Genomic DNA, 108,004 nt, shown 5'->3' with positions numbered 1-108,004 from the left:
CTTGTGACTCCCATCAAATCACACACTTGAACAGTAGCTGTAGATCTGGCATGAACTGTGGAGGATGCCTCAAGCACAGTTCAACAACTGAAAGGGCTTTTCGCAGGGAAAACGTTGCTTGACTGTGTCGTGTGAGTTTAACTTGCTCAAGCCAGATATCAGCATTAATCCTGTCTCTAATTTGAAGAAACTTATTTAGATACATTTCATATTTCTGTTTACTAGATTCTGTGTGTCTATAATGAAGCCTGTAAAGTAGCTATCTATCACTGAGATTATTGGGTTGATGTGAGAGATTAAGGCGATGTAATCAATAGGGCTGTCCGATGAAACAATCTTGATGTTTATCTGAAAAAAATTAGATCTATATCAATGATACATTTTGAGTAGTTTTCTATATTTAGCCTATGTTCTACATCTAGAACAGGGGTGTTCATTACATCAATCTCAATTGCAAGACAACCACTGGTTGGTTGTTCTCGATAAAATATAAAAGATTTACTTTTTATTTCCTGACGTCTTTAACTGCATGCTGTTTGACTGACAGGTGGCTAATGTTTGAGTGCTAATGCGGGTTTGTGGCTAAATGATAAAAAACACTTTATAATTCCGCCAATGCCCGTCTTTATGAGGATTTAATGTAAACGCAGTCTGTTTGGTCTAAAGTGAGTATAAACAGTGGGACAAAAAGCGTATTTGAATCAAAATATTGGACTTGAAGTGTACATGTAACTGAATAGAGCACTGTCTAGTAGGCTATGTCATATAAAGGCTATTAATCAAACAACAATAACAAGGAAACGAGAAAACCACTCACTACTTTTGGCTGAATAACTTTAAAGTAGCTTTAAAAGAATTAATGTAATAGAATAAAACATTTTACATTTACGCATTTGGCAGATGCTTTTATCCAAAGTGACTTACAGTGCACTTATTACAGGGACAATCCCCCCAGCAACCTGGAGATAAGTGCCTTGCTCAAGGACACAATGGTGGTGGCCGTGGGGATCGAACCAGTGACCTTCTGATTAAGAGTTATGCGCTTTAGCCCACTACACCACCACCACTCGCAATATACAGAATATTTAAGTACATTTTTGCTAGAAATTCTTCACCCTGCCCAGTAGAATGTGATATGCATGAAGAATATGAATCACCAAAAACAAAAGTAGAAGAATGTGAAAGTTCAAGTGGAGATTGACTGAGCAGGGAGGAGAAATAAAAATATTGATCTGTTTCTCACCCAACCTATCATATCTCTTCTAAAGTCATGGATTTAACCACTGGAGGCACATGGATTAGACTACTTTTATGCTGATTTATGTGATTTTTGGAGCTTCAAAATGTTGGCATCAGTAACTTGATAAGTGCTGCAATATAAAGTTTCAATTGTATTAGGAAAGTACAAGCCAATACTAAGATTAGAGCACAAAAAAGAAAAGTTGTCTTTAGATGTTTTTTGAAGACTGGGTGTGTCTGCTTCAGAGATGGAGTTGGTACGATCGTTCCATCATAAAGGTACAGTGAATCCGAAAGTCCAGGAAAGTGATTTGGTGCCTCTGTGTTGGTGCCACAAGGTGCCGTTCATTTGCAGACCACAGCCTTATGGTGGGAACATAGCTTTTGCAGGAATGATTGTAGGTAAGCAGGCGCAGACCCAGTAACTGTTCTGTATGCCAGCATCAGAACCTTGAACTAGATATGTGCAGCAACTGGCAGCCAGTGTATAGAGACAAGGTGGGGTGTAACATGCACTCTCTTGGGTGTGTTGAAGGCCAGCCAAGCTGATGCATTCTGGATCAAAGGTCAAGAAATAATAATACATGATTGGGCATTGACAAATTGCATTTTTTAAGAATTTTCTCCTTTAAATAGACTTCTTTTTTTTTTACTTTGTTACAATCTCAGGATGGTAAATTAATTTTATGAATTATTAATTTCAGAAATTGAAAACATCCATAATAAAGAGGTGTACCATTCCACTGTCTGTTTGAATTGAATTTTTTAATGTATTTTTAAATAAATTATTATATCTGGACACCACCCACAGACCTCTCCAGTAAGTTAGCAGATTTCATATGGACCTACTTCCTGGACTCCAAAATTTTGAGGTACTCCATTATAAATACTCAGATTACTCCAAACATGAATCATTTTGCACCTGGGTCGAACACATCTATGCCCTGCTGTTATTCTTACTATAAATCAACAATATATCTCGGAAACACAGTGGAGAACATCTGAACATCATTATTTTATGTTGTTTGTGTACAAAGCTTAAATTGTTTTGGGTTCCATGGGGAGGGAGAGAGAGAGAGATGAGCAAGCCAAAGAGTTTAAGCAGGTCTTAGAGCCACAAACAGCTCTGCTTTACAGCACAGAATATAAACTTTATTCTCTGAGGATAAGAAAACAGTTCTGCACTCTGAAATATGATGCTTTGAAATGACTGATATCAACTGCAATGGATGTCATTGGTCAAATGTCATTGGTCAGGAAACTACACTAATCAGGTGAAGTGACTGGATGGAGATGTTTTGATGAGATTCACAATTTTCAAGAGCATAAAAAGGGAAGAACTGTTGTCAATTATGACAGTGCTCTACTCCCAGTAACATAGCCATGTGCTTGCAATTTCATGATCCATCTCTCTGGCTGTCTGTCTATCATGCTATTCTCCAATGTCATTATCCCACAAACCAAATGGCTAATTGTTATTTCATATTTTGCTTATGTAAGATTTCTGAGATCAGTAGCACCTCATCCATTGTTGCTAGTTTTCTTCTACTGAATCTCAGTTATTTTAGTGGTTCAGATATGACTGAGCAGAGTTTATCTCCTAGTTTGCATGTGACATTAAAGAATGGGTGGGTGGGTATTCATAATAAGTCAGTGATAAACGGTCTTTTTCCTCCAGAATATTCACATTAAGAAAGCTGGAGCAAGCTAAATTACCTCACTAAGCCAATACCCTTTGGAATAAATGGAGCCTCACTTATTTATATGCGCTGCTCATAGAAAATTAATAAGATTCAAATCTGACATGCAATTCACAACACAAAAATAGAATATTACAATACTGCAATATTGTCTGTAATTGAAAAAAAGTGAACTGATTGAACAATAATTTAACAATTGCTATTCAGTTGCAGGTGGTATTAGGCTCAAGAATGGTCTAAAGAGCATTTGACTGGACAAAAATCTAGTGTAGTGCAAGACGAGTCATCAATATTTTTGGTCCATTTTCTTGGCAAAGAAAGACTGTACATTTTAAATGCGTATGTACCTTAAAGTGAATTTTGCAATGTTTAGGTGTACACTAGCATGCACGTCCTGATTTTGCAAGTGGTTGGAGCAGGGCTCTGGGTGATGAAATAACAATCTTTGATTGGCTGAGGCAGTTGTTGTCCCAGGGCCATCATACAAAATGTTGGTCTCAGGACAACAACCACTTGGCAAAATCAGGACATGCACACTAGCATATAGATGCCTTCAAAACAAACACATGGACTAAAAGCTTCAAAACTTTAAACTGGATTTAATTGGGGCTTTAATGCAAGTTGTCATTTCTAAAGTTAAATGGGCAATGTATATGTTTTATATTGTTTGTGGAATTTATTTCTGTACAAACCATTTTTACAGTACTAAAGAGAAACAAAACGCAGAGCTGAATCTTTTAGAACACTACAGTTTTCAACAGGAAATATACTGCAAGCTTTTCTTTTCACCCTTGAGAAACATAAAGTGCTCTGAACTTTGTGTCAGAACAATAAAAAAAGCTTCCATTGTCATTTTTATAAATCCTTTAAAAATCTCCTGTTGTTGCTGAAGTAGTTCCTTGAACATATCCTTTTGTTGATCCATTAGCCCAATGACTCGACTTAGGCTAACGTACTCCTCCTCCGATGCCAAATCTACATACAATACCAATGAATACTGTTGTTTCTTGAGACATCAAGACTAGACAATTGTGATTGCTACAATAAGGACCCTGGATCATGTCTTATGAAAATATCAAACACGACTCACACAGATGAGCATGGTGCTCTCACATTCAAGTCCTCAGTAAGAGTAGAGACAAGCTGATAGGGAGGAGTAATGTATTGGCACTGCACAGAAGCGTTGGTCTTTAACTTTATTAGATGTGATTTCTGGAAGAGCAGGGTTCTGTGGAAAGAGCCCGAATGTATAGGGTGGCTGTAAATTTACCTTGATCAAGAATAGTGTAGAACACTGCCTGATGTCCCAACCAAAAATGATACCACTACCTGCAAGGTCAAGCGGCTTGTCAACTCACACTGACCTCTACCGTTCCAACAACTTCAGTCTCTTTGGCCAGTTCACTGGTGAGAGATGCTGGAAAAGCATTTATTTCACAGAGCATTCATGAGCTAAAGTACTAATTATTAATGAGTAGCTCTTTGCACTGGCTCCGTCTCTTAGGTATGACCAACTTGGCAGTCAAACTCCCGCAGCAGCTGTTGGGGCAGTACCGTTTTACAATTCGGCCCCTACTCAGTGCAAGGGCAGGTTAATGGAGCTGCTGGCCTCTGACAACTGTCCCTGATATTTCTGGCCCTTTCCATTCAGCACTTTTGTGATTGAAAAATTCAAAGTCATAACTACTGACCTGTCAGCCTCAGAAGTGCTCATGGAACAGTACAGCTCCCCTTTCTGGTTGAATAAAAACAACAAAAATCAAGATATCTATTAACCTCCTTGTACAGATGCAGACATTAATACAAAAGACTAAGCAGAACTAAGTCCTAGAAAAATTTCGGCCTGATCGCATGAAATTAACGTGAACATGACAACATTTTTGTAATTAAAAATGTACGTTCTGTGTAACATGTTTTGCTGCAGGTTTCCATTGAAATGTCCTGCTGGGGGTGCCAAAAGCGAGTAAAATGTTGTCATTTTCCAACAAGGTTTTCAAGGTGAATTTTAGATATATGTTTATAAAACATAACTCCCTAATGTGAAACTTTTGCCTGAACCTCACCAATAGCATTTTAAAATATAAATGATATGTTTAAAAAAACAATCTTACCAAATCAATGCCAAAGCCTAACCATTAGTGTTTTAAAATGCAGAAACAATCACATCATCTTCTATGACTCTGTAATGTTACGTGTCAGCTTGAGTATATGGCCGGACTTGTACAGCGGTACTCAGACTCTGTGTCCAACTCCATAACAGGTGAGCTACCGCACAAGCACATCATATTGGAATAAGTGTTTATATATGTAGGTTAGTCTGCAATACAAGAATTCAAATTGATAACTTTTCAAAAGATACGTTAGAGTAAAAGTGTGTTGATATCATTAAATAGCAGGGTCTGAGTAATCGAGAAAAATACGTACTTATAAAGACATTATCTGCCATTAAAGTCATGATTTGAGTGAAAGTGAATAAAACAGTTGTTGTAGCACCTCTAGTATTCATTTCACCTGGAAACTGCAGGGAATTGTACCTGGAGACAAGAAGTTTTGCAAAAATGTTGATACAGTCACGTACATTTTCATTATGAGACTAGGTTGAACATTTAGTGAAGGATTTACAAATAAGTGAAAGAAAGCGAGAGGAATAAAGATAAAATATTTTTTTTGTCCTTAGATCATGACTTGTATTTTACTGACTTACACTGACGTATATTTTATTAATAATAATAATTTTAAAAAACTCTTTAGACTCATGTTTACAATTCAACCTTTTAGTAAAAATTAGAAATTGGAAACACCCCCGAAAATCAAAACTCCCCAGATCTGTACATACATAGTTTAGATTTAAAATGGTAAATTTGCCAACATTAATGTGATTTGCATCGCTAGATAAAGAATTTGTCTCTTATCAGAAAAACACATACATGGATACCATGAAGAGTCGGGTTTTGCTTCTACAGAGAAGGACATTCACATTTATTCATTTCAATGAAACAACTCATATCCAAGGTATACATTTTATCAGTGTGTGTGATCCCTGGGATTCAAACCCATGACCTTGGTATTGCTAGGATCATGGGTAGCCAGTTGAGCTACAGCAATGAAAGATTGTCAACATAATTACACTACCGGTCAAAAGTTTTGAAGAACACTTGACTGAAATGTTTCTCATGATCTTAAAAATCTTTTGATCTGAAGGAGTATGCTTAAATGTTTGAAATTAGTTTTGTAGACACAAATATAATTGTGCCAACATATTCATTTATTTCATTATAAAACTAAAATAAAGTTTTTGAAATTGATGACTTGGACCAAATAATAAAGAAATGCAGCCAATAAGTGCCCAACATAGATGGGAACTCCTTCTTCAATACCGTTTAAAATGCATCCTAGGGTGATACCTCAAGAAGTTGGTTGAGAAAATAACAAGAGTACATGTCTGCAAATTCTAGGCAAAGGGTGACTAATTTGAAGGTGCTAAAATATAACACCGTTTCGATTTATTTTGGATTTTGTTTAGTTATATTTTCCCATAGTTCTATTTATGTTATTCCATAGTTTTGATGACTTTACTATTATTCTAAAATGTGAAAAAAAGTATAATAAAACTTTTGACCGATAGTGTATATTAGTGTTAAAGCTTGGTTTATGCCATGGTCATTAAATAGAGTTCATGCTACCAAGTTCCCTTCATAAGTAGAACATATCTGTTGGAGCAAAGGTGTTCTGGGATTAGAAACGAGATGACTGCATGATCAAAGACTCTGTCACTCTCCTGACCATCGCATTTCCGCTTGCCTGGATCTCTTAATTGCCTGAAGTCTCGAGACATGCTGCTTTGGTTTAGCCACGTCTCCGCGCATTAGAGCCGCACAACTGAATCCAAACATGCCGTCTGCTTGTTCCACCGCCCGTCTGTTCTTGGAAAGAAAGCAACTCACCTTGATGAGATTCAGCCAAGGAGAGTCCCCATCCAAACACACTCACTGACTCTCATCAAGCTCCATTATGTTTAGTTGGACATCATACAGGCTTTTCCATGTGATTTGCTTAAAGCATAGGCTTCATGCCTACCTTTTTAATCAGCGGGTAATCACAGTCAGGGCTGGAGCAAGATGGCTGGTAATGCCTCTGTAACCATGTCGTGCATATCCCTGCCAGCCATCTGGTGCTTACAGCAATCATGTGTCCCTTAGTTTTAAAGTAACTGCAATAAACTGATATATTTGTACTGCTCATCAAATTCAAGTTCACTTGTAAAATTGCATGACAATATTTAATTGAGGTTAAGGGTACTACGATTATACAGTGTTGGTATCAGATGCTAATACCAAGGTTCTTTGATAAAAAGTGGGCCCCAAAAAATATTTTGGACACTTTTGGAAACTTACAATAAGTAACAAATTGCATTGCATTATAAATGAAATATCAAATCAAGTGGCATCTGCCAACAAATGATGCTAGACCTTCTCTTATTTCACATTAATCATTTGGAGATGTAAGGGAGGGTAAATGATGACAGAATTTAAATTTTTGGGTGTGTTATCCCTTTAAGTTTCCAAATACTTACCATTAATAACCAGCAAATGTGCAACCATCTTATATTTTTTACTTTTGTTCCCTGCCTTATATATTTCAAACGATAAGTGGTACCATTTATTTGTGGCAGTGTGCTGGGAAACATCCAGCCAGAAACATGAAAGGGCATAACAGAGCATGTGACGACTGAAAGCAGCAACAGAGAACAAATCAATGGCTATAAAAGTGTCATCCAGATTGACAGTGAGCTCTATTTACAACATTCACGTGTCATGTGCTCAAGATACGGAACTGTGTTGGAACGGAGCGCATGAACGAGGAACAAAGCCAAAATGGATTTCATAAAATTGCTTGTCACTGAATGAAAACACCTGTTTAGGACAGTCGTCTCCCAGGATGCCTTTAGCTGCTGTTGTCAACATTTAAAAGTAACACTAGAAATTTGAGGCTTTTTGTGTGCTGAGAACTTGGCACAACAAGCTTAAACGCTCCTTTTTGGTATTCAGCTATGGTGGTATGAGGAAAGGAATCAATGTCCTTTCAATGCTCTGACAGCAAGGCTCTGAAACAAAAAAAAGAACAGCATGGAAAAATGTCACTACTAGTCATTCCTTAAAAGGGGGAAAAAGTGAAAAAGTCAGACTTTTAATAAGTTAGGGGAAACATTATTTGAAGTGCATGTCGGTAATCCCAAGGAGGTCTATCATATCTTGTGAAAGCTGTCCGTTATGATTCCCATTCATCTCAATGGCAGTTTTGCTCAGGGGCACTCAGTTCTGGTACACTTTTTTTGAGCAAATCACCGCTGAAACGCCATTTGAATAATCACTCTGGAGCAGATGACATCATGACAATGCTAATTGTCATTTTGTCGTAAATGTGCACTGTCCCAAGCCTTTCACCAATAACTATCATAAGGTGGCAAATATTGAAAAATATCGTTTTGTAGGTCCATTTCACACTTTTAAGAGCCCTCTGAAAAAATGAAATAAAATGGGTCATGGACAAAAATTCCACTGTAATACAATGAAATATTGTTAAGTTGCTTGAATTACTGCTCAAATGGAGACAAATGGGTTTTACCTGCAGAATAGTGCAGTTTCGGCATTTACCGGCAGCGGCTGACTGAACCATGCAAGCCAGCAAAAACCTTGACCCCTTGGTTAAGACACCTCCAAGCTTGGACAATTTACACAGTTGGATGAAGTGAGGAATTTCTGCACTACAGGCAGATTTGCAAGAAATAATATTTCCAAACAGGTTTCCCAAACACTCTTACTGCCCCTTGTACCCCACCCCCTCGATCTGCTTTTGTCCAAACAAAACCTAATCCTGCCTCAAACTCAGGCCAGTGGTTGAGGTAGAAGCTGATTTGTAGGCGAGATCAAACAGAGCAATGCTTTAAGCACTAGAGTTCAAGCTGCTTAAAGTCAACCGACAATTGCTTATTTATAGTTGTCTCTGCACATTAAACTGGGATAGAAGCAACTAAAAATTGAAACTGTTAAATACTTCACCTTTAAACGCTTCCTCTTTTGATAAAGTATGATGCAGTAACCCCAAATTAGACTACGATTGGTCCATGTCCCCATTTTGAATTTTTTTTATAATGCTTTGGCTCTCAAGGGCTTGCAGGCACATTGAGAAAAGCTATTGGGTGAGATAAACTATACATGTTAATCAGATGTATTCTGGCTGGTGTATCAGACAATATGTTAAGAACTCCTCATGCTGGCTCTGGGCGCCTATACTCAAACCTGATGTCATCTATGATCTCATGCTTTGGAGGGTGTGGGACATCATGGTGTGCATGTGCAAACTCCAAAAACATGAGTTCATACATACAGTATGGACACCCAGAAGAAAGAGACAGATAGATGTATTTACATGCACAATCTGATGTCAATTACTGCTTAATAGCCCAACAATGTGTTAAATCAATGCAAAATGTCCCAGGTTCAATACAAGTTAAGCTCAATTGACAGCATGTGTGGCATAATATTGATAACCACAAAAAAAGAGACTCATCCCTTGTTTATAAAAACAACACAAATCGTGGTTACAGTATGGCACTTACAATGGATTTAAAGGGGCCAGTCCAAAATTTTTTATGGAATATTCCGGGTTTAGTACAAGTTGAGCTCAATTGACAGCATTTGTGGCATAATGTTGATTACCACAAAACATAATTTTGACTCGTCCCTTGTTTTTTTTTGTTTTCAAATAAAAAGCAAAGGAAAAATTGAAGGTACAGTGAGGTACTTACAAGTAAATGTGGCCAAGTATTGGAGGGTTTAAAGACAGAAATGTGAAGCTTATAATTTCATGATTCCTTTGTTAAAACTCATACTTTAAAGTTAAATGTTTAAATCATAATTTTTATGGTCATTTATGGGTTCACGGCATTATGTCACAATGGTAACAAAGTTGTAAAATTGCATTGAACTTTTCACAGAAAAGGTTAGTTAGCTATTTTATGACACTAAACTCATGTTAACCTGCATATTGTTTACGTCTTGTGGCTAAACGTCTGATACAGCTTGTAAAAAATGTCCAAGTGTTTGCCCCATTCACTTCCATTGTGTGCCTCACCGTAATCCAGATTTTTGCATTTTTCTTTTTTTAAGAAAAGGAGGGATGAGTCAAAATTCATTTTTGTGGTAATCAACATTATGCCACAAATGTTATTGACCAAGCAGAACTTTTTTGAACCCGGAATAATCCTTTAAATTATGCAAAAGTATAGCCACAAGCTGTAAATATTATGTGTTCACATAACTCTAGTTTGACAAAAATTGCTCACTAACATTATCTGTGTAAAGTTACTGTATATCCAATATTATAACTTTATTGACATGACGCTGTATCACACTTAAATCATTACAGTATATACGGTTTAAGCAAAACTGGTCGGCAGCCATATTTGCACTCTCTGTAAACACCTTTACAAGAGTTCTGATGGCCTTTTCAATTAGTTTTTTTCTTGTATGCATTTATTATTATTTTTGTTTTGTTTTGACAGAACCAGGAGTAAATCAGTTGATTTCAAAATATTATACAAATGTGATTTTCTTGTGTTGTCTGGTTATTATAATTAGCAGATTTATAATTAGCGTGTTATCAGTGTCATGTAAACATATTCAGTGTGTCCTTGGAAGTTGGGCAAACATTCTCCATGTGTGTGCAGCATAATAAACTTCCTTTCTCATGGCAGTTTTCTCATCAACCGGAGTGACACTCCAAGCCAAGATATTGATGAAAGACCCTTCAATAAAGACACAATTCATTCTTAAAAAAACTTTAATAAGGTGCTAAAAATCTTTTACACAAATTTGCACATGAACGGGGCCACGTATACCCAGAACCAATTACGATTAACAATCTAATGACAGAACAGAGCACAAGCACTGACTGCCACACTGTACACACATCACAGTAGAGAGAAGGACAGAACAAAGGTCACAGTTAATTAAGGCAACATCAACGACAGATAAAAGAGAGAAGACTTCTGTACAGGGACAGAAGTGATTCACATGCAGGCTTTTCCCCAGATCAGAACAGAACTTGGTTTCCAAAGTTCTATGATGCAAAGCTGTGGAAATACAGGGTTGAAATGAATCCGAGTGTCCATCAAATGTATTTTCTTTCTATCATGGATAACAATGAATAACTTTTGGCCTGATCCTAGCTGATAATCCACACTAAATCCAACATCAGATATCCATTTGTTGCAAGACACAAATTAAACATTTAATCTTCCCCGGCTGAGTTGCATGCAGAAAATATGGTGAAATAGACCAGATTCAGATGGGACATGGAAATTATTTCTGGTGAATAGTGTTTAACTGTTCCAGCAGCCCATAATGCCATGTTTAAAACGCTCTTCTGTAATAGTATTCACACATAAAATACAGTCCCTTATTATCATTATTAGTGTATCAATCCCTAAAATGTGCTAATGTAAGATATATGTCAATAAATTACATTTATATCCCCTTAAAACATGTTTGATTGCATAAAATAACTTTTTCCTTGCTAGAAAACAAAAACAAACAGCTTAAACCAGCCTAAGATGATTTGCTGGTCTTTGGCCAACCAGCTAAATCAGCATAGGACCAGCAGCGAGACCAGCTAAGACCAACAAACCATCTTAGGCTGGTTTAAGGTGTTCAAGCCTCAGCTCGCTTGCTGGTCTTAGATGATCTCACAACTGGTGCTCAGCTGGTTAAACTGGTTGGCCAGCTGTTCTTCCAGCTTGACCTGCTGAAAAGCATCCAAAATCCCTCTAAAACCAGCTAAGACCAGGAAACAATTTTGGGACAGTTTAAGAAGCTTTTCTTTTGCATGGTAAAAGCACAGAAACGCTTGTGCAACAGACACCCAATTTGTGCATGCTACAGCTACAGTATAAGCAGAACCGTACAAAACACAAACCACTACCTTAACATTTGTGAATATGACAGATCTCTCATCAGCTAACCTATGATCTCAAAGAAGCCTTGAGGTAATGTGCCATGCAATCAGACCAAGCATAAAAGTCTAAGGGCTGGTCCAACCACAGCAATCTATGCTATTTTATACTCACTAGTCTATTAGCTAAATCCCACAGGATGAAAAATTGTTAATGAACCTTTGCATAATATGGGTTAATAAGGAAAACAAGAAGATTGAAGGACCTCAGCGTATGCCACTTTTTGAAACACTCATCACAGTTCAATTAAAGCTCACATCCAACAGGCTATTCACAAGCGACACCACAGCACTAAAAGTATCCGTTGTGGCAAGGCCGAAGTTGCCTGTGGCAGGTGACTAATTCAGCTTGTCTATAATTATCCATTATACTCATATTAGATGTTGTGAGAGCAATTGAGTCATCACCACAGGGCACAACCAAATCCATGAGTATATCAACATTTGCCAGTATATGTGAGAAATTAAGTGTCCCTCACAATTTGACAGCATGTAAACACATAATTATCTCTGATTATTTAAAAAAATTAAAAAACTTAGACATAAAATACAATAAAAATGCATGAATTATATGCATGAATACATATGAATTAAATATATATAAAAGGGATCCATCCAGAAGGCAAAATGTCAAGTACAAAGGTAAATATCTACATGTCTATACTATTTAGTCAGGTCTCAGTTCCCACTGTTAGTTATGAAGTTAACACAATTGCACAATGTCACCACTGCTGGTCTCAAAAAAAATAAATTATTATAATAATTCTACATTATATACAGTACTGTGCAAAAGTTTTAGGCACTTGTGAACAATTTTCAAAGTGAGGATTTCTTAAAGAATTATGAAAATGAGTTTTTATTAATCAATTAGTGTTACACAAAGTCGAGTAAACAGATAAAAGCTAAATCAATATTTGGTGTGACCACTTTTGACTTCAAAACAGCACCGATTCTCCTACTTACAGCTGGACACAGTTTTCTTGCTTGTTGACAAACTTCTTGGAGAAATCACCACAGTTCTTTTATTTTGGCTGTCTAAATTGCTTCTGTCTCTTTGTGTAGTCTCTGACTGACACGATGTTTAGTGAGGGTCTCTATGAGGGCCATGCCATCTGTTGCAGGGCTCCCTGTTCTTATATTCTATTCTATTTGCAAAAGGAATGTTTGTGAGTATAAAATGTATATTTCTAATTGACACACTAAAATAGCAGATATAAATAACCATCTTAAGACAAATGCTTTTGTGAAACATCTTTTGCACAGTAATATGTATATATTAGAACACACGTACACAAAAATGAGCAACATTTTGAAGGACCTCTCTGTACTCTTTTTGCAATAGTGTTAGTAAAAAGATTTCAGTCTTTTTTCTGTTTAAAAAGTTCACTGTGTGCTCAGACAGACACAAAGACATCCAAATAGAGTCGGTCATATGATTCCCTGAAGAAGAGGAGGAGGAGGAGACTGAAGACGCAGGAACCTGTCAGACACCAGTTCAACCAGGACAAATCTGAAAAACAACAAATAGCAGGGTTGACTGAGGTTAATGATGCATTTTGCATTTTTTTTTATTAATTGTTTTGGTTACATTACAGATTGCGCTAGAAGCCTGAACGCCTGACTTTATTAAATGCATTTGTTCTTTGAACATGTTCTAGAGGGATCAAAGATGGCAACATCCAAAACATTGGCAAGTCTTATCACAATTGGCACAACACTATTTAAAAGGTACACTACGGAACTTTAGGCTCTCCATCATCATCTGAGCAAATAAGTAGCATATCTGTCACCGGACCCAATTTTCTTTGTTTATGGACATGACGTAAACACAGAAGGACGAATGACGGAAGCCTTAAATTTAAAATTGAACCCGATGGCTGTAAATGTTAAATCATTATTGAAAACTGTGAACAAGTGAATCTGTATAAAGCAGGAATGCTGGGAAGAGTCAAAATAATTTTATGTGGTAATCAACATTACAACAAAAATGCTGTCGATTGAGCTTAACTAGTAGTTACTCCAAAATCTTTGTTGTGTGTACGTGTCCATCATGTTTTTACAAGTATCACAGAAAGGACAGTCCCATTTCCATCTGACTGAACCATAAATAGGTTCATAAGTCATAAAAACAGTAACAAATGGTCCTTAAAACATTGCAAGTGTGCACCAAAAAATTAAAAATAAAATAAAAAAAAAAACAGTCATTGTTACCTTCACGCCACCTATTTCTTTTATTGGGCATTAATACTTTAAGTTCTGAGGGATTTTATACAAAGGTTGAAGGTAAGATTATCAGTATAATATTTTAACATGCACTGCTTGTGAAAATGTAGATTTCTTTTAAAAGAGGACAATGAAAACAGCATGCAGCATGTGCAAACTCATTTAAAGCTTGTCATAGACAGCAGGAATTCAATGCATAAAAGCTTCATACCAGCAGCTGCCGTGGCCCTGATAGAGCACTAGGTTGAATATAACATAAACCAGGTCAAACAACACAGACCTTTGGGGACATGGGAAAGTGTGCAACTTAATTTAATAGAGAAGTGGATTTTCGAGGCGTCCCATATCCAGATAACAGGTTGATCAATTGCCCTTTAAGTTAGAGCAACAATCAATGGCAGAAGGTGAAATGCATGCTGGGTCAGCTGCTGTGCCCATTTGTGTTAAATTATATGATTTAGCCATGCAGCACAGTCAACACAAGCAGGTATTCCAGAGGACGGGATGCTGGTCGAATGAGGATAGGGGAAGCAGAGATCTCCAAAAGCCCCTTCATTTATCAGGTTTACTAGCCCCTTCAACAGTGCTGTTGTATAGCTGCAGGTTAATGGAGTTGTGTTTATCTGGCCATTATGTCTGCACCACATGCCTGGCCCAGCCTCATCAATTTAAAATGGAGAGGGGTAACGTCAGCAGACAGGACGTCTGCAGAAAATGTTAATGAAGGAAGAAGTTTGGCACTGCTTATGCTCCGGTAATCCAATCAGACATTCCCAAAATCCTAGGCTATGTTTTCACAACCACTACGTTTACATGTGCAGTTACAATCGAGCTACAGTAGGTTTTGTCTGTCTGTCCAAGTATCCATTTTCCTTGACTAACTACTGGGCTTTGCCATGATGATTCTAATTTCATCTGGACTGTTTTCTGGTTCCGGTCTCCATGAGTAGCAATGTAAAAACTACCAATACAAGTGTTTCAGAAGGAGAACAACAGCTATTTTAAGTGTTAGTTGGAATAAAATAATGATAAAAATAAAAAGAGTTCAAGCTCAATTTGTGCAGTTGTTGTCTGTCATAGCTTTAATTTTATGACAAAATTAAATGGCACAATAATACTGAATTATTTAATAAGGTTAGCATTCAGACAGTTTGGATGTCGGTTGCTAAAAAAAATGTAAGCGAAAAAACATCGCAAAAACAATATGTGAATAAAGCACATTTGTACATCCAAGGGTGTTCAAAAGAAATCGTCACTTCTGGATAAATTGTAATTACTGTGAGTGTTTTATTAATAAAATAGTGCCGGTTAAAGCACGCAGACAAAACATTTTAAAGAACTTTGTCTCACGTCTGGGAACGACTGCGTGTCAAAAAGTTCTGGAAGCACAATGTGTGCGAGTTCATCCATCCTTATGACTTTTCCATGCGGATCTACATAAGATATATGTATAAGATGTATAAGATATATTTCAAAAGTGTCAGTAAACCTTCTCTTCCGTACAGTTCAAGTTTGTTTTTGACTTATTTGCTCTGCAAACACATTGTAGGCTTTGGATTTTCTAGACACCATTATTTCATGATGGCCATCGCAACATTTCAGGTGAGGTGATTGGTCTGCTGGTTTAGAATGAATTATTCAGTCACATGACCTTATTGTTGTTCATCTTTTATTCCTAATAATTTCAATAGGAGTTTATTCGGTAAATGTGTTTCCATCACAGTTTATGCAAATGTTTTCTTATCAAATAAAAAATGTATCCAACTCAAGTGAGCGTATACATTTTGAATGCACATTTTGGAGATTTTATTTGCATTTTGGTGTTTCCATCCAGCAGTTTGTATGTGATATATATTTTATGTGATGGAAACATAGCTATTGTTTCACACTGTATATCTTTGGCACTGCAATTCGTGGGTTAATGCTTCAAACCCTGCTCTGGAATAGGGCTTCATAACCCAGGGTTAAAAATGATGCTAACCCACTTCCAAAATGATAAGTGAGAAACGTTGCTTAACCCAGGGTTTAAATTAGACTTAAGCCAAGGCGATAACCAAGGGTTAAGCCCAGAGTGAAAACTAAAGCCCAACAAAAACAATTCTACAGGAGGTTTACCTTCACAGGCAACTGAACATTTGCAAAACCAAATGCTGCAAAAGTGTTAAACCTTCAGTTGGCACACCCCTCTATCAAGAATTACATACTCTGTATCTCTACAAAGGTTACAAGACCCTTCATTTGTTTTTGACATAAAGAGCCAATGTCAGACAGCAGCGGACATTGGTTTTACACAAAATCAAAAAACCTGAATGTTCAAACCTATCTTTACAGACAATTCACACCTTTGAGAGTGAGGATGAATGAACCAACCATGCCAATTTAAATACCCATTTGGGAAGGACACTCCAACTCAAATGAAGTGCATCCCTTTCACTTCATTTGAAATTGAATACAAAGAAAGTACAAGACTTTTGTGGATGTATCATTGGTAGGGGGCAGGTGTGATGCTCTAAAGCACATCATTTACAGACATGAAAAAATTAACACCTAGAATAAAAAGAACATGTTTTTAGAAGGCTCCATGTAAAAGGAAAATTTAATTTTCAATGCATTCTGCTCTACACTGTAAATCTGATCTACACTCACCAAAAGGATTATTAGGAACACCTGTTCAATTTCTCATTAATGCAATTATCTAATCAACCAATCACATGGCAGTTGCGTCAATGCATTTAGGGGTGTGGTCCTGGTCAAGACAATCTCCTGAACTCCAAACTGAATGTCAGAATGGGAAAGAAAGGTGATTTAAGCCATTTTGAGCGTGGCATGGTTGTTGGTGCCAGACGGGCCGGTCTGAGTATTTCACAATCTGCTCAGTTACTGGGATTTTCACGCACAACCATTTCTAGGGTTTACAAAGAATGGTGTGAAAAGGGAAAAACATCCAGTATGTGGCAGTCCTGTGGGCAAAAATGCCTTGTTGATGCTAGAGGTCAGAGGAGACTGGGCCGACTGATTCAAGCTGATAGAAGAGCAACTTTGCCTGAAATAACCACTCGTTACAACCGAGGTATGCAGCAAAGCATTTGTGAAGCCACAACACGCACAACCTTGAGGCGGATGGGCTACAACAGCAGAAGACCCCACTGGGTACCACTCATCTCCACTACAAATAGGAAAAAGAGGCTACAATTTGCAAGAGCTCACCAAAATTGGACAGTTGAAGACTGGAAAAATGTTGCCTGGTCTGATGAGTCTCGATTTCTGTTGAGACATTCAGATGGTAGAGTCAGAATTTGGCGTAAACAGAATGAGAACATGGATCCATCATGCCTTGTTACCACTGTGCAGGCTGGTGGTGGTGGTGTAATGGTGTGGGGGATGTTTTCTTGGCACACTTTAGGCCGCTTAGTGCCAATTGGGCATCGTTTAAATGCCACAGCCTACCTGAGCATTGTTTCTGACCATGTCCATCCCTTTATGGCCACCATGTACCCATCCTCTGATGGCTACTTCCAGCAGGATAATGCACCATGTCACAAAGCTCGAATCATTTCAAATTGGTTTCTTGAACATGACAATGAGTTCACTGTACTAAAATGGCCCCCACAGTCACCAGATCTCAACCCAATAGAGCATATTTGGGATGTGGTGGAACGGGAGCTTCGTGCCCTGGATGTGCATTCCACAAATCTCCATCAACTGCAAGATGCTATCCTATCAATATGGGCCAACATTTCTAAAGAATGCTTTCAGCACCTTGTTGAATCAATGCCACGTAGAATTAAGGCAGTTCTGAAGGCGAAAGGGGGTCAAACACAGTATTAGTATGGTGTTCCTAATAATCCTTTAGGTGAGTGTATATTAATAACAAGATGGAAAGGAACAGGGTTATATCAACTGAGTAAACGCCAGAACTCAAAAGCACGGACAAGGGGGGAAGGATGCGAGGAGGGATGTAAGAGAGAATTTTAACTTGTGAGACTTCTAATAGAGACAGCAGAGCATATGATAAAATATGCTGTTTGTGTTTTTCATGACTAGCAGGATGAGCAGTTTGATACCACAGATCAAATACTTAAAGGTGCACTTTGTAATTTTTTGTTAGTTACGCTGGCTCTTAGACTTTGGTTTAACCGGCAGCAAAAATCAGATTTGGGTGTATTCAGCTAAAATCCATTTAGATGTTTGTAGTCTGAGTAGCAAAAATCACAAATCTGATAAAAAAAAAAAAAAAAAAACAAGATCAAAACCACTTCCATATGTGGTTTGAAATATGATTACAATGATATTTTTGTTAAAACATTTCAGTGAGAATTGTCGGATTAAATAATTTTATTTGGTCATTAATGCCACAACGTGATATAATCACTTGCAAAATGACAGTGGGAACAGTCAGTCCTAAATATGTGATTTAAAAGACAAACCACAGTGTGAACAAAACCTTTCTGTTTTCCCAAACAGCTGATATGACAGTGGTCTTTAAACTAACACTTATTGATGTGGAGGCATTATCATCCAAAAGCAATTTTTTTTTTCTGTTACAAATCCCACACATGTAATTGACGCCTATGATTAATTTATTCCATGACCACAAGAGTCTGATTATAGGTGGCTTACTGAAATAAGATAATTATAGCTGGCCATTTAAAATGATGACTTTAAGACCAAGCAGAAGGCTTTAGCAACTAGTTGCATTGGCAGAGGACAGATCAAGCGAGCAAACATTAATTATAATGAGGGGCCATTTGCACAGGATATGATCAGTCTATACTGCTTTAATAGTTGTTTATGACTTCATGTGTATATTAATCTGTGTTATTTTATTTTGTAAATCTGCATTAGACATATGTATTTGGCAATTGCGACACAGCTTGCTCTTTTCTGGCATAACCTAATTAGTATTTGCAAGCCAGGCTAATAAGGTTTATTATGTGCCCCATCCAATTTTCAGATCATTCCTACACCCCTGCATCTGAGTACATCTTTTGAAACATATTTGTCAAAAGTACAATTTATTTCTTTAGCCGAAAAACTTTAAATGGAAAAAACAATTCTCCCATTTTTTTTTCTTCCATTTTGACCAGTTTGGCTAGCAGAGAGCTTATTATGTCAGAAAAAGCTTTTTGCCAAAAGAGACAGTGAGATGTTGCAGGATGCTTCTGATGAAACAAAAAGAAATCCATCATGTCCTCAGTGCCTACACACTAGTTGCCCCAAGCAGAAACAAAAGTGTTCCAAACTCAATAGCAAAGCCAACACAATCACCATCTATATATAGAGACCTATTTATTTATTTTTTTGTTATTTTCAGCAATGGCATGGTGTCGGCGGGCCAGTGGCGCTCTGACAGCCACACAAAAGCAGAACGAATCTCACGGCTTCATTTGGGACCAATAACCCTATCAGATTTGAAAGGATGAGCCCAGCTAAGCTCACTCATCTCAGTTTAATCTTCTCCAGGGAATCAGCAGGAAGATGGAGTTTTCACAGCCTTTATTGACAGCTGGATGGCATCCAGAAACTAACTTGCTCATAAAAACAGCGATCTGTCAGCTGGCCGGTAAGGCCAGTAACAGAATTTGGAGATGACTATCACATTTGGCATCTTGATTTGACAGTGGTAAGTTTGGACAGTATCAGGTTGACAGCTGTATCATTCATAATGTATGGCATAAATGCAATATTATTATATACTTGTGAAAATGTGATTGGTGCTTAGATGTGCCAAACTTCCCACCACTATGCTAGGGTGTAATGGGCGAGAAGATGAAATTGAGTTGTTTCGAATCACTAGTGGGAGGCTTCCATTGTGTAGGCAAGGCATGCGACATGCTGCTTCATGACAGGTTGCTTTATTACAGGACAAAACATCTAAAGCCCTGGTGTTTACCTGACAAACAGGTGTCCACCATCCAAGCTAGAATAAAGCTATCATGGACTACCTGTCAATCCACCAACCAAGCTCAAGGAACCGATCAGAAAGCGACTTATGAATATTCAGCTAGAAGCTTCTATTTACAAAAGACGAGACAGGAGGACAGCAAATCTCCTGTACATACTGTTTCATTATTCTTTGTGTGAATGGCCTTACAATAAAGGTTAATGACCATTCAAGAAAACAAAAATAATGATAACAAAGTGTGCTGTGCCTGATTGAGTGTCAGAGTCTCTATCTCTGTGATGTGTTCAATCTCTTCCAGTTTATTTGGAAAAATGACTGGAACACATATGCTTAAAATTACACAGAGTGATGAGAGAAGTCACTAGGCAGTCTGGGACAGCAAAATGCAATATTTCTTCCCATGAGCTTAAGTTTCCCGCCTCCTGCGTTCAGACTCAGAGGCATTTGAATGGGAGTGAATGAAGCACAACATGGGCATAACAATGATTTGGCCAAATTCTAAGGCAGCATCACACCCTTTATTTGCAAGTTTATTAACACCAGAATAAAATACAAGATGCTGGACAGGGGAGAGAAATTTTATATTTACTAAATTGTAATTCTAAATTGTATTTCATTCAAAACTGAAAAGACCACTGCACTGCAACTTTCTGTTTTTCAGCATCTTTTTTGCAGGAGGGCCACATTTTTAAGACACTGTGCCAGGTGCAAAATTTCAACTTTTAAAAGCGCATCTCAAAACATCTGTGTTCTGTTATTTGCATTGCGCTGTGTCCAACCATATTTAGCGCAAGAATTCGGTCTGAATGGCTCCTTAGAACGTAGCATCTTATGTAGGCAATAAGCAGAAAGGCAACTTGCAAGTTTTTGGGAAAGAGCTATTGTTTTTTTTTTATGTGCTAATTTTTGCAGTAAATCTTTCCTTTAAAGAAGTAAAATATTAAGGTACCAGTGGAGTACATGGTGAGGCAAAACAGTAAAATTCCACTGAAGAGGTTGCTGAGGAAGGTGACCACTCCACAGGTGATGCCCTCGGGCACAGGGTAAACCGTCTCAATACACAGTTCCAAGAAGATGGGCACGCTACTGTTGATGAAGATACCCAGCAGGATACAGGAGGTGAAGAGAGTGGCTAAAGGAGCGGAAAGAAACAGAGAGTATCTCAAATACATTTCTAGAATACTACATTCTTCACTCAAGGAGTGTATTCTGTATTCTTGATTCTGATTGGTTGGCACTTGTTCCAAATGTGTTAATTTCTTTATTGATGGCATTACAGTTGCTAATTAATAAATGTTTTCAAAGTGGTTTCCATCTTCCACTGTTTGAATAAACTGCTAGACCCACCCCTAAACTGCAGGTAATCCATGAGACTCCAGTTGTGTAATCCATGTTTTCTGAAGTGATCCAATCAGTTTTGTGTGAGGACAGACCAAAATATTACTTTTTCACTATAAATATTTACATCATTAAAGTCTCCTTGGCATTTGTAATGATTTTCAAAACTTACTAGTGCCATCTAGCACACTGTGTATGGGTCAAGCACTAAGTGTAATCGAGCTTGAAATCATGCTCATGCCTAAAGACTGCAATGGCAAGATGTACGCAGTTATATTTTGTCTGTTCTCACCCAAAAATCGATTGGATCGCTTCAGAAGACATTGATTAAATCACTGGTGTCTTGTGGATTACTTTTATGCTACCTTTATGTGCTTCCTGTAGCTTCAAAGTTTTGGTAACCATTCAGTGGCATTGTATGGACCTGCAAAGCAAAGATATTCTTCAGAAATGCTTTGTGTTCTGCAGAAGAAAGACAGTCATAGACTTTCTTTCTTCTGAGAGAATTTACATATTTGGGTGAACTATGCAATTCTTTAAAGTTGTCAATCCAAATTAAGCTAGGATAGGAGTGATAGGATAGGAGGATCTGTGATGAAAAAAGTAGTTAAAAACAAGACACACAATGCCTTGAGATAAATACAGAAGCATGTGGTAGCCATGGTATAGGTTTAGTGGAATAACTGACAACGGCACCAAACTGTTGAAAATGCAATGCACACACAAGTTGGTAACCCGGCCACAACAGGAGGTGAAGGTTCTTTGTCAATTATTCTGTGCATAACAATTCTAGTGAGACTCACACCCAGCAAGAACAAGTTCTGATGAATGGATGTTGCCACAACACAGCCTCGTGTTCATTAGGAAGCGATATGAACAAGATGGCAAAGAGGCATGTGTGTAGTATAAAAATCACGGCAGATGGAGAGCCAGCCCCTGAGTCTGTGAGTTCTGTCTGCCAGGATTTCTGGACGGCAGCAGATACAAAAAAGTCAGGTGCCAACCATAAAATGATAATTGATGGAAATATTTGAGCTGGCTGATCTATGGGGCATGTTTGTTTCAGGCCGGCATCTCTAGAGCTACACTCCCTTTTTTCCTTCACTGATCTGGACTTAATGAGTTCCTTTGGCTCCCTCTCACTGATACAATTGCATTTTGCCTATGATGCTGTTCATGGTTACCAGACTCCCTGCAGGGAGACAGTTTTGTGGACGTGCACAGGGCAGAACATACTGGGTCTTATTCACTAACTGTGCACACTCACAAATTTGTGCATAAAACCAGTGTATGAACATTTTCACATAGAGAACTTGATTCAGTAATATGTTTGCTCATAAATTATTTTAAATGTAGAATAACATTTTGAATAAAACTAAAACAACACACAGATTAAAGATTCAACTTTTGTGAAGGCGGTGTAAATTTGCATGAGAGTCAACAAGAGTCAAAAATAAATAAAATCTCAGATGCAGTTTCTTGTTCAAACAAAATCCCCAAAAACCAAAAATAAATAAGATTTGGTGCATAACACAGAACTTTACTATAAACAAGCCCGGAATACCAGGGACTCTTATTTTGAAATGACAGAGTCTAGGCACGTTACAATACTCCATATCAAGTATTAATCAAATTAAGCTTTTTATAGCACATATATTTACCAGATTAAGTTTTTTTGTATATACTGTATATTTATATATAGGTTTATTATTATTCAGAAGATGTGAAGTTAGATACAGAAAGTATATTCTGATAAGGCACATGTCCATACAGTCACATTTTACCTCGCATGTCCTCGCTTTAATTTAGAGCTCTTAATTATCAAATCAAAATAGCATTATTTGAACCAATATTTTGTCTACATCTAGCAGAGTTCCATCATTAGGAATAACCCAGATTCATCAACATCAGAATGAAGGGAAGAACAAATCTTCTGAGCAGAAATTAAACATTATAATCTTTTCTGTTTACATAATTATGGACCTGGTACACAATTATTAGTGAATGAGACCCAGTGTCCTTTTTTCCAAAGTGTACCTTTAGTGGAGGGCAGGTGAGTGAGCCTGGTCAGGCAGGTGAGAGTGAACCAGGTGGCTGCCAGGGATGCTCCGGCAAACATTAGCACTAAAATCAGCTTCAGCATCCCTCGAATAGAGTCAGCAAACCTGAGGGCAAAAATAAATGAATGAATAAATAAATAAATAAAGAGAAGACAAAGAGAGATTCTTAATCTCAAGCCATAGCACAAAGGTGACAACAGAAGACAAAAAAACAGGAAGTAAACTACACACAGGCACAAGTAAAATTTCAGAGAGGTTTTATTTTTTTTCGGCAAGCACGTCAGAATCCAGACACACACAGAATATCTCTCAATCCCTACTGGAGCGAACTCAAAACAAATCTTAACACAGTCTGGTATATTTGATCTGCAGCTAACTTCATCAATGCTGACAAAGTTCTTCACATTGTTTCCTCTCATCATACATATCAAGACCTTTATCATGATTGAGGCACAGGAGTTTCTCCAAGGCATGTTCTTCATCACCTTTCATAATAAAACTGTCATAGAAACAACAAATAATAGTTAGTTGATCCACAAAGTGTCTGACTAAGACAATGAGGTTGCAAAAGTCTTTTAAATGTTTTATTTATGGGCTTTTAATGCCTTTAAGGACAAGTTGAGAGGAAAAGGATACATGATGAAGACTGGATTCAAACCTGTGAACCAACAGCTTTCATGTGTCGTCAGCTCTGACAAGGTAGTCTTTTGAGGTTGAAAAAATGACTGGATAAATTGTACGGAAAACAGCAGCTTGGACATTTTGCTTTTGTGTTCCACAAAAGAAAGAAATCAGATGGTTTTGGAATGACATGAGGGTCCGTAAATGACCGAATTTGTATATTTGGTGGAACTATACCTTGTGGAGGATCAACCCTCCCCTCCCTCTCGTAATTGTCGCCACGCCTCTGAGGGCAGAGGAGAGGCTGATGTATATATGGCCTCATCAGTGCTGTCATAAAAACATTGAGTGCTCCTCTCCTTGGGAAGCTGGCTTCTATCTCTTTGTGAGCATCACACTGGCATTGGCGCGAGTCCAGGAACAGAGCAGGGAAGGTACGATGATAATAAGATAGGATGGCGGGGATTGAAGCATGGGCCGCATTGCCCCCCGCATGCCGCAGCCCCAGGGAAGCCCAGCCGCTCTGAGGATGCCGCCAACCCTTGGGACCAGATCAAGGAGGAGAACATGTTGCGGCCACCGGAACCCACTCATTATACTTGGACCTTTCTTTTTCATCACCACCTAACATTCACATAGCCCTATTCACAAAGAACACTATTTCTCCATGGACAATTTATTCCCCTTTTTGTTTACTATGATTTCGAAAAAATGCCTCTCTAAGACCTGATGCAGCACCCACTGTGTCCATCTCTTGCTCACCCTGCCACATCCTTTATCGACCAAAGTTGTTGGCTTTTGATCAAATGAAGCTTCTTATTGTTGACACGGATGAGCCAAAACATAACCACTCACAGATGAAGTGAATAACGTTGATCATCTCCTAACAAAGCCACATGTCTCTGGGCAATGTTCTAGTGGGAAACACTGGTTCCGGCCATTCATGTGGACTTCAATTTGACACATGCAACCTACCTAAACATCGCTGCAGACATTGCCCTTCGAGGCAATGGTATTTCCTGATGGCTGTGGGCTTTTCAGAAAGATAATGTACCCTGCCACACTGCACACATTGGGAATGGTTTGAGGAACATGATGAATAGTTCCATGGTGTTGCCCTGGCCTCCAAATTCCCCAGATCTCAATCCGATTGAGCATCTGTGTGATGTACTGGACCAACAAGTCCAATCGATGGCAGCTCCACCTCGCATCAGCCAGCATTTCAAGGATCTGCTGCTAATGTCTCGGTGCCAGATATCACAGGACTCTCTCAGGGGTCTTGTAGGGTCCATGCCTTGGTGGGTCAGTGCTGTTTTGGTGGCACGCGGAGGATCGACAGCACATTAGGCAGGTGTTCTTTAATGTTAGGATATTTTTATAAGGCTATAAAAAAATATCTGCATTTATGGACAAAATTTGCCTTGATGCTGAATTTATCAGAAAAACTAACATTAAAAACCAATAAGTCCCAGCTTCACTGAAGACAACAGTTCTCTAATCTCTTTTAAGCCTTAACTTTCACTTGTTGTTAATCTCACATTCATGTGGTATGTGATGGACAACTGTGTTGCAGGATAACAGAACACTTTCAACACTTTCTTTTTAATATCAAAACAAAGTCACCCCTACCTCCCAATCTGACAATTAAAATCTGCACAATGCTTTGTCAGGCATCCCAGCATCGGTCCAACTGCTCAGCATACCTCACCGTGCAAACCATTAGGCTAATTGAGCTGTGGAGACAGCCTTGCATGATTCATCCGTCTGGGCTAACTCCACCATAATGGTGAACGAGTCTTTGACGAGGGTGCCGGCTATCATATCCGCCTCTGGAATCGCATCAATTAGACTGTGTGGCCATTGCCCCTCCAGCTTAATTTTAATGCTTCAATATTTCTAAAGCATGGACTTGACCCAATGGGCCATGCTATGCGGCAGCAAAAGATGGCATATAATAACTCATGCTAACACATTTGCCTTATGATTCGAGGCACAGGGAGGGCGCTGGAGCCCACGTAAATCACAGTGGCCCGTTAACGAGAGATCGCTCACCAAACGACCACTAATTGTGTCGCAAAGGAGCAGGCGGCCGTGGAGACAGGTGGGGCATCTGTTGAATCTTTCTGTAGTTTCTCCCAAACTAACAGTCAAAATGACAAAAGCAAATTCGTAAAAGAGCACAGCCAATCGGCAGGGTGTTCACTTTCTTTAATCGGCATTATCAATCCCCATTCGGCTTGTGGCTCACTTTGAATAACCCACAACTAGAGCAGTTTGCAGATTTTTGTTAGATCTTCTTGTGGTGGCGAGCAGTTCTTGGATGGCTCGTCAATGTATTAGATTTCTTGTAATACATAATGAAATGTTAGCTGGTCCAAAGTTGGGAGAAGAATGTATTGCAGGTGGTAGTGTTGCATCAAATCCATTGTATCTGCACAGCTTGGAGCAATGCAATAGATTTGTAACAGAGGCACAGTTACAATGTTAAACCATCTAACTTACAATTAAGTATACACATAATCCTTCACCTACCTACACTGATGTTTTAACCCACTTTGTCACAGCTCTAACATTGCTACTTGTCCCAACCCCAAAAGAAATGCAGCAACTGATTAAATGCAGAGTCTGTCTAATTAAAATGTTTTCAAAATGCAAAACCTGGCAGGGTTTGCTGATTGGGCCCTCCTACAAACATTTAGTCATCAGAGACAGACAAATATCTTTCCTTTTACAAGACAACAGTTTGCTCTCTCTGTCTCTATGCCAATATCTAAATCCATCTGCAAAATGACCATTTCATTAGAATTGTCTCCCAATGTTAATCACTAAGTCTTAATACATTTTAATAAATTAGCAGGAAGAGAATAAATTAGCTTGGAGGTCTCAGAGGATCCAAACAGCCATGAATAAATGTGGCCTTTGCCAAACAATAACACAGGCAAAATAATGTCTTCCAAGCAGAGTTGTAGGAATGATCCGAAAAGTGTGTGTGGTGGAGGACATTATAAATCACGTTAGCCTTTCTGTAAACTTGTGACACTTTATTTTAAATTCCTATTTGCCACTGATATACTCAAAAGAGATAGAATGTCAACACTCTAGCATTTTAGCCATAACATTTTAATAATTAGGCCTAAAACATTGTTGCGACAACTATGAATATAAAAATGCATGTTGTACATGTCTCCTTTCTTCAGGAAGTTTACTTTCTGTCAGCATCTCAGTGCACAAACTGTGCCAGGCAAGGCTTGTGTCATGAATATGAATTATCTTATGTGACGTTTGCCTTAATTCATTTGCTAAGTGATTGTTGGTAGATGAGAACAAGCCACTGTAGGACTATTGCTTAAATTTTCATTCAGTCTACTGCTAAAGTGACCGGGTCTTAAAATAGTAATTTTACATAAATGCCTACAATATTTTTCCTTCACACTGTGGACATGCAAAAGTGTGGGGTCAAAATCAACCAATCGGTGGGTGGTCTGAATGACTAGTTAGTTTTAATGAAGCCCTGTATAATTATGGTGGTTTAGAATCATGTGTCCACCAATCATGTCCAATCATGTGTGTTTCTTCAGGGGCATTCACAACAAAAACAGCTGGATGCAGCACAACAGAATGAAACATAAATAAAGACATGCATTTTTAAAAGCTGTCCTATTTTTAATATGACATGCTGTCTTAAAATCACAATGCATTACTTTATGGTAAGGACATTACCTTGCCATAGCCACACCAAACACACAGCCTCCTACAATGGACCAGAACCCAATCCAGCCAGCGTCCAACTGTGAAAGGGCAGAGAAAGGTGCTATTAGTAGGGATTATTAACTGTTTGTGATGCTAGACACTTATGGGTCAGGCAGTTGATAAGTGAGACACAGGTGTCTGCAGTCTGAGCAACTGTGTCAATCAGAAAGAAAAATAAACTGCAGACATTATGCTGTTCACAAGCATGTCAATGAAGAGGGTCAGGGCACAATGGCAGACATCATACAGATGGTCCTGTATCAGGCATGGTGGAGGTAAAACATGGGACTGGTGAGAACATCTGACTTACAGGACGATCAAAAAGCAAGCTCCTCTGGGAGGACTAATTTAGACTTAAAAAAGATTTAAAGGCTGATTTATGCTCCTGCATCAAACCTACGGCATAGACTCAGTGTAGTGGCCATCACGTTGGCTCACATTTATAGTTCTGCCTGTGGTGTTCTGAGTACACAGGCAAAATGCCAACTATATGTTCCATAATAAAACAAAAGCAATGCAAGCAATGTAATTTCAAAAGTATTTATTCAATTATTGTAGCACCAACAAAAGTTCAAGGTGTGTGAACATGTTGAAATATTATTTATTACACATAAAAAAAAAATAATAATAATTAAAATAAAATAAACTGATATGGAAGGTTCCTGAGAAATGCAAGCTTGTAGTACCACCTCTACTCCAGAGGGCAGTAAAAGAAACTTCAGCTGTGTTAAAATGCGCAGTTTATACAGTGAAGAAAAACGCCCTTGAGCAGCAGAACAAAACAAACATGCGTTACGTTCTTGCGTTCAAAACACTTGATGGAGCGCAAATCCGAACTAAGAAATCTCAAGATGTGTTCTAAGTATTAAACTATATTTAACTTGACACAGTGACCTAAAAATTTTATGTTTATGATGCAACGCACCCGAGACGCTACACAAGCATGTCTGATGCAGGTGTAAATTGACGGTCCTTAAACAAGCTCTCATAATAAATCTCCAACTGATTGACAAATTCACTTGTGAAATGGATTGCTGTGAACTGTATGCCAATGATTGTCTTATGATCAATAATATGGTAGTAAACAATACATTGTATTCTAAAGCCACTTTTTGTATTGTCTTATTAATGATGAACTCTTCTGCCACAAGAATGTAATGCATTTTAATTATCTGAATATATTTGTATTTACAGTCAGGTCCATAAATATTGGGACATCGACACAATTGTAATCTTTTTGGCTCTATACACCACCACAATGGATTTGAAATGAAACGAACAAGATGTGCTTTAACTGCAGACTTTCAGCTTTAATTTGAGGGTATTTACATGAACGGTGTAGGAATTACAACAGTTTGTATATGTGCCTCCCACTTTTTACCAAAAGTAATGGGACAGATTAACAATCATAAATCAAACTTTCACTTTTTAATACTTGGTTGCAAATCCTTTGCAGTCAATTACAGCCTGAAGTCTGGAACGCATAGACATCACCAGACGCTGGGTTTCATCCCTGGTGATGCTCTGCCAGGCCTCTACTGCAACTGTCTTCAGTTCCTGCTTGTTCTTGGGGCATTTTCCCTTCAGTTTTGTCTTCAGCAAGTGAAATGCATGCTCAATCGGATTCAGGTCAGGTGATTGACTTGGCCATTGAATAACATTCCACTTCTTTCCCTTAAAAAACTATTTGGTTGCTTTCACAGTATGCTTTGGGTCATTGTCCATCTGTACTGTGAAGCGCCGTCCAATGAGTTCTGAAACATTTGGCTGAATATGAGCAGATAATATTGCCCGAAACCCTTCAGAATTCACCCTGCTGCTTTTGTCAGCAGTCACATCATCAATAAATACAAGAGAACCAGTTCCATTAGCAGCCATACATGCCCACGCCATGACACTACCACCACCATGCTTCACTGATGAGGTGGTATGCTTTGGATCATGAGCAGTTCCTTTCCTTCTCCATACTCTTCTCTTCCCATCACTCTGTTACAAGTTGATCTTTGTCTCATCTGTCCATAGGATGTTGTTCCAGAACTGTGAAGGCTTTTTTAGATGTTGTTTGGCAAACTCTAATCTGGCCTTCCTGTTTTTGAGGCTCACCAATGGTTTACATCTTGTGGTGAACCATCTGTATTCACTCTGGTGAAGTCTTCTCTTGATTGTTGACTTTGACACACATACACCTACCTCCTGGAGAGTGTTCTTGATCTGGCCAACTGTTGTGAAGGGTGTTTTCTTCACCAGGGAAAGAATTCTTCGGTCATCCACCACAGTTGTTTTCCGTGGTCTTCCGGGTCTTTTGGTGTTGCTGAGCTCACCAGTGCGTTCTTTCGTTTTAAGAATGTTCCAAACAGTTGATTTGGCCACACCTAATGTTTTTGCTATCTCTCTGATGGGTTTGTTTTGATTTCAGCCTAATGATGGCTTGCTTCACTGATAGTGACAGCTCTTTGGATCTCATATTGAGAGTTGACAGCAACAGATTCCAAATGCAAATAGCACACTTGAAATGAACTCTGGACCTTTTATCTGCTCCTTGTAAATGGGATAATAAGGGAATAACACACACCTGGCCATGGAACAGCTGAGCAGCCAATTGTCCCATTACTTTTGGTCCCTTAAAAAGTGGGAGGCACATATACAAACTGTTGTAATTCCTACACCATTCACCTGATTTGAATGTAAATACCCTCAAATAAAAGCTGAAAGTCTGCAGTTAAAGCACATCTTGTTTGTTTCATTTCAGATCCATTGTGGTGGTGTATAGAGCCAAAAAGATTAGAATTGTGTCGATGTCCCAATATTTATGGACCTGACTGTATATATATATATATATATATATATATATATATATATATATATATATATATATATATATATATATATTATTATTTTTTTTATATATATTTAAAGATAACTATGTATCATTATTTCATCATTATATATTGAATTATTGTTATATGAGGGGCTTTCTCAGCAAATATTTGTATATGCAATTAATCGCGATTAATTATTCGGGACACCATGTAATTAATTCGATTAAAAATGTTAATCGATTGGAAGCCCAATAATAATACATCATTATTTTGGCATGCTTTTGACGTTCCATGCTGAAAAATAAACCGTCAAATTAATTAATAAGTACTCTTCTGAATAACACTAAATGAGTATTGTTTTTAAGACTTTAAAATGCATATATGCAATATAACCAACTTTTACAAGGTGATTTTTAATTTCCATAACTTATGCGAGATTATTATTTATTGTACACACACGGTAAAATCATTGTTCTGATCAGAAAGTTCGTGAGTAGAATAAAAAACATTATTTCACTAACATATCAAATTAATATCAAGGAAAGGCCCAGAGAAAAAAGCTTCTTGAGTTTAAGCTGCAAACAGATAACTGTTGCTCCGTTTCGCTTCTAAATTCACAAACAGAAAAAAAAAAAAAAAAACAGCAGATGGTCCTGAGTGAGACAACTGCTTTTATGGTGCCGAGTCCAAATACAATGTAGTATAATGTATAGACATTCAAATAAACTTGGACTAAATGCGATGCTATCTCAGATATCCTTGTTATCATCCTGGGGGGCGGTCTCTGGTTAAAGTGAACCAATCACAGCTGTTGTGGTCTGAAACTACACTACATTATATTCTCATAAACAAACTGAAAAAAATAAATTTTAAATATTAATTCATTTTTGCTTTTGATGCACAATATATTATACAATTTTAAACCTTTCAAACTTGCATTCAGTAAACATGATCAAATGATCAGCTATGTCTTAAAATTTGACTGATTTAATAAACACAATGTAGCACACTATTCTTTAAAAAAAATTATCGTTGCATCGAGAACTGTTTCACAAACTATTTTTTTAAACAGTAGGCAGTATACATTAGCCTATGCTGTGCATTATGCAGTAGGCTAGAATTCATTCCAAAAACAGCCTTTGAGCACTATTTAGATCCATATGCTGCAGACTGCTTGTTAAACTGATTTTAACAACGTAACAGCTTATGAAGGGCTGTTATTAATGTCATCTGAAAATGAAGCTCATTGGATGATTAATCCTTACATAACTAAATGGTTGCTGGTATGTTTCTAAGACATCTAACTACAATGAAAAGAAAAATGCTGCAAACTACCATAGCTTGCAAGAACAATCAATATTTATTGCAATGTTTAGGTCATGCAAGCCTTCATAAGACATTGTCTCATGGCCAAAATGTTGCAGTAACATTGCAATAAATATTGATTGCTCTTTCAAGCTTTGGTAGAGTGAGGGTTTTATAAAACAAGTTATTTGCAAATGATGATGTGGGCACTCATGGTACCACATGCATTCTTTACTAAAGTAACACATTATATATTATCCAGTTACCTCAAAGACAGAGGTCTCAAAGGCAGATAATCTTCTTAGGTTTCTTTCTTTTATCTCTAAACACACACAAAAGTAGATCATTCCTGGCTAATTAGGGCTTCTCACTAATTAGTCGAGCTATTACAAATGTTACAAGGTTCATTTTGATGCCAGGAAGCAAATCCAAACACTTAATATGAGGGGAATCATTCACTTATGACAACTGGAAAAGGCTAAATTTGCAGCACATGTATTTTGATAATGTATCTATAAACAGAAAATAAGTCAATATAAAAAGGGAAGGTTTGACACACTTACACATTTATTTCTTTAAATACTCTCTCGTTGGAAGTCCCAGGGGCAAAAACCATGGCATCCCTTATTGAAATGAGTTCTAAATACAGTATAATTAGGGCAAATTAGTTCTACAGTATATACCTCTATTCTCATAGAAGTAGAGATGCAACTAATGACTAATTTAATAATTGATTCATCTACAATTTCTTCCAAAGGAAAGATTTTATTTCTAGTATTTCATTGACAAAACATGCTTTTCTTATCTACGCTTCTAATGTTCTCCTCCAAGCAATGTGCAAATTGAAGTCTATAAAAACAAATGTATGAATGAATGCTATGCATTGTGCTCAAACATTTTAAATTATTATTTAAAATATAAATGTTACAACATAAATTGCAGTTAGTTTTATCAATGTGCCAACCTGTAGACAGGTTGCCATTAGACTATATGACATCAACTTTCTTTCATACAATTAATACAAATGCTTTGGACAGCTTAGTTCATACACTGTTTCTGCTGCAGTTCACTTTGTGGCCTCCAGCCTGTTTTAAATGCCTTTGTTTCCCCCAATGCGCTTCTCACTACAATAAAGTGACGCTGGATAAGGGCTCTCTCCACTTACTGTATATATCTAACTAACCTCTTGTGAAATTCGTGATCGACCATTTTCATTATCAATTTTTATAAATTCTACACAAAAAAGCATGCCATTGTTCAGAATAGTTTGTGGAAGCACTGATAAAACGGTCTCATATTTCTGAAACCCAGTTCAGCATCTTCAGTTTGGAGATGACTATCCAAGGGCAAAAAGTGTCTTCCTAATCAGTGCACGGCCACTGTGTGCAGGCTTAATGGCCAGTCTCCATTAACAAAGCAATTAGATGAGACTGATTAAAGTAGCCGGGGACTTGTGTTTTAATGATGCTAATTATTGTTGTATAGTTCTACGTGTTTACTACCTCAGGGTTCTACAGTGCAAGCATGAAAATTACTGTGTGTAAACTTGGAAACTTATTTAGCTTCACCAGTGCCAGTGACATCTGACATGAACTTATCAACTAATAAAATAGCATTAAAATAACAACTCCCTAATGCATTGCAGCTGTTTACCATCCAAGTGAATAGAGAATATACAGCATTACCACAGGCTGTGTTCTGTGCTTTTTTTAACTGTTGGTCTATGTACTGTACACACACAAGAACATGTTGGTCCATCCCTTTGTGTTTAGCTGTTTTTTTAGTATCTCACACATTTACAAATAGTTAAACTTTTAAAAACAGGTCTTGAGAGCCATGTGTTCTGTTCCATTAAGTTCAATCTAGGTTTTTCCACACAATCCTGTGTGCATGACAAACCTAAACTATGGTATCGTGTTTGAAACTATGAATATTAACTGGGTAGTGCAGATGTAGCTTGTAAACTTCCAAAGGAATCTAGCCAAGTAATTGCAGTCATATTCTAAATTAAAATTAAAACCATTTCAGTTAGTTTGTCTTTGACTTCAGCCTATTTAAATCAATGGACAAAAGACCCTTTCGACAACAGTAAAATACATAAATGCTTTTGGCCATCAATTTAAATTGCTGAAGAACTGAGATTTGAATGAGAAGATGGAGAATTTATATTAATCTGACAATGGATATGACAGTAGCACAACATTGCAAAAAAAGGAAAAAGACATTTGCTCTTCAGTATGGTTTTCTTTGTAATACTAGTCAGAAGATTACCTTGTTTATCTTGAGGAAAAAAACGAAAAAACTACAAGCCATGAAAACTTCATCTTTGTCTCTGGATGCCCATAATTCAGTTGGGTCTAGAATGCTGCATGATTGCTTTGGCCCATAACTCTCACATTTCACATGCAAATGTGAGGAGGCTGGGGAGAATCAGAGTCTGAAGCAGAGAGCTCATCTCATTACACTGTGGTTGGCCTATCAAACATGGAGTACTTTTGTGAGTATGCAAATAGTGGCGTCTTAAGCATGTATGTTTGATTAGATTCTGATGAGCTCTGTTTGAAGAGTGGATGGATGAGAGGGCTACCTTCGCGTCGAAAGCTTTGCATTTTCAACGCCATAATTAGATGTTTTTACCAACCTATTTTAAAGTTCAAAGGGGGGGTTTAATAATGGCCAACATCACTTTCTTCCAGGCAAATTACATTGCATCTTGATCATAATTAAACTGACAGAAAGTGTGAGATAAATGCAGACACAACATTTTTGGACACATGGGAACTTGGTTTCCCATTGATTCTCATATTTAATGTGACCAATCATGATACAGTAAGTTTCAACATGCAGAAGCCCAAATGAAATATTAGAACTGTGGAAGGGGGAAAGAGTATTGGTGAACAGCAACTTAAAATATCTGCCTGTTCCATACACACAGCTACTGTATGGCTTCAGAAGACCTGACATTCCTAACAAACAAGGTGTATACATACGCATTTTTTTGGAGCTTGACAGCCCCAGGTCACTATAAGATTTTATTGTACAGAACATTCTGCAAAATTTCTCCTATTGTATTCCACGGAAGAAAAACAATTGTGTTATTTAAATTTTTTCAATGTGTTAATCTTAATTTTGTGAACTATTCTTTAAAGGCATAATCTCTAAACAAGCTTAGCACATGAAGAGTGGAAAGGGTCTTACCTGGCTGACTTTGGCAGGTGTTAGAATCATGTCCAGCACACCGGCCCAGCCGGCAGCAACCCCAGTGGGCACAGAGTAGGCAAGTGCTATCATCAGGAAACGCATGTTGCTGAAAAAGCAAAAGCAAAGATGAATGTAAGTGAGAGAGCCCTCTCAGACAAGTGACCATGAGAAAAAGAAAATCTTTTAATGCAAGAATAATGCAAAAGTAACTAACACAATACAACACAGTTCATCAGAGTAACGTATAATTATTATTTGTAGTGCAACCTCCGATTTCTAATTGGCAGCATTTATGACTTACTGTTGATTACCACAAATAATAATGTCGACTTGTTCCTCGGTTGTTCCCCTGTTGTATCCTAATGATAACAGCCCTTTCTTGCATCAACACAAGGATCATGTGAAGATTATGACACTGAAGTTGAAAGACTAAATACAATTTTACCCTGACAACGTAGGCAATTCTATCACACTAATTTAACGTTAACACATAATGTTTAAGTCTTGTGGCCAAACTTTTTGCAAACTGTGTGTACTTGCTTCTATTGTAATTGTCTTGCTGTAACCACAAGGGGCGAGTTGAAATTTTCTGTGGTATTCGGCTTTATGCCACATATGTTGTTGATAGAGCTTAACTTTCTATTGAACCTGAAACATTTCTACAGTACTAGGCTGCATCTGTTGACTGTGAATGCCGCCTATCTTTGAAGGTGCAACAGATTTGCAGAGCTGTCACAAGGCTTAACATCAAAGCCTGTGTATCTCACATACAGTCAAGGATTTCAGTTTCCTTCCTATACCATCCAGCCTATCGGCAGATATTTATCCTACTTTGCAGCCCAGTGATAGAAAGATAAAAGTCTTCTGAGAGAGAAAATACACAGTAATGATAGCAAATGCAGATATCAGGCAAGTATAATGCTGGAATAAAGACATGCCTGATAGCAAAGCTTTGTCTTACATGGCTTAAGCTTGCTCAACTATATAAGCTCCTCAATAGCTTGAGTGACCTCAAGACTTAGGAAATAGAAATTATGGGAAACTTACTTGTGCCCCTTTATAGTTTTAGCATTCGAATTATCTTCAGTACATGAATCTTGACCTAAATCAATAAGAAACTTACTGAATCGAGATAGATCATCCATCCATCCATCCATTAGGGATGCTCCAATCGATCGGCTGATATTCACGTCCTATGACTCGATTGGTGATCGGTAATTTGGTCGATCACATAAACCAATCGCTCATGCCGTAAAACAGGTGCGGCTCCATTAAGACATACAGTACTGTGCAAAAGTTTTAGGCACATAAGATGTTTAATAAAAACTTTTATCTTAAGATGGTTATTTATATATTTAGCTTTAGTGTCAATAAGTAATATACATTTTAGACTCCCAAGCATTCCTTCTGCAAATAGAATACAACAGAATAACAGGGAGCCCTGCAACAGATGGCATGGCCCCACAGAGACCCCCACTGGACATCAGGTCAGTCTGGGATTACATGAAGAGACAGAAGCAATTGAGACAGCCTAAATATATACAAGAACTGTGGCAAATTATCCAAGAAGCTTGGAACATTCTATCTGACAACAACCAAGAAAAACTGTGTTCAGGTGTCCCTAGGAGCATTGGTGCTGTTTTGAAGGCAAAGTTGGTCACACCAAATATTGATTTAGGTTTTCTAATGTTTACTAGACTTTGGATGATGTTAATTGAAAAATGAAAACTAATTATGGTACTATTTTTAAAGAAATCCTCACTATGCAACATTTTTCGCAAGTGCCCTAAACTTTTACACAGTACTGTATATATATATATATATATATATATATATATATATATATATATATATATATATATATATACATACAGTATCTCACAAAAGTGAGTACACCCCTCACATTTTTGTAAATATTGTATCTTTTCATGTGACAACACTGAAGAAATGACACTTTGCTACAATGTAAAGTAGTGAGTGTACAGCTTGTATAACAGTGTAAATTTGCTGTCCCCTCAAAATAACTCCACACACAGCCATTAATGTCTAAACCGCTGGCAACAAAAGTGAGTACACCCCTAAGTGAAAATGTCCAAATTGGGTCACATGAAAAGATATAATCAAATATTTACAAAAATGTGAGGGGTGTACTCAATTTTGTGAGATACTGTATATATATATATATATATATATATATATATATATATATATATATATGTTATTAAAAAATTATTACATGCATAACATAAAATATTAAATATAAGATATGAAACATAAAATGTAACTGACCTTTTGAGAAAAGCTATGCATAAAATAAGCATCAAGCCTGCAAGGTCTTTGAAAATTGTAAGCCTGTAAGTATTTTCACTGTGCCTTTCTAAAAACATTATCTATGAAATTGAATTAGTATTTTTTGCCAACAAATCCTTTCTTGAAGTTATTAGCCAAGCAACAACAAACTTGCTGTAAAGATACAACTGTTAATACAAGCATGCCGCATGGTTTAGTTCACTGTTAATTTAAAAGCAATCCTGCCTTGATACAAAAATCCGTTGCTATGTCTGATAATTTCAGTTCATATATTAGCATTTTATGAGCATCCATCTAGTTGCAGAATTGCTGTAGTTTGGGCCTGAAATAGGGTGAGAATTCCTTTGCAGAATCTGTCTTTCTGTGAGCTTTTGGCAGGTCACCAATCACTCCCAATCCAATTACAATCATCCGTCCTGCCTACTCACTTCATTCCCCATTTTCCTCAAGTGTCCCAAACAGTGTCTCCCTGATTCACCCTAGACTCTAGGGCCTAGAGGGAACATTTCCGATAAAACGATCTCTACGATAATCTTTTGAGTAATTTTCTATCATTTTGAGTGTTCTACATCTAGACGTTCAGGTGCGTGTCACTAAAAATGCAAGCAGTTCGGCTTTCTCAAACTGCATGAAGTTGCTAACGTTAGCTGCCTTGCTAATGATTAGGCTACACACCGGTCACTGTGGTCGATTGACTCCAGCCGGACTGCAAGACATCATGATGACAGTTGCGCCCTCTCATCGTCTCTAGTGAGTAGCGCTACAAAACAACAGTGCTGTGTACACCAGCTGGGATCTTACTGCAATGTATTCTTGAATATTTTTCTCTAGCACTGAACACACTTAATGTATGACCTGTCCCGCTCCGCACGTTACCTCTTTTCCCCTCATGTGAGTAGACATGAGGTGCCGCATAAGTTAATGTGGTACCAAATCGCCTTTAGACCATAATGTTTTATCCTTCTAAATTTAGCTTTATTAATCAGCATGTTACGAGCCTTTAATAATATACAAATAGATCTCAGTTCTAATTTTGTGAAAATTTATCAGGTGTCATCATCTCTGGCATTGATGACAGGGAAAGACAATAAAATTACTAGTTGGTAGTTTTTCTCACTTTAATGAAAATATAAAAATGGTCCATTCAGACTTAATTTAAAAACAAAAAGCCTACAGTGTCATTCCTCAGTCACAAGGACTTCTATGCCCCCATACTTGGGTATTTGAATGTAAAGAAATATAAAAAAATATATCATTTGAATGTAAAAATATTCAAAGATATACTAGACTGTTGTCATTATGCTTCAAAATGAACAGATTAACTTTTAACATTCTTATCCAACTGCACTTGATTTATAAACTATAAAATATTGTCATATTTTGGTAAAAGATCCCTCAGACCCCACTGCTTTGGCTGTCTCTGTGCTCACAATACAGTTTAGTAGAAACTATTTTGATTGCTTAGGATTGAATTTGTTTTTCTTCTGCCAACTTGGATATTCAAAAAAATGTGTGATGTCATGATAGTATCGTGATAATATTTTTGGCCATATCGCCCAGCCCTCTGTTTCCCTCACTAAACAAAAAAGTGCCTGAAACCCCATCACAAGGGCTCTCAACAGATGCTTTATCTTTATCTTTAGAAATGGTGTGCTTTGGCAATTGTGTCTTTTAGGCCATTATAATACCTACTTTTGAGATCAGTCTTGGGTGAACTAAACAAAAGGAGTCAGGTGAGACCAATGGTTGTTTACACCTTTTAGTAACAAGCATCTTAAATGTGTCTTGTTACCACTTGGATTTCAAAGGAGAGTCTCTGATTTCATTACCACATTTATCACTCACAACATCAATGCTGTCACTTACAGGCAAAGAGAAGTTCTGTGTAGTCTTATGCACGCATATGTGCTTATCCAAAATTTTCAACTGGACATTTATTTACTTTTAAATTCATACATATCCGACAAAGATTAAAAAACTTGTTTTAAAACAATGGATGATTGACAAGTGAGTCCGCAGTCATTTGATTTACTCCAGGACTGAACAGAACACAAGGTTTAGACTACAAATGCGATGTGGTAATCTACGGTAGTTTTCTACTATATCTGAATGTGGTTTGAGTGATCAGATCAGAAACCATTTTATACCTCATTAGACCTGTGTTTAGCACTGTCCATTTGTGACTGAATTGATCAATGTGTATGGTACAGATGCCTGTAGAACAAACATTTAGTTATCTGTAGAAAATTAAGCTTCCAATTTGCAATAATCTCTTCTCCATGTATTTAGCCCTGGGAATGCAGTCGACAAAAAGGCAGCAGGGAGAAGAAAGTCAAGCATGCTTTATATGTGCATTATAGTGGCCTTGAAAAGGGCAATCGTAAAAAACAGTGTTAATGAAGAACCCTTTCAACAGACTGCACCGGTTTCATTAACCTCCCAGCAGGGAAAAATCAATATGAATGCACCGTTTTCCAACCAAAAACTTTTTTAGTTTCCTTAAAATATTTGGGAGGAGCTAGAAGGATCATCAGCTAAGTGCCAACTTATTTGTCCTTGGCAGGCGCTGTTGGGATCTAATGAGGATTTTGCAAGACAAAGCCATCAATACTAATACTTTTCCATTATCACTGTTACTACAGTAGTCAAGCACTGAATTATGGTTCCAATAAAACTGTGGGAGACACAAGCACAAACAAATCATGGACAAATCAAGCTGTAGGTCGGTACACATAAGACTCCCTAAGCTTGGAAGTCTCAATAAGTCGGGTGAGCACAGGAAACTTGGATCAACAAAGGTTCTGAAACACAAAGTTCAGAGGCGAGACACTATCATGATTGTACAAGCCCAGCCTGTACCCAGTGACTTTCCCAGTAGACTAGCTACTTTACAAAGGTCTACCATTCGGGTACAAATGTGAGATGGCTACTGGAACTCTGCCTATCTGTGGGATACCAGACAGCATTACAGTCTCTTTGGAGATAACCTTGTCTAACTGGTGCAAGTGTACATACATTTTTGTTCTTCTCTTTGCCTTCAAGTTCTCGAGTAAACTGCTGCGAGTTTACTATAGTGATGCTGCTAGTTGAACTTATTAGAATTATTAGGGATGCACCGATTCGATACCTGGATCGGTATTGGCTGTGATACTGATGTTTTTAAACGGATCGGTCCGATGAGCCCGATCCAAATCCGATACTGTGTGTTAGTCATGTTCTTTACTGTCAAGCTCAAAAAATTACAAAAGTACCATTAAAGTTCACATAGTAGTTCACATGACTCGTGCACTTTATTTAAAGCCACTTGAAGACGTGCAATAGCTCTGTGAATCAAAAGTAAATATATAAAATGCACGCGCAGCTCTGGCGTGTAAGTGAATGGCGCTGCTCTGTCTACACACATTTGCGGCTATTTTTAGCCTTCACAGCGGTGTGCAATATTTGAGCACTACTCATGAACAACATGTCAGATGAAGATGCTCAACAGTTCGGATCACTTACAATATTTATAATTTTTTTATATATTTATTTATTCAAATAAAAAAACACTTTTTGAATATTCGTATGCTTTGCTGGACATTTTTGTTGGAGGCTAAAAAAGGTGTCGTTTAAAAGTGCTATGAGACGCAGGCGAGGGAGACGAGCCAGTGTGCTGGTCAAACTCCATCGCTGTGGTTTTCGAACAGCGCTGCAGAGCATTCATCTAGCGAATCTCCGCCCTCTTCCTAACAAAATGGACAACTAAATCTCTTCCCCCATACAAACAAGGACTTTTTAAACTCTGGTGCCTTGTGCTTCTCAGAAATCTAGATGAGTGAAGCCATTCCGGACAGCACGTTACATCTGCTGGTCTTTAAGCTGTTCCGAGCGGATCGCATTGTGGAATTAAAGGGGAAAACGAGAGGCGGTGGAACATGCTTTTTCATCAATGAAAGTTTGTGTACAGATGTAACAACGTTAAAGAGGATGTGCTGTCCAAATTTGGAAGTGCTCTTTATTAACTGTAAGCCGTTCCTCTCGCCGTAGTAGTTTTCCTTGTTTATTCTGGTGAGTGTGTATATTGAGCCAAACGCGTGTGTGAACACAGCTGACTGATCAAATCACAGACACAGAACAACAATACCCAGACTCAGTCATTATTATTCTTGGGGATTTTAACAAAGCAAATCTCACACGTGAACTGCTCAAATACAAACAGCACATTACATGCCCCACCAGACAGGAGCATACTGGATCATTGCTACACAACAATAAAGGATGCATATCACTCTGTCCCTAGAGCAGCTTTGGGGCTCTCTGATCACTGTCTGGTTCATCTTCTTTCAACCTACAGGCAGAAATTAAAATCAACCAAACCAGTAGTAAGGACTATAAAGAGGGGACAAATGAAGTAGAGCGGGAACTACAAGCCTGCTTTGATTGCATGGATTGGAGTGTTTTTGAGGACCTGGAGACCTTACATCATCAGTTTCTGTGAGGATATGTGCATTCCTACTAGGACTTAAAAGTTCAACAATGACAAACCGTGGTTTACAGCAGAGCTCAGGCAGCTTTGTCAGGCCAAAAAGTATGCTTACATGGGTGAGGATAAAGTCTTGTACAATAAGGCCAGGAACAAACTGAATAAGGAAATCAGAGTGGCTAAAAGAAGATCCTCTAAGAAGCTGGTAAACTAGTTCAGCTAACAACCCTACATCAGTGTGCAGTGGCATGAAACAACTCACAAATTACAGGACTCCTACCCCCAACCCTGTGGTGGACCAACAACTGGCTGACGACCTGAATGTGTTCTACTGCAGATTTGAAAGGCCCAATCTAACACACCACAACCACTCTGACCTTCACTTCACACAAACACCAACACCTCCTGTATCCCCCTTCCTCCACACTCCTGTTACTAAACCTGCACTTAAGATCTGTGAAGATGATGTGAGCCAGGGCTTTCGGAAACAAAAGACGAGGAAAGCTTCAGGTCCAGATGGCGTCTCACCAGCGTATCTTTGATCCTGTGCTAAACAGCTGGCCCCCATCTTCAAAAAGATATTCAATAGATCACTGGAGTGAAGTTCCATGCTGCTTCAAATGCTCAATCAATATTCCTGTCCTAAAGAAACCAAAAATCACAGGACTTAATGACTACAGACCTCAGACTGGTGTTGGCCCACCTGAAGAACATCACTGGACCCTTTCTAGATCCCCTTCAATTTGCTTATCGAGCAAACAGGTCTGTGGATGATGCAATAAACATGGGATTGCGTCATATCCTGCAACATCTGCACAGACCAGGGACATAGGCAAGGATCATATTTGTGGACTTCAGTTCGGCTTTCAACACCATCATCCCAGCTATACTCCAGAATAAATTACACCAACTCACTGTTCCCATGTCTGTGAGTGTTGGCATAGAGTGGTGGTGGCATAGTGGGCTAAAGCACTTAACTGTTAATCAGAAGGTCGCTGGTTCGATCCCCACAGCCACCACCATTGTGTCCTTGAGCAAGGCACTTAACTCCAGGCTGCTCCGGGGGGATTGTCCCTGTAATAAGTGCAATGTAAGTCGCTTTGGATAAAAGAGTCTGCCAAATGCATGAATGAATGTGAATGAATGTCTATCTGTCAGTGGATTACCAGCTTTCTGATGGACAGGCAGCAACTTGTGAGACAGGGGAAACTCACTTCCAGCACCTTTACAATCAGCACTGGTGCCCCCCAGGGATGTGTGCTCTTTGGACTTTAGGAGGAACACCCCAACACTGACCCCCTCACCATTTTAAACAGCACTGTGGCAGCAGTGGAGTCATTCAGGTTTCTGGGCACTACCATCTCAGAGGACCTGAAATGGGTGACACCAGTTGAGGAAGTTCAACCTGCTGCTGATTCAGTTCTACTCAGCATTCATTGAGTCTGTCCTCTGCACTTCAATAACTGTCTAGTTTGGTTCAGCTATGAAATCAGACATCAGAAGACTACAAAAGGACAGGGGGGATCGAACCAGCGACCTTCTGATTACTAGTCATGTGCTTTAGCCCACTACACCACCACCACTCCAACACGCCATGCCACCACCACATATGTGTATGTGTGTATGTATTTATGTGTGTTTATGTACGTATGTGTATAATAATTTTTCATTTTTATTATTATTATTATTATCTATGTCTTGCTGCTGTATTTGTATTGTTTTTGTATTGTTGTGCACTGGAAGCTCCTGTCACCAAGACAAATCCCTTGTATGTGTAACCATACTTGGCAATAAAGCTGATTCTGACTATTTGTTGAATCCCTACAGCTATGATTGATAGCAAACTTACACAAACATATTTTTGTAAAATAAAATTACGTTTACCGCCAGCTTTCCTTGGGCGTAAATTGTATGATGTTTATTGTGCTATTTACATAGAAAGAAGGTGTGTTTTTGTGGAAAGGAATGGCAATGAATTCCTTTAAATACTCAAGACGCAGCACTGATTGCATCTGTCCTGATTGTGCCTGCTTAAACTAGATTGCTGGTGGTAAGGTGAATAAGAAGCAGATTTTTGGCTGAACTATCATGCTATTACCAAATTGACAGTGTTTACCATTTGAGGAAAACAACCTACGAATGGCTAACTTATTGATTTCTCTGCAAATTAAGCTGGGATAGCAGAAAGCATTTTAACTAGGGATGTGCGAGACTAAACGGTTCTGACGCTGCTAGTCGACACTGGAAATAATAGTCTTCAATATTTTACAATATTACAAAGGCTGTGCTTAAATTAATATCATGTTAATGTTACACATTTTAAATATAATTATTACTACACATAGTATTAAAAAAAGAGGATATCTGGAGTAAATGGAAACAAAGCTTCAGTTCACCTCAGGCTGCGCATGCTTCTTCCCGCTCTCAATCGCGGCGTGCACAGAAAAATGTCCTCTTGCAAGAGGAGCAAGTAGCGATGGAAATCAATTCGGTGGTGGTGCGGGAAGTGGATTTCTGAAAAGTTGGCTAGCAAGTCGCTATGGATGTTTTCACATTGGAGTCTTCTTTAAATTTGTGTGCGCTTTCAAGTTATTTTCCTGCCGAGCTGGCTTTTTCAAGCACAGGATCTCAATCGCCTCAGGTTAGCCAGGTCCAGTCTTTTACTGGACCTTGTTGACATGTTCATTTTGTCCATCAAAATATTTGTGTTTCGGATTAAATAGCCTCGAAAATAACTATTTTAGGCTAGGAATAATATTTTTTTTTTACCCTGATCAAGAAGGCCATTTGTAACAATGTGCTGACTGCTTAACAGGATAAACCATCTTTTATTCTGTGTGCATGGCATGTTTAAGACAATCCATTTGGTTTATTGTACATTTTTCAAAGGCATATTTTTTTATTTTACATCATAACTGTTATTGGTTAACGTTTTTAACAGCTGCAACTTTACGTGCAACTTTTCAGCACATTTTTTATGTCGTAGATTTGGCTTACCTGTTATTTATTTTCTACAATGTCCTAATTGTTTTAATGTTAAGTAACTTCTACTTGGTAAATTCCATAGAACAGGCTATTAAGGTTGCTCTATTGGTGCTGCACTGTTCATTCAATTGTTTTCAATAAATATGCCTGTATGCTAACGTTGATTCAGTGAATGCGTGTCATGTTCTATATTTAATGTACAATGATCATAATGCAAGGCATGCACGTCACAGATAAATGCCCCTAAATGGAATGTAGTGTCGGACTTGTCTGTTGGAATAGATTAAGTATTTTAAATGGGTCATATAAGCACACAATGTTTTTTTTACTGTTTTATGAAGGTTTCTTACATTTTAGACTAGTCAAATCCAAATTTTTTGTTTAAACATCAATGAAATTACACCCACAATGAAAAAGTTGCACACTTCAGCTTTAAGTAGTGGGATAGTATTGGAAAACGGTAATGTTATATTTTCCCTGAAAATATTTCAGCAATCAAGATCATGTCTGACATCTTTTTACATTTACCGTAATTTCCGGACTATAAGCCGCAACTTTTTCCCCACGCTTTGAACCTCGCGGCTTATACAATGACGCGGCTAATATATGGATTTTTCCCGCTTTCAAATTTTATAAAAAAAAAAAAAATCATTCGGTGACGTGCTCAGTTTTTTGGCAGCGTGAAGCTTTCATTAGACCAATGAAATTGCCGAACGGGTTAAGGTCAAAACAACTTTTTTTGTTTACTGTTTAGATCGAGCGCGCTCAAACTTCCCATCATTCTGATTGCGGTAGTCATTTTGTCACCCTCAAGACACGGAGAAATGCATATGATGCTGCTTTCAAGTTGAAGGCGATTGATCTGGCTATTGGAAAAGCAAATAGAGCTGCTGCACGGGAGCTTGGTCTTAATGAGTCGATGATAGGGCTAAGACGTTGGAAACAGCAGCGTGAGGAATTGACTCAGTGCAAAAAGACAACTAATCTGAGGCTATTCAACTCCGACACCGAAGGAGATGACTTCAGTGGTTTCAGTGCACAGGACGAGGAAGATAGTGACCAATGACTTTCTTGGTAGGCTACTGTTTACTGCAAATGTTTTATTACAAGCCGTGTGTGGCAGCGGGGGCGTGGTCAAGCGCCCGTCCGGGAGAGAAAAGCTGTAAGGGCGCTTACACCTGCGCTAAATTATGTCTAACACCGCTTTTCTCTCCGGACGGGCGCTTGACCACGCCCGCTGCCACATCGTTTCGTTAAAGCCTATTTATTTTTGTTACAAGCCGTGTTTCGTTAAAGCCTGAGTAAAGTTTCAATGTACCGGTAGGCACCTGCGGCTTATAGACAGGTGCGGCTTATTTATGTTTAAAATAATATTTTATTTAAAAATCAGTGGGTGCGGCTTATATTCAGGTGCGCTCAATAGTCCGGAAATTACGGTATGTTGAATCAGAACTAGCATTGCCTGATTAAACTTTTGATCTGAAAAATGTAAACAGTGAATGGATATGCAAGCACGAGAACTTCATGTAACTTCTTCAGTGAGTTTGATATCAATATGCAGAGACACAGAAAACCAGCACATACATCTGAAGCTCAGGGTAGAACAAAAATAATGGAGAATTCTACTTGAAATGTTGCGCTTGTGCTTAGATCAAATTTCAGCTGCATCTCGGAGAAACAGTCAAACAAACAAACAAACAAAAGACTGTTGTTAAATGTGTTCAGGGTGCCGACTGCAAGTTGTGTAGTGTGCACTTGGCCTTACAATGTAACTAGTTACTTTCTCTAACCAATAGCTTTTAGCATAGAATAGCTACTTTTTTGTAGAGTAGTTGGTAGCTTAAATAGCTAAATGTTTAAGTAGTTTGTCTAACTCTGGAGTTAGTGAAACTGCAAGAGATACTTGAAAGTTCTGGTGTGCCTCGGAGGGGCTGAACTGCTGGCAATTTCAGTCTCTCTACAACAGTCGATGCTCAAAACTCCACAGTCCAACAGTCCACAGATTTCAGCCAATTCCTTTGGAGTTGCTGTGAGAATGCATTCAAAGCAGGGATGGCTTCCTCTGATCTGTGAATATTGCAAATGCCCCAAGCTTTGTGGTGAGCCTACATCAAGAGGGCTCTAACTCACTGTAAAACTGTGCCACTGTGGTCAGACTGGCCTTGATAGACTTCAGTGGGATACAAAATTTACATATGAAAATGTTTTATTTATTGAGGATGGACCTCTTGTGCCATCATAAGCCTTGGTAATAAATCTGCAGGGCAGGGAGAGAATTTCATCTTTGATGTGCATTAAATGCCAACCACAACATACTGCAATCAAAATGACCCTGTTCATTAAGATTCCCTTTGGTAAAATCAATAGTCAAACTACAGATAGCGTGCTGAGATCAGGGAGAGATGGTGTGTAATTATACAAAAAGGCCAAAAATAACAGATGCCCATTGTTGTGTGCACATCTAGATGTTCTCAAAACAAATTATCTGGAAAATGCCAGTTAGGAACAATGAGAATCAAGTTCAAAATCTGTTATTTCATCTGCAATTAGTACTTTGTTTAGGCATTTTCGAGATTGGATTCCTTGTTCTTAGAGTTTAAAGGTAAAGATCAGTCATTATTATCTATTAATTCTTATGCCATTCAAAAAATTAGTAATTGATGATTTGCCTTCTGCGGAACACAAAGGAGATCTTGGCAGAATGTCAAAGCTGCTTTTTCCAACAACAGTGGAGGGTGATTCAGACTGTCAAGCTCCAAAAAAAAAACACAAATGTACAATAAAAGTATTCTATTAAATGTGTAAGCCATATTCAAAGTCTTCTACAGCCATAAAATAACTTGTGAGGTCAAGGCCAAAGACAAGTGAAAATCTTGCCTTCCTCTGTACCTTTCAAATCTCACTGCTTTTTGCACATTCAAGCATGGCACAAAAACCACGTTTATGCATATCACAAAGCAAGATTTTCTGTGCATTTCCACCTAAATTATGGTTTACATCAAAAAGAAATAATGTGGCTTAAGAAGGCTTTATATGTATAGCATGAGAAAATTCTATGGTACTTTAGCCCTTTTTGGGGGGTTGACAGTTGATATCACCATCTACTTTCAAACTATGGAATAAGACCAGCTTGCACATTCTGCCAAATATCTCTGTGTTCCAAAGAAGAGAAAAAATAAATGTTGAACTATTCATTTTACTCATATACTTTTAAAATAGATGCTGGTAGGGTATGACAGTTAATGTACCTGAACAGTCTGCAGATGCTGCTCCTGTAGCTAAGACGCTGGCTGGCCGCTGCTACGCTGGGAGGAATGGGCGGCCGTGAGGGGAAGTAGAACAGCACAGCCACGAAAAGTGCTGCAATCATCCCGAACTCTGCATTTCACAAACACACAAGATTTATCATTCACAGTAGCAATGATAAATCTCACAAAGATTCTACGGACTTGTTCAAATTGTGTTATTTAAAAAAATAAAAAAAGAGCTTAAAAGTAAATGTAAAATGTACTGTAAATGCTTAGCGTATCGGGCATTTCAGTGCAATAGTCCAACACTAAATTCAAATTAGAGCGAGCGAGCAAGCGAGCGAGAGAGAGAGAGATAAGAGAGTATCCAAACCAGCATTATTAATGGTCATTAGATGGCTCACATTAATCTAGAGTTAACTATGAGTCTAGCAGATTTATTACAAGCCTGTAGAGGGAGGAAATTCACAATAAGACAGCTAATCAGCTCATTAACCCTAGTCCACGCAAATAGAAACAGCCATATCCACAGCTTTCCAACAAGCTCATCTAGTGCTGGAATTCATAATGGTGTGACCAAGTTCATTAGATAGTGGTGCTGTAGCCAAGGACAAATAAAATCCAAAAACTTGTTGGCACAGTTTCTCAAATCCTGATGCACTCACACTGCCAGCAGCACAGTATTCAGGTTTAGTTCCTAAATCTCTTTTTGTCCTCTTCTGGGCCCTGTCCACATCATATAATGTGTGTAATTTTCTTGGACAGAGTCCACATTTTTTTTTTTAGCAAGTTCATTTCTAAACAATATCCTTACTATAAATATGCTATTTTCTATCTTCAAGAACAGGTTTACCTGGCTAGTGGTGGGCGGTATGACCAAAGCCTTATATAATGATTACGATACACTGTATATCAAAATAGCTATTTTTGGTGCTTCATATAATGCTTCATATAATCAAGTAATAATTTTTTGAATAATCAAGTGAATTAAACATTTTACAATGAAAGATGATTCATCTAAATTGATTGCTTTCTCTTTATATTTCAAAATTGATGGATGCCAACCAAACAATAATTATTCTGGCATCAGAACCAATTTAGTCTGACATCAGTGCAATGTAGTTTTGATTCATTTCATGACTTATTCTAAAATATGGAAACTGGTAAAACTAAACAATGAGCTGGTGTGTCTAAACATTTGATTTCTTTGAATGCTTTTATTGGTTTGAAAAGATTATTGTCTCTCTTAAAATGTTACTTCTTCACGGAGCTTGTCAAAATCTGGTGCATGTGGCTGCATCTTGATGCACAATTTTGAAATTAATTTCTCATAGCCACCAGCCATTCCATATCTTTTCCACCCAGAAAAGTAACAGCAACATCTTTTAACTTAATCAGAGTCAGTGTATCAATCTATTATTGGGTGAGATTTCTCTCTCTTTCTAAATGTTTTAATATTCTGAATCGGTTAAGCAGAAAAATGTCAATTTTTATAAAGATGTGAATGCAAAAGACGTCAAGACATTTGATTGTGGTATTTGGAGAGGCACTATGGATTGATTTCTTATGATTGCTTTTCTGTTTGGCAAAAGTTTAAAATGGTTCAGTATTGACTGAGCATGAATAATGTTTGTGGATTTCTCAGCAGGCAATAGCGTACCTGCATAAAGGACAAACTGTATCTTATCTCCGATGTGGTTTTGGTCCCAGTGGATGGTGAAGCCCACTATCTGGGTATCATTGGGCGCAGGGACGGCCAATGGACCAACCAGAAAGGCGCATGCTGATCCAAGGTAGCTGACCAGTGAAGCAACAGCAGTGGCCGTGGCCCTTTGATCAGGAGCAAACCAAGTAGTAGAGAGCAGAGGACCAGCACTCATTATGGTAGGACCAGCTAAACCATTTAGAAGTTGCCCTCCATGAATTAACCTGTAAAAAAGAAAGAGGCACTGAAATATACCAATAGCAACATGAATGCTGCCTGCCCATACGATAGTCACCACTTCAATACTAGGGTGATCGTGGATGATTGCCAGGGCCACAATCATTTAGCAGATTGTGTGATAAAAAAAAAAAGTTTTTTTTTAAATGTACAAATATGGAATACAACAAAAGTAGATTTTAAGACTGATAGTTCTGACTCGAAATTATAATTAGATGACCAACATTCAAAAATGGTTTAAAAAACAAACAACGTATTCACACCATATATTGTGGTGAATGCATAAATGCTAGATATTAGTTTGGGAGACAAATACAAACTTGATTCAGTTAAGTTCCCTCTACTTGAAATTTTATCCAAAACTACTTACAACACTACAACAAAAGTGATTCATCCCAGGGACACTCAAAAAATAACCTTTCACTATTTTCAGTTTTACTCAATCCTCCAATGTTCATTTTACTAAAAAAAATCATGTAATCAAGGGAACTTTAATGAATTAAGTTGATTCAACTATTAAAAAAAAGTGTCTTTAGTTTTACTTAATCCATTTGTATTAGGACAACATGAATATTTTTGTTTGAAAAACTGAAACTGGCAGAGGATTTCTTGTTCCAGCATGCTTTGCATGGGACTCCACAGGGAAAGTAAATGTCAAAATTAAGATTTCAGTGTCTTTTTGCCGGATTAATTTAAAGGTGGATACTTTTTAAATATTAAACATTTTGTTATGTTGAGGTTTATAAAAGATTCTGTTGTTGCAGTTTTGGAGGTCACCGTCATGGTAATAGTTGAGATTTAGCCTAGATGGAGGACCAATTCATTTTGAGTATTCAACTTATTGCTTTATCTATTGAACAAATGCTGTGCTAACAATTGCAAAGTGACCAAGTGGCACTCAGTATTGCTTCCCACCAGCATGTACTTAGCATGCTAATATTTCCTGTCACTAGCTAGGATATCACTTTTCATTTTCATTTGAGTTGGTTTGACATGTTACATTTTGTTGAGTTTACTTGATTCAGTTAAGTTCCCTCTACTTGAAGTAATTAAGATGAAATTACATGGTAATTTTAATTTAAGAAAACTCATTTCATACATGTGGAACCACTGTTCATGGTTAAATCAAGTGAAAATAAGCTAACTTCAACAAATTTTGCATTTATTTAGTAAACAATATGCAATATACATTAATTCAGTTCACATTACACTTCGTTATAATTCTCTTGTAACTGCGAGATTTGTTGAGAGATTTAGGGGGAAGTACAGAATAATTCAGTGTTGTCTACAGCAGGCAAATGTGCAAAAGAAAATAATTTGCGATATTCAAATAGTGTTTTAAATAGTCAATTAGATGGTGCTGAACAAGTACTTGATTAGTCAATTCCTTGTAGACATCCCTATGTTTAAATGTTTAAAACAGTTGAAAATCTGAAGTTTGATCACTTCGGAAAAAAATATATAAAAAAAATAGCACAACTCTTTTTAATAAACTGAATGAGGTATCATTCATGTCCGTAGCACAAAAAAAGACAAATTACTCAGGTCTAACACTCAGTGTAAGGGGTTTGTTCACACAAAGGAACAATTAACTATTTACATAAAACAAAAAACCAAAAACAAATATTCAGTGTGTGATTACCAGACTTTATTCGCTTTCCAAGCATGAGAAGGTGGTGAGGTGTGCATTGCAGAGGAAACAAAAGAGAGAAAGACTGGGTCCCAGCGGGAAACTTGTGATAGCCTAACTGTCTGAGTAAACGCTGCAGCACTTTCCCCCCAGAATAGATTCTCTGCATTGGCGGAGATAGAGAATGACTGAAACACTTTGCTGTTCTCTACAGCCCAAACACAGACAAACCTAAACTAAAATGATCTTTTTGCATCACGACTCGCTCTCAAAAAGTTCAAGATGCTTTTTGTGTGTGTGCGATACAAAGCTTTTTGTGTGAGCGATACAAAGCTTTTTTCTAGTTTGCGACTGTCAAGAATTGAACACATTTTGTGTGTGTGTGTGTGTGTGTGTGCTGGCAAAAAAAGGCATTCTTGACTTTGGCTTGTCAAAGAGCATTTTAGGGGCAGTAAAAACAGAGCTGTTAAGTAGTACTCAGTAGTGGATAAAAAAAAAAATGTATGGCATGCCTGCCCTAGATTTAAAAACAGCTCACAAGTGCATTTGGGTAAGCATCAGTACGCAATGTTTATAAATCAACATATACCCAGTCCATTTAAAACTCTTTTAAAGCCATGTGTAAATTGGCACTTTTTGTCTGTCCTTAAAGTGTTAGTTCACCCAAAAATGAAAATTCTCTCATTATTAACTTACACTCATGATATCCCAGGTGTGTATGACTTTATTTCTACACAAGAACACTTCGCTCATTAGGTCCTCAAAATGCAAATTAATGGCGATTTCTCTTTTGAAGCTCCAAAAATCACAGACAGTCAGCATAAACATAATCGATACGACTCAATTGGATAAATTAATGTCTTCTAAAGCAATACAATCATTTTTGGTGTAAAAAAAATATAATAATGTAAGTACTTACAGACAAAAAGACAAAAAGCACCTTGGAGAAACTCAACAGCAGTGCAAAATATGAAAAGACAATGCAGAAAAGCATGTGGCGGAAGACAAAACTTGTAGTCCACTATAACATCTACAAAGACAGCATCCATGCTTTTAATATGGAACTAGGCAAAGCTAGACAGACTTTCTTCTTGAATATTATAAACAGCAACTTAAACAACACACGCACTCTTTTTGTGACTGTAGAGAGACTGACAAACCCCCCAAGCCAGATTCCCAGTGAAATGCTCTCAGACAGCAAGCGAGTTTGCTTCTTTCTTCTCTGAAAAAATCAATAATATCAGAAAGATGATTAGCACATCCTTGAGTTGTGCTGGGGTCAGACAAATCAAACCACAACCTGAGAAAGTTTTCAAAGAAATTGATTGCAAAATTTTGGAAGAAACCGTACAGCACCTTAAAACATCAACCTGCGCCCTTGATGCACTTCCCACATCTTTTTTCAAAAGTGTGTTCAACTGTTTAGAAGCAGATCTCCTAGAAGTGATAAACTCCTCACTTCTCTCTGGGAGTTTTCCAAACTCCCTGAAAACTGCAGTTGTCAAGCCCCTCTTGAAAAAGAGCAATCTGGATAAGACCATATTAAGCAACTATAGACCGATCTCAAATCTTCCTTTCATAGGCAAGATCATTGAAAAAGTTGTCTTCAATCAGCTGAAGAAATTCTTGAACTCAAATGGATACTTTGACAATTTTCAATCTGGTTTCCGATCGCATCACAGCACAGAGACAGCACTCATAAAGATAATAAACGATATTCGCTTAAATACTGATACAGGCAAATTATCAGTACTGGTACTACTCGACCTCAGTGCTGCATTTGACACTGTCGATCACAACATACTTCTTGACAGGCTGGAAAACTAGGTGGGGCTTTCTGTGATGGTCCTAAAATGGTTCAGGTCATTAGAAGGGAGAGGTTATTATGCGAGTATAGGAGACCATAAGTCTGAGTGGACGTCCATGACATGCGGAGTCCCTCAAGGCTCAATTCTTGCGCCACTCCTGTTCAACCTGTATATGCTCCCAATGAGCCAAATAATGAGAAAGAACCAAAATGCTTACCACAGTTATGCAGACGACACACAGATCTACTTAGCCCTATCACCTAACGATTACAGCCCCATTGACTCCCTGTGCCAATGCATTGATGAAGTAAACAGTTGGATGTGCCAAAACTTTCTTCAGTTAAACAAAGACAAAACTGAAGTCATTGCATTTGGAAACAAAGATGAAGTTCTCAAGGTGAATGCATACCTTGACGCTAGGGGTCAAACAACTAAAAATCAAGTCAGGAATCTTGGTGTGTCTCTACAGTCAGACCTTAGTTTCAGTAGTCATGTCAAAGCAATAACTAAATCAGCATACTATCATCTGAAAAATATTGCAAGAATTAGATGCTTTGTTTCCAGTCAAGACCTAGAGAACTTGTGCATGCTTTCATCACCAGCAGGGTGGATTATTAATGGACTCCTCACTGGCCTTCCCAAAAAGACCATAAGACAGTTGCAGCTCATACAGAACGCTGCTGCCAGGATTCTGAGCAGAACCAGAAAATATGAACATATCACACCAGTCCTCAGGTCTTTACACTGGCTCCCAGTTACATTTAGGATTGATTTTAAAGTATTATTACTGGTATATATATCACTTAATGGGCTAGGACCTCAATATATTGCATATACTGTATGCTCACTGAATATAAACCCAACAGATCACTCAGATCATTAGGATCACATCAGCTAGAAATACCAAGGGTTCACTCTAAGCAAGGAGAGTCTGCTTTTAGCTATTATGCCAGCCGCAGCTGGAACCAGCTTCCAGAAGAGATCTGATGTGCTCCTACAGTAGTCACATTTAAATCCAGACTCAAAACACATCTGTTTAGCTGTGCATTTACTGAATGAGCACTGTGCCACTGTGTGTCCGACTGTTTGAACTGTATTTTATTTTATATTCTAAACTGTTTCAATTATTCTTATTTTTTTTTTTATTCTTATTTTAATCTCTCCTATGTAAAGCACTTTGAATTACCATTGTGTATGAAATGTGCTATATAAATAAACTTGCCTTGCCTTGCCTTAATTTACTTTTTAACTATAAACCAATGCTTTGGGTAAGCGGTCTCTCGTGTGACATATTCGCGTTGCCATGATACAGATGTAATCTCACTTTCGCCTCTCGGTTGAGACATCCAGGATAAGCAAACAAACAGACCATTGTAAGTAAAAAAAAAAACAGATAAATACAGATCTAAACCAAAACCAACCAAGCGCTACAGTACAGTGTTCCTCCTTCTCAGTTGTAAACAGCACTGCACTTGACTCAGTTCTCACGTGTTTCAAATGCCAAAGCGATTACGTGACAACCATACCGCTGCTGACTGGAAACGATGATATTATGTAAAAAACAAATTATTAAATATTTTGCTATTTCCCACCAAAAGTGATTATGTTGTTTTAGAAGACATTGATTTAACAGCTGGTGTTATATGGATGATGTTTATGCTAACTGTTTGTGATTTTTGGAACTTCAGAAAAGAAATCTCCATTTACTTGCATTTTAAGAATCTACTGAGTGAAGATATTTATCTTTTTTTCTTGAAATGCTTTCTGGTGAAAAAAGTCATACACACCTGGGATATCATGAGGGTGAGTAAATAATGAGAGAATTTGAATTTTTGGGTGAACTATTCCTTTAAGAGAGTTTTGACATCTATGTGGACGATCTTGCACTCTGGTGTTCAGAAGAGCATATCACAACAGCAAACTACAGGATGCAAGAGGCACTGAAGGTTCTTGAGGACTGGACCAAGAAGTGGCTCGTCACCGTCAATTCCAGAAAGACCACCTACACAATCTTTAGTCTATCCCTGAAAGAACTGAAGGCTAACCTCAAGCTCTGCAGACAGATGCTGCAGGCTGACAATACCCCCACATACCTTGGTGTGACCTTCGAAAGGCGACTCACCTGGAAACAGCAGACAGAGAAAGTCGAAAACAGAGCTAAGCTGCGGTTAGCACTCACGAAAAAGCAACCGGCACAACGTGGGGAGCAGATACAGCGGTCCTCAAGAAGATGTAAATGACTGCGTTAGACCAGTACTTGAGTATGGAGCGACAGCATGGGGCACAGCAGCCAAGTCAAACTTTGACAGAGTCAGTAAGGTGCAGAACCAGGCGGCAAGAATAATCACTGGTGCTATGCGGTCAACCCCATCCAAGAACTGGAAACCATCACCAGCCTTGAGCCCATGGAAGACAGAGGGGACACCAAACTCCTCACTCAGGAAGCCAAATTCAAAAGACTACCAAATCACCCCATGAAAGACCAACTGTCCCAAACCAACAAAAGGAAGACTGAAGAGAGGAAGTTTCATCCACCAGACAAGAGACTTGGAAAGGAGACACCAAGGTATCCAGTACATGAACCTAAAGATATCCCCCAGTATCTTGAGAACCCAGGCTGGAGTGATGATGGAAGACCCCAGATACACTGCAGTGTTCCTGGTATTGGCAAGAAATACTCTCTGAGCGATGCTGAAAAGAAGTCCCTTAGCATGGAACATATCCACAACTCCTACCCCCAACACAACTGGACTCATGTTTTCACTGATGGGTCTGTTGATCAGGCTGTCAGAAGTGGTGGTGCCGGAATCTACATCAGGTACCCAGGAGGTAGAGAAGAGCCCATCTCCCTCGCCGCTGGCCTCTACTCCACCAACTTCAAGGCTGAAGCAGTAGCACTCAAGACAGGTGCAGCCCACATCGAGCAGTCCATTCTCCTTTAACAATGTTGTGTTCTTCAGCGACGCAAAGTCAGTCCTACAGACCTTTATATACTGCCAGAGACAAAGAACTGAACGACCTGTCGTCTGCCTTGACCACCCTGTGCAGAGCCCATACAGTCGTGCTGCAATGGGTTCCCTCTCACTGAAACATACTAGGCAATGAAGCCGCAGACACTCTGGCAAAGGAAGGCACTACAAAGGAACAGAGTGACAGGTCAACCACCTACAAAGGAGCCAAGACCATCATCAAGGCAAAGCAGCACCCACTATATAACCGAAATGACCCCTGCTACCTGCTCTCAAGGGCAGAGCAAGTTCTCATATTCAGGCTGAGGACAGGCCACAACCGAATTAACCACCACCTATTCACCAAGATCAGAATTGGCTAGTCAGACCAGTGTCCCTGTCAGACAGGCAGCATGACAACAGAACATCTACTGCAGTCCTGCCCACTACATGATGGCCTCAGACGCCAGATCTGGGCAGAGGACACCTTTGCGCAGAGAACCGGAGTGTCCATCTGAGTGATCGACAAGAAAAAAGAAATTCTATGACATGAACCAAGTGAGATCTTGGGCAAAAGATAGGGATGTACCGATATCACTCATTCCGATCCGATATCTGAAATTTCAGTATTGGCCGATACCGATCCGATACCAGTGTGGGGTTTTTTTTTCATAATCAGTTTAGAATATCTATACCTCACTGAGTTATGCTAATTATAAGTAAAGAAACAAACCTTTACCTACACATTATTTCAGTATACAGTGAGGAAAATAAGTATTTGAACACCCTGCTATTTTGCAAGTTCTCCCACTTAGAAATCATGGAGGGGTCTGAAATTGTCATCAGTAGGTGCATGTCCACTGTGAGAGACATAATCTAAAAAAAATCCAGAAATCACAATGTATGATTTTTTAACTATTTATTTGTATGATACAGCTGCAAATAAGTATTTGAACACCTAGAGAAAATCAATGTTAATATTTGGTACAGTAGCCTTTGTTTGCAATTACAGAGGTCAAAGCGTTTCCTGTAGTTTTTCACCAGGTTTGCACACACTGCAGGAGGGATTTTGGCCCACTCCTCCACACAGATCTTCTCTAGATCAGTCAGGTTTCTGGGCTGTCGCTGAGAAACACGGAGTTTGAGCTCCCTCCAAAGATTCTCTATTGGGTTTAGGTCTGGAGACTGGCTAGGCCACGCCAGAACCTTGATATGCTTCTTACAGAGCCACTCCTTGGTTATCCTGGCTGTGTGCTTTGGGTCATTGTCATGTTGGAAGACCCAGCCTCGACCCATCTTCAATGCTCTAACTGAGGGAAGGAGGTTGTTCCCCAAAATCTCGTAATACATGGCCCGGTCATCCTCTCCTTAATACAGTGCAGTCAGCCCTGTCCCATGTGCAGAAAAACACCCCCAAAGCATGATGCTACCACCCCCATGCTTCACAGTAGGGATGGTGTTCTTGGGATGGTACTCATCATTCTTCTTCCTCCAAACACGGTTAGTGGAATTATGACCAAAAAGTTCTATTTTGGTCTCATCTGATCCACATGACTTTCTCCCATGACTCCTCTGGATCATCCAAATGGTCATTGGCAAACTTAAGACGGGCCTTGACATGTGCTGGTTTAAGCAGGGGAACCTTCCGTGCCATGCATGATTTCAAACCATGGCGTCTTAGTGTATTACCAACAGTAACCTTGGAAGCGGTGGTCCCAGCTCTTTTCAGGTCATTGACCAGCCCCTCCCGTGTAGTTCTGGGCTGATTTCTCACCTTTCTTAGGATCATTGAGACCCCACGAGGTGAGATCTTGCATGGAGCCCCAGTCCGAGGGAGATTGACATGTCATGTTTAGCTTCTTCCATTTTCTAATGATTGCTCCAACAGTGGACCTTTTTTCACCAAGCTGCTTGGCAATTTCCCCGTAGCCCTTTCCAGCCTTGTGGAGGTGTACAATTTTGTCTCTAGTGTCTTTGGACAGCTCTTTGGTCTTAGCCATGTTAGTAGTTGGATTCTTACTGATTGTATGGGGTGGACAGGTGTCTTTATGCACCTAACGACCTCAAATAGGTGCATCTAATTTAGGATAATAAATGGAGTGGAGGTGGACATTTTAAAGGCAGACTAACAGGTCTTTGAGGGTCAGAATTCTAGCTGATAGACAGGTGTTCAAATACTTATTTGCAGCTGTATCATACAAATAAATAGTTAAAAAATCATACATTGTGAATTCTGGATTTTTTTTTTTACATTATGTCTCTCACAGTGGACATGCATCTACGATGACAATTTCAGACCCCTCCATGATTTCTAAGTGGGAGAACTTGCAAAATAGCAGGGTGTTCAAATACTTATTTTCCTCACTGTAAATGTACAAACTATTAAGAAAACTTTATTGTTAACTACTGGATAATGCTGCAGCAAAATTAACAGTAATTCCAGTATAAGTGTTCAGTAGAAAATAAGACTTAACTTTTTTTTGGCAAAAAAACATACAATTTGTATCTGGACTTTAAAGGATTCCGATCTCTTTTTTGTTCAATTTAGTTGTAAGATATCAGTTCACTTTTCATTCGCAGTTATTTTTTGGAACCAATTAACATAAATATTGTTGTAATTTGTAAACTATGTATTTTTTTGTTTTACAATTTTAATTTATTATTATTATTGACTTTTAGAATTTTAAATACAATAGTAATATATTTAAATTATGCACCTTTAACTTTAAAAACTTCCACCTTTTATTTTGGCATTCTGAACTCTCCAGGAAGTCCTGTAAGTGTCTGTTTGTAAGCAAGTTCACAGTAGTTTAGTTCACTTCCTCTGTTGCCGTTCTATATGCATACTATAAGTGAACCGAACTATTGAGCATCTACATCTGAGATGATCGTGAGTAGTGCTCAAATGTTGCGCAACACGTTAAGTCTAAAATAGCCATGAGTGTGTGTGCAAACAGAGCAGCGCCATTCAAAAATGTGCTGGCGCTGCACAGGCATATTACATATTATCTTATTAAACACAGCCTTTTGTGATTCACAGAGCCATCACACATCTTCAAGTGGCTTTGAATAAAATGCACGAGTCATATGAACTACTTCAATGGTGTTTTTATGGTTCTTTTATGTCATTTTTTAAGCTTGGCAGGAACGAACATGACTAACACACAGTATCGGATTCGGTTGGTCTCGTCAGATCCGATACCGATCCAGGTATCAGATTGGTGCATCCCTAGTAAAAGACAAGGCAAACTGTGCTGCTTTTATGTCCACTATAGACAGGGTTGGGAGGGTTACTTTTGAAATGTATTCCACTACAGATTACAGAATACATGCTGTAAACTGTCATTTGTAATGTATTCTGTTAGATTACTCAAGGTCAGTAACATATTATAAATACTTTGGATTACTTCTTCAGCACTGGTAGATTTTTTCACTTATTTTGACTATAAAAACCCTGCCAGTACATTAAGACAAAATACACATGTTAAAAATACATTCTCTGAAAAACCTGAATATCTTATGCAGTGTTTTTTCTAAAACAAGATTAATCAAATTGATCTTGTTTTAAAGATTTTTTTATATTTTTACAGGAAAACAATACAAAAACTGATTATCAAGAATAAGATATTTGCCCTAATATCAAAGGTATTACTAGAAAAATTTTATTATGATCCAACGTGAATTTTCTTGATAAAAAAATATGATTGTGCCTGGTAACATTTGCATGCAAAATGGCTAGAAATAGCATTTTACCTTAGTGTAAAGCTGAAAATTTACACAATTTATTTTCATGTCTTCTTCTCCAAATTTACTTCAAACTTACTTCTCTGTCTCCTCGTATAAGAAAGTGTTTCACCGCTGTTCAAATGCACTTTGGATCGCATCATTTATATGAATAAATGTTTTCCATTTGAAAGGACTAAATTAAATTAAACAAAAGGACAAAGTAATCTCTAAAGTAATCAAAATATTTTTGAATGTAACTATTATAATTACCAATTATTTAAATTGTAACTGTAGTGGAATACAGTTACTAATATTTTGTATTTTAATCCCGTTACATGTATTCCATTACTCCCAAACACTGGCTATGGATGATATAGACTTTGGTCACAATGACATTGTTAGCTAGTTGTTTAACATAATTAATCATGTAATGTTCTGACATCCTTTTTGACACACAATTGGAGTGGAACTGCACAACATTCCAAAGCAAGATCTTGCACTAATATTCAAAAGCAATATTTTGCCTGGGGGAAAAAAAGAAGAGTGACTAGAGTCTGTTTGAAAGAGGGCATTTGTATACCACTCAGTCTTTAGTTTAAACTCAAGGCAATTTTGAAATCTTATTTAACAAGATTTTTATACTGCATCTCTATAATAACATCTTAATTAACAAGACCTTTATTTCATACAGTCAAGCTACTTTCAACATTTTTACGTCTCAGCCTCTCGGTCATATTAGACAACAAGGACTGTAACCCACATTTTCTGATAATGTCAAAAGTTCTTTGTAGGCCAAAATTAATTGCATAAGCAATTAATCGATCACTGAGGACAAACACATCACCCTAAGAGATCCAAGATTGCAGTTTTCACCCTATGACAAAATAATATTTTCCAATGCTCTCTTCAGCCAAATCTTGTAAGTAAATCTCTCTCCACTAATTCTTTCCCTTTTGTTCTAGTACTGCAAGTCAACATGTTTCTGCAGAAAGCTGTTCATGCATTCGAATAGCACATTACTTGATTGGCCTCTGTGACACTGTTTTCATGCTAAAGCCTGTGCGATTATTCCTGTTTGAAACATGCTAGAATACACTCTAGGATTTTTTTCCTAAATAAGTAGAAGCGGTTTACATTTGAATTGATTGCAACATCATTGTGATACACCTCACATCGCTCATAATTGGATCACAGATGATTCTAAATCCTAAACCTAAAGCCGAGCATTATAACTTTAAGGTCATTGTCAATTACTGTTGGAAACAATGCAAAACTGACACTAAATGTGGTGAAAAGCAAATGACTACAGAGATTGCCCATTAGATGAATTCCATTCTGAATTGATTCTGGTGGCTTATTTTAATTAAGCAATAAGGTACAAGAGGGCCAAAATATAGTCAGCTAAATTGTGTTGTTAGGCACAATGCTGAAATGCCTGCAACCTAGCAATGATAATATAGGTTTCTACACAATACATATTTATGGTTACAATATTAACAATGGAAGTTTACTTAAAGCATCCGATTGTTTCTTCTTCTTGTCTTCAGAAGACTTTGAATATGACGCACAAGCCACATTGAAAATCTTTATGATACTTTTAGGTATTTTTAAGCTAAGTGAGGTGCTATCCACTGACATTGGATAGAAAAGACAGCCTAAGATATTCATTTAAACATCTTTGCTTTTTGTTTTGCATTAAACATATTCATTCTTTCATTTTTGGGTGAACTATCCTTTTAAGTATAAAAACTTGCAAAAGTGTCCCGTGTGACCCTCCATGCAATCTTTCCTCGGATGATGATCAGATAATGTGGTAACCATAAATCTGAAATAAAGTGAGAGATGAAAAAGGAGCAATGAGTCTTGCACATGCAGAAACGTGAGGGCAGGGGAGGGGTGGTGATTTAGCGTTAGATGATTCTCATCTAGCATTGATCTGGCAAGGACAATGTCAGGGAGGAGTCTCTGTGCTTTCTAATGAAACTGCTCGCCTAACAGAATTTGAATGCAAATTATATAGCCTGCATGATTGGTACCTAACTTAAATCAGAGCAAAAAGTAACTGAATAACATTATAAATGGATTGCTTTATACTGACCAAAAGAGTCTAATCATGCTAAAAGTTAAAAATAGGAACAAACCTAGAATAAAAGAGGGACAAGAGGGACTTTAAAACATGTTGCAGATTTGAAGTAAATGTGTGCTTATGTTTATTTACTCAAGGGCTACCTGAATATTTTGTTCAGTTTGGCTTGCAAGGAAGGAACATAGTCAGTGAAGCTAATTCTTGATTTATTTGACTCTGATGTCATATAAACCATTTTACCACTGCAATATGCACCACTGGACTATAGATCTAACCAAGGCATTTACACGGCAAGGCTTAATGCACACATCCAATCATTTCACCATATCCAATTTTTTTGGTCTTGCCCTTTCACATTTACTTACGACATAACCAAATGTTTACATTATTTACCGGCCAAAATGCTCTGCTCTTTTCTAGTAGTAGTCCTAATAAGTGATTAAAATGAAAGGCAAAGAGCATGCCACTATTTCACATGCCATTGTTCTTCTATTAACATCACAAGAATAGCCTACAATTAATTCTTCAAAAGAGAGGACTACTCACAAAGGCAAGACTTTTTTACACGTAAGAATTCCCATTTCACATTTGGCTCAGATTTGATGCGTAAAAATCCAATCTCATAAGTGTTTTTTCCGTTTATATGCAAGCAACAAGATCTGATCTGTGCTAGACATCAGTGAAAATAAAAAATCGGAGTAGGTTGACAAGTGTAAATGCAGCCTTAGTGACTCGTCAAGGCAAAGACAACAATCATAAATTTGACAAACACACAGGAGCAGCCCTCAATCAGTCCTTGCTTTCTATTGGAATACATCAGCTCTGACGGTCACAATGGCTGTTGATTTGAGAACAATCATTAGCATTTGTAATCACACAGGATTGTACAAAAATTGATTTTCTTCATCCATCTGCCATGATTGCAGTAAAATAGGCCTTCTGACAACAAACCAAAGCCTTCACAGGGGTACAACAATAAGGAATGTTTTTTTCAGCAGGCCTGGTCGATTTCTACTTGCACAACAAAACTTTCCACTGTGTAACACAAATCATTTAATAAAAACATTTTAAACAAGTAAAGCTAATGTAACCCTAAGACAGTAATACATTCATAAACGTTTGCATGAAAATGATGGTACACTGTGCAAAATATGAATTGTTTGTATTGTAATTTAACCTATTCTAACTGATGCTTTAAGACAATCATAAGTTATTCTTGCAATTTCAACAAAACCTCAACTATGTCAGCCAGCTCAATAACAATACTTGTCACATGTGAATATGGCAACAGTAGGTCAAAATTTCTGCTGCTGAAATCGGTCTGTGATAATGGAAATTCAAACCACTGCCCCCAGTGTTGCATTTTTAGTTGTAAATTATGTTATACAGTCAACAGGAACACATTTTCTTTTATTAACCATACACCCTAACCAAAACACCAACCCTAAACCTACCCGCCGGTGGAGTAAAAATGTAATTTTGGAGGGATAATGTAACCTCCAAATGCAACACAATTACATACTGGTTTTCATGGGACCAGAACTCATGTCTCTGAATTTTTTATTTCTCAACCTAAGAATGCAATCAAAATCAACTCATACTTTATGCCATAATATATACAACTAGGACTATAACAGAATATTAAGAAATCAGATGTTGCAAATAAAAAACAACAACAGAATAAGTCATGATGAGGGCGTTTTTGCCCTCACATTTTTTATTTTGGGGACATTTTTGTGGCTTCCACGAAAACAGAACAAACATATTGATGACACATATTTCTGTCCAATCAAATGCTCTCTGAATCTCCCTCCCCCTAGTACCACCTGCAACATCTAGCATGTCGAAAATCATGGTTTATGGCTGTCACATAAACTAAAGCCTTGAGTCTTGACTATGCCTTCAATATGTCCTGCTCAATCATCGTTTCAAAAGGAAATTCAACAACATAGAAAAATGCACATGAAATGCAGAATGTGTCTTTATTGTTGGGCCATGTTTGATCTAATAAAGATTTATGTTATTAAGAGCAACTTTTGTAAAAATTCAAATATTTTACAAATATTTTGAGAAATACTTCAACAGGACTGATTTGAATTGTTTCCCATGGTATTCCCAAAGCAAAAACATGCTTCCATAATAAGCTGTAAAAAAAAATTGCAATTAAATACAGCCTGATTGTATAGCTTCTGGCTTAAACCCTGGAAAGTAGCTTTTTTAGATCCGAATGGCCCACAATGCGTCACTTGCTATGTCAGATGCACATCTCTTTAATCAGAATCCTTTCACACTTTTTTAATGCAGGTGCTGACACCTAGTGGTAGTTTTGATATTCCCCTCTTCATTCTATTCACAGAACAAGGGAGAGAAGATGCTGAAGTCACAGGGTCATATTGCATGACGTGTATGACCTCCTACATCCTAACACCTTTTAGGTATCTGCCACCCTAGCTGAACCAAAGGTTTTTAATAGCTCTCCATAAACCCAAGTTTTACTGCTTATGCAAGTATCTGATGACTCCGGCACTGTGAATCATGAGGTCTGTGAATCAGTCCTAAACAGTCCTGTGTTATTTTCACACCAGGTGTACCTCTACAATTGAGCATACAGTATATACACATACACATTTCCAGTAAACTCAATGTGAGATTTGCCCATTATTTTTACAAAGAAGGAAAAAAGTCTACTAAACTGGGTTCTCACTCTTTTTTCAAGGACGTTTCAAGGAAACTTAATATGCCCAACAAGTGTAACATTTAACATAAATTAACACTGCCACAGTGTGATTATTAATCACTGCACATGTAATTAAATAAATACATAGCCTGTATGTGCTGCGCACTTCAAAGTCAATTCAGTCCGTGTTTTCCACATACTACATATGTAACCAATACTGACGTTTTTAAGTGGACCGGGTACGGGTTTCACAAGCACGATCCAAATCCGATCATGTGTGTTAGTCATGTTCGTTACTGTCAAGCTCAAAAAAATGACATAAAAGACTTGCGATAGCTTTGTGAATCGCAAAAGGCTGTGTTAAGTAAATATGCAGTATGTATGCATGCAAAGTTCGTTTTAGTGAATGGTGCTGCTCTGTTAACACATATCAGAGCGGCTATTTTGAACCCCTCAAAGCTCGCTGCTATTTTCATACATGAGCACTACTCACTAACAACACTTCAGATGTAGATGTTCAATAGTTTGGTAATAGTTTGGTTCACGCATTTTACCAGAATTTACCAGCAAATTAATCTATGGACAAGCCAACATACAGACATTTACATGACTTCCTAGAATGTTCCAACCATCAAAATAAAAGCCAGAGAGTTTTAAATTTAAAGGTTCACGGCTGAAATATATTAATGTTATATTTTTGTTAATTCTAAAAGTCACTAATAATAACAATGTATTCTACATTTACATTTCTACATTTGGCAGGTGCTTTTATACAAAGCGACTTACAGTGCACTTAATACAGGGACAATCCCCCCGGAGCAACCTGGAGTTAAGTGCCTTGCTCAAGGACACAATGGTGGTGGCTGTGGGGATCGAACCAGCGACCTTTTGCTTAACAGTTTAGTGCTTTAGCCTTAGGCCATTACAAATTACAACACTATTGAATGGGTTCCAAAAAATAACTGTGAATGAAAAGTGGACTTATATCCTATAACAACTAAAGTAGACAACAACAACAACAAAAAAAAAAAGAGATTTGAACCATTTAAACAATTTTGATGCTACATTATCCAGTAGACTATAACAATAATGTTTTTCTTAATAGGCTATTCATTTACATTGAAATAATGTGTAGTTAGAGGTTTGGGTTTCTTTTCATTTAAAAGAGGACCCCAATTAATTCCAAACAGTGAGGAATAGATATTGTAAGCTGATTATGAAAACAATAACAACGGACATGTAGAGAAAAAATTATATTGGTGCATCCCTATTTTGTGCTATATCAATGCTTCAACTATTTTGTCAGAGAAAAGCAGAAATTACAGCAGATAACCAGAGAAAGTATATGAAGTATTTGTTCACTACAGTTAACCATTGACGTTGTTCCACAATGTGCAGCCGCAGGCAGTTACAAAACTAAACAAATGTGTATTTGACTCCTATTCTGAGTCCCAATTTTTTTTAATGTTTTTGTACATGTAACGAAAAACTTCTTAGAAACACAGTTGAACAGTTCTATTATACTTAAATATTTATATTCCATAACATTTAGGTATTTTTCTAATTTTCCATAACTTTTCCATGACAGGAAAACTGCATTGCAAAATTCCAGGTTTTCCAGGATGCGTGGGTACCCTGTTTTAGTGTGTTGTTGCGAAGTACATATAAAGTGTGTATAAGCTGCATCTGGCCTTCAAAATGTTAAACACAATATAGAGATCACTCATTTAATAGACATGACACATAAAGTGCCATTTTGCTGAAATCAGCTATTATATTAACAGTCACTTTGTGATGACTGCTTGCAGTGAACATTTGTTTCAATGTGCTTCTTGGAGAATATATAAATATATAACAATGAACATATCCTCTGCGGTTTCTCTCATGCAACATTTCTAAAAAGCTTTACTTGTTTTACATCAAGCAAATGCACTCTAGAACACAGTATATAACTGATAAGGTGAACGAACACATTTCTGTCTGTTCTAGAATCGTGGGAGCTCTCAAACCAAAGCGAATTAGTCTTATTTTAATCCATTAATTAACTTAATAAGCAAACATAAAAAAATAAACATATCTATGAGAAAAACTGAAACTTGAGCAAAGTTTGAAAAGTCCTTTGATTCCATACTATTCCAGTAACAAAGTTCATTTCACCAGCCCTTCTACCAATACACTTCCAATGTACAATAATGTTTTAATAAAAAAGTGTTATGACAGCCAATTACACAGTTAAGAGAGCACATCTGCATGAATAGTGTATTTTCAGAAGCCCACAATCAGAAAACCCATTCTCTAAATATAATGAACCCACAAGATTTATCCCAAAGTAGTGTTATAATGTAGCTTTACATCATGTGTGAAAATAAATATATAAAACAGCTAGTCAAATTACCAACATGAACAACTATCATATGTTCTTGTTAGAAAAATTTGATAAATAATAAATAAAATAACAGGGTTTGTTTCCTTTTCTCAAAACTGCAATGGCTGCAATGAGAAGTTTCCTATAGCTATTTCTTTATGCGCTGATGTTATTCATGTGCAAGTGAAAAGGCTTAGAGAGATAAGAAAGAGTGCGAGAAAAGAGGACACAAAGCACAATAGAGGACGGAAACATTCAATTTTTCAGGTAAAAGACTCCTAATCTAATGCGAACAGTGCGCCACAATCCTGTTAGAGTGTTCCACCAATATGTATTAAAGCAAATAAAAAGGTCACATTTTTAAAACCGTTCAACTCTGTTGCAGAAGTCTTTGGGGGTTAAAAAGAGTAGCAAAGCTGTGCAACCATTGAAGAAAAGATTATTGTATTCTTCATACATGGCATATGTGTGGGCAGATAATTTCAGACATATTTCAATATCTACAGCATTGTACTATATCTCAAAAGCCATAACCATACAATTATATAATTGGGAAACAAAACATCCAACTCAGACTGCCAATACTGTTTGCGATGTGCAAATTTAGTACTTAAAACAGTCAGGGAAAGAAATGTTTCTTCTAACTAAAATTGTCAATAATATGTCACACCAGTCTAAAGTGCCTTTGTTGCCAACACTGTGCACATTAATGCTACAACACTAATAGAATCTTTAGCAATGATGATTAATGATGATTTTAGTTGATTTTGTGCAAAACATATTCAAGAAAGAGTCCTCAAATACATCTTTCCTCTATCTTTTAGATTTAGTATGTAACAAATGCTTGTTGGGCAATGCAAGATGTTTGAAGTATATTCTATTATTGCATAATAATTGTATTATTACACAATTTACCAGGAACCTGTATGCAGTAATAGCCTAATCCAAAAGTTTTTGCTGAAAAGCTGATATATAGCGGAGTCTTACCAACGTCTATACTGCAGGTCTCTGAGGGGTACACATCTTAACACTGCGCCCAGCACCATGAAGAACGCTGACAGCAGCAGAGACGCTCGCAAACCTTTGGCACAAGATGGAGAGGAAGGAAAGAAGAGATTTTATAAAGATAGAATATCTTGTTCTACCCCCATTATACCAGTACATTATGCAGTCCTGTCTTCTAGCTTATTAGTTAAACAAAATAAAGGAAAAGTGTGTAATTTCTGCAGCACTAGTTGGGGTTCTAAAACAACCATTTTCTCATAGCAGCGCAGAGACATACTTTTAAACCTCTTTGGTGAAATAATTGTATGAATGGCTCAGTTATAGTTGTCTCTGTGTATTAAATTGGGGTGGGAGAAAGCATTTTAACAACTAAATAATTACATCACTTTTAAAGAATATGGGTTTACCATTCAGTTTTCAACCAAGAATTAATATGATGTATTGGGTGAAAAAATCAATGAATTTCCAGGGGGCATATTTAAGCTCTTTCCACTGTATGATTTTCACTGGATTTGTGCATCAAATCAGAAACTTGAAGTAAAAAAAAAACTTTGAGTTTAATATAGAAACTGTGGCCCGTGCTTTTTGGCAGACATGGTTTTTACAGCCTGTGGCAATCACCTCCGTGTTGAGAATAAAAGGGAAGGTGAAATGCTGCCATTCAAGATAAAGAGCAAAAATGTAGTTGGAAGATTTTGCTTGTTACATTTCCACTAAACCTGAAATGAAACATAGGCTGCAAGTTTATTTTATCATCTGTGGTATATTTCTCAGCAAATTAGTAAAACAATTTAAACTCAAAACAACATTTTATATACTTATTTGATAAGAAGCAATGTAATAAGTGGGATAATGTACAGTCAATCTGTAGCTATCGCAAAATAAACCCCTTCAGGGTGATACAACAGCCATTCCACCAGTTTTATGTTCTGTGAAATTCTATTTTAGAGTCATTACCCCAATGATAAAAAATAATGCAGGTTATAATAAAGACAATAATCAAAGCTTCCAGATCTCATGTGAAGTTTATTAACTAGCAGAAAAAGGAACTGACATTTCATAATGTGTGTGTTCCTTAAAATATGAAACTTATGAATCATTATTTAAATCAGTGTGGTAATGATATGGCTACATGTTGCACAAATTGAAAGCATTTTTTTAAGTTACCTTGAGAAATTAATACATTTAGAAATATAACTCTATGAGCAAATCGAGTAGAAAACAAAAATCACATTTGTCAGACATTAATTGTTTAATGTGAACTTTTTTCTTATAAAATTCACATTTCAGGAATCAAGGTTAATTAATAACCAAGGTCAATATCTACAGCAGATTAGCCTTTATATATAGGCTAATACAAATTAATTATACCAAATAAGATGGTGTACACAAACTTGAATTTAAATGTACATGTATTTTACACAATATTTACACTAAAACAAATTATGAAACCAGAAATTAGATTTCTGTTGAAACTGACACTAGACAGAACGATCAGGCACAGTTACAGGACAAAGCTGATAATTGGTCGATAATATGTTAATCACTGTGATAGGCATAATAATAACAACAGACCCCAAAACCTCTCAACATCACAGAGAGTTATATAATGCATACTGTATATTGTTAATTGTCAATAAGCTAATATCAGTTATAATACATTTTAAGACATCTAATTAACTCCCATTTAATCATCATATATCCCTTTATTTCAATTTCCAATTTCATTTGGGACTCTAAGGCTGTATTTCCCACACCTTAGCAACTCAATAAGTTGTTCAAGTAAGTATGAATACCAAAAAACACATCTATTGACAGCAGGCTTACATGACAACTTGTGTCATATGATGCAAGGGAACTGGTTTTGTGGTATAACATGTGACATGATCAGCTAGCTTTTTTATGATTATTTTATTTCACCTGCAAATGAGTCATTCTGTGTAGTGTTATTCAGCTAAGCACAAGTAACCCACATAAAGCATATTAAACATTGTATGCCTGACAAAATGCTATCCAAAAGTACTTGATGCATCATCACTTTCCCCATTCAAGTATATGTTGAATTTATGTTGTTATTAAAAAAGAAATACAACACAAAAACTAGGACAGTTATAAAGTTTGAATGTACCATTACACTTTGTATAGACATGGCAATTGTTTTACAACATGAATTTGTGACTCACAATGTTTGTAATCATGTGAGATTTAATTCAAATAAGTAATCATCTGAGTAGGTGCATCATCAGTTGATGATGATCCCTGGCCTAAACATAAATGGATTTGTCTAAATATGATCAGCATGTACAATTGGGCCCAATTTGCCTGCATTAATAAGTGTTTTGCCATGATACTGTCTGGAATAAGAACCAAACAACTCACCTTTCTTATCCATCAGCCACATAAACAGTAGCCAGGGCAGGTATCCCACTGGACCCCACAGCACCAGCACTGCAATATCCGTTGAGGAGAACTCGAAAACATGTTTGGCTGAGTTCTGGATCGGTCCCCAGGTGTTCCACACCAGCCCTTGCATGAAACCCAACAGTGAAAACATGGTGAGAACAAACCATCTTCTCCCATACACTCTGCTGAAAACCGGCGAAGTGTTTATCGCTGGCTGGGCTGGAACCAGCAAAGGTTCCCTTTCCCTTTCGGTGCTTTCAACGGCACCCATTGAACAGACGCGGTATCACGTTTTAAAAAATGTCTTGATGCGACCAAGCAAAGACTAAAACATTAAACATTAAAAACTGGGACTGTCGGTCATATCTCAAGTGCTTAGTGAAATAAAAACAACCGATGACACTGAGCCAAAACCTAAACTCGAATGCGCATGCGCTGATTCGGGACGCAAACGACGTCTGTGTGAAACTGAGCGTGACTGTTCTCCATATTGGATCAAATAATTCGTTCAAATAAAGGCGCTTCAGATTTTCTTTGGAGTCAAAATGGCGTCTGTTTCAGACCCCACATGTTGTTGAGAAACGTCAGAGTATTTTCACGTGAGTTTTGTTTACTAGCCAGATAAGGGACTGGATGTAAGCGCTCATTAATGCGAATCTGTCTTGCCCTTGTAGAGAGGACACAAATCTAAATAATTTTATAAAGTTACCGTGGTACAGTACACTTAGCGCCTATAAAGTTATAAACAGCACTGTCCAAAAAGTTAACTTCACATGTAATCTTTTTTTTTTGTCAAGTCTATTTGTAGTTGTCAGAATACTATCCGCGGAGTCTTGATCAAGTAGTACATTATTTTGTGTCATTAGTTATTTAGTAAGTATAGTAAGTCATGATCATATGTTCCTTAGAGTGATGAGTTAATGGTGATTTTTGGTGATTGAATCACATATGATCAGCGCTAAATACAGGTCTAAACGGGGAATAAAACTTGTGTGATCGGATCACAAAACCACATACATATGTGGTCAAAAACATATCTGAACGCATCACATTTGTGGTGTAAACGTTAATCCGCCCTGTATGCGTCCCGGTCTCGTGCCGAATTTTGACTCCCTATCCTTGTGTTAAGGGTAAGATGTAGAAATGGGCTTTAACGGTATGGACCAATGACGGTTGGGGTTAGGGATGCTTTGGGGATAAGGGCCAATCAGGTGGCGGGGAGTCAGAATTTGGCAGGGATTCAAATTTTGGCATAACAACAGCAAATAATAATATTTAATAACTTCATTGTTACACGTTGTGTGTCACCAAATTCAGTTCACACATCAGTGGCCTCCTGCTGGTTATCCTACAACACTTAGTTTGGAAAAAAAAGCTTTTGGATAATTTTGAGGATTTTTTAATAGGAAAAATACTAAATAACTTCACATCAGTGGCCTCCTGCTGTTTATACTACAACACTTAGTATGGAAAAATGTGCTTTTGCAATTCATGTGTTGAGCACTTCATACAAATTTAGCAGTAAGTACTTTTTCAGTTTCAAAGAATGATTTCTGTTCCTTGTGTGGAAATGAGGACCTGCCCAAAACTGTTGATGCTGTTTTGGTGAGACTTAATGTTTAATTGTTTTAAACCATCAATACAGTAGATAATCTGAATAGTGCATAATCTATAAATAATCTGGAGTGAAATTCCAGGGATAACATTAAAGTAATCAAATATTCTATACTTCTATGCATTACAGGATTCCTAAAGTTAACATATTCTTAATATGTTTAATGTATTTATCCCCATTTAGATTCAGTGTGGAACTTGTGCAAGATGCTTTCACATACAGTGCCTTGGAATGACAGCAGCACAAATACCAAAAAAGGTATCTCTTGGTATTGAGTGTTGTGCAACAAAACTAACTAAAGAGGCCATAGGAGAGTTTGGTTATCTCTTAATAGAGTTAGTGAAAATTTTCATCCCTATAAAAATTTCCCATGATTATGCAAAGGCATTTTTTCCCCATACTAAGTGTTGTAGTATAAACAGCAGTAGGTCGCTGATGTGTGAAATGAATTTGGTGACACTACAATGTGTAACAGTGAAGTTATTAAATATTTTTCTAATAAAAAATTCTCAAAATTATGCAAAAACAGAAACGGCAAAATAAAAGCTCGATTTAAATGGGCATGTGTTTTTGCTGAAATATCACACTTGTTGTGTCCTGGGAAATTGTGCCTTGAAAAGAGTGGGAACCCTAGAATGTTAACTTAAAGTGAAACTGGATCATTTTGCATTCATCCCGGCGTTAATTACATTTCTGTATTCACTTACATTTAACTTAGTTGAATATTAAAATTGTATTAGAATTTGAAGTGCTTAACACAGTACTTAGTTGAATATCTCCTCTAGACCAGCACGTACTACACCACCCAGCCCCTGGCTGTCTGACGTCCTTCGTGAACATCGGACTGATCTCAGGGCAGCTGAGAGGAGATGGCGGAAATCTAAAGATCCAGCTGGTCTAGGTAAATATCTGCTTCTGCTTGCAACTTTTTCAGATAACGTTAAAACTGCAAAAACTTCATATTACCAGACCAAGATCAACAGAACCATAGACACTCGTAGCTTGTTTAGAACATTTAACACACTTCTCTGCCCTCCCCCTCCACCACCTGACACATCACTGACAGCAGATATCTTCGCCACATTTTTTACTAATAAGGTTACAGCCATCAGCAATACATTCACTGCACCACACCCTGTCAAACACCTGGCTCCTGTATGCAACTCTTCTTTCTCTATGTTCTCTCCTTTAACTGACACTGAGGTCTCTAAACTCCTCCTCTCCAACCACCACACAACCTGTTCCCTTGACCCCATTCCATCACACCTTCTCCAGGCCATCTCTCCGTCCATCCTACCGGCACTTACACACATAATTAACACATCTATTCTTGCAGGCACTTTTCCCACTACATTTAAGCAGGCATTTAAGCTGAAAAAACCTGCACTTAACCCCACACAGATAGAACACTACAGACCAGTCTCTCTCATCCCATTCGTGGCAAAAACACTTGAAAGGGCAGTTTTCAATCAGATCTCCGCCTATCTCTCACAGAACAAGCTGCTGGATGACAATCAGTCAGGCTTCAAAAGTGGACACTCCACTGAGACTGCCCTGCTGTCTGTCACTGAGTCGCTGAGACAGGCGAAAGCTGAATCCAGATCATCCGTTCTGATTCTGCTGGACCTTTCTGCTGCCTTTGACACAGTCAACCATCAGATCCTACTCTCCACCCTCTCTAAACTGGGCATCACTGGAACTGTGCTTGACTGGTTCAACTCTTATCTCTCAGAAAGGTCCTTTGAGGTAGCCTGGAGAGGGGAGGTATCCAAGCCACATCAGTTACTTACTGGGGTACCTCAGGGATCAGTGCTTGGGCCACTTCTCTTCTCCATATACACAACATCACTGGGACCCATCATCCAGTCACATGGTTTCTCTTACCACTGCTACGCTGATGACACGCAACTCTACTTGTCTTTCCAGCCCAACGACACTACAGTGACCGCTCGAATCGCTGCCTGTCTGGCAGACATCTCAGCCTGGATGAAGGAACACCACCTTCAACTCAACCCAGCCAAGACCGAACTCCTTGTCTTACCAGCCAACCCTGCTGCTGAATACAACACCGTGCAGCTGAGTCCAACTACAGTTTCACCTTCCAAAACGGTCAGAAATCTAGGGGTAACCATTGATGATGAGCTAAATTTCACAGACCACATCTCAAAGACTGCAAGATCATGTAGATTTACCCTCTACAATATCAGGAAGACCCTTCCTCTCTGTACATGCCACACAACTGCTCGTTCAGTCACTTGTCATAACTAGATAGGACTACTGTAACGCTCTCATTGCAGGCCTTCCTGCATGTGCTATTAGACCTCTCCAAATGATCCAGAATGCAGCAGCACGTCTGGTCTTTAATGAACCTAAGAGAGCACATGTTACACCACTCTTTGTCTCTCTCCACTGGCTGCCGGTTCATGCACGTACTAAATTCAAGGCCCTGATGCTGGCATACAAAACAGTCACTGGGTCTGCTCCAGCATACCTAAAAACATTTATGCAGAGCTACGTTCCCACCAGAAGCCTGCGGTCGGCTAAGGAACGTCGCCTTGTCATACCAAAACAAAGAGGCACCAAAACACTTTCCCGGACTTTCAGTTTCATCATACCACGGTGGTGGAATGACCTTCCCAACTCAATCCGGGAAGCTAACTCACTCTCTATCTTCAAAAAACGGCTAAAAACACATCTTTTCCAAAAGCACTTAACCGGTCACAAAAAAAACCTTATTTACATTTCTTGTTGCACTTAATTCTGTTTTGTATACTATTCTGATGATAGTGAAACTTTGTAATATTTCCTCTTTTGTAAGTCGCTTTGGATAAAAGCGTCTGCCAAATGAATAAATGTAAATGTAACACAGTACGAATCTGATAAATTGTAATATATGATAAACATTTATTTCAAAATATTAGGCTACCAAAAAAAAGCAATTTTCATGTATGTAACATATATTTTTCCAAATACTTGTGGAATTTGAATTTGCATAAATTCTCAGATATATGAACTATAATTTTATATGTTTGTATAAGTCCATATAGGCCCTATAAGATTTCTTTACCAGACAATGTAATAATCGCAAGAGGCCTAATTGTTGAATCCTCATTTGTGTTTTTAGTTTACCTTTGAAAGGTTTTCTTGCATTGTCTCCAGAAAATGAACACAAAATTATTCAAGGGTCTTCCATTAGCCATATCACAGGATTCATCTAAATGTAGGCCTATGGTTTTTTGTGTGTAATTATTATTTTTAGCTTTCTAACTGCATATTCAGTTATTGCGCACTAAAATATTTATATGCAATTGCATTTACATGGTCATTGACACAAATTACAGAGGAATACATTGATGATTTGTGAGTTTTACTGCAAAACAATAAAAAATAGACCTTTTTCGCAGACTGTGATGATGCATTTCTGCCTTATTTAGCAGCGTAAGTCTAGCAAACTTTTTATATTATCTTTTTTTAAATATTGAGTAATTTTATAACATTATGCTTTCTGTTAAATTACCCTGGAATTTGTTTAAAAAAATGAATTATCACAGCTGCGAGGGGGGGGTTTCTATTACAACTTCTGGGAGAGTGACAGTAAATGTGGCATCTTCACCCACCTGACTGTCTTAATCCACTGCTCTCTGTTTGTTTTTTCTTCTAGAAAGTCAATGTAATAGTGGATTTTTTCTTTTGGGCTTGGAGCAAATGTGTAAGCGAAAATAATATTTGCTGTGATCTCCCATTTACTCCCATTCATTGCTGTCGAAGTTTACCCTGCAAACGCTTACTTCCTCGTTCCAAAACCCAGAGTGTGAAAAAGGTCTATAATCAGGAAAAAGAGTGGCGAAATCCTGGAGGGAATGGTATGAAGTAATTTCTCCTTAATTTCATGTGAGTGCCTTTTCAGAATAACCACAGGTGTAGTTCATCTCATAGTTCATAGTGACCCAGTAAGTGTCCAAATACTATTGTTTTATTTTTGAACACTATATAACATTTTGTTTTTCCATTTCATTAAAAGCAAACAAACATATTTTTTGTTAAATATTTTGCTTGAAAACAGTGCCTGTGCTATCTTTCTTTAAAATAAATGATACTTGGTTTGTGTTTATTTCATGCAATGACATTCTTGTATATTTAAGTGTTGTTTAAGTCTCTAAATACTTTTTGGGGCCACTGCATAATATGTTTTTATTATACGATATGCCTCAGTATTATTTATTAAATTTTATTATTATTAAATAAACCTTTTGTCATTGCATGTTTGGTCACAAAATAAAGGAAAATGTCTTTGACTTCTAAAATAAGCTTCATTTAAAAAGAAATACATTGGATTGGACAAACACTATTCTTCTAATTTTCTCCCTCCATCAATCATTCTCTCAGACGTCATCAAGCAGCACATTAACCCATTAGCTTTTCTCCACATGCCAGTTGTGCTTGAGAGCGACCAATTTTTCATAAAGTGTAGCACACAGGGCACTTCAAAGGCATCAGCTTTGATTAATGAATGGAATGGAATGATTATTACTATGTATTCCCTGGCTTCTGAGGATGCTTACCTTTACTTTAACTCTCTGAAGCTGTTTTTTAAGAAAATATATGGCAACACACGGAATAACAACTATGAAGAGCAATTAATCACGCATTGCTGTTTTACTATTCCAATAAATATCCTATGTCATAGCAGTGTCATTCTGCAAACATTTAAGTGCCAATATGCTCCCTGCCAACTAGGGCACCCAGAAAATGTGCAGACATGGGCCTCTCTTAAATGATGAATTGGGTAATTTAAATACTGCTGAGGGCTTGATTACATCTCATGTTCAGTCCCATGAAAATGGTAATGGCAGCATTATCTACCTTCCTGAGCACCATCCTGTTTGTTATATTGAAAAGAAATTACATCAAAATGTAATAAAATTTTTGTTTGTTTGTTTTGCTTTTTATTAACAAACATCATAACTGCAGGATGTGGTATGATCAGACTTTGGCTTTCCCGGCCGTGATGGATGAGATGGCATGCTTTGGATTGGCACACATGGTGCAAACACTCCGTGCCACCTTGATTCATATGGCTCCAGATCCAAGGCAGGTTAGGACCATGGTCATAAGTTCAAATGCCCCAGATGTTTTACATTTGTTGCAATTTCCTCTGCTGTTTTTTTTTTTTAATGTTATCTAATGTTTAATGTACACTATCAGTCAAACGTTTGAACACACCTTCTCGAATATAGTAGTAATAATAGTAACCTCATCAAAACTATGAAACAACAATAAATGAGAGCATGGTAGTTATGTACTGAATAAAACATTGTTAAACTAATCAAACTTCATATTTAAAAAAAGGCTATGAATGGCTATTTAATATTTTATCTTCTTAGCCTCGCTTTGCCTAGAATACGCTTCTGCAGACTTTGAGCATTATCTCCTATTTCATGAGGAGCCACCTGAGATGCTTTTTAAGCAGTATTGAAGGAGTTCACTTGTTGGCTGCTTTTCCTTTACTGTCCACTCCAAATTGTCAAAGGAAAAGTATTTTGGGTTTTTGTAAAGAAATTAATATGTAGGCATTATTTATGTTCATCTACAAAATCAATTTCATGCACTTCACGGGATAGTTCACCCAAAAATGAATTACATTTATCCTCATGTCATCCCAGATGTAAATGACTTTCTTTCTTCATCAGAACACAAACAAAGATTTTTAGAAGGATATCTCAGCTCTGTAGGTCCATACAATGTAAGTGAATGGTGATCAGAACTTTGTAGCTCCAAAGATCATGTTAAGGAAACATAAAAGCAATCCATAGACCCAAAATTATGCATCATAAAAATTAAAAAATGCCCCTGAAAATCAATTCCAGATAGCAAACATCACCCTTTAATAATAATAAAAAAGTGAATTACTAAAAACCCATAGCTGCAATACCATTTCTGGTATGACACCATCAGATTTTAGCATTTTACATGCAACTAGTTTTAATTACCAGCTGTCAAAGACCCCTGAACAAGTCAAATAAACCCCAAGCAGAACTGCCAGTTTGGCTTGATCTATGAATAAGGTTTAGAGCAGTGCTTCTCAACTGGTGGGTCAACTGTTGGGTCAGGTCTATTCAGACTGGGTTTGCGGACACCAGGGAAAGAACATGCCATTGTTCTCCCATTGAAAATTTTCGGCGGCCGCCTAAGTGAAATTTCAGCGGATTTATACAGGCAAAAGGCTTGTTTTCTGCACGTGTAATGGAACACCTCGCGCCAATGATCTGCTCTCTGATCTACTGTATCTCTTCAATGTCCATTTGAATTCTAGTGAGAATTATTCTAGTTTAAAACACTATGGAGGAAGTCAAACCTCACAAACAGGCAGCCCTGACATTATACACAGTGAGGTGGAACATAGCAACACTGTGCTATGCGCCAAAATAAAGTTGTTTAAAAGTATCATTACCCTTACAAACGTGTTTCACGATTTTACAGTAGTAACAGTAAATGTGATATTTTGACAAATGTTATAGTTTCATATTAAACACTCTATTAGGTAGAATATATAAGCTATTATTATTAGTAGTAGTAGTAGTAGTAGTAGAAAGACTAACCTAGCCATGGTAATGAGGGGCCATCATGGTCTTATGCCTGTACTTATAGTCATTATACTGTAAATATAAGGCCAATTACATAAAGGACTTTACAATCTGGACCTCCAAGACATGTGGACAAATTATGTATCATGTTCTCCTCTATTGTAATATATGTTCTTTTAGAATTATGTTTGATTTTAGGAAATAAACTGGATAATAAATATATTGGGCTTATATAAATAAATATGCTCATCATCTTTTAAAAAGGAGGAGGATAACTTATTTTTGTTGTTGACATAAACAAAAAAAATAATAATGTCACTTGATTAATGCATTTATACTTGAAAACCATGAACAAAACTATGCAAGATAAAAGAAAATTCTATCCAGGATACATTCAATAGAGGTTATGTTTTTTATATGGTGGGTCGCCACTTGATGTCCAGTGTAAAATCTGGGTCCTGAATCAAAACCACTTGAGAACCACTGGTTTAGAGGAAGGACATATGCTTCCTTCAAATATTAACAAGAGATCCATCTCGCCTTATGTTAGAGCTCCTGATCCATTCCTGAGCTATTTAAAGAAAGTCATTTTTCCTCTGCATTAGAGATTGACAACGCAGTCATGTGAGCAATTATTGAGACTTGCTCCAATGTGAGAAGCTGAACTGACAATTTCATATCTTTCGGTGGAGCTTGTCTTGTCCCTGTAATTGCTAACTGATACTTCTGTTTTTTGAGATGACCTAGTCACAGTTCACTATTGTATAATATATGACGATTAAAGCTGGCCTTAATATGAAAATTGTGTGATCGCTAGTTCCAGTCAGAAGCATCATATACAATCAGGTGGATCTTAAAGGATCCAAAAATATCATTAACAATACCCCTCATCATTTACTCACCCTCATGTATTCCCAGATGTGTTTGACTTTCTTCTGTTGAACACAAATTTATTTTTTTTTCTCCCCTTTTTCTCCTCGTGGTGGCACAGCAGCCTCCACGTCTGAGACCGTCAACCCACGCATCTTATCACGTGGCTTGTTGAGCGCGTTACTGTGGAGATATAGCACATGTGGAGGCTTCACCCCATCCACCGCAGCATCCACGCACAACTCACCACACGACCCACCAAGAGCAACCACATTATAGCGACCACGAGGAGGTTACCCTGTGTGACTACCCTTTCTAGCAACTGGGCCAATTTGGTTGCTTAGGAGACCCAGCTGGAGTCACTCAGCACGCCCTGGGATTCTAACTAGCGAACTCCAAGGGTGGTAGCCAGCACCTTTAACACTGAGCATATACATCTGGGATGGAATGAGGGTGAGTTAATGATGAGAAAATGCTCATATTTGGGTGAACTATTCCTTTAATAATGTTTTGTGGCATTCTGTCACTAGGAAATGATGTCATCTCTTACCCCCTGATGACACACCCTGCCTCTACCCAAAAACGTATACCAAACGAGGAGTCTAGCGTGATCAGTCAGGTCAATGTAGTCCAGACTGACCTGAAGAAGTTTCCAGCTTTTGGAAGTGCTCAAGTCCACAGTCACTCTGAAGCCTGCTCAGGTATATTATGTCATCCTCCATGCTAAATGAGAATAGTTGGTCGCTGCTGAGTTGTTTTGCATTGATTCCCAATACTATGGTAACAGGAACTTCTCTGATTTTCTGATCTGGTAGATCTCCTTCTAGGATTGTAGGTAGATTAGTTCTTCACTGGGAATTTGGCTGTTAAAGGAATGTTCCAGGTTCAATACAAGTTAAGTTCAGCATAATGTTGATTAACGCAACAAAACAAAAAAACTTGGCCCAACTTTTATTTAAAAAAAACAAGCAAAAATTGTACTTACAGTAAGGCAAGTACAACAGAAGTGAATGGGGCCAATTCATAAATGTTAAAATACACAGTTTCAAAAGTATAGCAATAAGACCTAAACATTATACTTTGTGTTAACATGATTAAAGTGTGTCAACATAAAGGATTTTGATATCAGTAGAGTAATCCGCATTATGGCATTTAACAGATTACAGGATTTTCTGGCATTATGTCATTATAACTATAAAGTGAAGTTATATGGAGCTGAAATCAAAATGACTTATGGCTTCTTTAGAAGCATACACTATATCATCGCTTAACAACCTCTGAACACCTGGTAGATCCGTCTTGAAAAGTTTATAAAGTAGGCTACAGTTAAAATAATTTTCTCTGTGAAGAAAATTAATTGGATTTCTACTTCATGTACACTACCTTTACTCTCTTCTTTAAATGTCTTTAGTGGTGTTCGATAAGCCAAAACTCACTTTTATGCTCATATTTAGGGTTAGGGCTTATCTAGGGAAAAAATGGCATAACTTTGCAATGCCCTAGCAACTGCATAGCAGCATGCTAAGAACCACAATGCTAAATCCTAGCAAACACCCAAGCATCATGGTGGTGAGTTTTTCATGGGGGAGCACCACTCAAGAATCTTTTTCACTTGTTTTCTTTTTCCAAGTGAAGGAGGGCTAGTTGTTTGAATCTCAGATTTTACAAAGGAAATCCAATTTATAATTGCACACTTACTTTGAGCTTTGTGCATAAATTATCCTGGAGTGATGTCATTGAGCATATTTTTCTGAAGCATTTACCGTTATTCCCGAAGTGTCTTTCTGGGTGCTATCTCACAACAATAGTTCTCTATTTGTTCAGTGTAATCGAGGTGTAGATAAATCAGACAACAGTCATGTGTGTTTGTGTTTTGTAGCACACACCCCTCCACCCCACTCCTTCAGATTCCAGCAGCGTGTGTGAAACCTCTCTGCTCGAGCTCTTTGAGAGGCGAGATGGTGGCAAGGCAATTAGCGGCGGTCCAACACAGCAAGCGTACTCTCTGGGAGCACTCACAACTTTTCACAGCATACTAATGAAGACAAGAGACACAAACTTCCATTCTCTGAGAGAGCTAACACTGCTTCATTGCTTCTCACTGCAAATGCATAAAACACAATTCCCCAAAAGAACTTTCGTATTTATACTGTACCATGTAAAGGGATAGTTCTCCCAAAAATGATAATTCTGTTATCATTGAAAATTCATATGGCTTTTGAACAACATGAGGGTGATTTTTATTTTGGGGGGAAATAAACTTTATGGTTTTTGTATGTTTGTGTTGAAATACTTTTTTTTAAATACCTTCTCCAAATCTAATTTACATTTTAGATTTAGAAACCTTTCCTCTAAAAATACATACTTCAACTTTGAATAAAGAAGGGCAGAAAAAGTATAGTGTTAAAGTTGTTCATACGTTAAGGTTATAGGTTTTAGTTCTGTCACTGTGTAAATGAAATGCTGGATCAGTGCAGCTTTGTCATGACACATATGACTTATGAGTCTCATTTCAGTGGGTTCCACTTACACACAAGAATCAACTCGTAGCCAATGTGCAGTTTACAGGCATGTATTAGAACTGTTTAAAAAAAAATTTCTGTGTTCAATTCAAGTCAAACTCAATCCACATTTGTGGCATGGGTAATGTTAATTACCACCAAAAAAATGGACTCATCCCTACTTTTCTTTAAAATGAAAAAGCAAACATTTACATCAAAGTGAGGCGTTTACAATGGAAGTGAATGGGGCAAATGTTGGAGGGTTTAAAGGGAGAAATGTGAAGTTTATTCTTTTATAAAAGCACTTAAATTATTCTGTTAAAACGTGTGTATTATTTGAGCAATAAAGTTGTTTAAATTGACATCTACACTCCTCGTCTTAGGTTTTTAGCATTTACAGCGTTATGTCGTCATGGCAACAAAGTTGAAAAATTGGATATAAGTTCACACAGAAAAGGCTAGGAAGCTATTTAATCACACTAAAATCATGTCAACATACATATTGTTTATGTTTTGTGGCTACAATTTTGAAACAGTGAGTATTTTAAGATTTACGGATTGGCCATTCACTTCCATAGAAAGTGACTCTCTGTAACCCAGATTTTTGCGTCTTTTTTTTATTTTATTTTTTTTAAAATGAGGGATAAGTTGAAATTAATTTTAAATTAATCAACATTATGCTAAAAATGCTGACAATTGAGCTTAACTTGTATTGAACTGGGTATATTCCTTTAAACAGCTTGTAAGAAAGAAGGCCAATCACAATTCAGTGTGCAAGTATTTAGTCACTGTTTGTTACATTTTGAATGCTGATCATTCTATCAATGTCAGTAGGATCTTACATTTGATATAGTGTAAAAGCCTAAAATAGATAGCACACTTACTGAAAGTAAGATGAAAAAGAAATGTTTCTTTTCCAAGATCACATTTGATTCATGAACAAACTGACATGGCCTTTGTTTTGATGGATCTGTTCTTGACATTTCACTCAGTGTTTGTTTCACTCTTTTGTTATTAACATTGAGAGCTTAGATTAAAACACCGTATGTGAAAATCAATAGATCTCATTTAGCCTTATAAATATTGCCAGGATATATATAGATTTTTTCGTGACCCAAATAATGTGAAATGGCACGGAACAAAGCTGCCACCTGGTGGTAAATATAATTTTAACATACACTCTCAAATTGTTTTTATTGTGCAGAGAGCATCACTATCTGCACTTAATTGCAGTTTCACTTAGGAGAGTTCTTTTATTTATTTTTTTGCTGCAGAATTCTGAGTGTTTATGTTCTTTGAGGATCTTCTGAGTTTTAAGTGACTAATTTTGCTACCTGTCATCAGGTTCCGTTTGTCCCCAGACACTGGTAGCACTATATGTATAGTCTATGGACCCTGTAACCATCAGTGTTAACTCCTGGATTGAGATGGCAAGACACATCTCTGTTTTGTTTATGTGTTTGCAAGGCTGCACTGTATTGATACATTTCTCAATCATTCTGGTTAGTTTGTTCTAAAAAAAACTTGTGCTATTAATTCAGCCCAAACCTATTTATGTTTTAGTAAAAAGTGTACTTTTTAAGAAACGTAAGATTAAAGTTTGAAAAATGTCCCATTGACTTACATTGACAGAATACTCAGTGTAAAATTATGGCATCGTAATATCTGAACACTGCACATCATTATCCCTCTCCCTTTATCCATCTAGAATTTATACTGTATTAACTGATTTCACATGAAACTTTAATACTATACTTTTGTCTCCTTGCAAACACTGGTATTTCCTTCAGGAAATGTAAACCTAGTTTCTGCTGTGATATTATTGCTTCCTCTCAGTGCATCAGATGAAGTATCATTGTGATGTGTGTTTTCAAGATGACAGAAGAGATGCTAAATTCACCAGACGCTGTTTCCACTAGTCATATAAACGCATCTTGCATATTTACGCGGCTATCCAGTATGCTCAGTGTATCATATAAGCTATCATAGTTGAGAAAAGAGATGCTAAAGTCTCCAAGCTCTCTTTCCACCAGGCCTAAAAATGCATAATCACATATCCATCTCATATGCCTAAACCACAGTTCTCCCATGATGCATTGCAAACCCAATTGCTGGGTTGCTCAAATCTGTATTTTGATTTTGACTTCAATCACATTCTCAGGTAGATATTACATATGCAACCAAGTGATGTGGCTCAATCTTTCATGCTGAGTGTTTTCCCCTTAGAAATGTTCTACAACTTTTATTTAGATATTAAAAGTTTGACATGCTCCTAGTATGAGCAGCTTTAATTTTGTATTTCCCATTTTGCCATAGGATATGGACGATGAGGCCAGAGTAGGAGAAGCTCTTACTAAACCATTGTGTGTGCCCTGAAAAGCGCATATGGCTTAGACAAATACGAACATTGGCTCAATCCTACTGAGGTACTCATTTTCAATTTTGCACATATGGGCACATTGCATAAGGCATAGTAGCATAACTGCACAATACAACGTGTCATCCTAATTGTTGTGTATTTTAGGATGGAGTCTCTTCTCATGATGAAAACTTGCACTATTTGAACTTGGCTGTTAAGGCCTGGATGGATAAGTAGAAAGACAATACTGAAGGCTTGTCCATGCTTTCAGAACAACCTAGGGCAGAGTCTGGAAAACGTGCCTCCAGTGGACAGTTAAAGTCTTCTGTATCTGACCGGTCCCCTTCCTTTGTGGTTACCTTTGGCCCTCATCTAAATTGCAACCAAGATTTAATACTCATTGTGATAGGGGTGTGGTCATGTGTCTGTCAGTGGTGTGGCTCCTCAAGCTGGTTGACAAGATCTCGAAAAGCCGTTTCTCATTACAGTTATAGCAGAGACACCTTAAAACAGCTGAACACGCCAGAAGAGAGAACGAGTGTGCAGCATTACCAACTGTTGATTGTGTGTTGAAGCTATTTGAGTGTTTGTGAAGGAAATTTTAAATTTTTAAGAGTGAATTACTGAATTGAGTAAAAAAAGCTGAAAAGAGGGCATCTGCTGCACAGAAAGGCCAGAGAAATAAAATCCCTACCAAAAATGTGTCACTGCTCCCTGTCTCTTCCTTTTCCATACCCAAACCTGGAGATCTGTTACACTGGTCCTGAAACCCAGGAATCGAGGAGACATGTCGTCATGGAGTCCTCACCACTGGGTGAGGTGGTCAAAATCCTTGTCGGCATCCAGTAGACCCAACATCAGGCCCTCGTCAAGCTGCAGCTGGAGCAGGAGCAGCATTTTCAATTCCTGCTCCAGGCCCAAGTGGAGGACTGACAGGCATTCTGGATCCTGGTCAGACACAAGGTTTTTTTTGCTGCAGTACAACCTTGTCAAAATGGGGCTGGCCGACGATACCGAAGTGTACCTTGATCTCTTCGAGAAGACAGCTAAGGTGTGGGAATGGCCGCCTTACCAGTGGGTGGCCCGAGTGTTGCCACTACTTTCTGGGGAAGTGCAGCTTGCGGCCCAACAGCTCTCTTGCTGCCAGACTTGAAGAGAGCCAATGCTGCAACCGGTTGGCCGGAGCCAACTGGGAAAGCACAGCTGGGAAAACACGGCCGCCTGTTCGCACTCGTGTCAGTAATGTTAGATGAGTTAATTAAGAACACTATTATTACAGGATCATAATAAAAATGACATATAATGATGTACAAATGAGAGATTTATAATGTGCAAATGGCATTACCATTCATTTTAGACAAAGATAGTGTATATTATTTACATGTTTATATATAAAGTTTATCACATTCTAAAAAAGTATTTATAAATATATAGTACAATGTAAAGTAAAAGCATACTGTAGTTCCCTCAGCACAGTATATATTTCTTTTTTTCTTGATTTAGCTGTAAAATTATTCCTGAGCATTATAGCTCAGCGGAAGAGCACATAAAGGCCCTGGAACGATAAAATATCATAACTGTGATCCAGCTAACACATTTTGCTGTGAAAGAAGATCAGCTTATTCACAAATAATGGATGTGTATAGTTTGTAAGGAAACAGTGTTTTTGGCTACATCTTGGTGCTTTTTGGCACGTCGGCCATGTAAACGGTCTCATTTTTCTTACTCTTGTAACAAGCCACATTTTGATCATCTGCATCCTCTTTGTAAATCTTGTCCAGCTGGTCTGGATCCACATAGGTGTAGAAATAGGCCATGATGGAGAAAATTATGCTGACTGTCACCAAAAGACCAGCAAAAAGGAGGAACTCCACCCAATGTGGATTACAACATCCTAGGAATGAACTCTTATCATTTCATCTTGGGGAAGAATATATACACAGAGTTTGACCAATGAATATGCATGATTTATCTGTACTCAAAACTTCATATTTTGTAAATATTACAAAGATATACTGATAGCTTACAAATTTTACAGATATTACCAAGGACTTAAAAATAAGTTGGAAGACAGGAAAGTGAACTTTCAAATGGAAATTCTGAACATGTCCTTTTATTTCTTCTTTTTTTAAAGCTTCTGTGAACATATGCATTATTAATTGGAATCAAATTGTGAGATATATGTGCATATATATGTGTGTGTGTATACATATAAGTGTATGCATATTTATTTATTTTCTTTTTATTAAATTTTTTAATGATTATTATTTTATTTGATAAATGGGAAAACATTTATACTACACACAAAAGAGAGAAAAAAAACGGTCTATAATATGTAATGTAAATTGAATGTACAATATAATTTTTTTTTTAATAGATCTGAAATATTTGATTGGCTAATAAATGCTCTTACAATGAATTCTTAATTAAAAAAATATATATTATTATTATTATTATTTTTTTATTTAATTTTTATTTCCATACTTTTTCAAGACCTGAAAATAAAAAATATAGAATTCATTCTCTGATATTTTAAGGAAATTTTGGGATATACAAAACCACAGCTTACCTGATCAATTCCGGCCCCCTCTGCCACAATCAATACAATGACATTTCCAAATGCCACTGTCATAAGCCATCCAGCCTGAAGAACAGATTTCATGCTTGCGGGTGCCTACAAACAAAAGGATTAAATTACAAATATGTACACAATATTATAGATAGCGAAGCAAGGCATTTGATTAACTTGCCTGTGAGTAGGAGAACTCCAAGTGATGGAGAACATGACTTCTCCAGCAGTGAGGAAAACATACTGTGGAATCTGCCAGGCAATGTGTACATTGTTGGCTTGGATATCCTCCATCTTTTCAAAGGTTAGTACATCTCTGTCCTATAGAATTTGAACACATCTGTGTCACATTTTGTTCACTCATATTAGCATATACAGTGGCCCCCAAAAAGTATTTGGACATAAAATGTATTTAATTTGCATAAGATAACATCAAACAAACCAGTCTGCATCTGCAAACAAATAATGCAAGATTCAGTTTAAACCATAATTTTCAAAGTTAGATTAGGTGATGATTGTGGACCTCACATTTAAGTTTGAGGACCATAAATATCCTCAAACTAAATGCATATCTCGCAACAGTTACAGCAAATCTTATTGTTTAGCTTGTAAAATCTTCAGCCAAGGTCGCATTGCTTTCAGCCATTATAAAGTACACGGTAAACTATCTTAAACTTTGCTGTACTAAAAGGTACAGGAAAACGTTAACCAGAAACTGAACTCTGTAACTCACCCCTTTGAGTATGACTGTGTAGAAGGCACCGAAATCAAGAAGTCCCAGATCAATGTGATATTGGTCGGAGCCGGATATGCATTTAACTCCATTGTATCTATAAAAAAGTCAATGTACAGTGATCAATTTGAGAAGTATAGACTATAAATGTATATGTTTATGAATTAGATGTAGGCTTCAAATACTCACTCTCCCCTTTGTATGCTGATATTGCGAGAAATGCCATAATCAGCAGGCACATATAATACATCAGTACCCACTGTTATGTTGATACTCTCTGAACGTGTATTAATAAACCTAAAATAGACAAAAGAGTACTGAAAATTATCCAACTGTCCCAGTTGTTCTGTCAAAGGTTAGCTTGAATCTATTGATAACGGCAGCAAACAACTAAAGTTTAGCAAAGCTGTTAAACAGTAATAGACACAATATAATGCAAATGTTTTTCCAGTATTATTTTCTGTCCAGAATAAAAGCTGCATTTACCTTAGATATGCACCCCCAGTTTCAGATTTGGTGATGTAATCTTCCACCTGTATTTGTTTTTTTAATAATGAAGATGCTAAATGCTAATGCATATTTGCAACTCTGACAAACATATAATATGATCTGTTTGCTGATAAAATCTATGATAAAATCTCTTTATCACCACCAGGTCTGATAAATAGCACTAATTTGAACTCACCAGTTTGCATGCAATGCCATTCGGATGACTGTGCAGGATGAGGCTGCAGGCAGTCTGCTCTGTGAAGTTAAGCTGACACAGATGTTGTAGCCCATTTTGATTGACAGTAACTGTGTGCAGCTGAGAAACACCAGCAATTGGAAGACTGGTGTATTCCAAAGGATCCTGTAAGATAAAAATAGGGGTTTACAGACTAACATAAGTTAAACCCAACAGCCTATGTTCTGCTATAGCAAAGTTAGCTAACTGAGATATTTACATTTATGCATTTGGCAGACATTATATTTGCTTTAGCCCACTATGCCACCACCACTCCTTCATATGTATATAGATATGTAATAGTGCCATAAATAATATTTTATCAAAATCTAAGTTTACCATCACAGTATATCTATTATTTTGTTTATTACTCTTGACATTTTATGGCTCTAATTGGTACTTGGCAAAGAAGCAACGTGGAAGTATACAATAACAATAAGGATAAGTGTTAACTGTGGTAAAATCACAATTGACTCTAGCAGTAACTCGAGTGACTTTGTGCATTTTGGAAGTCAGGAACAGATTATTTGAATCTTTCGTTGAAGCTTAGTGAGATGCTGAACGACGACCATCAGAGATGAGTGAACTTTACTCCCGACACGCAGGCAGAGGTATCCTCCTTGGAAGACCAGCTGACAAGCAGCAAAACTGGAGAGGGTAGGCAGAGAGTGTGAGTTAGTACTCAACATCAAACAACATTTGCAAAGATACTAAGAACACAACAGGCTTAAGAAGGGAGTGAATTAGGGGAGAACAGGTGTTCCCATGGAAACGGCAATCATGCATGTCAGCTGTGCATGTGAGACATGAGGGAGAGAAAATCAATTACGAAATACATAGCTTTGTGTGACCAAGGTTTCGAAGGGGCAGGCAGCGGTTGGAGGAGCCTGGCTGAGGGCTCACAAAATGTCTTATTAGTCACACAAATGAGGCAAGCGGCTATGAATCGATGTTCATCCTTCGTACTAGTGTGAGACGCTCCTGACAAGCGATGTTGGATGAGTGACCCCACTGTAGGACGTGCGTCCGAGCAGATCGAGGAACAAATAACCAGCTGACTGGGTACGTGGCAGGGGTGTGGTATTTTGTAGCGCCACACAGACTTTAGCCTCCACCTCACGAGTGGCAGGTAGAATGGTATCCAGTGGGGCAATGGAGGTGTTGACCTCAAAACAACAAGATAGGGAGTAGCTTGTTTTTAGAGCCTGGGTGATAAGACAGCACAAAGTTGAAACGTGTGGAACAATAGTGCCCAGCGAACCTGTCTAGAGTTGGGTTGTTTGGTACTGCAAATATACTCTAGGATCTGTCCGGACCAAGAAAGATGCCCCCGGAACCTCAAAGCAATGATGCCACTTGGCCAACCAGATAGCCAATAATTATTGGTTGCCAACATCGTAATTCTGTACAGCTGGTGTTAAGCTGTGCAAAAAAAAAAAAGTACACAGATGAGCGCTGCGACAAGACTGCTCTGAAACCAACCTCAGACGCATCCACCTTGACCACGAACAGACATTCAGGATCGGGAGTAAAGAGGATAGGTGTGGTAGAAAACCGCTCTTTTAATTTTGAAAACGTGGTTTCAGCATGCGAGAACAAACAAAAGTTAGTGCATGTGGAGGTGAGGTCTGTCAGAGTTGCAGTGAGCTGACTGTACTTCCTTATAACCTCTAAAAAAAATAGCGAACCTCAGAAACCTCTGCAATGCCTTGCGAGAATCTGGGGTTGGACAGTCGGAGACGGCTTTAACCTTAGTCGGGTCAATGCGCACTCCCTTGGACGAAGCAATGAATCCCAGGAGCAGAACTGACTGTGCATGAAAAGCACACTTCTCTCTCTTCACAAACAGCCAATTCTCTAACAGTCACTGAAGTACCTGCCTGACAAGCTGCACATGGTCCTGGATATTCTGGGAGAAGATCAGAATATCATAAAGATGACACAAAACGATTGACCATGTCCCTAAGTACGTCATTCATGAACCCCTGGAAGAAGGCAGGGGTGTTGACCAAACCGAAAGGCATAACCAATTATTCAAAGTGCCCCCTATGAGTGTTAAAATCCGTCTTCCACTCTGACAGGCAGCCAAATCCACCAAGTCATCGAAGCGCAGAGGCAAATCCAAAGAATAAGTCTCATCCAGAATGTAGTCGGAAAAACCATGCAGAAATCAATCTCACTCAGTGTGGTCATTCCACTCACAAGAAGCAACTAGGGAGCGAAGTTCAATCGCGATACTCGTTGATCTCCTTGAGATAGTCCAGATAAAACCCTCGCCACCTCCCGATCTTGAGTCGAGCGATCAAACACTTGGCGGAGCTTTGTAGTAAAGGCATGATAGGAAGCGCAGCAGGGATGTCTGTTGTCCCACATGGCAGTGCCCCATTCGCCAGCCCTTCCAGTGATGAGCGTAAGAACACAGGCTACCCTTCATAATATCCAAAGCGAATGTGGGGGTCTGTAACATGAAAAGCAGGGAACATTTCAAAAGGAATGGGCTGCAGCCTCACCTGAATTTCAGAATAAGAATCATCTTTATTGCCAAGAATGCTTACACATACAAGGAATTTGTCTTGGTGACAGGAGCTTCCAGTGCACAACAATACAAAAACAGCTGCATGACGTAGATAATAATAATTAAAAAAATTTAATAATTATACACATACGTACATACACACACCCATATTTAGTGCAAATCTAATACACATCTGTTATCTGTTATGTACATTGCAAAATACAAATCTGTTTTTCCCCCCAGAGGAATGAAATGGAAGAAGTTGGATGGTTGGATAAATATAAAAAAAAGACTGAACTGTGTATTACACATAGTTATTGCTCAATGGGCAGTTTTAACTGTTTATGAGATGGATAGCCTGAGGGGAAAATAAATAAATAATATATATATGTGTGTGTGTGTGTGTGTGTGTGTGTGTGTATATTTCTTTGTGCCTTTTTTCTTTTCTTCATTCACCTATATTAATTTACCTCGTATGAATTGATTGGCTCTGAGAAGACATTATGTCCTGTAAACTGCACTGTGACATCTGAATCCATAAGATTGAAAACCTGAATTAGGCTTTGTTTGGCAGGAGGAGGCTCCACAACAGTTTTCTGTGCAATTAAATGAAATGCCATTTTCAGTTATCATTCTGTTACCATGCTTTAATTGGTTCTAGAGTAGTTTCTTTTTTTGTGCATTTTTTAGAAATGTACATACAATGATGTTGACTTCTACGATTGTTGCAGCACAGAAGGCAAGTGCAGCAAGGATCATGCCTGCTGCCATCTTCCTAAGTGGACTGAAAATAGCAAGAAAATGTAATTGGTTTATTTATCATGTTGCCCATTAATAAAATAATACATCTTATATGCACCACCATGTCTGCCGTACTCTCCGTCTACCAGATTATTTTGTTTGTGCCATTGCTACAGCCTACTCCCATCTCCCGGAGTTCCTGGTTGGTGTACTCCTGTTCAAACAAATAGGGCTCCTCTTCTATTCTATGAGTCCAGGGCACTCTCCCTCCCATAGCTTGCCGGTCTAGATAGTGTCCATTTGGTCAAACCACTTCCACATTCCCTTGATGGTTCTATAGTCACTTTTTTTTTTTTTTACTTTTCCCTACACTGCTGGTAGGTCCGGTGGTAGCCGTGTGCGGCCAACAGCTGAGACACTTCCTAAAATACTTTTTCGTTTCGTTAGTCTCTAACAAAAGGAACGTCTGCACCGCATTTATTGGCCACGCCGTGGTTTTGCGCACAGCCATTTCTTTTTACAATTCGAAAGTTGTGTGTACAAATGATACTGCTATCGCTGTATCTAACTTTAAAACTAGCGGGTTGATGTCCCGTGTCAAAAATCCAGTGACGCTGATAGTGATGATTCTCTGTGACCAATCAGTGATCTGCAGGGTTTTGACATCACATTTAGCACCGGTTCGGCTCACTCGAAACATCGACCGAAGTGGTACTAAAAAACTACAAGGTACCAGGTACTATCCACAGTGGATAACCCCCAAAGAATTTGCAGTCACGTTGAGTCGTATTGTGCAGTGGATAAGCCCCATAAGGTACCATTCACTCCCATTATAAAGCTTGGAAGAACCAGGATATTTTTTTTATATAACTCTGATTGTGTTTGGCTTAAAGAAGGAAGTCATATACACCTAGGATGGCTTGAGGGTGAGTAAATTATGAGATCATTTTTGGGTGAACTAACCCTTTAACTGAAGTCTACACCTTGTGTGTACTGTAGTTTAGTCAACAATTTCAAGCAATGTTCTGGGTTTAAAAACAAGTTAAACTCAGTTGATAGCATCTGTGGCATGCTGTTAATTACCACAGACAATCATTTTGACTTGTCCGTCACTTTGTAAAAGAATTGTGTTGTGCAGTTACATTTATAATGGAAGTCAATAGGGCAATTCTAGCTTTTACTGAGTTTATGTAATCGTGTATTATTGCAGTACTCACGTGAGCTTGATCCGACACAGGCCTATTAGTGGGTATATTCCCAAGTCGAAAATTGGAATAAACACCAGAATCAGCAAAGCATTCAGCATCTTAACAACAAAGAAACATACACGCATTTATGCATTTGGCAGACATTTACATTTATGCATTTGGCAGACGCTTTTATCCAAAGCGATTTACAGTGCACTTATTACAGGGACAATCCCACCGCAGCAACCTGGAGTTAAGTGCCTTGCTCAAGGACACAATGGTGGTGGCTGTGGGAATCGAACCGACAACCTTCAGCTTAACAGTTTAGTGCTTTAGCCCACTACGCCATGACTATGATTGTGTTGCTTAGGTTTTTTTTTTTGCTAATGTCTTTACAACATCTGTCATAAACTAGTTTTGTGCTGGGTTTGGAGATGTAATAAGCATAATATAAAATTTTGTCTGCTGAACTCCTGTAACTATCACAAACAAAAACTTTGTTGTCATTTACTCCTTTATGATTGAACACAAAAGGAGATGTTTAGCAGAATGTTAGGGACTGACAGCCTGAGTCACTTTTCACTTTCATGGTGTGTTTTTTCCATAAAATGGAAGTGAATAGTGATGGAGGCAAAAACTCTGCCTAACATGTTCCTTTGCGTTTCATTGAAGAAAGTGCGTTTGAAAGGGTTTGTAACAAAATTAGGGAAAGTAAAAAAATATTGAATTTACACTTTATCCCATTAAAGTGCTTTCTGAGATTCTAAGCTTTCAATAAATAAAACAAACTGTACTTGATTTAATTTAAATTAAAACTAATATAACTTGAAATAATTTATAATTAAATTATTTTATTTAATTAAGAGTAAAGAGCTATTTTTAATTGATTTAATTACAAATATTTGGACCCTCTTTATATTAGCTGTCTTTTGCTAATATGTCCTTAATTATTTGATAAAATGTACGTATTATGTACATATGTGTTGCTGCTTTGCACTTACATTAATAGTACCTGCATTTAATTACATCTGCATTTACACTGTTAACCTTACCCCTACCCCAACCCTTACCCTTACCCTAAACCCTAATCCTACCTCAACCTCAGTAGCAGCAAATGTGAATCATGAAAACATTTTGCAGTACAACATGTAGTTACAAAAATAAATGTTAATTTATGTATTGTATTGTTAGTACATAGTAGATATAGTCACCTAATATAAAGTGGGACCATACATTTTATTTAAAAAAAATTACAACATTGTATATTTAGAAGCATCTTATACACATGTATACAAATAATTACAACTGCTATAGACTCTGTATGTGTGTATCTGTCTGTTTTTCTTCTCACCTGCATTTGATCAGGCTTTAATACAAAGGCTCCGCCCTGTAAAACACAAATCATGAACTTGTTATTCTGATTTTCATCTCAATTTACAGCACTTTCATTAATTTCTCTAGGAAAAGAAGGGAGTGTTCAGAACTGTATAACCTTTATATTTAAAGGTGGTGAAGTCTAGGCCTCGATATTGTGATAATTGAAAATGATCAGGTCACTTCAAGGATATCAATTACCATTATATTATCTTATCACTTAAATTGATGTGTTGCCTAATTACTCTAAATTAAAAAATGAGATTGTAAAATGTAACAATTGCTTTCACATCAGCACAGCATAGTTTAAATAAATCTGATTCCAATTACATTTTAATAGGAAGTCTAAAAGGAAAGAACTTACGAAATTCATGTTCATCCGAGTGGCTTGGAGAGTCCAGCGGGATCCCTGGCATAGAACAAAGAGAGAAATATTTTATGAAGTTCAGGGTTTAACATTGAGAATTTTTTATTTTCTTTCTTTTAGCCCACTTGGGCCAGTAGTTCAGATTTTTACTTGACTTGCCAAGATTTTCACTGGGTCCACCTAAAAAAAAAAAAATGAACTAACCCTTTAAAAAAAAATAAAAAATAATACGTTTTTTTTTTTTTTTTTTTTCCAATTTGGAATCCCCAATTCCCAATACACTCTGAGTCCTTGTGGTGGCATAGTGACTCATCTCAATCCAGGTGGCTGAGGACGAATCTCGGTTGCCTCCGCGCCTGAGACTGTCAACCCAAACATCTTATCACGTGGCCCATTGAACGTGTTACATAGCGCCTAGTGTGGAAGCTTCACACTATTCCCAGCGGCATCCACGCACAACTGACCACATGCCTCACCGAGAGCGAACCACATTATAATGACCACGAGGAGGTTACCCCATGTGACTCTACCCTCCATACCAACCAGGCCAATTTTATTGCTTGGGAGACCTAGTTGGAGTCACTCAGCACACCCTGTATTCAAACTCATTACTCCAGGGGTGGCAGTCAGTGTCTTTACTCACTGAGCTACTCAGGCCCCCATATATATTTTTTTAGCAATGTACTTTGATATGAGCAAGACAAATAATAATTTTATTAAATGCAATTACTATAAATATACTATTAATAGATTAACACTATATAGTTCTAATGTTGCTCATGAGGAGGCGGCACTTCTTAAAGTCGCAGTACAATGAAAACTGATCGTTTAATTTGGATCAGAGAGAAACGGTGACAAATAGTAAAGAAAAATCCAAATGTGACTTTCTAACGATATGAGTGGACCTCTGGGATAAAAATAATAAAAAAATGAATGACATGACCCCTTTAATTAAACAAATCAAGCTGTTACAATGTAAGCTCTTAAGTAAAATACCGGGACAGCACTTAAATTGACAATGTCTAAGTTGACAATTTAAAGGATTAACTTTTTACCTGTTGGTCAAAAAGAGCCCAAAACATGGGCAATGGAATGTACAGAACCAGCACCCTAAACACCATTTTAATTTCCTGGATAAGCCGCTTCTGTTAAGACATTAAAGTAATTCTTTAAAATCAGAGAGCATTTGGTGGATGTAGCAACAAAAATAGAGATGCATAGGATAATATAGCCATTCTAACACTCATACCGAGTACTTCTCCTCTGCCCAATCCTGCCAGTGACTCCGTTTTGGGCTGTTCTTGGAACTTCTCCATTGGTTGCGAATAGCAAACTGGGGGAACAAATGGAGTAAAAGAAGATTCGTCCTAAATACCAAAGATTCTGTTAGCTTCTTTATATACTCCATATCCTTCAGTAACAAGCTGTTGGGAGAATACTTACCCCAATACATTTGCAAACACGTGCAAGGACATTCCCCTCAGGAGGAATCTTCTTATACATCCCACTTCCAGCTATAAAAACCACTACATAAACAGGTAAATGCATGCCTGAAACATTTATTGGGGTGGATGAAGGGACCCTTTTTCTAGTTGTGTAGTTTTAATGCTATTTCTATGTTTTCAAATGTGCAACCCTCTCAACACTCCTTAAAGGGATAGTTCACCCTAAAATCCTGTCATCATTTAGTCACCCTTTTGTTGTTCAAAACTTGTATGCCTTTCTTATATCTATGCAACAAACATGGATGACAGGCAGAATGTTAGGGATTGACAGCCTCAGTCACCATACACTTTCATTGTATGGAAAAAGGATGCAATAAAAGTGGATTTTGACAGAGAAAAACATTCTCCCTAACATTTTCTTTTGTGTTATAAGGGGGGAAAACAGTCCTACCAGTTTAGAACAACATTAAATGATGACAGTATTTTTCTTTAGCAAACTATTCCATTAAAGACATTTTATCCAGTATTTCACTGATGGATGAGCTAAAGAGTAACCAACACAAAGAGAGAATCACTATATGTGAGTATGGCCCTGAGAGTCCATCCAGGGAATCCCTCCCCACTTTATACAGCAGGTTCACATAACATAATCATAACATACTGGGATTTCAGAATAAATGCTAAATATACAGAAAAGGCTACTGAGAGTCCTGGTGGAGTTGGTTTCATAAATATAATCCATATGGATTACAATTTGGCTTACTCTTTCAAATTCCATCCATCCTTGCAGCTAAAATATCAAAAAAATGGAGAAGACCCTCACCTAGGGCTATGACCATTAAAGTCGCAGGGACTGCAAAGGCCAGGGTGTAGCAGTCTCCTCCAAAACACTGCACATCACCTGTGGAGTTTCAATGTATTGTGATTATCTAAGGTTTCTTTCACGGACATGATAATCACATTTTATGCTTTACTTTCATTGCTTTAACAGCTTAATTGTAAAAAAAGGTTATAATACCTCTAAGTATTGGTGTTACAATGGTTGCTAGGACACTTCCAGCATTGACTGACATGTAAAATATTGAGAAGAATTTTCTTCTCTCTTCTGACTGAAAAAAGAAAACATTGATAGAAGTTAGATTAAGTACTGTCTTAATGGGATGGTTATTCACTGATAATCTTCCCCTCCAATAAACTGTTAACTGTTATGACCAAATCATTGAATCAGTGAGTTGAACTTGAGAACAAGATCAGTTTGTTTTTTGAATGCAATCATTCAGTAGGTCTAGGTATTGATACAGATTTTAATTAGATTCCCATTCACAAGCACTCAGTTTGATTCGATTCCGATTCAATATCGATTCACATGGTTATATTTCAATATCAATGTCCATTTTGCTTACATATTAAACAAATTCTCTCTCAGCTAATACTGTTAATTATCAAGGGACCATCTAACCTTCTAGGTAACCCTAGGTACAATTCTAAAATATACATTTTACAAATACAATTTTCATTTTCTTTTCATCATATTGGTCACAGTTTAGCTTTGGAAATTTTTCAAACTCAGTGTATTCCATCTATAAATGTCTTGAAATTGCGTAGATTATTTTGCATTTATATTTTTGTAACATGTTTATTGTATACATGCATAATGTGCACCATTAACAAGTATTTCCATTGATATGTAGAACAAGAGCTAAATCAGTACCGTCTCTTTAAGACGACCTGCATCAGCCAGTGAGAGCATGTAACAAGAGAGAATGTGTTTCTTAGCTGTGTAATTAGAATTACCGTAAATGCTACTTTTTTGTTGTTTATAATCAACAACTGACTGTAAAAGAACAGGAAGGTTATAAAATGAGACAATATAAAATGACAATGAAATTGTGTAGATCTCGTCTTTGGACACAGGAGTCAAACCAAACTTTTTACTCTCAACATGCAGTGATTGGGTCTTGCAGATAAACTATCCTACTCAAATGATGGTGATACTTATACTTATATACGTTTGACCAATAACATTTTCTCTAGAATGACCAAGGCTCTTCCCTTAATACCACCTGCAACCAATTAGCGATACAAAGCAGCAAATCATGGTTTTGCCAGGCTGTGATGCAATCTAAAGGTCCCGCCCCAACATCCTTTTTTTATAAAAAAAAAAAAAAAAAACATTTTCTTTCAACCAGTGGCATAGCTATGGGTGTGCCAGGATGTGCAAATGCTACTATTACTTATTAATCATCATCTGTTTGTTGGTTTGCATTGTCAGACATTTTTATACTTTATTCACATTGGCTCAATGATTAATGTAAAATTAGTTTTAATTGTTCTATGTCCTTGTGTTCCCTAAATGAAAATCTTTACTGCAGTTCTTCTGTTCTCCACAATGCATCCCACATTCCTTTTTCATCCAAAATTAAGTTGAGTCAGTGAATGTAAAACCTTGTGTATTTATAATAAATATTCCTGTACAGTAAAAATGTACCCTCCACGTACATTTTATGTCATCAGCATATTTTGGAAAATAATTATAAATCCAAAATAATCTAATCGATTTGTCACAGATTTCAGTTTTATGACTAAATATACAGCTTAATAATAGAACATTAACAGACCTACCAATTCCATTGACAAATGTTGAATAAATATTTTAAAGAATTAAAATAGGCCTACGTTATGACATTATAATGCAACACATATCTGTTTTCACATGGCACAATAGGAGACATGTTTCTGGCTGCGCCATTGCTTTCAACACAAGAGAGACATTTGCATTCGTCAAACCCTTTCATTGGGTGCTAAATGGAATTTGTTCAGCAGTTATTTTGATGTCATAACTTACATGCTCCTCATCAAACTGGTCACCACCAAAAGCTGCAACACATGGTTTGATCCCTCCTGTCCCAAAAGCTATGAGGATCAGACCAAGCATTGACAGAACTCTATGAGGAAAGAAATTTTTTTTGATTTCACCACACATCTAAAAGTTAAGTGCTGATAAACAATTACATTCTCTCTCTCGCACAAAAAACATATACACAAACACAGTACCCATACAGATAAACTGCACATCCCCACAGATGCATCCTTCACCTTGCATAGCATCAAAAGAGGCTTACATATGAATGGTGCTATCCCCAACATCAGGAATGGCCCCAACAGACTTGACCACATGACCAATGACATAAACTATTGACAGATAGATGATGGTTCTGTGAACGGAGACACACATGGATTATTAAATCTGTTGTCTTCAACATCAACTTTCCCTAGGTTCATCTGAGTGTGATTACTCAAACAAACACCAATAAGTGACTTACTTGACTTTCCCTAACCAGGAGTCTGCTATCAAGGCCCCCAAAAGTGGAGTGAAGAAGCACAGGCTTGAGAAAGCATGATACACAGCTGTGGACAGATTCTTGTCCCAGTCCAGGTAGTGGATGAAGTAAAGTGTGAGCACCGCTTTATGAATAAGTTGCATAATAATACAATATTTATAACAATACATTACACAACTTTTCATTTCATAAAATACTTTTATTTGATGTTAACTGAAATGTCTGAAGCAATAATTATTCTTTATTATATAAGCTTAATAAAATGCATGTATATATGTCAATACATTTATATTCATATAATGGATGCATGTAAGAAAATAATTAAAAACTGCATATAGCAATATTATACACCATGAGGATTGTTTATATAGGATATGTATTTTAATTGAGATCTTAATGTTTATTGAACTGGTTAATTTCAGCGATACTCAAAGTACAAAGTACTTACAAAACAGTACTTCAAAGGGTACATTGTTAGTATTATTTACTAATATCATGGCACTTTAATATACAGTATATCATGGTGTTACAATGGTTTTTACATAGTAATATATGGAACTTTAAATAATACCATGGTACTTTTTGTTAGTGTAACAAGCATTCTAATGGTTTTCCATTGGATTACCTTTCATGCCATAGTAAGAGAACCTCTCACAGAACTCGTTGACCACAATAAAGGCAATGCTAACTGGATAGTTAGTCCCACATAATTTCTGAGGATAAACAAATAAGCATTGGAGCATAAACAGGCATGTCACATTTCAGTAGAAAGACAAAGATATGTAGCAACCTGATTGGGGGGGGTCAGACTTCTGTCAAGGGGGCCACCACAGATTCAATCATTGTTTTTTGTAGAAGTTATATTTCTTGAGATACCAGGAGGTGTTTAAAGATTAAACAGTTCCTGATGTGTAAATCAAGCTCAGAGTAGAATGGGGATAAAGAACTCTTACCGGTGAGCTCTGTCTTTTTCCGTGGGTCTCCCCATCAAACGTTATATCTGGAGCAGAGGACAGAAGAGAAAAGAATAGAATTTGTGAGTTTGCCAAAATCTTTCAAATTCATATACGGAAGATATTTGTATTATAGAAAATACAAAATAAGACCAAAATAAATAAGAAATAATGAGGTTTTGCCCCAAGTGAAGGAATTCAAGTACCTCGGGGTCTTGTTCACGAGTGAGGGGACAATGGAGCGGGAGGTTGGCCGGAGAATCGGGGCAGCGGGTGCAGTATTGCACTCGCTCTATCGCACCGTTGTCACGAAAAGAGAGCTGAGCCGAAAGGCAAAGCTCTCGATCTACCGGTCAATTTTTGTTCCTACCCTCACCTATGGTCATGAAGGTTGGGTCATGACCGAAAGAACTAGGTCGCGAGTACCAGCGGCCGAAATGGGCTTCCTCAGAAGGGTGGCGGGCTTCTCCCTTAGAGATAGGGTGAGGAGCTCAGTCATCCGTGAGGAGCTCGGAGTAAAGCCGCTGCTCCTTTGCGTTGAAAGGAGTCAGTTGAGGTGGTTTGGGCATCTGGTAAGGATGCCCCCTGGCCGCCTCCCTAGGGAGGTGTTTCAGGCACGTCCAGCTGGGAGGAGGCCTCGGGGAAGACCCAGGATTAGGTGAAGAGATTACATCTCCACACTGGCCTGGGAACGCCTCGGGGTCCCCCAGTCAGAGTTGGTTAATGTGGCTCGGGATAGGGAAGTTTGAGGCCCCCTGCTGGAGCAGCTGCCTCCACGACCCGACTTCGGATAAGCGGTTGAAGATGGATGGATGGATGGACAAAATAAGACCTTGGAATTTTGGCAACGTGGCATGTCAACAGTCCCATGTCATGTGACTCATAAACTGTTGCACTGAGGGAAAAGATATTAGCCTAATAATTTTGATCATAAACAACTACTGTGACTGTACATCCTCATTTTACCCATGTAAAGGAACAGGGTTGTGGTTTTGTTAGGATTTAAGAGGATTTAGCAGGATCCTGCAGTACATTTTGACTTGAAGTATGGAGAGTTTAAAAAGCCACATCAAGCCACGCACATTAAGACTACATGCAAAGTCACAGGAACACAACATTGTTTTCCACACTCGAGCTATAAATAAATAAACCACCTTATTATAAATAAATAAATAAATAAAAATTACTTTAACTCTCTTACAAAAAATATTTCTTCATCATCAACTGAACACAGAGCATAGTTACAACACCACTGCATTTCAAAATCTTTTATCATGCTCATCAATTTATGAAAATTAAAATCAATAAGAATTCTTGATTTTACCATATTTTTAAAAACTAATACAACATCTTGTCCTGGCTTCTCTTCTATCTTATTTCTCCTAGTGATATAGACAGCATATTTTGCTTGTCCCACAATAAAATTAATGACATGACATTTGAACTTTTGTTTTGAACTGTAAAAGAAACCCAAAATATAATCTTGCTTTGAAAAACAAATATTAAAAGTATCTAAAAAAAAAAAACTTAATAAGTCAAAAAGAGGTTTAAGTCGATTACAGTCCATAAAACAATGAAAAATGGTCTCTCGTTCGAAAAAAAAAAAAAGGATATTTGACATTTACAGTGGGGTTTAAAATAGATAAGGCATTTACAGCAATAGCTCCATGTAAAATCCTCCATTGCAAATCACCAAGTTTCTTTTTTAATAGTGGTTGGTAAAGTGCTCGCCAAACAGGTTTAGTTTCAGAATTAATTCCTAATTTTTCTCTCCATACTGTATCTGTTTTGATACTTAAATTACGTTGATGAATAACTTTCACATTGCATTTATACAACATTCTCCCTTCTACTGTACAAAAATCAGTATAGTCATTATCTCCACATTTTAACAAAGGGCTATTAAGACAAGACTCCTCTATAACAGTGCAAATTTCAAGATCCGGAAAAAGTTCTTTACTATCAGGGATTAAAGTCCCTGCACCAAACTCTTCTAAAAGTGTGTTCTCTTCAACAGTTAAAATTGTAGTTATTTTGTCAAGAAACTTCCTTGCAAAACGTACTGATCTAACTCCTAAAAGGATAGCAACTTTTTCAGCTCTCAGTAAATTATAACCTGATTCATTTATGATGTTTTTCAGCTTAAAATTTTTTTTATAATATATCTGTTATACCAGGAAAATCTTCTCCTGAAGTATCAAACCTAGCTCCAAATACAACTGGTTCTTCCAACAACCAATAAAGAGAAGTTGCTGGTTCCATCCACCTGTGTTTAAAGAAACCCCACACTTTGAACAAGTTTTGATAAAAAGGAGGAATTCCAGTAAAAGTCAATCTTTTATGATCCATTAAAAACAATGTTAAATCTATTTCCATATTGCCCACTCTTCTCAATATGCTTAAAGCCAATGGTCTCCACGCAAGTGAATACGGTCCCATCAAAAGTTTCTGTACGTATTGGAGACGGTAAGTGGCTCTTCTGCTTGCGAGATTAACCAGACCTTGACCTCCTTCTTCTTTGGGCAAGAACAGAATGCTTTGAGGAGTCCAGTGATACTTGTCCCAAAAAAAAGTTCACCAGTTCTCTTTGAATATTTACAAGCAGTCCATTTGGAGGGTCGACACAAGCAAGTTTATGCCATAATGAAGATGCCACAGGATTATTAATTATAAGAATACGTCCTCTATAAGACATCTGAGGGAGCAACCATTTCCATTTTTCCAATCGACCTTTTATTTTCTCAATTAAACCTTCCCAATTTTTCTTAATGAAGTTTTCATTCCCTAGATAGACACCAAGGTATTTTAAACCTACTCTTTTCCAAATTAATCCTCCAGGTAAAGCGGGAAGATCTCCACTCCAACTTCCTACTAGTAGAGCCTCACTTTTCTTCCAATTTACTTTAGCAGAGGAAACACATTTAAAATCATTAACTATTTTTTCTAACTTAATAACATCCGCATTTCCATTTACAAAAACAATAACATCATCAGCATAGGCGGAAAGATGTAAAGAGTTATTACAACCAGGGAAAGTCAGACCTTTTATATGAGCTCGTAACTTTTGAAGTAAAGGTTCGATGGCAAGGGAATACAACATGCCAGACATGGCACATCCCTGCCGAACTCCCCTCTCAACTGTGAACGGAGCACACAAACCACCATTAATTTTAAGAACACTCTCAATGTTACAATACACAGCCTTAATCATGGATATAAAAGAGTGGCTAAAACCAAAAGCCTCTAAAGTGTTCCACAAAAACAAGTGCTCATCTCTATCGAAGGCTTTCTCTTGATCGAGAGAAATCAGACCAGAGTTAATTCCAAGGAGTTTAGAAGCATCTAAAACATCTCGAATTAAAGCAATATTATCAAAAATAGACCTGTTGGGAAGACAGTAAGACTGGTCAGAATGTATCAATTTTCTTAAAACTTTACTAAATCTTATAGCCAAACTCTTAGATCAAATTTTGTACTCTGAACATAAGAGCGAGACAGGGCGCCAATTGCCAATACACTGAAGATCACCTTTCTTAGGTAACAGTGTGATGACTGCTCTTCTGCAGCTTAGTGGCAATAGTTCTCTTTTCAGACTGCCATTAAGAACTGTCAGCAGATCTTCTCCTATGACGGGCCATAGAGTCTTATAAAACTCAACAGGTAACCTGTCAATTCCTGGAGATTTACCGTTTTCCATGCTCATCATGGCAGTATAAAGCTCTTGTACAGACAAAGTCTGTTGTAGTTCATTGTTGGACTCTTCGTCCACATTTGGCAGTCCTTCAAGGAAATTATCAGCATCTGCACCCCATTCCCTCAGTTCAGATTTATAGAGGTCTGAAAAAAACTCTACAGCACGGTTACGTATGTCTGCAGGCTCTGTTAGTTCTTGTCCTGTAGCTGAGTGTAGAGTATGAATCATTTTACTTTGACCTTTTTTCATTTCTAAATTAAAAAAGAATTTTGAGGGAGCGTCCATTTGTGTCACAGTTTGAAACCGTGAACGGACTAAAACTCCCTGTGCTTTAACTCCCAACAGATCTATCAAAACTGCTTTTTTTTCCTTCAAGTCATCAATATGCTTTTTATTTTTCTTAGATGCTAATAAATCCTGCAAAGCAATAATTTCAGTTTCTAATGCCTTCATTGACTGGGCTGTGTCTCGAGTAACATTCGCAGTGTACTTTTGACAAAAATCCCTAATACAAATTTTTCCACAATCCCACCATTGCAGTAAGGAAGCATAAGTTTCCCAAAAAAAATAGGAAATTATCTAAAAAAAGTTTATCATTTAACAATGAAGTATTAAAGATCCAGTATGCACTCCTATACTTCGCACACTTCATTAAAACACTAAACAGAACTATACTGTGATCAGAAAAACCCACTGGAATAATTTTACAAAATTTAAAAAGATTATGTTGATGTTGAACACTATAAATTCTGTCAAGTCATGCCAAATAGATAGAATGTTCAGTACTATGAGCCCAAGTATACTGTCTAACATCTTGATTCATATTTCTCCATACATCACATAAGTCATGAGTTTCAATGAGTTGTATAAGTGTTTTCTGAGAAGCAGCGTTTGGTTCTATATGAATCCTATCCAACTTATCATTGGCCGTACAATTAAAATCTCCACCTAAAAATAACACATCTTCTGAATTTAAATCTTTCAAAACAGCATCCACCTTATCAAAGAAAAGAACTCTCTCTAATCCTTTTGTAGGTGCATATAAATTCAGAAGCACCATGGTCATTTTTTCAAATTTCACTTTGATCTTTAAAAAACGACCACTAATTATTTCCTCAACTTCACAAGACAGAGGTAAAAAATGCTTTGAAAACAAAACAGCAACACCTCCACTAATACAAGATTTGTGGCTCAGGACAATCTGTCCGTCCCATTCTCTTCTCCAATCGGTCTCATTTTTAAAATCACTGTGTGTTTCTTGTAAAAACAAAATATCTATTTGCTTTTGTCTAATAGACTCAAATAACATCATTCTTTTATGACCATCTCTGGCACCGTTTAAGTTTAAGGATCCAATTTTAAAATTTGTCACTTTTGTTTTAGAGACCAGAACAAAAAAAAAGAAGAAAAGCTGCCGAAAAAACAATTTTTGGCTGAATTTTAGAAGTTGACAGACTCATCATCTTTAAAAAAAATTTTTTTTAGTTTGTTCACAAGTTTTCTAAGACGATAAATCTCTACATCTTGAAAGGCTCCCTCCTTCATTAGATACCTCGCATCATTGATGAATTGTTTACAATCAGAAAAAAAATTCTCAACTTGCACTCCTTTCAATCCCTTTGTTTCTTGCAGAAATTTACTAATATCATCAGCTCTATACAAACAAACCAAATTTTCATTTTGAGAGCTTATAGACATATTTGAACATTGAAACACATTTGAATCAGAGGAATCTCTATCACTGTCTGATCCCACATTCTTATCACCACCCTCATCCTTCTTTACTTGTTTAAAAGCTTTTCCACAGTTTTTTTTCTTTCTTTTAACTGGGATCTTGAAAACAGATTTTGCTTCCTTTTCAAAATCAACATCGTCCACATCAATTTCATCAGCATCTGTTACACAGACGTTTTCAGAAAGTTCAGCCAGCTCATCGGACATCGCGAGAGTATCATTTTTACTATGCTCAGTAACAATCTCAATTGTATCACATTTATTCTCGGCAGCCACGACTGCGATAGGCCCGAGCTCAATCTCACGGGCCTCGACCACAGCCATACCGGCGGTGTCAGCGTCATTCGCGATCTCAGCCGGAGGAAGAACAGCAACGCCCTGTCCCGTGCTTGAGTTAGCACCTGCACTGTCCTTTTTACTAGGACAATCACGAACAAGATATCCAATCTTACCACAACTAAAACATTTAATTGTAGTGTCAGATGTAGTGTAATCGAACCCATCAATTTTGAACTTAAAAACCAAATCGATCTCATCAACTCCATTTTTTAGAATCATGAAAAACTGTCTTCTGAATGAGACTAGATGGTTCACTAATGGTGACTTGCACCCGAGAGGGATTTTCTTTATAGGGGAAACCAGTTTTCCATACCGAGACAACTCTTGCACGAGTATTTCGTCTTTGATAAACGGAGGTACGTTAGACAATATTACCTTTTTAGACGGGGAACTCAAAGGTAAAACAGTTACGAGTGAACCATTCAACACAACGCCGCTTTGGACAACATAATTTGCCTTATTAAACTGTTTTAAAAAAAATAACAATTGCACTGTTCATTCGCGATGCCGAGACAATATGATCATGTCCCACAATCTCTCCCACAGCTAAACAAACCTGCTCCACTTTAATTCTAGACTCCACCTTCACTCCATGGCGGCGGGTTAAGTCTTTAAAACTCATTGTGTCTGGGTTCGTAATGCCTCCCAGCACAACGCTGTTGCAGACCTAAACACCTTTCAACTTTAAATCCATGAACAAGTTCAACACATAAAAACAAACATACACAAAAAAGATAGAAGATAGAAAAGTTTGTTAGCACACGGCCTCAACACGCACTCACCCTCACCACACTCCGTTCACTCCCAGCATCCACTCCGACAGACAGAGAGAGAGAGAGAGAGAGAGAAAGAGATGTTACTCCAGTGGTTTATTCCATGTCAGCTCCACAATAACAAAAAAGCACCACAAAAGTAATTACAAAATGGCTCATATGATAGGTGTGGGTTAGAAATATTAGTCCCTTTTTTACTATCAATTCTTCTCCCTGCCCAGTAGATGGCAATATGCACAAAGAATACCTATCGCCAAAAACTAAGTAGAAGAATGTGAAAGATGAGATTTAAAGTTAAAAAAGGACTTAAATATTGATCTGTTTCCCACCCACACCTATCATATCACTTCTGAAAACATGGAATAAACCAATGGGGTCATATGATTTACTTTTATTTTGCCTTTATGTGCTTTTTTGAGCTTCAAAGTTCTGGCCACAATTCACTTGCATTGTATGGACCTACAGAGTTGAGATATTCTTCTAAAAATCTTTCTTTGTGTTCAGCAGAAGGAATGGCATGAGGGTGAGAGAATTGTAATTGTTGGGTGCAATATCCCTATCAAATTGAGGGTTTTGAAACAGCAAGACACATAAGGCATTGTCATATTACTAGGGTGTGTCTTAGTTATGGATTTCAAAAAAAGGGTATGTGTGCGTGTGGAGAATTACAGGATTTTCATTCTCTTTCCAACAGATGGCAGTGACTGTGAAATCAGACATATTGGTAACTAGTTACTATATTTATTATATTCATGTATTTCAGTATATAAATTCACTGTCAAGGGATTTTTGTAAAAGATCTGGTTGCATTTTAAAGT

The 108,004-nt window shown here is 37.5% G+C and overlaps 1 protein-coding gene and 2 pseudogenes across 1 annotated transcript; 1 reads left to right on the top strand and 2 right to left on the bottom strand.

Moving 5' to 3' along the window:
- Positions 1–10,792: 10,792 nt before the first annotated feature.
- LOC127658543 (solute carrier family 49 member 4-like) lies at positions 10,793–71,175 on the bottom strand. Its single transcript, XM_052147890.1, has 9 exons — positions 70,745–71,175; positions 68,348–68,441; positions 49,839–50,107; positions 48,179–48,308; positions 35,171–35,279; positions 27,819–27,886; positions 23,455–23,582; positions 21,029–21,211; positions 10,793–13,461 (listed from the first exon to the last, which is right to left on the bottom strand). Exons 1-9 carry the CDS (start codon positions 71,037–71,039, stop codon positions 13,346–13,348), a joined length of 1,392 nt encoding a protein of 463 aa, XP_052003850.1. The 5' UTR covers positions 71,040–71,175; the 3' UTR covers positions 10,793–13,345.
- A 5,985-nt stretch (positions 71,176–77,160) lies between these two features.
- Positions 77,161–85,850, top strand: LOC127658827 (HSPB1-associated protein 1 homolog; annotated as a pseudogene).
- Positions 85,851–86,367: 517 nt separating this feature from the next.
- On the bottom strand, positions 86,368–106,398 carry LOC127658826 (solute carrier family 15 member 2-like; annotated as a pseudogene).
- Positions 106,399–108,004: the final 1,606 nt, after the last annotated feature.

This window comes from Xyrauchen texanus, chromosome 18 (genome assembly GCF_025860055.1).
Source record: "Xyrauchen texanus isolate HMW12.3.18 chromosome 18, RBS_HiC_50CHRs, whole genome shotgun sequence".
Taxonomy (NCBI): Eukaryota; Metazoa; Chordata; class Actinopteri; order Cypriniformes; family Catostomidae; genus Xyrauchen; species Xyrauchen texanus.
This window is presented reverse-complemented; position numbering and strand designations above follow the sequence as displayed.

Bases quoted from the DNA above. Each gene is read 5' to 3' on its own strand.
- LOC127658543 (XM_052147890.1), bottom strand. From the start codon at position 71,039: ATGGGTGCCGTTGAAAGCACCGAAAGGGAAAGGGAACCTTTGCTGGTT. The intron at 68,442-70,744 runs GTGAGTTGTTTG...CTTGTGCCAAAG, and splicing joins GTGGCTGATGGATAAGAAAG to GTTTGCGAGCGTCTCTGCTG. The intron at 50,108-68,347 runs GTAAGACTCCGC...TCTTTTTTACAG, and splicing joins GACCTGCAGTATAGACGTTG to GTTAATTCATGGAGGGCAAC.